This window comes from Notechis scutatus, chromosome 1 (assembly GCF_049901735.1).
Source record: "Notechis scutatus isolate UNSWTSFEM ecotype Mainland chromosome 1, rNotScu1.2, whole genome shotgun sequence".
NCBI classification, from domain to species: Eukaryota; Metazoa; Chordata; class Lepidosauria; order Squamata; family Elapidae; genus Notechis; species Notechis scutatus.
In genome coordinates this window covers 74,222,382-74,366,560 of record NC_142009.1, presented here as the reverse complement: position 1 = coordinate 74,366,560, position 144,179 = coordinate 74,222,382, and the positions used below count along the sequence as shown (strand labels likewise).

General features: G+C 37.3%; 1 protein-coding gene across 3 annotated transcripts; it reads right to left on the bottom strand.

Annotated features, from left to right (window-relative positions):
- Nucleotides 1–39,145: 39,145 nt before the first annotated feature.
- SIPA1L2 (signal induced proliferation associated 1 like 2) lies at nucleotides 39,146–131,190 on the bottom strand. 3 transcript variants are annotated; one of them, XM_087967932.1, is made up of 22 exons: nucleotides 130,885–131,190; nucleotides 103,158–104,799; nucleotides 98,233–98,366; nucleotides 93,158–93,346; nucleotides 91,032–91,206; nucleotides 90,205–90,308; nucleotides 81,753–81,910; nucleotides 80,585–81,161; nucleotides 74,453–74,727; nucleotides 66,494–66,751; nucleotides 65,142–65,225; nucleotides 63,589–63,686; nucleotides 61,876–61,979; nucleotides 60,043–60,428; nucleotides 58,135–58,359; nucleotides 52,568–52,685; nucleotides 50,931–51,150; nucleotides 48,507–48,638; nucleotides 46,922–46,975; nucleotides 45,922–46,039; nucleotides 43,351–43,432; nucleotides 39,146–40,361 (listed from the first exon to the last, which is right to left on the bottom strand). In XM_087967932.1, the coding sequence occupies exons 2-22, from the start codon at nucleotides 104,611–104,613 to the stop codon at nucleotides 40,215–40,217; spliced, it is 5,094 nt and encodes a 1,697-aa protein (XP_087824058.1). In that variant the 5' UTR covers nucleotides 104,614–104,799; nucleotides 130,885–131,190; the 3' UTR covers nucleotides 39,146–40,214. The 3 variants fall into 3 exon arrangements, 2 of the variants coding, with proteins under 2 accessions (XP_087824058.1, XP_026525230.1); XM_026669445.2 differs by lacking the exon at nucleotides 46,922–46,975; XR_003371044.2 differs by lacking the exons at nucleotides 39,146–40,361; nucleotides 43,351–43,432; nucleotides 45,922–46,039; nucleotides 46,922–46,975; nucleotides 48,507–48,638 and having other exon boundaries at nucleotides 51,014–51,150; nucleotides 52,568–52,681.
- Between the last annotated feature and the right edge of the window lie 12,989 nt (nucleotides 131,191–144,179).

Sequence of the window (144,179 nt, the reverse complement as noted above, 5' to 3'; positions counted from 1 at the left end):
GGGACCTGGCATGTAGAGGAAATTCAACTTTCTTCTCAGCTTTTGTCCCAAGGAAAATCATCCTGTATGATGTACTCTGTCTTAAAACACAAAATTCCCTGATTTGTCTCAACACCCTGGTCTAGACAACAGTCCCCAATGGAATATACTGTCCTCTCTTATTTGTGGTGAAATTAGGGATTTTATAAGAATATTAACTTCCATAACATTTGCATATATTTGTGGAAGCTGCATTTTTTTTAAAAAAAAAAGTAGGTTAAGAATCATTGTGTAGAAGGCTTTTAGAGTTAGAAGGATATGACATGAGATTTGGTTGCCATGACTATTTCTAGTATGACAAAGTCAAGGTTATTGTGAAATGTTTTAAAAATAGCAATTGCCTCTTAGACATATATACTACTTCACAGTGCTTTATAGCCCTCTCTAAGCAGTTTACAGAGTCAGCTTATTGTCCCCCCACAATCCACAGTAGCTCCTCATTTTACCAACCTCGGAAGGATGAAAGGTTGAGTCAATTTTGAACCGCTCAAAATCAAAATCCTAGAGTGAACAGTGAGTTAGCCCTACACTGCTGCATTCTAACCACTGTGCCACCATGGAAATGCCACCACTGTGCCACCATGGAAATGAAAATAGGGAATACATACAAACCTAGATTGTGCCTAAAAACATCTGTTTGTGGTTCTTAGCCCAAGATGCATTTTATAGGCAAGAATAATAGGCAAACATCATGAAATACTAGAATTTTGTCAAGAGGACTACAAAATAAAATGAAAAGAAAAACTGGTGGAAGGTGGATATAATTGTCACTGGTTTTCTTATCTACAGTTAGTAGAAAAGTTTAAAGTAGCCAAAAGAGTTTATGGCTTTGAACCAGTTTTGGGATTCAAATTTTTTTTACTACTGGTTCTGTGGGCGTGGCTTGGTGGGCGTGGCAGGGGAAGAATACTGTAAAATCTCCGATCAGAGGTGGTATTTGCCACTACCGCTTCTCCAGAACTGGTCAGAACCTGCTGAATACCACGTCTTCTTTGAACATTATAAGATTGTTTTTGAAATAGAATTGTGTACAAATGATGAACATCTAATTGCTAAAATGTATAAACTTTACTACAGAACAGTGTTCCAAAATACTTGGGCCCCAAATAACATGCAAAAACAGAAGAATATTGTAGATCTCAGTGACAAGTAGTAGTTATCAAAATTCAGCTCAGCCACCTGACTGCATTTTTAAGATAAAGAAATGTGCTGTGTTTCTAATCAAAAAGTTTAGGAAGGGAATTAAAAAGAATGAGGGCTTTAATTAAAAAGTTCAGCTTCAGTGTGCATCCTTCAGTGTGGAGCGATACACTGCATTATATTCATCTCCAGTGGCACACCAGTTCTAGAGAACCATCTTCAGAATATAATCAGACATGTGGCCATAGTAAGTCTGTTTTGTTTACTTCTTCTCTACTTTGACAGTGAGAGTAAATTTCTTCATTTATTACGTAATTTACATATTTTCCTCTTGCTCTCCATCAAGAGCTCAATGCTTTGGATAACATAGACCATGTATCTCAAGTGCCAGAGGCCTGTTGATATATGGAAGTTGGTAACTAAATCTCAACTGTTGGGAATACTAAGAAGAGAGGGTTGTTTGTGGAAATTGCTGAAATACATGGTCACCGAGAGCTGTTTTGATAACCAGATATACTTCATCTCATTTTGTGAATGGTAGCCATTCTGGGATTGGCCATAGTCCTTGCATTCATTCTGAGGTGATATCCATAGCACTTCCACACTTGATCCATCAGAATGAGAACTATTTCTCTATGTCTTCAAACTCCATCAACAATTGTATTATTGGCTGCAGAAACAGAATCACTATATACCACTTATAATACAGGTGGGCAACTATAGTCCCTTTATAACCTGTGGACTTCAACTCCCAGAATTCCTGAGCTGACCATGCTGGCTAAGGAATTATGGGAGTTGGAAGACCACATGTCATAAAGAGGCCATTGCCCACCTCTGACTTTTATAGATATAAAAATTAGGAAAGAGGTCTCCAAATGTAGTACCAGCATCTACCTTCCACACTTTAAAGTGGAAGGGTTGGGCTATGCCTAGTAAGCATTAGAATATGGATCTTAGATACTCGAAATAGGGTGTGAAACGTATTAAAGCAGTAGGTCTTCTATGGGATTTTCTCCCTGGTAAATAGCCAATTTTGTTATCCTTGGACCCAAAACTACCCAGGTCTGAAAATTGTGATGACTACTACAGGCCATGTCAATCATTGCAGGTGAAATCTTTCAGCACAGAAAGTATTTTAAACAACAATTACCACTTTGTAAGCTACATACAGTAGCTTAATTACCTGAATCCAGCATTACTTTCTTCTACTAACTCAGAGGTCTCCAAACTTGGCAACTTTAAGACTTGTGGACTTGAACAGTTGAAGTCCACAAGTCTTAAAGTTGCCAAGTTTGGGAACCCCTGTACTAACTCATCTTCCGTGAGATTCTTCCATACATTATCTAATTCTTCAGCAGCATGTATAACCTGTTAATATTTTCTGCTTCTTACTAATGGAAGTTACTATTAGCATTCCTAATCACTAGGCATAATTGCTGAGGTTGCTAGGGTTTATAGTTCAGTAATTCCTTACCAGCCATAAGCTTTATGAGTGTCACTGGAATTACTCTTTCCCTCCTAGTTGTGACCAATGGAAAAGTTTTTCCAGCAACTGTAGGAAGAAAGTAGCCAATTACTATGAATGCATTTATGTGGCAAGGCCAAAAATTTCATAGAAGTCAATGGAGAGAGAGAGAGGGAGGGAGAGAGAGATCTGACATGTGTTAATTTATTTTATGTTACTGACCTTAAATCATGCACCCCAATGCTAGCTAGACTTACTTACCCTATAGGCTGTTCTGAATGGCAAACAATTTCCTGTCTATAAGAACATCAAAATATAAAGTATATTTTCATCTCCATCAAATCCATAAGATCACTTAGGCAAGATCTTGTGAGTAAAATACAATCAGTTTAAACATTAATTAAAAAACAGACCTCCCATGCCAGAAGGGCCTGCTTTGAATAACCAAGGCTTTATTTTTCTGAACATTAAAAGTAAACGGACAGAATGGTGGGAGTGTACTGTTCTGGGACTCACAATGCATCCCATCCCTCATTTACCATTCCGTGTAATGGTGTGAATGTATCAAAGCCCATGATAGTGATGTATATATAGTACAACAGCTTTATTGTTATATCAACAGCCTTTGAGTCATATAGCTGACAATCAGGAGAAGCAGGTACTTGTAGAAGATTAGATGATTCATAACATTTTACACCTTCAACGGTCTTATTCCTCAAGGAAATGTTTGGCTGTGAATGCAGAATACAGAGTGTCTCTCGCTCTGTCTCTTAGGCTAATAACAGGATGGCGCCTTCATTATTTATTTATTTGTCAGAAGGCCTTGTCAGTTGTTTGTTTGTCGTGTTATCATTAAATATGATTTACGCCTTGTATACCTGCCAATGTTTCTTTCTTATTGTATACCTAGGGATGTTACTTGATTTCCTAAGTTGTTCACCTTATTGCAGGTATTCTTGTTTGATCATCATATCCCACCTGCCACCATCCCACCTCTCCCAAAATTATCCTTCTGGGCAAATTGACTACTTAGACCCTATTTGTAGGGCAATGCATTTAGTCATTCAGAGAAATCTTTTATGGGGGCATTATGCATATGTGCCATCAGTGTAGAGAAAAAGGTTTGACGGTAGCATATTGCATATCGTAACAGCACTGCATTGTGGGAGGAAGTATTTATAATCAATATACTCACAATTATTTGTCAAATTCGTATAGCCACCCATCTCAAAACTAAGTGACTCTGGGCAGCATACAGCAAGGCTAAGTAACAGTTAAGTAAATATAAAACAATATTTATTATTACCATTATAAAAAACTGTAAAAGACAAGGCTAAACACAAATGTTAATGAGGAGATGTTCATAACAAGGGAGCCACCTCAGTAATTGCCCAGTCCCTTGAAGTTCTCAGGTCTGATGGCCCAACCAGGTTTTAAAGCAGGGGTCCCCAAAATTGGCAACTTTAAGACTTGTGGACTTCTGGGAGTTGAAGTCCACAAGTCTTAAAGTTGCCAAGTTTGGAGACCTGTGTTTTAAAGGATCTTCAGAAGATCAAAAGTTAAGAAACCAGCCTTACTTTGGAGTTAAAGCAGGAGCACAAAGCAGGAACCACAGCAGAAAACGTCCACCACCTAATATCCACCAAATTAAGTTCCCTAGCTGATGGGATTTAGTGTCCAGAGATGGTGACCTCAAGTTTCCATATTATTAGATCACCTTACAATGCTTGATTTCTGTCATGTCTCTCTCTAGTATCTTTTGAACCCTGAACATAAATAGACATAGACATAAACATAGTAAACATAGACTGTAGGACTGAAATGGACGTTGGAAGCAGGAGACCAAGAAGATTTTTCTTTAAAGAAGATGATTTATCCTTAATGAGTTTTGTTTTTTTTTCCAGCCTTACAATATTGCTAGAATGATATATTATATTCCAAAGCCATTGGAAAGCCATTAATTTAATGGAAATTGTTTTTTCATCCACCTTCCTTCCTCACCCCCTTTTTAACAGTGGGGAACATCATTCAACTCCTGATTTTAAATAGGTGCCTTCATAGTATAAAAGAAAGATAAGAAATTAAACAAGGCATTACAACAACAGTGGGAAAGCAGTATCCTTGTCATCTCTCATTGCTCATTGTGCAATATTTAGTTTGCCAAAACCCATGGAAAAAGACTTGGATTGATAAGTCAACAAAATCCTCAGTCCTTGGGAAGCTTAGTAAGGAAATAAATACACATTAGTGTCTTTAGATAATTATATCCAAAAACAAAACCTTCAATTTCTATGCCCTTGGGCTCTGATAATAATCTTGGAAGCTACTACAAGCCACTGAATTTAAGAATTATGCAGGTATAATTTATATATGGCAGCATCATTTGGAAAATGTTTTGCTATAATTAAAGCTTAGTAGCATCCAGATAACCTGGTATGAGGTTTTAAGTGTCAGGTTTGGTTAGTCTACCAGATCTGTAGGCTATACTAAGTATTGTAGTCAAAAGACATCCCAGGAGAAGACAGTTCCAATCCACCAGTATATTGTTGTCAAGAAAAGTTCATAAAAATCATTAGACACTGAGCACAATTCAAAGGAGATTTTACCTACTTCATTAAGAAAACTATTTGCTGCAGATGAGCTTCATTTCCTCATCAGTCTATTATTTAAGGGATGCCTTGCAGCAATCCAATACCATCTACCACAATTACTCGGTTTAAACAACTTCCTTTAAGTTAGGTGGGTATTTTAAAACAAGATAATTCATAGGCCAACATTTTTCACAAAGAATTTTTACTTGTGGGATAAGAGAAACTAAATTTGGGGCTGACTGAATGGTACAAAATGCAAAATCACTGAGATGATTAATTTGGGTTAAAAGGTAGAGATCAAAAATAACTCTGGAAGGAGAGCTTGGTGTTTTCATATTCACTGTGTTTCACATTGTATCAAATAGTCTGATGTCTCAATACATATCTCTGTAGTTGACAAATAACTATTAAATGCTTTGGGGGTCACAATTGTACCCACTAAAACATTTTAAAATGTTAGCATAACTTTACATCTTAAAAAGTCACAATCAGTACATGCAGGTTCAGATTGTTTAAAGTGAGGATTTGAAAGGATTTCCTAGAGAGTACTTCAAGATGTACCTCATGGTACCTTATTCTGAATTGTTTGCACTGCTCTAGGATCAGCTCTGTACCACTCTGATCTCACAATTTTAATCTCTCTTCAGCAGCTGAGCACATTTTCTTCTGCCTCAACTGTGGTGGAAAGAGGAATTGGTTGAACTGGAAACAATGGAATTTTCGAAACAGGAGGAGGCTGTTTGAAACTCCTGCCTTAATTTTCCTTATGGCTCTTAAACTTCAGCTACACTACTCACATGGCCCCTGGAAGCCCCAGGTTTGGCTAATCAATTGCCCCTCCCCAAATTAAGGCCCTGTTAAACATGCGAATGGGGAATGGCCGGGGGGCGTGGAGCTTGTGCGCCGGTATGGTGCGCCTGCGTGGTGGGCCTCATTCGGCCTCGACCTTTCCCTCTCCCTTGCTGCCGTGGCGCAGGGCCCGCGGGAGCCCCTCGCCGTCGTGGGCTCCCCCTGCACGGGCCCTGAGAGCCTCGGCCCTGGGCCTTCCTTGCGTGGGTGTAAAACCTCCGCCATCCTTCAGGGCCGTGCGCTGAGCGAGCCGGGGCGGCGGGGCCTGGCTGCCCGCCCGTGCGCCGCCGCGGCCCTGGCGGGTGGGGGGTTTTAAATTCCTCCTAAAAGGGCGCCCACAAAAGGCCCTCAAGGTGGGTGGGGGGGGCCGTGCCCCGGGCTGCTCAATGCGGTCCTGCTGCGCTCTTAGATCTTATAAATGGAATGCCGGCTTAACAGTTTTGCAGTGCATCTTTGATAAATCCTTCAGGAAAGGTGAATGAAATGAACTAACCTAAGCTATGCTTCCTCCTTTTTATTTTTTATTGCATGGAATAGGAGTGATATGCTTGTTCTTAGCAATTCTGAATTGGCAAAAACATAAAAACAGATAATTACATTAAAACCTCTTTTAAGGCATTGGGAAATGGAAATGGTGAAGCACTAATAATCTTTTTCAGTTTGGACACTTTCCAAGAGATAGAGGAATTTGAATCTGAAATTTGCAGTAATTTTTACTGAAATTCTAGTAAATGAAATTTGCATTCTGAATAATATCCAATTTGGGGAACATTAATATAACTGTGTATGCAGGACAATCTTATATGCAATTTACATGTGTTAGTCTAGAAATGGGTGATGAATGAAAAATTAATGCTTTTTTAAGATAAAACAAGACTATACTGATACAACCGGGACTAGATCTTGTCGCTAAAATAAGTGTTTTCAGATGTTTTTCCTAAAGAGATGGGTGAGATGAGAACAAATGGTATTAATACAGTCAATGATGATAATTGCGCATGTGTATGTACACACAAACACATTGTTAGTCATGGAGGTGCAAAGCATATGTCTTTTATTGCTTTCTGCATTAAAATTACTGTTTTCTTAACAAAGCTATATTCTCAGGTAAACAGAGGGAGTGTCAACTCATAAAACTTTTTTATGCCCATTTTATAGTTGCCAACAGAGAGGGGTAACTGCCGGAATCCTGACAGGGGGAAGATATGGCATCTGTGCTTTATTTCTGTAGTTGTGATAGTAGCAAAAATGAAATGAGCGTAAAATGCAAAGCTGCCCATCAGAGTATTTTTAATGTATATATTTGTGTATATTTGCTCTAATATATATTTGCTCTAACATATCAGAAATGCAGAAGTCATTATAAAAATAAGAGCCACAGAGGAGGAGGAGATAAAGGTTACCTGTAGGCTTCACAAGTGAAATAGATACATACCTCTGCCTTCCCCACAAAAACCCATCTCTCAGCTCCGACATACCCCAAAAGCCCTCATTCACCAATTGTCTAATTGCTTCATTGGAAAGGCTCATCCTTTCCTACACCCAAATGCTATAGATGTTGGGCCAGCTCTGAAACCAAATGTTGGCAAAGCAAGAAAGAAATAATGGCAAGAACCAGCAGCAGAACTAAGAGGATCCATGAATGGGGAAGGGTGGTTTATGAAGAACCTAACAGAAATTACACTAATTACCCCCCAGTCCCTACCCATCCACTCCCCACTCAAGGACGTTTAAATCTCTACTCACAAAGAAATCAACCAATCTGAAGAGTATCCTATTATGAAATTGTAAATTGATCCACACATTTCCTTAGGCTAACATTAGTTTCTGTCACGAAAGAGCATTCAGCTGCTCATCCCTGGAAAGAAATGAAACTAAATCTCACAGTCTGTGGGTGAACAAAAGCCAGCTTCTTTGGAAGGACAGGGACCCTTTTCTGATGTCCTGAACCTAGCCAGCAAATCAGAAAATACATAGACCAGGCGGTGTCCAACCTTGGCAACCTTGTGGACTTCAAATCCCAGAATTCACTAGCCAGCTATGGTTGGCTGAGGAATTCTGGGAGCTGAAGTCCATAAACCTTAAAGTTGCCACGGTTGGACAACCCCTTGTCTAGACTCTTATATTTACCTTCCTAAAAACACTTAAGTGACTTGTAAAATACTGATTTGTTTTGTTTTGTCTGTTCTGCCTTTGTAGCTGTAATGCCTGAAGCTCTTTGGGGGAAAATTCTACTCAGTTTATCACATGTTTCAGGAGATACTAAAACATCTAAATATCAAAACTAGGGTAATGTGGTCTGTGAGCTTTTATAGGCTGAAAAGTTGGAAACATGAGGACTCCCCTGTTATTTGTTGCAACAGGGAAGAAAGACCATGAACATAAACCGAGAAGGAAAGTGTGAAGATGTCCACAAGAGGAGTAAATTTATACTTTACTTTAAATGCCTTCTGTGTAAAAAAAAATTGTGAGGAAAAAGTAAACACAAAATGAACAGCACCTTCATTCCCATCCATTTTTCTTTGTTTATGCAAAAGCAAGCCTATTTTCTACTTGACATCAACATCAGAAGGGCTTTGTATTCAAATACTGAGATGCCATTCAACTGAAACTGCTTTCCATTCCTCCCTTTCTTCCTGAGTGATTCCATTTCATTTGTCCGCCCCCCCCTCTTTTATTTTAATGCGATGAGAGAAAAAGAAACTGGGAGTGTGAGAGACCAGGTATTATGAGTAGTCTTCCAATTTCTTGGGTGGAGCTGCCTATTCATAGTTCTAAGTTGCTGCCTAATGTAGATTGAAGTGAGGCAAATACTAATGATAAAGTAGAGAGAACTGAACCTTCAGTAAAGTGAACTGAACCTACAGTAAATAGAAGGAGAAAAGGTACATAGTCCGAGAAAATACTGGATGCAGCTAAGACAGGTTTCTGTTGCTTTAAGAGGGCCCTGAACACCTGTTTTCTGAAACATGGCAAAGTCAAAGAAAATGAAATTAAATCAATAATAGTCCAAATAATTAATAGTAAATGACAGCTTTTAAAAATGATACAGCATATCTGCTCCAAGCTGCAACAATTCTGGAGCTCAAGAAGGATCTTAGCATAAATGTCATAGGAAAAAAAACCCAAGATGTTCCTCCTGCTGCACAGAACTGGTGCTGTTTGGTTTGAAAAGGGGTTTATTTGAAAGATATCAGCATTTATTATTGAAAACAATAGATCCATTCCATTTTCCTGAGGAAAATTTGTATTCTTATTCTTATAAAAACAGTGAAGGCAGGACTGTGGCATTCAGCAGGTCACCATTTACATTTCATATAGAGGCAGCCAATGTCATTAGTAATATGGATATTTCAGTGGTGGGATTCAAAATCTTTTTTACTACCAGTTCTGTGGGAGTGGCTTGGTGGGCATGGCAGGGGAAAGATACTTTAAAATCTCCAGTCAGAGGTGGTATTTGCCAGTTCTCCGAACTACTCAAAATTTCCGCTACCAGTTCTCCAGAATTGGTCAGAACCTGCTGAATACCACCTCTGGACTATTTGGTTTCTACCTGGGTTCTTTGGTGGAGATGTGTGGCTCATTTGAATAAATCCTATTGTCCTCGGTCACAATATCAAGACATTTGGTTCTTGACTGAATGGCAAATTCAGAAGTTCTTTCCCACCCACCCCACTCCCACCAGATCTAAGTGGTTGTGTGTATCCAAGATTTGGAACATTATTAACCCTAGATGGCAGGGGAAAGGTAGTCAGAAAGAGTATAAACACCATTGTGGAGGGTTGTTAAACGTGTGTGCAGGTATCCTGCTGAGTTCTGACTGAAATTAGAGGAAATAAGGAACAACATTAGAAAAGGGCCGCGTGAGTTGGGTATTCACACCATACTCCTGCTCTTTAGCAAGTCCATTAGAGATTGGCAGTTAATAAATTCAAATAAATAAGCCATTGAGAAAAAGAACATTTTATTTCACATGCATGTTTATTGAGAGAAGGTACACGATAAACTGAACAGAATAGAATTATGAACGGTTTCTATGAATATGAAGGCTGACAGCTGATTCCAGAAACAGTGGTAATTGATGAAATAAAACATATGGGAAAATAATTGGTATGCTTGGTGAATTGTTGAACATTGAGTAAGGAATAAACCAAAGTTCTGTATTGTCCCCTTGCCAGATTAATGTAATTATAGCTGAATGTATACAAATATTTGTGGTGATAATAGAGGTCTCTTGGTGGGTAGTGTGAACGTACATGTATTTTCATAAGTAAATGCTGCTATGCTGTTGGTTCAGAACCTACTTATTTGCAGTGAATGTTAGACTTTATGATGTTATGTGGAAGATGGATCTGAAACTTTATGTAATCAAGGTAGTTATGTGATAAACAAAATGGAGTTAATGATTTCAAGTTATTACAGAACCAGAGCAAACATTGATGTATGTACTTTGGTAGAATGTTTAGTAAAGTTGGGGAAACAGATGGAAAAATCTTCACACATATCTTAAAAAGCTAATAGTCTTCAAGAGGTTTGTGCAAGGAATAAAAATTTGTTAGAATAAATGAAAAAAAAGTATGTTTCATCCCACTTTACCATTTAAGTATGTCAGGAAAAGTATAAAACTACGCTGAACACAATTTATGTGAATCGAATACAAAAAGTGAGTGCCAGTATTAAAGAAATATATTAAGTGATTTGATCTCTGAAAATGAATTGCAAAACAAATCCCTGAACCTGTGTTTACAGGTTTACTCATTTATGAGTAAAGAAAAAGACCAAGAAAGTATTATACAATGCTTTTTACAAGATCTTCAGAAGGAAGGTTTTTCATTTTATTAATGCATAAGTGAAGTATAACAAACAAAAAATAATGCATAAGTGATTTCACAGAAAAAATATAGCTGTTGAAGTAAATCTAAAAGAGAGATGTGAGAAATGTGAAGAAAATAAAAATAAAATGCAATTATAGGGAAGCAAGAATGATTTTCTGCACTTTACATAACATTGCTTTCCCCCAAAGAGACTTGCATGACAGTATCCAAAACTCCAGAAAAGAAAGTCTCCACAGTACTTTCCAGCAATATAGTTTCCTAGAAGCATAATGTTTTTATGTTAGAAAAGTGTGTTTGCTCGCTGTATGTTTTTGAAGGAAAATTGATGGGCAGAAGAAGAAAAGAATTTGTATTAACTGGTTTGAGTTTGTAGGCATATACTGGGAAAGGCAAAGGCTGGAAAACATTTAAAAGAGGAACGTGAGTTCAGTTTTACAATGCACATGCTTGGAATACAGATTAGCCCAAAACCTATTTCCAGCATCTCTATTGAAATAAGATCTTGGGATTAAGTTTTAATTGATTCGTTTTACAGCACCGAAAATTTGTTCATTTGAACTGTATCTGAGATGGAGCATTTTAGCCAATTGCCCCATAAATAGGCAATTTATAACTACAAAGCCACATAGGGCATGCAAAACATTATTTTCCTTTGCAAATTTTAGAATTTACTCTGATGACATTGCCCATTTATGGCAGTTGTCCTGCTGAAATGATGCAATGTGATTTCTTCCATCTGAGATGAGAATACTGGAGCATATAAATCTTAAAGAGACATTTTTACTGTAGTTCATTGTTTTAACTGTTTATAGAGTTTTAAACCTGCAAGCTACCCAGAGTTATTTGGTTGAGGTGAGCAGCTATAGAAATTGAATAAATAAGTATTAATAAATAAATTATCAAAGCCTACCTTCCACAAAACATAAGAAATGTGGAAAACCTTACTATCACTCACAAAGGTGCTTTTTCAAGAAGCAACTGGACTTTCAGGTTTTTCTTTGAAGACATTTCGCTTCTCATCCAAGAAGCTGAAGAGAGCTGAAGAAGGTTTTTGGATGAGAAGTGAAATGTCTTTAAAGAAAAAACAGAAAGTCCAGTTGCCTCTTGAAAAAACATCTTTGGGATAACCATTACCTAGCTGACTGAAAACCTCTATAGACACTTGCTATCACTTTATGTTACTGGTACTATCCTACTCACAGCCTAATTCCTAATAAATAGAATAAGATGATGGAAAAATCCTGTTGTGGCCCACCGGCAGCTGGCAGAGCTGGCAGCAGAGTAGGACAGTAGTGAGGAGGTCGGGGAAGAACCCAGGCCAGTCCTGGAGGCTAAGGAAGGCTTGGATGAGGGCTCTGCATCAGAGGCAGAGATAGGGCCAGGGCAGGCTGGCAGTCATCATCTGCCTTCGGGCTTGGATAGCAGTAAGGCAGGGGAGCTTCTGGAACCAGTTCCCTGCCTGCAGATGCACAGAGCTGCCAAAAGGAAGGCAAGAACTCAGGGTCTGGACTTCTGGCTGGGCGCTGCATTGATGCAGAGCTGAGGAGCGGATCGCCGCTCTGAAAGGATCCGATTTTCGCTGTTTGGTGGCTTCCAGAAGCATGTCAGACCTCGGAGGGGTAGACAGACGAAAGGGGAAGACCTGGAGATCTCGGGGAGGTGCCGTGATCCCAGAGATTACAAGAGGATCCCCCAAAAACCAGCAGCAGAAGAGGGAGATCCTACAGATTAGAACCAAAGACGTGGCAGCTCAGCAGCTTAAAGAAGAAGGAAGGAAGCAAAGAGTGGAGAACAGTAAATTGAGTAGTGGAAAGGTGAACTTAAAGAAGATTTCCACAATACTGATTTATACTACAAAGGAAAATTGAAAATTGAAACTCCAAACTGAACAGTGTAGCGAAGTGGGAGAAATATCGGAAGGAGTACTAACTAAAGAAATGGTAGTAATTTGTGCTGATTAATAGAGTGCTGAAAACGGAGGAGCTGAAGGGTGAGACAACAGCATTTACTTTTATCTTGGGAGTTGAAAAGTGGGTTGTATAACTATATTTTTTGGCGTTTGACGTTTGAGAACTGTGGGAAGAAAGAGAAAGTGACGTGTCCAAGTGAGACAGAGAGATTGGAAGAATAGCTGAGAGTAAAAACTTGAAAGGAGAACAATTGACACTTTGAAAGATTTAAGGAAAGAATTGAGGAAAGAAACTTTATAATTGCAATATTTGTCTGATAACTGTGATAACGAAAAAAGGAAGAAATAAGATAACTAAGATTTATAAGTGGAACTAGGACTGTGTGGAGAAAAAGAATAAAGGAGCAAGAAGAAGAAGCCAAAATAGAAAGGAGAAACGAAACGGTGGAAGTGACTGTGCAAATATAAGAGGACATTTTGAACTCGAACTAAGAACTGTAATAAGGTATTTATAAAAAAAATTAAAAAGAAGAAGAAGAAGATCCATAGACATCATTCAACCGGTCAAACATAGATGTAACTAAATAATATTGGTAAAACATAATCTTAATAGATATATATGTGTTAGAATATTGAGCTAAGAATACTGGTTAATAATTTTTGAATAACTGGACAATTGAAAGTGTGTTGTATAAATATAGAGCTCAGACCTTTAAATAATAATCATATAGTAAGAAATTGAGGTATTTTTATTCTGAGGTAAGCATATAATTAAGAACTCTAAAGAAATAGATTAATTGATATTTAAATATAGATAAGAATTTAATTACTTTAATGAATTGGCTGCTTTAAACTAATTAATTAAGCATATAAGACTGTTGATTTTGTGAGTAAATATATCTGTATTTGATTAATATCGAATTCTCCTAAGTATTGTAATAGTTCAATAAGTTCAATAAGAAAAAATAGAAATAAGAGCTGATTGTGATTTTCCATAATAGAATTTTGGCAATTAATAATATAATAATATATGTATTAATATTACTATTGAACTGAAAAGGAGAGGAAAATAGTGCTCTACTAAGAATAGTTGATGGTAGATTGGAAAGAGCTGCTACAGATAGTTAAAATGGCGACAACATCAATTACAAATGTAAAATCAGGAAAGAAAACTACAACAACAATGACTTCACCTATGGGGCAGAGATCTATAGATGCAATGTTATTGGCAGAAAAAACTAGTTCAGCTCAAAGCCTGCAGACAGTACAGGCAACGTTCACTATGATGCAGGAAATGATGGTAAAAACCCACGAATTGATAGCGAGGAACCATGAAGACATGAAAACAGAGATGAGAACTGCAATAGGACAAGTGAAAAATGAAATACAAAATTTGAATAGTAAGATTGGAAAGATGCAGGAAGAAGTGATAAAAAATGAACAGAAATTAAATTTAGCAGAGGCAAGAACAGAGATGGTGGAGAAGAAATTAGAGGATTCAGAACAAAATTGGAAAGTGGTCTACTGCGAACTCCGGGATTCGATGGTACACATGGAATTAGAGAAGGCATCATTTCATCTTAGGTTCCAAAATGTGGTGGAAGACAAAAAGGAAGATTTACATGCTATTATGACGAATCTGATAGCAGCAGCTTGACAGAAACCCAAACTGGAAATTGAAAATGATGTAGACGAGGTCTACAGAGTATATACACACTATGCAAGGAGACATAGACTACCCCGAGAAGTTCACATTCGATTTGCGAGGAAGACAACACAAGACCTGCTCTATAGTAAGACCAGAGATGAACCACTTGTATACAAAGACCATGAAGTGGTTACACTGAAACAAATACCCAGGAGAGTCAGAGAGCAGAGAAGGGGCTACCACTTTTTATCAACTCAACTTATTAGAAATGGTATTCCATTTAGGTGGCTCACCCCAGAGGGGCTTTTAGTTTCATGGCAGGACAAAAAATACAAAAGGAATTCCAAGAAACAATAGAGGAGATATTGGTGGACTTGTACAATGAAGCCCTGGAGAATGCTAACATGCCTAAATCATGGATGAAAGTATATATTACCCTTATTTATAAAGAACAATCAGACCCACAAAAAATTAAAAACTATAGACCAATATCATTTTTAAATGTAGATTACAAAATAATGGCTACAATATTGGCGGAAAGATTAAAGAGAGTATTAAGTCGAATTATCCACACTGATCAGAATGGCTTCCTCCTCCATAGGTAAATAAAAACAAATACAAGAACCATTATGGATATATTAGAATATTATGAAGTATACTCAACCAAGACAATGGCATTGATATTTTTAGATGTCCAGAAGGCATTTGACAACCTGAGTTGGAACTTCCTTATTAAACAACTGATAGGCATGAAATTTGGTGAAAATTTTATAGGATTTATTAAAACAATTTATAACATGCAAACCACAAAAATATTAATAAATGGGGAAAATACAGATACCATAAAGATAAATAAGGGAATAAGACAAGGCTGTCCCCTAGCTCCTCTACTGTATATATTGGCAGAAGAGACTCTCTTAGTACAAATTAGGCAAAAACAAGAGATTAGAGGACTAAAAATTTAAAAAAAGGAATATAAACTCCAGGCATTCGCCGATTATATGGCATTTGTATTAGAAGAACCCTTAGAAGCGAGCCCTATACTACTAAAAGAAATAGAAGAATACAGAAAGGTGGCAAGGTTTTAACAATTAACAATTAACAAAGAAAAAACAAAAGTGTTAACAAAAAACTGTACAAAGGAGCAGAAGGAAGAACTAGCAAATAAATTAGGTATGCAGGCGGTAAATAAAGTAAAATACCTAGGGATCTGGTTGACTGCTAGATGTTCGTCGATTAAAAAAGATAACTATGATAAGTTAATAACGCAAATAAAGATTTAGATAATTGGGCCAAATTGCAGTTATCGCTATTGGGACGTATTTCGATAGTAAAAATGAATATTTTGCCAAAATTGTTGTTCTTGTTTCAGACAGTGCCAGTCAAGTTGGAAAAGAATTTTTTTTTAGAATTAAACAAATGTATATCTAAATTTATCTGGCCGAGGAAAAAACTCAGAGTGAAATATAAATTATTACAGGATGCCAAGAAAAAAGGAGGATTTGGCCTTCCAGATTTTGAAGTATATTATGATGCTGCTATAGTAAACTGGTTTAAGGATTGGATTAAATTAGAAAATAGAAGGTTATTGATCTCCAACTTGGCTGGCACCCCTTCATGTGGGATGGAAAATCTAAACAACATTCATATTTCCAAAGGCACCATGTAAGAAATGTTTTGTTCAATATCTGGGGAAAGATTAAAAAAAACCACTACCCAAAGGTTCCATTGTGGCTATCTACACTGGAAGCAGTCACATATCCAAATGTATTGGATTATGAAAATATGTCAGGTATAAAGACTTATTATACTATACTGGAGAGCTTAAAAAGAGGAACCAAATACAAATTCAAGGAAAGGAGATAGCATGGTGGCCCTTTGCACAAATACAAACCCATTATAAAAAAGATAGAGAACAATTTGGCTTTAATATGACCCCACAAGAATTAGATAAAATATGGCTAGGAGAGGAAAAGAAAACAATTAGTAAAGCATATAACTATCTTTTGGACTACAAATTAAAAGAAGAAACAGTCACAGAATCTATAATTTGGGCTAAAAACGTGGGTCACAGTATTGAATTAGATAAGTGGGAACACATCTGGCAAACAAATTACAAATTAACCATGTCAGTCTCGTATAAAGAAAACTTATATAAAATGGTTCATCGCTGGCACCTACCTCCTGCGAGACTGGCTAAGATGTTCCCCAAGCTACCACCCAATTGTTGGAAATGTAAGTATGCACAAGGAACATATTTTCATATGTGGTGGACTTGCCCATGTGCTCAGAAATTTTGGACAAATATTAGAAATTGGATTTTAAATATAACAAAATTTAAAACTTGAACCCGAAACCTTTCTGCTAAGTATGATAGATTTAAACATGGAGAAAAAATATCAATATTTAATTTTGCACATCATTACATGCGGCCAGAATAACCTACGCACAAAACTGGAAACTGCCTTCCATTCCTTCAGAGGATATGGTAATTAAAAAAATACATGAATGCGCTGAGATGGATAGCCTAACCAAATTGTTAAAAAATAAACAAGATAGTGACTATTATGAAATATGGAACATTTGGTATGATTGGTTAAAGAAAAGGTAATATTTGATATTTGGATAAGTTATGGAAATGACAGAAGATGTGCATTTAATCATAAACTATATAGAGAAATTAAAACATTAAAAGAACGAAGGAGTTATTGTAACAAGGCAGATCATGTCAATGATAAAGAAAAAAAATTTAACCATTGCTCAGTATATGCTGTAAAATGTATATATGTATTTATATATATGTATATGTGTGTGTGTGTGTGTGTGTGTGTGTGTATATCTTTGGTTATTCGGGTTTTCTCCCACGTAAGATTGGAAGTATCTAGGCAACATTTCGATGAAGTCTCATTCATCATCTTCAGGCTTCTGTCTTCAGCTCTGTGCTTCTCAAAGTGATGTGAATCATCACATCACTCTGAGAAGCACAGAGCTGAAGACAGAAGCCTGAAGATGATGAATGAGACTTCATCGAAACGCGCCTAGATACTTCCAATCTTACGCGGGAGAAAACCCGAATAACCAAAGATCCACATACAAATACCCGCGAATATTTTCCCACGTCATTCTAGTTGTGCTTTTAAAGTAGTAGCAACGTTTCGCAGAATCTCATCTGCCATCATCAGGCTTCTGTATTGTGTTCGTTTGACGACACATAGAAAGCCGATGATGGCAGATGAGATTCGCAAAACGCTGCTACTACTTTAAAGCACACAATGACGTGAAAATACCCGAACAAAGCTGAATACCATACATGTAAGTACCCGTGAAAACTTAAGAATATATATATATATATATATATATATATATATATATATATATATATATATATATATATATATATATATATATATATATGTATGGTGTTCGGCTTGGTTCGGTATTCTCCCACGCCATTGTAGTTCTTTTAAAGTTGTAGCAACGTTTCAGCAGAATCTCATCTGCCATCATCAGGCTTCTGTATTGTGTCCGTCTGTGGGTCAGACTTTTACAGTGGTTTCAGATTTAAATTTGGGGCAGCCTATTGCTGTGCCAGAATGGTTTTTCTTCATCCTGATTGGTTGGGAGTCTTGGTCTGTGTTTATTGGTCTCGGAGTTTGCTGTGTTCTGTTTGATGGGTGTCTCTGATATCTTCTGTCTGTTTTTTGGCTCTTTTTGTATCTTGATTGGCTGGCAGCATTGTGTTACTTTAATGGAGGCCTTTAGTGCAGCTTGGCTTCGGGTAAATGGACGGCTATCATTAGTTAGGAAGCTGGGTTTCATCTGGGTGCCTGGTTGGGGTGTGTTTGAGCTGGAGGTATCAGGGGGATCTGTTTGTGCCCAGGTGTTTGCCTGGCTTGTGGTGTGGAGATTTTTTTGTTTGTGAGTGCAGGCTTCCAAATGATTGACAGCCTGGTGGAATCATCTCTTCTGTTCATGCTTTCTGGTCTTTTTTCAATCTCTATGGCTTCTCTGATGACTCTGTGGCTAGGGTTTTCCATAGTGGCCAGGGTTTTGGTGCCATTGAAGTTGATGCTATGACCTGTAGCTTCCATGTGTTGGACTAGTGAGGAAGTGTGTTCCAGCTTTTTGACTGCATTTTTGTGTTCATCCAGGCGGGTACTTATTCTTCTATTGGTCTGTCCAATGTATGTGGCGGGCATGATGCACAGGGGACTTCAGATATGCCTTGGTTTTCCAGGTCAATTTTATCTTTGGGGTTGCTAAGGATGGCTGCTATTTTTCTGTCTGTTTTGAAGGCAGTCCTGATGTGATGTCTGTGTAGTACCTTACTAATTTTGTCTGTAGTACCTCTTATGTAGGGCAGGACAGCTGTTCCATAGGTCTGTTCATCTTCTGGGTCTCTATTATGTTTCAGTGTGTTTTTGTGGATCAAGCTGGTGATTTTGCTTTTGTGGAAGCCGTTGGCTGTCAGTACTTTAGTCAGGGTGCATAGTTCAGCCTTAATGTGTGTCTTGTCTGCCAGGCGTTTGGTTCTGGTAATTAGTGTTTTAGCCACGGAGTTTATCTGTGCTGGGTGGTGGTGGGATTGGGCGTTGAGGTAGCGGTTGGTGTGTGTTTTCTTCTGGTATATGGTGTGTCCTAGTGTGCCATCTGTTTTTTTGTAGATTAGTACATCTAGGAATGGTAGTTGTTTGTTTGTTTCTGTTTCCATGGTGAACTTGATTTTGGGGTGTGCGCTGTTTAGGTGTGTTAGGAAATTGTTTAGGTTTTCTTGTCCATGGGGCCAAATCACGAATGTGTCATCGATGTATCTTAACCATAGTTTGGGTTTGAGGATGGCATTGGCCAGGGCTCTGGATTCGAATTCTTCCATGAACAGGTTAGCAATGACAGGTGACAGTGGTGATCCCATGGGGGCTCCTTCTATTTGTTTGTATCTTTGTCCTTTGTATAAGAAATATGTGTTGGTTAAGCAGTGTTCTGTTAGTTCCATGAGGTGTTTGGCTGGTTGGTATTTATTTTTGATGATTTCAAGGGTCTCTTTTATCGGGACTTGAGTGAATAGGGAAACCACGTCAAAACTTACAAGCAGATCTTCTTGCTCCACGTGTAGATCTTTGATCATTTCCAAGAAGTGGTATGAGTTTTGTACATGTGAAGCTGCTGTTTCAGCATGGGGCTGTAGCTGCTTTGCTAGGTATTTGGCTAGGTTTTGTAGTGGTGCTCCTCTGGAGCTGACTATGGGTCTGAGAGGTATGCCTTCTTTGTGTATTTTTGGGAGGCCGTATAGTTTGGGGCATCTGGAAGATTTCTCTCTGGGTATAATCGTGTGTTGGATCTCTTTGCTTATGTGGCTGCTTATGTGGCTGGAGATGATTCCACCAGGCTGTCAATCATTTGGAAGCCTGCACTCACAAACAAAAAATCTCCACACCACAAGCCAGGCAAACACCTGGGCACAAACAGATCCCCCTGATACCTCCAGCTCAAACACACCCCAACCAGGCACCCAGATGAAACCCAGCTTCCTAACTAATGATAGCCGTCCATTTACCCGAAGCCAAGCTGCACTAAAGGCCTCCATTAAAGTAACACAATGCTGCCAGCCAATCAAGATACAAAAAGAGCCAAAAAACAGACAGAAGATATCAGAGACACCCATCAAACAGAACACAGCAAACTCCGAGACCAATAAACACAGACCAAGACTCCCAACCAATCAGGATGAAGAAAAACCATTCTGGCACAGCAATAGGCTGCCCCAAATTTAAATCTGAAACCACTGTAAAAGTCTGACCCACAGACGGACACAATACAGAAGCCTGATGATGGCAGATGAGATTCTGCTGAAACGTTGCTACAACTTTAAAAGAACTACAATGACGTGGGAGAATACCCGAACCAAGCCGAACACCATACATGTAAGTACCCCGAAAACTTAAGAAAACATATATATATATATATATATATATATATATATATATATATATATATATATATATATATATATATATATATATATATATATGTGATCTTTGGTTATTCGGGTTTTCTCCGCGTAAGATTCAAAGTATCTAGGCAACATTTCGGCGAGGTCCCACTCGCCATCTTCAGGCTGGTGCTTTCGGCTTAGTGCCAGTGCAAACAGTGTGTGACCGGAGCTGCCATCTCTCTATATATACAAGTGGTGGGGATGGTGTGCTGGGCTGGTTGGCTGTGCTGCAGCCTCTTGATTGGTTGATGGAGTTGATGTTGGTATAATGGGCTGTGTAATGGCCTTTTGTTGTAGAGATATCCTGGATCTTGTGCTGTCATCTCCTGGGTCGTTAGCCTCTTGTGTTTTAACGGCTTGGGTAATGGGTTGTGTGATGGGCTTGTGAGTTCTTTTGTTGTGGTATCCTGGGTCTTGCGTTGTAATCTCCTGGGTCGTTTGTGTTTTGATCTCTTTTCGATTAGCCTCCTGTGTAGTAACAGCTTGGGTAATGGGTTGTGTGATGACCTTGTGAGATTTATTGCTGTGGTATCCTTGGTCTTGTGCTGTGATATCCTGGGTCATTTGCTGTGTTGTGACTTCTTGAGTTCTTGAGGTGTAATTTCTTGAGTTTTCTGATGTGATGTCCTGAGCGGGTGGCTGTGATGTAGCATTTTGGGTTTTTAATATGGCTTTGAGTTTGGGGTCTGTGTCTGTGTTCGTTTGGCTTCGAGTTCGTGGTCGTGCCACATCTTCATGGTGGGGGTCAGTTCGCTTCATGTATGGTTCAGAGGAGTTTGAAGTGGGTAGTGATGCAGCTGCAGTGCGGCTTCTGGTCTGTGGTCGTGTCTCATCTTCTGTGTGGGTGTGAGTCTGATTTTACGTGGAAGTGTGGTGGTGACATCTTGTGTGGCCCTCATGGGTGTGGGTCTGGTGTCATTTATCATGTTGGGTACTGCCTGTTCATGAGGGCGGGTTTCCAAATGGCTGGTAAGCGGGAGGTGTCATCTCTTTTATTCATGCTGTGTGGGCGTTTTTCTATCTCTATGGCTTCTCTGATTATTCTGCTGCTGTGGTGTTCAGTTTTGGCGATAGTTATGGTATTTTTAAAGTCAATCTCATGTCCTGTGGCTTTGAGGTGTTGGACCAGGGAAGAGGTTGGTTCTTCTTTTTGATTGAGTTCTTATGTTCTTCAACGCGTGCACTTATTCTTCTGTTAGTTTGTCCAATGTATGTGGTGAGGTAGGCGGTGCAGGGGATTTCATATACTCCTTGGTTTTCTAACTCGATTTTGTCTTTAGGGTTTCTTAGGATGGTGGATATTTTTCTGTTTGTGCAGAATGCTGTTTTAATGTTGTGTTTTTGGAGGATCTTGCTGATTTTGTCTGTAGTGCCTTTTATATATGGGAGGAGGGCTTTGCCGTTCTCTTGTTCTCTGTCTTGGATTTTGGTTGGGGTTTCTTTTTGGATTAGGTGGGTGATCTTCTTTCTTTGAAATCCATTGGCTGTTAGTATGTTGGTGAGAGTGTTTAGTTCGGTTTTTAGGTGTTGTTCATCAGCTAAGCATTTTGTTCTGGAGATGAGTGTCTCAGCTACAGAATTGATCTGTGCTGGGTGGTGGTGTGAGAGTGCGTGTAGATAGCGGTTTGTATGTGTTTTCTTTTGGTAGATGGTGTGTCCTAGGGAGCCATTGGGTTTTTTGTATACCAAGACATCTAGGAAGGGAAGTTGATTGTTAGCTTCTGTTTCCATGGTGAATTGTATTTTGGGGTGTAGGCTGTTGAGGTGTGTGAGGAAGTTGTTCAGTTTTTCTTTCCCGTGTGGCCAGATTATGAAGGTGTCATCTACGTATCTGAGCCAGAGTTTGGGTTTGTGATCATATTTTTCTAGAGCTTGTGTTTCAAAGTGTTCCATGTAGAGGTTTGCGATGACAGGTGAGAGGGGTGATCCCATGGGTGCTCCTTCTATTTGTTTGTATTTTTGTCCATTGTAGATGAAGTATGTATTGGATAGACAGTGGTTGGTCAGATCTAGGATGTGCTTGGGGGGTTATATTTGTTTTGGATGGCTGTCAAGGCTTCTTTTATTGGCACTTGGGTGAAGAGGGATATGACATCGAAGCTAACTAGTAGGTCGCTGGGTTGTAAGTTTTGTTTCTTTATGATCACGATGAACTGGAATGAGTTTCTTACATGTGAGTTGATGGATTCTGCATAGGGCTGTAGTTGTTTGGCGAGAAATTTGGCTAGGTTTTGTAGAGGTGAGCCTATGGAGCTGACTATTGGTCTAAGTGGAGTTCCTTCTTTGTGTATCTTGGGAGACCATAAAGCTTAGGGCATCTGGATGATTTCTCTCTGGGTATGATTCTTTGCTGGATTTCTTCACTGATGGGGGAGGCTTTTATTTTGGATCTGGTGGTTTTTTCTAGGTAGGTGGTGGGGTCTGTCTTTAGGGGTTTGTATGTGGGGTCTAGGAGTAGGTTGGTTAACTTGGTTTGGTAGTCAGATGTGTTCATAACCACTGTTGCGTTGCCCTTGTCTGCTGGTAGGATTATTATGCTGGTGTCTTCTTTCAGGTTACGTAGTGCAGTTTGTTCTTCTTTGGATGCACTGCAGCTGCATCACTACCCACTTCAAACTCCTCTGAACCATACATGAAGCGAACTGACCCCCACCATGAAGATGTGGCACGACCACGAACTCAAGCCAAACGAACACAGACACAGACCCCAAACTCAAAGCCATATTAAAAACCCAAAATGCTACATCACAGCCACCCGTTCAGGACATCACATCAGAAAACTCAAGAAATTACACCTCAAGAACTCAAGAAGTCACAACACAGCAAATGACCCAGGATATCACAGCACAAGACCAAGGATACCACAGCAATAAATCTCACAAGGTCATCACACAACCCATTACCCAAGCTGTTACTACACAGGAGGCTAATCGAAAAGAGATCAAAACACAAACGACCCAGGAGATTACAACGCAAGACCCAGGATACCACAACAAAAGAACTCACAAGCCCATCACACAACCCATTACCCAAGCCGTTAAAACACAAGAGGCTAACGACCCAGGAGATGACAGCACAAGATCCAGGATATCTCTACAACAAAAGGCCATTACACAGCCCATTATACCAACATCAACTCCATCAACCAATCAAGAGGCTGCAGCACAGCCAACCAGCCCAGCACACCATCCCCCACCACTTGTATATATAGAGATGGCAGCTCCGGTCACACACTGCTTGCACTGGCACTAAGCCGAAAGCACCAGCCTGAAGATGGCGAGTGGGACCTCGCCGAACGTTGCCTAGATACTTTGAATCTTACGCGGAGAAAACCCGAATAACCAAAGATCCACATACAAATACCATGAGAACCTCAGAAAACATATATATATATATATATATATATATATATATATATATATATATATATATATATATATATATATATATATATATATGTATGTATATATATGTATATATATATATGTATATATATATATATTGATTTGTCTGTTTTAAATGTATGTCAAATAAATGTTTTTTCTAGAATAAATTTTTTTTTAAAAAAGAACTCATGGTCAACATGGAAGTAAGGCCATAGGTGGACAATGAATGGCTCCTCCCATCAGGATTAAAAGAGAAGCAAAAGGGGAGGGGGCTTTTGCAGGAAACAACTCACTTGTTCAGTCATCCATTCGTTCCAGACTCGTGAAGATTTGTCTGTATAACCCAGCCCTTCCCTGTCAGCACTGAGTATGGAATTTTACAGGCAGCGTTCCAGGATTGATAAAGGTCTGAGCTAACTAATATACATACCTTCGCAAGACTGTTTGCCAAGCCGTTGGCTGACTGTGAATGAAATAAATTCACATTAATGTAATAAAAGAAGTTTTTGCCGGGACTCAGAATTGACTTAGTGCTTTTTGAGGAGGCCTAGGACAGAACAACTACCTTTTCTACCAAGATCCAGAAATAAGTCAGGATACTGTATAAGGACTGACCTCTGAAAATCCTGATTTATTGAAAGCAGGACTGTGTCTTTTCAATATCTGCACAGGAGTGAAGGGTAAGGACTGATGAAATTAGTGCACAGGTATTCCTTGAGTTATGACCACAAATGGGATCAGAATTTCCATTCCATCTTAAGCAAGGCAATTCTTAAGGGAGTTGTCCCAGATTTTAATACCTTTTCTTGCCATGGTTGTTATGCAAATCACTATGGTTATTAAATGGATCACCCAGTCTTTAAGCAAATCTGGTTTTTCCCATTGACTTTGTTTGTAGGATGGTGGCTAGGAAGGTCATTAATGGCAACCTGGGATGTTGCAAGCAAGCATCATAAATACATAAATGCAAGTGACTGAATTTGGATCCCATGACTGTGGGAGTACTGAGACAGTTGTAACTGCAAGGACTGGTTGTAAGTCACTTTTTCCCCCAGTTCTGTTGTACCTTTGGTCACTAAATGAATGATTGTAAGTCAATGACTATCTGTACTTTGACTTGCTTATGTCTCCACAATAGCTATACAAGCAATACAATGGAGAAATGATTAAATTACACAGGTAATTATCCCATTAAGTTTGAGTGTTTTGTCTAAGAATGTTACGTTACGCTCATGTGTGTTTGTGCATTTCAGCTTACATTCGCATTTTACTGACTGTGTGCGTGTTTCTTATCAGTTTTTTCATGCAGGATGCAACAGTATTTTCATATTTCCTATCTTTGAGAAAGTGATGATGAGCATTTCTGCACTTGCTTCACCCATCCATCACTCTGGCAATACAAAGTCCATCTTTGTCAGCATTGGACTAGCCTCAAAAGGCTTGGATGATGCTATGAATTCCTAGCAAGGAATTCCTAAAGGTAACATGCTTGGGTTAAGCCATTAATCATTTCTGTTGAGGAAGAAAAAGGTGGAAGAAATACTTGTTTATTTCCAATAACAAGATTAGGGCCTATAATAACCTGTCTAGCTGTGTCCCAGACTTCTGAAGATTCTCAGCAGTGTTCAATGCTGTAGAAAGGAATACCTGCTCTCTTGAGACAAAGGATTCTTTTAAGATTGCTGTTTGTAAACACATGAGTCTCCAAGATCTGAAAAACTAGCTTTTTTATTTAAAAAAAAAAAAAGAACCGAAACCCAAAAAAGAGACCCTCAAATATAGCAAAGATAGTGCCACATTCAGATTGTACTTAGAAATCTAAAATGAAGGCAGAAGCTTGGAGATAACAGCAGCTACCTTAGGATTATATAATGAAATTTTATGCCTCATCCTGCTGAAGCTAGGGGTCAAGAGATCAGATGAGAAGTCACACCGAAAATAGTAGAAGATGGGAACAAGCAGAAGGAAAATAAATTGCTATTGATTGGAGATGCCCTTTCAGTTAGTTCAGAGTATCATGTTGTGTGTTGATCTTTTTGCTTTGTAAATTGATTTGATAAAACATTTAGAATGGCAGGGTAAAAATGACTAAATTGTGATACCCGTAATTGGACCTAGGGGTCCAGGTACAAGTCTTAGCTATGTATAATAGAACAATTACTTTTCATAAGCCAGACACTTTGGTTGCATTAATGTAGCCCCATATGCAATATCCTTTAAAGCTGCTTGCTACCTTTGTTCACGCTGAGCTGATGTTTCAGTAGGGTTCCTAGGTTTTTCCTCAAATGCATTCCTCATCAACCCAATCTATGCAGTTGATTTTTAGGTTGCAGGATCATAACTTGAACGCTGTCCTATTTGATTTGTCCTTGGCAACTGAGATTTTTCTGAATTGTGATTGTGTTCTCCATGCTATTAACCAACCTCCCGAGTCTCAGCACAACTAGGTATATCAGACTATGAAATCAACTCCCTGCAAAAACTAAAACACGAGGTTGGCTATAACAACAGCATCATGCAAATCTGATTGTGCTGTATCTCTTCCTCCTCCTTTTTATGGTCCAAGTGAATTAAAGAGATGTCTCCTTAAGCCTCTTCTGAATGTTATCTGGATATTGTGAGCTTGTTTCCCTTTTATTTTGTCCTCTAGGTTAGGACATTTATAAAGATGATGAATAATACATGATGAGGACAGAATTTTGAAGGAGGCTACTAGATATTTCCAGGTTCATGCAAAAACTATTTCAGTAACCCACATACAAAGGAACCTTTGAATCTGGAAGGGGAGGGAATTCACTGGAGTGTACTATGCTATATTACTCCATATTCACTTATCTTTTATGTTATAAGACTCTGTTAAATGTTTTGCTAAGTTAAAACTGCAGCACAATAGTTGCTTGTTCCATCAATGAAGTCGTTCTCTCATAAGATATAGTTAGTCTGACATGACACAATCCTGAGTAACCTGTCATAGTTCTTATAAGGACAGCATTTTTTTCCTCACATATGTGTTGCCTGACAGTCTGTTTTAATACTTTGTCAAAATTCTTTATGTTCAGATACATTTGACAAGTTGTTCTACTACCCTTTCTCATTTGACTGTTGTTTCTTGGATCCCCTTTCTTCCCCTTCTTGAAAAGATATGGAGCTATATTTGGTCATTTCGATCTTTTAATCCACAATCAATTTCCCAAATATTTTCATCTATTACAATCCAGCTCTTCTGAACATAATAAAAGTTGCACAGTCCTGGCAAAATGTATCAAATTAAGGGTTTTGTATTGTTTCTCTTCATTGATCAGCATGGTGATGATAGTTTTTGGCACAGAACTGACTGCTACTTAACTGCAGCCTCTATTAAAAAGAATGTGGCGGCAAATACCACAACCAAGTAGTATGAACCAAAAAAAAAGGCAGTCAGTATTAAAAACGTAATTCTAAGGAATTGTAAATTGCATTTCATGTCAAAAACTGAATCATAAAATGACTTAGAAAGGAAAATGGAGTAATGCAGGGAAGAAAATTCCTGGCTGATATTATATCAGTGTACTATGAAGCATGAATAAACACTGTTTATGAAGATTTATGATGCAATAAAGGCGAAAGCATCACAAACATGCAGCTGATGATACAGAAAGTGTAGGTAAACATAACTAAATAGAGAACTATCGGAGCTAGTAAGATTATAACATGACAAATATGGAACCTGGAAGACATGATAAAATGAGCAGCCAAGCATGTCACATTTTGCGATTCACAAACAGGAAGCAACAGCAATATCAAAGGCAGATAGTAGTGTAATAGATGCTCTTAAATTGAAATAATGATAACACTGTACTCAAACTAATAATATAACAGATAATGTGGAGAAGGAAATTTGAACATATGTAAATAATTATTCACAATACAAAGTGGTGATGATCCAAAACAAGTTGAATTAAGGCTCTAGAACAAATGCCACGAGGTGGCTCTACTGAAGCAAACATTGGTCTTTGAACAAGCAAAATAGGAAGAGTGTTGTCACTTTTGAACTTTGGGATTAGAGAAGATACCTGAGAATATTATGGGCAGCCAAAGAAAGATTGGTAATTAGAACTCTATGGAGATTCTCTGCATAGTCTATGGAGTCAGAGTTGAAGAAGCTTGTTGGATGAGACGTTTGTCTTCAAAGAAAAAACAAGAAAGTCCAGTTGCCTCCTGAAAAAGTACCTTTAGGACAATTGGTAATTAGTGTGTCATTGGACGAGCTGAAGGACCATGTTAGGGACAGATCATCATGGAGAAAATGTATCTATTTAATCACTAAGAATTGAGCATGATTTGATGGCATTTGCTAACTTAGATTTTGGATTTATTTTTATTATTGGTTGTACCATCAGAAGAATGGGCAAATAGTAATTCCTGAAAGAAAGAAATAGACAATAGACAGAAACTTTCAAACTGACCTCTGTTCAACTTCCAAAGTACATTTTATATCTCTTTGAGTGCTCCTGTCCATTTGGGTTTGAATGCTTGAATTTGTGACAGACAACCTCAGCAACTCACTGACTCTTTTGTATAAGGACCACCCTTTTAAATGAGCTTATGTGTACTCTAATAGTTTCCAACCCCCTTTCTCAGTAGTGGAGTAATACAAAGTGATTAGGATCTTTGCTAAGCAAAACAAATGTTGCCTGTTCAGAACCTGGAAATCTTTTTAAAAAATCATTTTTGAATAGTAGTTTTCCTCTGGGCTTTATTTTTAAACTCACGATTTTACTGTTTGTCCTTAAAACTTTGTTCTAACATACAATAAATTTTCCAATCTGATGTTTAAAATACCTACTCTGGCAGTCAATTTATTATAGGCTATTTTCTTGATTGTTTTAATGGTTGCAGGTTATGATAGAGTTTTTAAAGAAAACTCTGTCTGTGAACAATAAAAATGTGAGGTGCATATTGGGGCAATGCACATCCTTCCAGAGAGGTGATTTGCAACTTGCAGAACAACCCAGAAAATACTTCATCTCAAATTAATAAATCAGTCACATATTTTTTTCAAGCTCACCAGTTTATTTCCTATGTTCATATTTTTCCCAGGGAAGCGGCTATGCAACTGGGAGAAAGTTACAAAGCTACTGCCCGGGAAGCAGAAATGGCTGTATGGTTGACTCAAGTAAAGCAAAGACTTAAAGGACACGTGTCAAAAGATATGCACAGCCTTAACAGAGGTGAAAGGGCCAGTTTGGTATAGTGATTAAAGACACTGGACAAGAAACTGGGAAATTGTGAGTTCTAATCTCTGTTAGACACGAAGCCAGATGGAGGACTTTGGACCAGTCACTTTTCTCTCAGCTTTAAAAAAGCAGCCATGGCAAACAACTTCCAAAAACCTTGCAGTGATTTGTCCAGGCAGTCTCCAGGAGTCAAAAGTGACTTGAAGACAAACTCTATGGAACTTGCCAAAATAATGTCATATCAGACCTATTAGTGTATTCATATAGAAAGGATATGTGAAGACAAATAGAGAAATTCTATAGGATACTTCATATTTTTCATCTGTTTCTTATGTAATGATTCTGTCCACTCCATAATACTCCATAACACTCCATAATTCACTTGATGACAGATGAAATATTCACACTGGTTATTTTAGCAGCTGTTAAACAGTTCTCAAAAAGGCTGATTGCTCAATTGTATATTTTTCTCCTATAACTGCATTCTCCGCTTCTAGGAGATTTTTTTTTTTGAGTCTGCTTTCCTTTTTTCTTTAATTAACTGAATATGAAGCTATTTTTGAACAATAATGTATTGCTGCCTGACTTGTCAAACTGGTTACAATTAACTTTTTAAAAAGCCTTTTAAATGGAGATTTTCCTTATTCTAAATTTTTCTTAGATGATATTACAGGGTCCTTTCTTTTAGATCAATAAGAGTCAATCGTAATAGAAAGCCAGGTGAGGGTAGCAATTTTTTCAGCATCTGATCACTTACGGCCAATTATATATTTTTGATCCATCTGAAATGATTGATTTCAGCAAGCTAATTCAGAGATAAATCCTTGTCTTTTAAATGTACAGCAACATGTCCTTTCATCTATTGGTTTCATACCCTCTCCTATCTACTAAAATTCGAATGCTTCAGGCTCTTATTAGCTGTTGATTGCTAGGCAGGAGAGCATCTGTTCAAAACCTTCATCTGAACAGTTGGTGACTTCACAGCAAATGGTCTCTGCTTAGTTGGGGCTGTTTGGAGAGCATACCAAGAGGTCCTGCCCATGTTTACTGCTATTCTGGTGGAAAACATATTGGCAAGCTGAGTAACTGTCCAAGTGTTTTGCGATTCTCTACCTCATTTCCTTGAAGCTTGTGGGGCCAGACATTTGATCACAAGGGCTTTCAAGGTTTGGCCTTTTTCTTTTTCCAGGAGTGGCTATGCCTTCTGAAAGTCTCCAATTTATTTTCTACTCCTCTCATGCTACCCTTGTTGCTCCTTACCAGATTATTTTGTTTGAAACCTTTCCAGGAAGGTGAGATTCTCCCACCAAGTGGAATGTAATGTAGAAAACTTGCTCTTCACACCAAGATTAACCCAACTTCTTTTGATTAAGAGGTTTTGTTTCCAGTATGTTGAGAAATTTCCATCAGGAAAGTAACACCATGTTATTAAATGTTATTAAAATATAAAAGATCTTATTCACCCAAATGTTTAAACACACTGAAGAAATAGATCCCTGAAGTGGCTGGTTAGAATCTGTTAGAGTTAACTAGTAATAAAAACTCAGTTTGGAAGAGAAGCAATAGGAAGTGTTTGTGTTTTAAAAAGTTAGCTAACTAAATATTTTTCTATTTGGTGATGGAATGAAATTATAATGTTTTAAAACAATACAGCATTCAAAAGCTAAAGAAAAGCTTCTGAAGTTATGAATTTATTGTGAAGAGGATGCGAATATGTGTGTGGAGTGGATCCTGTCCCCGAAACAAAAAGCTGGCGATAGAAACCCTGAAATGCTTGCATTTTGGATAAATGTAAGAGACTATTTTGCCTAATTTGAACTGTTTCTACCATGATATACATTCATTTACCTGGAAAAAAGTATCAAAAGATGTCTGAACAATTATTTGGACCCATTAAAACAATCTACAAGTTACTGCAAATAAGAAAGGGCAAGGGGGTGCTGTAGCATTCCTGAATTGCCTATATTATTAAGCTAATACACTCACTACATAGTTGAGCTGAATTCCTGGCACACATTTTGTAGATGAAAGAAGGGGCAGGCATGAAAGCTGTCTATTTATATATACAAAGAGTTTGCAAATTCCATTCCCTCCATTGTTTTCACACTATTTCATGATTGTTGCCTTAGCCCTTGAGGCACTTCCAGAATAGCAATCTTTCCATTGCCAAGCTTCTTAAATACGGACTGGAAATGGAGCACATTTCTTCTGACTATACCTTGCGAGGATCCTACCCAGAGCAAAGGGTTGGTATAAGGGATTGATTTCTAAATCAATTCTAACCTTAAAATCTTACAGTTCTAAAGCTTGCTCTAAGCCAGGACTGTCAAACTACCAGCCCACGGGCCAGATGCGTCATGCGCTGACCATGCCCATGCCCAGTTTAGCGAAGGGAGAAAAAGTCCTGATACGTCACATGACACCGCCATGACACTGTGAGTTTGACACCCCTGCTCTAAGCCAAGTAGGCACAGATTGTACTGTCCTCGGCTTACAACTATTCATTTAATGGCCGTTCAAAGTTACAACAGCACTGAAAAAGCGACTGATGACCGTTTTTCATACTTACAACTATTGCAGTAACGCCCTGGTCATGTGATCAAAATTCAGATGCTTGGCAACTGGCATGTATTTGTGATAGTTGCAGTATCCAAAGATGTGATCACCTTTTGCGACCTTCTGACAAGCAAAGTCAATGGGCAAGCCAGATTTACTTAACAACCATGTTATGAACGTAACAACCTGTGGCAAGAAAGGTCATAAGATGAGGCAAAACTTACTTAACAACTGTATTGCTTAGCAACAAAAATGTTGGGCTCAATTGGGGTCATAAGTCAAGGACTACCTGTATACCCAGTGTCTCCTATGCTATTCTTGCCTTTCTGATGCTTATCTGATGGTGCAGCCCATTATGAGGATTTTGGATGATGGAAAATGCTTTGGAATCTGATTCCATGCATTTTGTTCAACCGAATGATCAATTCCATGTAGCCAAATACAAGGAAAAATAATTGTGTTTCTATAAAGTAGAAATTGGTTGTGCATTTTCAGAAAGTGCTATGAGGTCACAGAGAAAAATGTTTTCATATGCAATATATACACACAAACTCCAATTTCTATGCACATATACATAGAGCCGAAAGCATGTCGTATAAAAATTAATACATATCCATTATATCACTTAATCCAATGTGTGTGATTTTTTAAATAATATAGGCAATCTGTTTGAAGTGGACCTTGAGGGAGATGAAAGATAGTTCTTGATTTATGATTTAGAAAGAAGCATGCCAAATGTTGTAAAGCTAGAGAAGAGCATGTTCCTTTGGAGAAAAGGAATAAGTCCTTTTAAGAAAGATTGCATGCTTCCACATATGCAGCTTAAGTATTAAGCTTTTAAAAATGTGATTACTATGTAAATTCATTTTGGAAATCAGTTGTCAAGAGAAGAAACTATTATTTGTCATAAATTTCAGGGGTCTAGAAGTTTCATTATGCGTAATATTAATTGAATAGTATTGTCTGGAAAAATTTCTCTTTAGGTACAATATAATCTCAGTTTAATGGATGAATGGGAGGATGTATTAGTTATTTTGCAAATGTCTGTTAAATGCCATTTTATTTTCATGCTATATCATTTTATTTTCAATTATGAGTTTAAATTCAAGAAAATTTTATGGACCTCTAAAGCCTTAAATATTGTAGGACTTTGCCAGCTAAGCAGCGGCTTCTCCCATGGATTTGTCTAACCAATGCCATGTTACACAATTGCTGCAGATGCTACATTGGTTTCTTTCTGAGACCATTCAAGATGTTGGTCACTCCCTTTAAAATTTTATGTAGCTTAGGTCCTGGATGTCTAAGAAACCACTTTTCATTGATATTGTTTGCCTGACTCAGATAGCTAGCCCAATGGCAAATGTTTTCTATAAGGGCCTGGCATTCCATTAAGGAGAGGATGGGCCACTCATACATCTACTTATTTTTGCTGATCACACAGTCAGCCAACTGCTGAGACTAATTTTGGTATTTTTTTTTTTAAAACAAGTTTTATTAATTTCAACAACAAACAAATCATTACATATTTAAATCTTTCCTGTATTTCCACAAAAATTTCCCCAATATTCTCATAAAACACAAACAAACACAAACAAACATATAAAAAATCTTTTAGTAAAGTACCTTGGCCCCAGTTACCTCTCTTTGTATGGGCAGCGCATTTCACTCTTCACAATTCTATCTTATTTAATCCATCTTAATTAAATCCTTATATTTATATCTTTTGCCCATTCATTATCCCTCTATCTCTTCTTATAATAAAAAGAATTTCTCCTGAAATCACTAATCAGAGTATGATGCCTTTCTATCCTCCCCTAAGTTAGTAAAATTAACATTCAACATAACAAATACCCAATTCGGTTCTGCTTGGTACATTCTATCCACCAAAAATGTTTAAATACATTGTATCCTCCTTTCCTTCAATATTTTATTACATTTTAAAAATCAATCATTATTAAAAACTTCAACATTTTAATTTCTTATTAAATCTTAAACCATTCTAATTTACTATTTCAAATATAAATGTTACAATACCATCTTCTGTACCTAGCAGAATCTTTCTTACAGAAGTTTATATTTCATCCTTTGTCCCTAAAAAAATTCCTCTTCTCCCATCCAATTTTAAAACTTTGAGGCTTTTCTCCACCTTTCCCCTTTCTTTCTTCCCCCACCAAATCTTCCTACCCCCTTCTTCTTCTAACCTCTGCCTTGCTGGGATCCCTTCTCTGTTGTGTTCCCTTTTTCTCTTGTTTGCTATCATTATATTTACTTTGCATCATATTTTCTCTTTCTCAAATGTTTTTTAGATCTTAAGTCCTTCATTTTCCTTGCTCTCTTCCTTCCTTCTTTCTTAGATAAGTTTTGAGATTCAATAAAGATGGCGTCTTCGTCTTTTTCTTGTTGTTCTTCTGTTTCCATCTGTTTCATTGTCTGTTGGTAATTAACCAGCGCCATTTCTAGAAATAGAAAAGCTTTTTCCATACCATCTTTGCAGGCTGCTTTTGTTTGCTCATATTCATCCCTCAGGTCCTCAGAAGAAAAAGCCATTATAAATAAATCTTTTCTTTTCTTTATTCCTCTTTCTTCTTACACCAACCAGATATTCAGAGAGAAAGGTAAAACAATCCCAAAGTCCACAATCCTCAATAAATCCAAGCAAGCCAAATTTCCCCTTCCTCTTCCAGGGGTGGTATCAAACAAAAAAAGAGAGAGAGTCCAAATCTGTATTTTAAAGCCTTTTTAAAATTATGTTTCTGTCCTCAAATCTTTAAGGCATCTCCTCCAACAAGATCCAGATTTATATATTTTCTTTGTCCTCTCCCTTCCGGCTTAATTCCGTCGGGAGGGAGAGTAAACTTTCCTTTCAGCACCTCAAAATTGCCACTTTTTTTCTCTTGTAGAAAAAATCATCAAAAAACCATCTTTTCCAGGAATTAAATTAGATAAATCTCAAAGCCCTGGGTCGACCAAGAATAACTTTCACTTTTAATAACTTTCTCTTCTTCCTCCTGCGCATACTTGCCCGGCTGCCGACTTCTTTGTGGCGGCCATTACGGTTCGCCGCTGCACCGTCCTGGTAAAAGGGGTTCTGCCGGCCAGGGAGGGGTCTGCAACACCCCAGACCCTTACTCCGGATCCCCTTACCTTCAGCTACCCCTGCAGGGCAGCCTTGCTCCACACCCGTCCGGATCGGAGCCCCAAAACGGCTAGCGCGGCAGGGATCGCGCAGCCGCGAATCCCTACCGCTCGCGAAGCCGACAAACCGGAAAACTCCCTAATTTTGGTATTTTTGTCCAACTATTGAGTCCTTCCCAAAGACCAGGAATAGGCTGATGTTGCTGTTAATAATATTAAAGGTATTGTTGCAGGATGCAAACTGTTTCAAGTAAAGCTGTCCTTTACATCAGGGATCCCCAACCTTTTCGCGCGCGCCCGGTTCAGGCGTCAGCTGGGCGCGCAGCCCGGTTCCGGCGTCAGCTGGGCGCCGCCATTTTTTGACGAAAAATCACTTCGGTGATGTCACGGAAGTGATTTTCGTCAAAAATAAGCGGCGCCATCGCTTCCAGTGAGCTTTTGGGTAGAAATGGCTTTCTACCGGAAAAGCTCACCAGCACGCTAAGCGCCGCCATCTTTTGACGAAAAATTGCTTTTTTACCAAAAAGATGGCGGCGCCCAGCAACCAGCGACCTGGTAAGGCTTGTTCCGCGGCCCGGTCCGGTCCGCGGACGTGATTGGGGACCCCTGCTTTACACGGTAATGTCCAGGGCCAATGGTATTTAAAAGGTGCTACAAATGTTTTCAGACAGCACCCAAGCTGCCTATTACCATCAGTGCTATCTTTGCTTTATTTCACTATAGTTGTTCTATTTGCAAGTCTTTGTACTGTGATTTTTCTCCAGGTTTTTCTCTTCTGCTGTCTTCACCATTTTTGCTACTTTGTCATTGTCATGTCAGTCTGATTTTCTTGAAGCAACTACTTTGGCGATCTGTTGTTTCTTCAGCTTCTTTGCAGATATAACATTTGCTGTCTTCTCAATTCTGACTTTGTATGCATTTGTTCTTAAAGCTTGCTCTTGTGCGGCCAGAATTAAGCCCTCTGTCTCCTTCTCCGGTTTTCCTACTCTTAGACATTGTCACTTCTGCCAACCTAGCAGTTCGAAAAGCATGTAAAAATGCAAGTAGAAAAATAGGGAGCACTTTGGTGGGAAGGTAACAGCATTCCGTGTGCCTTCAGCGTTTAGTCATGCTGGCCACATGACCTTGGAGACGTCTTTAGACAGCACTGGCTCTTCAGGTTTGTAACGGAGATGAGCACCGCCCCCTAGAGCCGGAAATGACTAGCACATATGTGCGAGGGGAACCTTTACCTTTTAGACATTGTCAGGTCTTCTTATTATCTGCTTTGCCTGCTATTCTTTTTTTTTTTTTACATAATGCCCATGTCTCTTTTCTATTCTTTATGTTTTTTTTGGTAGGCCAGTTTTGTCTCTCCAGTATTCAGTAAGCCTTTATGGTATATTAGCTTCAGTGTATCTTCTTCACTGTCCTTCAGATATGCTTCCAATGTTCTTTTTGCTTCTTCAGTTGTCTGGTGTACTTGCAACATTTCATGCCCACTTATCTTTCTGACAAGAAGCAGAGTCTGTCAACAATGCTGCATGGATGATGTTATTATTACTTTAAATATAGTTTAATTCCTCTAGAGGTCAATCAGACTGAAGTAGTGTTAGCCTATCAAGACCACACACTGTGTGTCACTTGGACGGCCATATAAATTTGTTTAATAAAAATAAAATGAAATAAATCTATAGGATACATGTTTCTGAAAATATTCTTGCTACTCAGTGTCATCTCATCTCATTCATGGGAGTTATTCTTCCAAGGTATCCCTGAAACTTATGTCTATTGGTGTATAGATAAAGCTGCAGAGTAAAAAAATAAACAAATTAAGAAGCAATATTTCTATGATTTATTATCACAATAGCACTTAAGACTTCCTAAAGTACCCCTTCACGGTACTTTACAGCCTTCTTTAAGTGGTTTACAGAATCAGCATATTGCCCCCCACAATCTGGATCCTCATTTTAATGACCTTGGAAAGATGGAAGGCTGAGTCAATCTTGAGTCGGTGAGGATCGAATACCTGGGAGTGTGTTTATATTTCAAAAGTCCCATCTAATTAAACCTATCAATTTCTCCATATTGTGTACAAGACTGTTAAAATCTCACACCCAGTAACTTCAATGATTTATAATAATTTTTGTCCCGCAGTGTTTGTTTCAAGGCCTAATTCCAATAAAACGATCAAGTTTGCAGTTGCCTAAGACACAATTTTGTATTTTGCAGGTAATTTACTTTCTAGGAAGATTTAGAGAACCATTCAAATCCAGTATCAGAGTTCTACTTATGGCAGAACAGTGAGCTAAATTTTTTGCTGAATTATTTGAAACTGTTGGGTACCTCACTGAGACATCAGTTCATTTCCTTTGGTCTCCCTGATTACATTACAGGAGCTGCCACCTATTTTATTCTGACTAAAAATACATCAAATACTTGTATGGATTCTAATTTCTTTTTTCAGTACTGCATGCCCTCTGTCAAAAGCAAGTGATGCCTATTATCAGGCTGTGCTTTCACTGAGGTATTTTTCCAGTGTACTGATGTCTCTACATATCCCCATCTAAGAACTTACTGCAGACATGGTCAGTTAAACACTGAAGTGCTTCATTACTACCGTAATTTGAGCAACCTTATAGCATGAATACACAATTATTATTGCAGATGTTTCTTTTCATATTTGGTTCTGCTGTGAAAACCTTCCCATTTTCAAATGGAGATCAAGTTGCCTCTAAACTGGCAAGAGTTTAATGCACAGCTTATCCAATTTAAAAAAAATGCCTTCAGCAACTGGAGCAAACCAGATCACGACTTGAGATTGTCTTTCAAAATACAATTGAAGAAGAATTGTATTTATGCTTTTGTGTGAGAGAGTTCGATGAAAGAGAGGGTACATACCAAGTAGAACAGGTAAGTAACATCATTATGATAAATTAATCCAACTTCCTTTCAGAACTGAAGAAGCTCACCTGAAAATACATTATTTCAGTTCTTTGGTTTTAGACTAACTGAAGCCTTTAATTAAATTTATAGTTGGGTTTATCCTTCCATTGTTACATATATTTGTCTCGCTCTTTGTCATATATTAAATGGAATCTGGATTAACACCAGACACTGATAAAGCAATGCCTATGCAAAACTTTACTACTACTTTCCTTCAACATCATTTCAAACAAAGCATCTCTTCAAAACTAATTTGTGAAAATCTTCTTTACAAAGGTCATCTCTTTAGATCAGAGGTCCCCAAACTTGGCAACTTTAAGACTTGTGGCTGAGGAATTCTGGGAGTTGAAGTCCAGAAGTCTTAAAGTTGCCAAGTTTGGGGACCCCTGTTTTAGATGTTACCTCAGGAAGCTTCTTTTAGAAACGAAACAATGGCATGACCAGACTAGAGGACCTGTGGTCAAATAATACTTTTTAATCAAGGTGAACCTACCCTTAAGTGCAAAGAAAAGTTAAGAGTCAGAAGGATGTGTACCTGTCGCTGGTTTATGTATTTAAGAAACATTTAACCCAATAAAAAGCTACCAGTTTGATTTTGTAAAAATGAATTTGAAATTGTACTGTGTAGTAATGAGGAATGTGTTATTGGAAAGGTTTATAAATTGTTAATGATATTGAACTTGAAAAAATGAGTATGTGAAACATGGAATAGTTCAATGGGCAAAGAATTTTGTGTATAATATAATGCTTGAACAATGGGAAAACACAGGTTTTAAAATTAACATTAAATTATAAATTTAAAGACAAATTTTATAAAATGATGTATTGATCTTGAGGTGACACTACAGTGGCAGAATTAAGGGAAAAGTGGATGTGTGTCCCTCCTCTTCCCTTTCTTCTCATTGCATGATCTTATTTTATATTTACAAAATGTCTGAGCTAATACATTTGAAGCAGGATTTCAAAAAAGCAGCCTGTGTTCAGAATGTTATGCAAAGAAAAAAAAAATTTACAATTTTAAAACTACAGAGAATATTTTAATATGTCACCTTTTTACATTAATATTCTCAATTAATACTTTAATATAAAACTTGAATCAATTATTTATAGGGCATTTCTGTACATGTTACTGAAAAACAAATCCTGTGGTATTTGTTATCTATATGTGTGTAGAACTAAAATTAAAGCATTGGTTTTGCATATTTGGTTCCTCCTTTACTGAAAGACTAAGTATGAATGTATGAAAAGTGAGTTGGAATCATAGCTTGGCGAATGTCACAAGTTTTGTATCAGTTTGGTGGCAGACTGTTAATCTTTTGGAAACTATCAAGTCCAACCTCCAGTCTACTGCAGAAGTCTACTATTACATACAGAACTGTGTAGGTCACAAAAATATTCTACTATGCTGTTCTTTGTTATGAAATCCAACAATGTTAATCATGAAAAGGAGGACTGTTGCTTGTGGTTGATATTTTAAACATTTATTTTTTTAAAAAAAGCAATGTATATTCATTTCAAACAAATCAGTTAAAATGTTAAAGCATACAAACATAAGTTGTGTACTAGCAGCATTCAATTGTTAGACTCTTCTAGAACTCTGCAGTGCCAAGTTGGCAAGCTAAACACACACTGTAGCTTGCAACCCCCTCCTCACCATAGTGCAGGTAAAACAAAAAGCTTTATAAAATTAAAGAGGTTAAATAAGCTTAAATAAAAGATGTTAAATACAAGTCACATGCTCAAAGCTTCTGTACAAAGATAAACAAATCTGGCATTATACAAATGATTGGCTGGTTCACATCACATAGGATTATTATAATTAGGCTCTCTATAACCATCTTTGCTGAATATGAATTATATAAAGTCACTGACAGTGAATTGATCAAATGAGCCATTATACAAGGCATGTGTATCTTTAGAAAAATCAGAACACAATTTAAATTCAGGCACCATTTTTTTTCTGCAAATAAATAATTCCTAGTATATCTGCATCCAAACTACTCTTAAACTTATCAGTGCTATTTTTATTAATAAACACGGCTTTGTAACTATTTAATTCTACTTCCATTCTTATTGCTATGACAATGTGACTGTGGAAATATCTACTGTACATACAAAAAATAGAGCACCTTTAAACATGAAAGTATACGCCTACTTTCTTATCTTACAATGCTGAAATCCAAGTTACTGTAAATTGCTAAAACAACTTCACTGGAGCATCTAAAGGAGTGACCATAAATCCCAGAATCATTCTCTTCCAGGCAAGCTCAAACCAGCAATTTATTCTAAAATGTCTAAAATGACACCAGGAATGTACATTCATTTTCACGAAAGCAAATGTATGTCATTCATTCTCTTCTTCAACTGGATATAAAGAATTTCTAACAGTTTGTAGCTTTGTTCAAATGAAGGGGCCTGGGTGGAGATTATAGCAGAAACTGTCTAAAAGATTGAAGGCTGATTAAAATAATGTTAGGCAAATTCAAAATTATTAAGTTTTTCAACAGTGCTTTTTCAAAATTCAGATATTAGCATTTTTTGTCTATTGTATTGAAAAACCACTCTGTAAATTTTCTTAGCTGAGCAGCTGCTGTTTGTGATTCTTCTTGAAGTCTTAGATTATCCTGCCTCAAATGCTGGACTTCAGCTTGGAGAACAGCCTTGTCTTGCTTTTCCTAGAGTGCAGAAAGAGGAGTGAAATCATGTTTATAATCATTCTTTTTGTAGCACAGATAACAAACATGCACATATTAATTTCCCTAGTCACAATAACAGCAGTGGAATTCTGATTCTCAATTTATCTCGACTTGTTTGATTTTAAAGAAGGTAGCCTTGTTTGATTTTAAAGAAGCTAAATGGGACTGGAAAAGCAAGTTTCTGTATCAATGATAGGATCATGCTATTAATCAAAAGATATCATTTCATAAAAAGATATAAGATATATGCTTGCAAACAAAACATAAAACAAAACAAGACGACCAGTTGAATGGTTTCTATTTACTATTTATTAGTATTTATTTACTATTTATTCCAGAAAAAAAAATGCAATCAGCCTGCTTTCCATTGAGGACCTGTATACTGCAAGAGCCAGAGAGAGGGTTGAGAAAATATCTACAGATTCCTCACATCCTGGACATAAACTGTTTCAACTTCTCCCCTCAGGACACCTCTATAGGGCATTGCATGCCAAAATAACTAGACACAAAGAGTTTTTTTCTGCCATGACATCATCACTCTGCTAAATATATAATTCCCACAGCATTATCTTGTGCCTAAGGATATCTGACCATGTTGTAGGACTGAATTACTACTATTCTTCTCATCTTTCTGATTATCTACTCCTATTCCTTGTTTGTCCAATCACACTTAGCTAATAAAGAACTGTCCTGTCCTATCAACGCATTACTATTTTAAAAAAGGCTGATTGGAAATATGGGGAAAAGCACATATAAGAGATGAATGAATGAAGCAGCTTCCAAATACTATGTGAATAATCAGAATCATTATTCAAACAAAAAGCAGTAGATATGTTGTGGCATCCAGTTAAGAGTTAAAAGTATATATATTAGATTAAAAAAAAATTGTATGGTATTGCATTGATTTGCGTTGCATTGCAATATTATAGAAATAAATGTTATGTGTTTATAAATGCTTAAGAATAGGCTGTACTAAACCATAGTATATGTAAATGTTTGCATTGCTTATTTCATATTTTGAAGCTCCACCACAGGAGAATAGTCAGAGCCAGTCATAGTAATTGCAGTATGTTGACATGGTAGCTTGTAGGCATGAAATTGCCTTACTGTCTAGAACAGGGGTGTCAAACTCGCGGCTTCACAGTGGCATCACATGATGTATCGGGACTTTTCCCTCTTTCACAAACTGGGCGGAGCCAGCACATCACACATCCAGCCTGCGAGTTTGACACCCCTGGTCTAGAATATAAAAGCCTAATATTAGAACTTCACTTTCTAATTCGGCACACTAGTCTCAGAACATGACTGAAACTTTTTGGTATTATTTCTTTTATTAAGTTTAACAGGGATTGAGGAAACGATTTCATGAATGAATATTCCACTTGTATAACTAGATCTGATAGCAAATTTTAACCTTAAGTTCTTAAGTTCAAAATAGATGATCTTAAGTTCAAAATCGATGAAATGCTAAGCATCTGGAAGAACTGCAACTTTGAACAGAGGGAAAGAGGAACAGATACATCTTTTTCAGAGTTAAAGAATCTTTATTCCTATATTGAGTTTGTCAGAGGAAAAGTGGTATGAAGAGTAAGTGGTGGATATACCAGTTAATTTCCCTCCAATTCTCTGCATTTCTCTTAAAAAAAAAAAAAAAGACACAGGAGGACATTTCTCTAAGGGGTCAATTTTAACTAGCAGTTCATGCCACCAACTACCTCCCAAAATCACTCCCAATCACTCCTTTTTATAAACTGTACAAGATATGAGTTTAATTAATCGGATCTACTGCAGTCAGATGCTGTGTGAGCTTTATATTTATGAAAATTTTAATTTAAGACATCAAGCTTTCTAGTTACACAATACTATAAGGTCTTTAGCTGATGTTTCGCAATTATTCCTTGCAGTGTTTGAAAATATATTTGTGTGTTAATTAATTAATCTTACATAAGATACCAAAGGTTCAAAAGCTCTGGACTGTAAAATTTGTATGTAATCTCCCTCACCATCATATGTAATTGGAAAAACGGTACATCTATACTTTCATACCTCACTGAGGTGGGTACAGTATTTTTTTACTATTGTTATTTTAAAATATGGCAGTCAACATACCACATTTAGATTACAATAGCAATAGCACTTATACAGCTCCATAGTGCTTTACAGCATTCTCTAAGCAATTTCCAGAGTCAGCATATTGCCCCCAACAATCTGGGTCATCAAAAACAATCTAAATTGAAAGTATTGAGTAATTAAATTGATACATCCTTTCTGTGTATTTGAACACCTGTAAAATAAAGTAGATAAAGCAGGATGTTTCCTATTCAAATTATTTTTATGATAGCCTACTAGTTAAGTTTGTAATCAGAGTATGGAAATAGCTTTCGCTCCATGGAAGCCATGGGCCCACCCAATTAAAATACTCCCCCCACACAACCCCAGGGCTACTTCCTGGTTCAAAAATGGTTTTTTAAATACAGTTGCCTTCTATGAAGGCAGACACTGATCTGTCTAGGACAATACAGCAATGTGATTCACTATAGACTCTATGGCATATACTACTTGAATTTATTTCTCAGAATAAAGATTTGGCTTTCAAAAAAGTTACTTTTGCAAGAAAAAGGAAAAATTACAATAAATACATCTGAACACTCAGGAAACAATTAAATTAGATAGCAGAAGTCATGTGCAGATGTCCCATAATTTTAAGGGCAAAATGTGGTTTGCTCAATGGCCTGATGTGGTTTGAGGTCACATCACACAGAGTTTTTGTTTTAATTCATTTCACCACTGCTAATTACCCTATTTGCAGTATGCTGACTCCACGTTGATTCTAATGGCAGAACAGCCAGTACCACATGAGTGCAGCTTTCATATAATATGTAAGCTAGTGTACAGATCCTAGACAGAAATCCTACAGTATCTTTATTCAAACTATGTGATATTAATGAAGACATTTTATTTTTTTTACCTGTCGAAGATCAGTTTGCAATTGTCGAAGGATCACTTCAAGCTGGTTTACTTTTCCAGTCAAAGTAGTAGGACTATCCTCCCTAAAAAATCAAAACGTACTTTGGGATTAGTTCAAAAATTTCACAGTAAAACATTTCCATACAAAATATACATAACTGAGCAATGTGCAATATATCATAATTTTTAGAACCACATAAAAGCACTCAGAGTCTAATTCAAAAACATGTAAAGTAAAAGACCCAATCTCAAATGAAAAGTTGTTGAGATACATTCTTTGGGTTTAAATGCAATGAAAAGTATTCTACTAAACTCCATTCTCCTGGTGTTCTGGGAAACCCCTTAAAGCCTGGCTCAGGGTTTAGGCCAGGGTTTATTGTGTTTGTGAGGGCAGTGTTGTGGTTTCCTGTTATTGCTAGGGGCTGCAGTGGCTCACATGGTAAGATGCTGGGCTTGTTCACTGCCGAGGCTGGCAGCTCAGCGGCTCAGTTCCCGTGAGCAAATAAACCGCAGAGAGACAAGAAAGGAGCCTCCCCTGAATGCCTACCGGCATTCAGGCATCCTGCGGGTAAAGATAACACCGTCTGAAAAATTCATTTCACAGAGGCAGCCAGCCACCTTGGTAATCCCTGGCGAACAAGTGCCATATGCTAAATAAATAAATAAATAGTTAGGGCTGTTTTGGTCCAGTTGCTTGTGCTATTTTATATTTTTACCAGTTTTTATTTCTGGATTTTGTAAGCCACCCAGAGTGGGCAGCCATTAAAAAAGCAATTAAAATAATTTAAAAAAAAACACCATGATCTGCCACAACCTTGTCTAGTCATTAATTAAAGGCTTTCTGTTAATAAAAATCCAAAACAATTAGTCTTAATGACATAGTGAAGTATGTATTAATAGACCCAGCTAGATAGTAATGCCTAGTAAACCTTGGCTGATCTTATGGCTTAAATCTAGTTAATAATTGGATGGGAAACCACAAGAAATACCAGAAATATAGGGTAGATTAGGAAGTAAAACAAAAATCATGTCAAAGGCAAATCACCTCTATATTGCTAAGAAAACTGTACAGTTGTCTCCAAAGAAAAAAGTGTATTAGAACAAATGCAAGAAAGAGCAAATATATTCAGAAGCTATAGGAATAACAATGTAAATACATTCGGTATGGAGGACAAAATCCCACAATAGAGGTACAACTATAAAGTGGAGAGACAACCAACATGATTTTTCTTGCTCCGAATACATTTCTGTATTTTCCAAAAGGAAAGGTGATATCCCCCCACCCCCACCTCCCCAGTAATTTGCCTTTGAAATTGTTAGGCTCCTTTGGGAATGGGTGGCATACAAATTAAATAAATAAGAATGTGAATAAGTAGCTGAAATCATAGTGATGGAAGTTGCAAGGGAAGAGGATGGTTTCAAGAAGCTGCAAGTACTGTACATACGCTGCTCACCAAGATCAATGTAAGCAAGACCAGCATTGCTGGATTCCCTCCTTGAGAAAATAGTTAAACAGAGAGACAGACATAGCTGCCCAATTCAGTTTTGTGGATCACAATGCAAAACAAAGAGAAGAAATAATAAAGCAACAAAACTGAACTCCCTAAAATCTAATCCAATTAAAACTTGAATGTCAGGCTCTACTAAGATTGCTTATTGCTGTGCCTAAGTAAAATTAGGTGAACAAATGCATGAAAATAAGTGATGGAGTGGAGAAAAAGAAAGGGAATAGGAAGGAAGCTGTCAAATTGGGAAAAGCAAATACTGTTAAAACAAGGACAGGTGAATGGAAATATATGGGAAGACATACATTAGACTAAGACATAGTCACACTGACTATGGCAGTGAAGGAGAAGAATTAGAAAAGCCAAAAATTTCAAGTGACATTGTAATGCCCCTTCAAATGGTTTCCTGTTCAGTAACAAGTCTAACCAAATCAGTTTTGATGACATGCATATGGTTCCTGGCCTTTTAAAGAAAGAAAAGTAGCTGAACTCCTTATAGCTCATACAGACTTCAAACAAGCAATCGAATATATCTAAACTGCAGAGGCTACCTGCAACATATACTTGGTTTTGCTTTCTTAAAATCAGAGAAATGCAGATCATGACTCCCAATTCTGTTCTCAACCTTTCTCCCTAAATGGATTATCAGCATTAAAAGAAAAATAACAAAGGTGAAACAAGAGCGATTTGTGAGAGTTCTAGGCCACCCACTATCAAAGGATCTGAGCAGAAAAAACAGCCCTATTATTAAAACAGCAGATCAACCACAAATTAAATCATTATTAAACTACTATTTAAAACCTTACAAATTCAGACTTGCACTGCATAACTAAACATTATCAGTAGTCATTTGAGAAAGGCATGTTCTGAAGCCTTAAAGGCCAATATGGAAGGAATTCCTTGTATTCTGCTGGAAAGGGAATGCCACACAGAGTGCCTTACTATGGAGACAGTCTGTTGCAAATGGCATCCAGATGAACTGTCTGCTACTGGATTTGGACATTCCCCAAAAATCTTAGTTGTAGAATCTTGCGGGAAGTAGCCTCCTTTGTACATACTTTACATACCCATTAGCATCAATGAAGTCTTTTCCATTTGTTGGACTTGAGTCCAAGGCTTGGTTATTCTCCAAAGCCTGCATATGCTGCATGTCATTCAGGGTACAAAAAGATGCCACCCTTTGATCTAGAAAGGCAAATGCATAAGCAAATAACTAAAAAAGGTAACCTAGAAATACTTTCAGAATACAAAACTGATCATGAATTGTTGTTATCTGAATCCAGATATAGCCAAAAAAAGAAAATGCTTGCGACCATTTCTTTAAATCCTCATTCCCCATCCCTTGGATTTCTGGACAAATACCAAAGCATGCTCATTACAGCTTGAGAGTTGCTATAAGTGACATTGATTTTCACTATTTATTATTCATCTCATTTTCTCAAAACTCACAGAAATTCTAAAACCAAAAATACTTGAAAGGCAAAGCAGATATTTCATAAGAAAAAAGCTTTGTATTTCATTTAAAAATATGAAATCCGATCTACCACTTTACTTGAATAAAGGAACTAATTACCTATGTACCTTGAACTCCAATGAGCTAAAATTTTCATTATGATCTTATCACAGGCAGATCAATTTTACTCATAAAAAGAAAGCTGCTTACACCAATGATTTTTAAATAACTTCCTTTCCAAGGACAAAATACATGCTTTACTCTTTGGGAAATAAGCTTCCCCACTGAAAGGCATGCAGTGTGGCAGCCAAAATTATACCCGGTACTAAAAGAAAAAGAAAAACAGTAGAGCACACACACATTTGTTATAGAACAAGAAAGAACAGAACTCTGAGCTTTTTCCATGCAACGTTTGTATTCGGTAGAAGCAAAGATCACTGGTTTGTAGACTGAATTCCTTCTGTCTCTAGGTCTTGGCCCTGACCACAGCATGCCTTCCTCTCTTCTTGCAAAGACGCAAACCTTGTATATAATCATGCAACCGTGCAAACATATAAAAGCTTATACTTTAAAAAAAAAAAGCATAATATCCAATAGTCTACCCAGATCATCACCTAGAAACGAAGTGTGATGACAGATTGGCCCAAGTTCTTCATCAGAGTCATAATCTGAAATAAGATTTAGAATTTTCCTATGAACAAACAGAGTCCACTGAACTAGCTTTGGATTATGGCACTTGCTATCCCTTATGTGAAACAACTCAATCTTGTGGAATTTACAGGATGTACCATGTTTACCAATTTCTTTAAAAAAAAAACCTAATTCAATATTATTTATCATCAATATTATTTATCTAGCATTGTTATGTTCTCATCTATAGATCTGGATGCTGACAATTCTAATAGTTAAAACAAGGTAGTTGCAAAATATATGAAATAAAACGTGGAACAAAACCAGTATTCTTTTTCAGATATATTTATTGGTTAGGCAATATTAGAGAAAGAGCAATAAAGTTTACTAAGTAGGTTTGTGAGTTAGTCTGGTTTTGAATTATAAGTATAGCTGAACTTGTACAATAAGAAGCATTTAGTTTTTGTTTTTTTTACAAGCCAAATCTGTAATAAAACACGAGTACATTCAAAAATGAACTAATTCACTCTGAAAGAAAAAGAGTGAGAAAAGAAAAAATGCCTTGCACATCTATGTCCTGAAATAATGAAACCCAGAAACAGACCGCATATTCTTTTCTTAGGATTATTTTAATGATTTAAATTCTACTAAATATATTTAAGTACATTATTTTAATCTTTCAATGTATAGTTTATTTGTACATATTAAGAACTGATAGAAAAAACAGTGCACAAAGCAATGTTTACTTGGATATTTTGATAACTTTCTATCTCTCTCTTTATAGTAAGATATGAGTGTTCACTTTTGGTGGATTCATTCTTCATAGAAATGCTTCCATTTTTTTTTATAAATTTAGCCTTAATTTTGGAGAAATTGCTATAGACTTTGGCTGAATGAGCAAATATCCAATATAATGACCGATACATGTAAATATGAAGAAAAAAATATCAATATTAGCTTTTCATAAAGGATATTTTTTGGTCTTGTAGCTGTATATTTTGTCTTAAGTCCATTGCACCTAATAGCATCTGACAGACCAAGGGTGTCAAACTCAAGGCGGATCCTTGAGTGGTGGATCCAGCCTGTGGGGTGCTTAGATCTGGCCCAAGGGGCTGCCCTGGGAACAGCAAAGGACTGGCCCAGGATGAAACTGCCAGTGAAAATGGAGCTCAGGAGGTTTTCGCTGACAGAAGGTTGTAGGAGGCCATCTCAGCTGAAAATGGAGCTTGGCAACCCATTTTTTCTGGCAGAGCTCTCAGGCCACCACAGGTGCCAATACAAGTGACGTTAAGCTGGCCATGCCAACCCTGGCCACACCACCTGAGTCCCCAAGGTCAAACACAACCGTGATGCAGCCCTCAATGAAATTGAGTTTAACCCTCCCTGTGATAAACCATGAAACCTATACAATCCACTTATCAACTCTTATCAAAGATTTAGAAACAGAAAACTGATGGGTTAAGCATGAAATTGCCAAATTATCAAATTTTTTGAGTGCCACTATTTCTGGTAATAACAGGAGGGTTGCATCTTAATTTGTGATAATTTAATAGCAGGTACATTGATTACCTTCAAATGCTTGTGCAGCATCAACTAAATGACACCAGTCTAATCCTGTTGCTGTATCTGGAAGAGGCATTAAGCCAGGATCATTGAATCTTGATTTGTCAGATAAAGATCCATCTGAGAACCACAGTTCATCTACATGAAAAAGAAAAGTGGTCTTTAAGATAATACATTAGAAAAGAAAAACATTGAAATATATGAGCATCGGGCTAGGCCGATTAAGAGTTGGGAGGACAATTTTGTAACAGCTACTTGTTTTTATGAAAGTACAGGATGAAGATGCAACATAAATATAGTTTTCAAGTTATATGAATGGTCTCACTTTATTCTTCATTGGCCAGAGTGAATACAGAAAAAAAGGCTTTATTAATCTCAGAATTTGCACCAGAGTTCACTTGTAATTGGATATGTTCTCCTGTGCTTCATTACAAGTTTATGCAATTATATTTAGTACACAGATGTTTTTGAGCTGGCTGACCTGGCAACTGTTATTTGCACCTGAATTTGTCAAGAGATTTTCAATGCCCTTGGTAAAATTAAATGTGACAGCTCATATAATGAATGCCACGTATTTATCATCCAACCCACTACTTCTTGTCAAATCTTTTCATTTCCTTCTGCTGTACATTCGCAACTGATTGAAGAAAATCATCTAATTTTCATATCCTAGGCCAGGGATCTCCAAACTTGGCAACTTTAAGACTTGTGGACTTCAACTCTCAGAATTCCTCAGCCAGCTGTGCTGGCTAAGAAATTCTGGGAGTTTAAGTCCACAAGTCTTAAAGTTGCCAAGTTTGGAGACCTCTGTCCTAGGTAATAATCTTTCAAATAATGCCTACAGGCCAAGAGTGTTTCCTTCAGGTTTGTTCAAATTCTGAACAATTCGTTTTATTCCTAGCTCCCCTTAACAAACAGTGAATGCAACTGAGATTGAGAAGTGGTTAAAAAGCCTCCCATACCAGCGGAATACACCCATGGAGTTTGTGCTACTAGTAGATGAAGCCTGTTCCCAAGACTATGAATGCATACAAACAATTTATGTCATTTACAATAATCTAAAGCTTGGGTGCACATACTATTTTGAGTAGAGGACTATGGCATAAAAAAAGAATTTAATTGAAAAAGTTTAATTTATTGACCCAATTTGGTGTAATGGTTAAGGCACCAGGCAAGAAAATGGGAGACAATTTTGGTCCCTCCCTTAGGCATGAAGCCAATTGGGTGACTTGTGCCAATCACTCTCTCACAGACCTGAGAAGGAGGCAATGACAAGTTACTTCCAAAAATGTTGCAAGAAAACTCCAGTGATTCCGCAGGAATCAGTGATTCAAAAGCACTCACATGTATACAAAAAGTTTAATTTAACATTAATTTAAATTCAGTTTGCACAATTGAAGAAACAATTTATAGTATTTATATACAAAGAAGCAGTTAAAACTTATAAATTAGCAACTACCTGTAGAGGAATCTAGAGACTGTACCCAAAGTTTGTGAATCTCTACAGTAGTCTAAAGAACATTATAAGAACAACTGTAGTTCAGTAGAATTTCACATCCTTTGTAGCTAAAGTTCACAGATTTTAACATTTATTTATTTTCCACCATTATTATTTTTAGAAATAACTCAAGATGGCAAACATACGTAATAATCCTTCCTATTTTTCCCATAACAACCACATTGTGAGGTGAGTTGGGCTGACAGAAAGTGATTAACCCAATGTCATCCAGCTAGCTTTCATGTGTAAAGCAGGACTAGAACTTACAGTCTCCAGGTTTCTAGCCTGATGTCTTAAACTGAAACTCTGGGCAGCTACTTCCAGTTAATGCAAAGGAATCGTGGGGAAAGAAAATATGAAGATGACAGGCATGACCCTGTAATCAAAGGAGCAAAGGCTTGATTGTGCAATTCATGCCTGCCATCTTGAGCATCCACCCCACCTCCAGATAATCCTGGCTAGGTGAATCAACTGCTCCCATCGATGTAAAGCCATTTTTAATGTTTCAATTAGAGCAGGGGTGCCAAATTCAAAGCCCGCGGGATAGATCCGGCCCACAGGGTGCTTAGATCTGTCCTGTGGGGCCGACCTAGAAACAGCAAAGGACCAGCCTGTGCAGCCCTCCCAAGCTCTATTTTTACTGACAGAGGGTTGCAGGAGGCCCTCGCAGCTGAAAACGGAGCTTGGGAGCCCATTTTCTCTGATAGAGCACTCGGGACACGACAGGTGCCCCCGACACGAGTGACATCAAGCTGGCCATGCCCACCCACGCCATGTCCATCCAGCCCCCACTCCCAAGGTCAAACACAACCCTGATGCGGCCCTCAATGAAATAAGAGTTTGACACCCCTGGTTTAGAGGATATGTTGCCAACTGAAAATCGAATAGAAAATCAGCAGATGCCATCACACATACGAACACGCACAACTTACGTCGCATATTTCCAACACCATTGTTTAAACTTGTTCTAGAAGGTAAGGTGCTGTGGTAAGGTGGCGTAGTGCTAAACAAAATATCGTTTGGCAACACTTGGTCTAGCATTGAACTCCGTGAACTAGCGTAGGAAGATCCTCTCCGATTGCTACATATGCTCTCATCAGAAAGAGTACGGTACAGTATCCTCTTTGGAGATAGGTTGCCGTAAAATGAAAACTAAACATTTTAGGAGAATAAATTAGTAGTCAGACTTGAACAATTATCATGAAGACGATGAGATTTTTAGTTTACACAAAATAGATCTTATTCTAGAGATAGCCTGCTCAATACTGCTTTGCTAGCATCAGTGTATCATTATGACAAAAGTCATGCCATTTTCTCCTGAGATACAAAGCTTATCTCATCCTGAATTATTGGAAAGAAGAAATTTAGCTCCAAATGGTTGAATACAACATGCAGCCAACTGCTAAATAAAGAATTATGTTTTCATGAAATGAGTAAGACTGAATTTTAATACCAAATCAATACAATTAATTCTACATGAAATCCAGTCTAACCCTAAAATAATACAGAATAAAACAAATATAATTCTACTTCCTGAAAATATTTGCATTTTTTTTTAAATCACCAATTTGGATCTTAACCTCCCTTCTGAAAAACAGGAGATATTTTCCATTATTTTATGTATTTATACAACACTTCTCTTTATAAAATGATCTAAAGCATTAAGCTAAGTTGCAAAAACATTTCAGGGTGAAACTCTGTAAAGTTAATGAACCGAACAATAAATGAATAGGGGATGGAGCTCATGTCTGAGGAAAGTCAATATAAGAAAGTCAATATTTTAAAAAGTCTATAAAATATATCACTCTAGCATGTTCTAAAGTGGAAGATATTATCTAGGGTAGATGCCACTGCTGAGAAGGTCTATCTCCATGTCACACCAAGTGTCAATCTATAAGCCTTCACACAGAGAAGCAGGACTTTTCTTTCCCTGGGGATTTCAGATGCTTGGGAAGCTAACATAATTAGATTTATTATTTAAGGTTACTCTTCCTTCTCTCCTGGTAAGTGAAAGACACTTTATTGTGTGAATATAATTTTTTTTTTTTGACACCTATTGATATACATTGTTCTACATTCACAACATAAAATTTGAATGCTAAGAGAGATCTGTTTCTATAGTGAGGGTAAACTAAGCTGCACATGTGTTTAAGAATTTAATTCTAATTTTACAAATCTGAATCAACTCTGGGAGGAGAAAAATGTTCTTAGTAATCCAGAATGCATGACTATTTGGAATACAAGCTATGATATATTTTTTAGTACAATGTAAAGCAAAAGTGATTTTAAGTACAGCTTTCCAAATGTGATATAAATGTTGCATTTTTTAATTTACTATACAAATATGTGCTCTTAAATAAACAAGTAATTATATATATATACTTCGAGATGGGATTCCCCTCATATATTAAGTTTTGCAAAATATTTCTTCTAAATGCATTGTACAATCCTACTTCTCACAATTATTCTCTCTTCCTTTCTCATTGCTTAAATTTTTAAACTCTTAGCAATGTCATAAATAGCCTCTAAGAAGAATGTATATAAATATATATATTTAAAAATAGCTAACCTTTCTTCTTCCATCCTCTGCAGAGATGTTATTCTGCATCATCAACTTCAGAAATTCTTCTTTTGAGAGAGCTTGTTGGCCTTCAGAAACTATACTCCTGACAGAAGCTTGAAGCTGACTTGAAGAAAGGCCATCAACATAATTATACATTCCACAGAGACAAGGTTTTTGTTAGTTAACCAATGTGTTCCTATCTAAATATCTTTATAACTATTCCTCTTCATGTCACACACATAATGTATTCTAATCCTAGTACATCTAGAAATTTTAATTTGTAAAAACATTTAAACTAAGCACAGAAAACTAAACATAATCATGATCAAAATAGATATTAACAGTTATCTGAAGAAACATTTCCAGTCTTGAAATATTCAGTGAAGAAATAATCCCTTAAAATACTGGGACATAAAACTGTATCATGCAAGCAGATATCTCCTGACACTATGATACTTGTTCCTTCTCGCCCTTGATGTCAAAGTGTTCCCCGACACCCAAAAGAACATTTGGGGGGCAAAGGAGTATTAAAGAATGCAGAGATAATCCTTCCCCCCCTTTGTGTTAATGGAAGCCCTTGCAATTGAATTTAGCCCTAGGGTTCCATCTGACATTTCAGAGAACACCTAAAAGATAAAACCTGCTTTATTCTTTTCAATATATTCTCAAATACATTTTAATTAAAATCCAAGATCAAAATAAAGAACGAAGCTCACTTATCCCCCAAGAATGTTATTTACATTGTTAGTTAAGTTCCAGGGATAATGTGTGAAATTATAATTGGTTCAATTACAAAGACATGGTTTTATTATTACCAGAAATCTGACAAAACTGTTCAGTGTAACAATTACACGAAGTATCTTATTTTCATAAAGGCACTGTTAAATTACATATTAATAGCTATCAAATCCAGCAAAACCAGTGACTACACACTTATCAGAGGTAAACATAATTCTACAATTAGAAACATACAACTAAACATGTTATTTAACCTAAAGGTGCATTTTTTCAAGAGGCAACTGGACTTTCTGGCTTTTATTTGGAGACGTTTCGCTTCTCACCCAAGAAACTTCTTTAGCTCTGAAGAAGCTTCTTGGATGAGAAGTAAAACGTTTTCAAAGAAAAACCAGAAAGTCCAGTTGCCTATTGAAAAAGCACCTTTGGGACAACCATGACCTAGATGATTGAGAATCTCCATAGATATGATGTTTAACCGTATCTCCCTGATGTAGAGTTGGCTCCCAACCTGTTGCTTTTCAAAAAAAAAAAAAAAAACAACTATAAAACATGGGGTGTATTAGTGAGTGGGCCTGGGGGGACAGGAATGGAGATAGAGCTGATCAAGTGGCTGATTTGACTGTATTATTACTGCCATTGGGATGTGTGTATGTACGAAATAGGGATTTTTTTCAATCGGTTTTTATTATATGGTAGATTTTTAAAATTCTGTAAGCTGCCTGGAGGTCACACGTGTATGAGCTGGATGGCTATATAAATTTGTTAAATAAATAAATAAATGTCCTAATTGTACAAGACTAAGATTCAGTAAAATAAAAACAAGCTGGAAGTTACTGTATTCTTATTGCCCTCTCCTTTGTTTGCTCTGTATAGTGATCATAATTATAATGAGCTCTCCAAGAAGAGTACTGCATTCTAAAAATTGGGTATGCAAATATCAATAGAAGCAATTAGGTTTCTTGAATCATGCTATGACATATCCATATCATGGACTATTAGAACAAGACAGTTTGCATCTTGCATTGAGAGTTGAAAGCTAAGAATGATAGAAAATATAAGGACCTCAGACAAAGAGTTTTGCATTGTAGAAGGTGATAGTGTTTGTGAAATAGGTCTCTGAAATCCCTGGAAGACAAATCTGAAAAAGCAAACGCTCATAAAATCTCTGCCTTTCATTGTCTATGTTCAGAGTAGAGGAAATAAACAAGATGAGCCTAAACTCTAACTGCAAATATTTGTTTTTAATAAGGCACAATGTAGTCCTGGGCTTCAAGACTGCAGCTAAAGGATATAATTTGTTCAAAAGGAACGGAAGAGAAGATGGAAGAGCTGCACCTGGATTAAGAACATCCATTCCTATTCAGAAATCCAAATGAATGAGTGGGCAATTTTGCAAAGAGCATTTGGCTTAAAACAAGTAGAAGATCAAATAAAAAGTCTTACTGATGAAGATATCTAATCCTGTCCCCACAGCCAAGATTTGGAGATATGTTCCAAAAGCAAGATCTTGCAGATCTTTTAGGAACACATGAATTTTCAAACAAAAAATGAAGATATGAAGTGATTGAAGACTTTAAGATATGTCTTCTTATTCGAATTCCTGAACATTCAACATTTATGCTCTTTCCTGATACTTATTGGCATTTTTAAAAAGGGCAGGACATCCATATAAACATCACTTTTTATTTCCTTTGGTCATTCATTCATTCATTCTTGACAAGTTTGAGTAAACTATTACTAATAGTGGCATACTATTCACTACATTTTTATTAGCACTTGTACATCATCATTTCCTTATCTTGCAGTAAACTGAAGTACACAAAGTATTAATCTACTTAATCTATTTTTTCCCATATATCCCTAACTTGCAATTTTTATCTCATCTTTCCCAGCAAACACAATCCCCATTAACTTCAACAGATTCATTTTCAGCTCCATATTCCTTCTTTCATACATTCCCTGCAAATAATTCAGATTCTCAGCTAGGAACATCATATCCTCTGCATACCAAAAATACAGATACATTCATATTCCCAACCATCTCACCTCTAACATCACCACAAGCATTCTTTATATGTTTATCCATATGGAAAATTTATAAAAACCCAAGGAGATAACAAACATTCATGAATAGTAAAGGATTATATTTTTTCCTCACACACGTTTTTTTTAATTACATATCACTCATTCCATTCAGCAAGTAACATTAAACTCTGTATTTGTATACAATGTTCTATAATGTAGGACTATTCACTTAATCATACGTCATTATAGTTGTGCTTTTAAAGTTGTAGCAACGTTTCGGCAGAATCTCATCTGCCATCATCAGGCTTCTGTATTGTGTTCGTCTGTGAGTCAGACTTTCACAGCCGTTTCTGTTTTAAATTTGGGGCTAGCCTACTGCTGTGCCAGAATGATTTTTTCTTCATCCTGATTGGTTGGGAGTCTTGGTCTGTGTTTATTGGTCTTGGAATTTGCTGTGTTCTGCTTGATTGGTGTTTCTAATATCTTCTGTCTGTTTTGTGGCTTTTTTGTCTTGATTGGCTGGCAACATTGTGTTCCTGTATTGGAGGCTTTTAGTGCAGCTTGGCTCCAAGTAAATGGACGGCTATCATTTGTTAGGAAGCTAGGTTTCATCTGGGTGCCTGGTTGGGGTGTGTTTGAGCTGGAGATATCAGGGGGATCTGTTTGTGCCCAGGTGTTTGCTTGGCTAATGGTGTGGAGATTTTTTTGTTTGTGATTGCAGGCTTCCAGATAATTGACACTCTGGTGGAATAATCTCTTCTATTCATGCTTTCAGGTCTTTTTTCAATATCTATGGCTTCTCTGATAATTCTGTAGCTGGAGTTTTCTATAGTGGCTAGGGTTTTGGTGCCATTGAAGTCGATGCTATGACCTGTTGCTTTCATGTGTTGGACTAGTGAGGAAGTGTGTTCCAGCTTTTTGACTGCATTTTTGTGTTCATTCAGGCGGGTACTTATTCTTCTATTGGTCTGTCCAATGTATGTGGCAGGGCATGATGCACAGGGGACTTCATATATGCCTTGGTTTTCCAGGTCAATTTTATCTTTGGGGTTTCTTAGGATGGCTGCTATTTTTCTGTCTGTTTTGAAGGCAGTCTTGATGTGATGCCAGTGTAGTATCGTACTGATTTTGTCTGTAGTACCTCTTATGTAGGGCAGGACAGCTGTTCCATAGGTCTGTTCATTTAAAACTGAAACGGCTGTGAAAGTCTGACTCACAGATGAACACAATACAGAAGCCTGATGATGGCAGATGAGATTCTGCCAAAACGTTGCTACAACTTTAAAAGCACAACTATAATAACGTGGGAAAATACCTGAACAAAGCTGAATACCATACATGTAAGTACCCGCGAAAACTTAATAAAACAAATATATGTATGTATGTATGTATGTATGTATGTATGTATGTATGTATGTATGTATGTAAGTAACTGTATATGTCTCACATTAATACATTTCTCAACAACCTGCCAAACAGGAAAACTACAGCATACACATCCCCTGCCTGTAAAGGTATATATTTCCTAAATATTAATCACTGTTATCTCTTGTATACTTTTGATCAGAATTCTGCCAAACAGAATGTGAAACAAATTACACAGAAAGTCCATTAGTAAACTTTGCATGTTGAAACTATGAGACCAATACTATTTGCGGTTACATTCCACATGTGGAACCAAAGCCGTTTTAATCCAAGTATGATCACATCATTTTATGCAAGTTAGGTCTCTAACCTGAACATTATCTTGCAAGTCAATGTACTTTCACCTTCACTCAGTAAAGAGGACAAGAAACAAAAGACAAAGCTAATCAGCACCTATTTTGGTACAATTCAACAAAAATGTTTTCTATGAGGAGGGTAAAGAGGCACGATTGAAGCTTGAAGATAATAAAAACACTGTCCAAAAATACTTCAAATTTGAAGTATTTCAAAGGTCTACATTTCATTTGAAAGAAGCATCAAGTGAGCTGCCACAAGGATCAGTACTGGGTCCTCTATTCTTCAATGATTTCTGTCTTATTGATTAGAACTTGGAAAAGTAGTTAACTGAAAACAATAGGAGTCAGCAATGTGATGCTACTATAAAAAATAAATCCAATTCAAGGTTGCTTCAGCGGGAGTAACATTACCAAACAATGAATGCTCACCACAAATGCTTACAAGTATCTGATATCCGAGAAATAGTTCAAAAGATTTCACACAGAAAGGAAAGAGTAGAGTAGAGTAGAGTAGAGTAGAGTAGAGTAGAGTAGAGTAGAATTCTTTATTGGCCAAGCGTGATTGGACACACAAAGAATTTGTCTTTGGTGCATATGCTCTCAATGTACATAAAGAAAAAATAAAAAAGACATGATTAATTATTAATGGAATTGTTAATGTAGTAAAGCAGATACAAGTTGAATGCTAATTCAGCTTTAAGTCCATGAAATATGAGTATTGTCAGATGAATTGTTTTCAGCACTGCACCTATTTTGTCAACATATATTGTTGCACAGGTTTTCTTCAGTGTGCGTATGTGCATGTGTGTGTTCATATGTATAAATGTAATGAACAGGAAGAATTTGGAGTAACAGATTATAAGTTTAAGATTCCCTTAAATTTCTGTATAGACAAATTGTTCAACAGAAACTTTATCTGAAAGTACCTAAAAGGAGAAACAAGAGCCTCTACTTGTACAGAACCCTTATCTACTTTTAATCCTTAGAGAATCACATTATGTAATTTGCCTTTTCTTTTTCCCTTCCATGACCTCCTCCCTTCTCAAATTCCAACTTCTCTCCCCCACATATGAATAAAAAGATTCTTACTCTTGGCATTCAGAAATTTCAGATTCCTCAGGCGTGGGGCTACCTTCTGACTTTTTCCAGCCAATAACGTATTTGTTTACTGCTCCTTGTCGAGGGTAACATTTTGCCATGGATCCAGAGATTGGTTGAGCACAATTTTGTGAGACTATATATACTTTGGAGGTATCTAATGATCCAGTGCTTTTAGGACCATGTGTTGAAGGACTTCCAGAATGATGCGACCCACTAGAAAAGGGAGGAAATGCACACAATAAAATATTTAATGTAGTACTACTGGAGGAAATCTGAAACAGGAAAAACATTGGCTGTTATTTATCTTAAAAGGACACACACACACACTACATTCTCCAAAATGTATTTTGAAAAAAGTCAACAATGTTTATTTCTGTAATGCAGAATTCAGATTCCAACCACAGCTGAATTGATTTCAGTAAGCAGTAGTATAAAAATACTACTTTCTTATTTTAGTTATCTATTGGGTTAGGCACGTATCTATCTCAAAAATTAAAATAATAAAAAATAGTAAAAATTGAAACACAGAAAACAACTTTAAAAGTTGGTACTGACATTACAAAAATAAAACAATGCAAGACTGGCTAAATATTTTTTTCTAGCACTAGAAAAACTTCAATGCTTGTATCATATGAGAATTTCTGGAAAGCTAGTAGACAGAGAATACTATGTCTGAGAATATCTTCTTTCTAGTTACTACAGGTACCAGTAGTTAACTTACAACTATTCATTTACTAACTGAGGCTATAATGGCATTCAAAAAAACATGAGTCTGTTTTTTAGTTCATGACTTACACAAATTGTGTATATGTGACTGCGGATAAAGGATAAATCACATTACATTTATGATCAATGACTTGAACTAATAAAATTATGCAGGCGTACTTTAACCATATTGTTAAATCCAAATTAAAAGTTTTCACATTAGTGACATGAGAAAGTAATTATTGATACAAAATAGCAATCCTTCCATGGACTATTCAAAGACTTTTGCAGGTAAAAAAGATGCAGCGTAATCATAAATTGATTTCATAATAGGCTGTAGGAGACAGAATGATATCCAATTTAATCCTTGCCATAAGGCATAACTCTTCATTAATTGGTGTCTAGAATGTGTTTTATGCAAAACTTGCCTCCTACAACTAGACAGGAAGATTCCTATTGCGGAGGGACAATCCCACCAATGCAATAAAGGTACTGGGGATAAAAGCTGAACCCAATTTATCATTTCTGTACAAAACATATTATCTAAATTATATTGCTCAACAAAGTCAGGTCTGATATATTGTAAGGCAACCTAGTAACATTAACTCAAGCCAAATCTTACCCAATGCCTGTGAATATGGAACATATTTATTAAATGTAAAAATATGTAAAATTTTGTACTAGATTGGCATCACTATACAAAACAAATTCAGACACTCATGATTTACAAGAACAAATTGTCACAGTGCGCACAGCTTTGTGAGACAACCCAGGAGCAATAACAGCAAACAGAGGTTTGTAATAGTGGTTTTATCTACAAAAGAATATATACTATACATACACGTCCTATAGGCAGAAGTCAAATAATTAGTAAATTACAGCAGGGAAAAACACACAGCAATAGAGAGACACCCTAACAGGGCCTCTTATTATTATACAAGCTCTTAAAGGGATAACAGCCCCCAAAACTTTGCTGACTCATTCCCATCATTACATCATTGCGTCATTGCAGCAGCTGGTCAGCTCTTAAATCATTACTCTGACACAAATTTTTTCATAATTTCTGAAATCTAACACTGACAATACAAGGTTAAAACACTCTCACTAAAGTACAAAATAAGTAAACACAAATTTACACATTACTCATGATTTTAGGTTAGTTACCTGAAAAACACTGGGGGGAAAACTCACCTAGAATGTGAAGATAATTCACTGAGATCTCCCATGCTGCCATCCCCTATATGACTGCTAGAAATGGCTGAAGCATAACTGTGGACAGCATACACTTTCATCTCATCATCTGCTCCTGGAGTTTCAGATGATTCAGCCCATTGATCTGTCCGTCCATGAAGACCTGACCGACTTCCAGAAATGTGCAACGGAGCCAACATTGGAGCTGGCATACAAGGAGCAGTATCAATTCCACTGTCAGTAGAAGCTCCCTTAATGTACGTTAATCCAAGCAAGTCAGAGTCCATTAGGTCTTCAGAACCAAAATGCTTATCATCACTGTTGCTTGATGTGTTGCTGGATAGAGTGTTACTGCTAGAATGGCTGGAACAGTTTTTGTCTCCAATCTTAAAGAGAAATATAGTTTTATTTCTATTATCTGCAGTTTAATCAATGAAATGAGAAACACATTACTAGTTAGAAATGCCAAATAAATTTGAAGCAAACCCCCCCATGTACCACTAGATTTGCCTTATTAGTATTTCAATTAACATATGTTCGAAAACAATCTATAAGATTCTATAAAATTGTACAAAGGGACTCTTGGTCCTCTATGCACTGATGATGTTACCTAGTTTGGGTAATGAAATGTCTGCAAGTAAACAGCCAAACTCAGGGAGCACCAAGGACCCCTCATTTCAACCCCGAGCTACAAATATTCTCCTTTGTTGTACAAAGTGAATTATGTTCAGAATTTGAAACGATAAGCTCAGAATTCAAGAAGGGGTATTGCATCTTTCAACTGCTTTTAGTTGTATGGGAAAGCTAGGCTCTTCTAGATGACACTGAGTTAGTAGTTTTGCCCTAATTTGAAGCCAGCTGGCAAGAGTCCAGAAAGCCAGGAGCAGTTCAATGACATCTGGTGGGCTACAAATTCCCCATTCTGAGGCTATTAACTAAATATTAACTGTAACTATAGTAACTGTTTTTGTCTCTGTGGCCTAAATCCAACATTAAGCAGGTAACCTCTGCCAATGCAAAGTTCCCCTTCCCTTCTGCCATGCCTGCAAGATTATTAAATTCATCTGGAAATATTTCTTCATTGTTATTAGCTCACTGCCATCACTACTAAAATTTGACAGGAATATACTATACATACAGACAAGTTCTATTTAGGTCCATCAATCTATGTTTAATGTTGCTTAAGTAATAAAATCATATATAGTTATAATCAAAATAAATGTTTATTTTATTTATTCCAAGATATGGCAATGTAAGAATGCCCATCAAAAATAACAAGGTGTGTGTTTCTGAATATGCAGTTTAAAGTTCTGCTCAGAATGGAGACCGATGCTTACTTTTACTTAGTGTTTAACTATTCGATGGCCTAGAAACAAGGATGTGCTCCTTATCATGTGCCTGTTTGAGGTCACCGCCAGAAAGAATACTTGTAACTATTTCTGCATCAAAGAGGCTTACTATTTTTTATTAGAAGAGACTTCCATTTATTTCATATTCAAACCTGGTGGATACTACTGGGTGATCTTCTCTATACTCAAATAAGTTCTCAGAATTATTTCATTAGAATTATGCCAAAACAAGTTGTGGAATATAGAAATATATAAATTAACATAACAGCTCATTGAACTTTTTTTTTTACAATTTGCTCTTTATATTTCCTACTTCATGATTTTGTATGAGAAGATCATAATGAAACATCCTTTCATCAAAGTAGTAACCTCAAAATCTGCAAGCATTTTCACTTTTCTTCAGACTTGCAACACAGGCTTTGTTCAGACACGTGTGAAAAAGATTCCTATTTAAGAATTCCCAAGTTTTTAAAAAAAAACTTACATGAGAAAATTTATTTGGTGAATCCTTCCCATTGCTTTCTTTCTGTAGTGCCCGGTCTTTATAGGAACTCAAAACTTTGGTTGATGGTACATGCCACTTCATTTCTGCCATAATTAATTATTTGTTTTAATATCCAATAACACAAGCATAAGGTACAAGGGGGGAAAAAGCTATTATCTTAACATTAAATGGTTTGGTTTAAAACAAGGATGCCCCTTGGAATTTTTGGAATCATATCTTGCCTATATCAAATTGAGGGATACATGATTTATTAGCTATGACAGTTCTGAATAAGAAGAAACATTTATCACATACTGTTCTGACCCAGGCTTCATAAACCATAATTATTCACAAACTTGTTTTAAAAACAAAACCTATTTTACTGCAACGCTGGGAATTGTTTTCATTCCCAGCCGGGAATTAAGTTCAAACAGTCCCCCAAAACAAGCACACATCTTTCAGTTCTGTGAAATGCTGCCAAAACAGAAGCATCAAATTAGCCAGAAAAGAAACCAACCGAAGTACAAGAAAAACCAACCAAAGTACAAAGAGCTTCAAGGATAACTTGGAACTGATCAAACTATTTTGCTTCCTGCAAAGGTTTCATCATCTTGGCCTGACTTTTATCCCTTATGGGAGGGGCAATCAGCTCCCAGCCTTACTCCCGAGTCGCCCCTTTTGTTTCAGCTGCTCTCGCCTTCTAGCAGCTCTGTGCACATGCACACTGGGAACAGTCTCCCCTGGATTCTCTGCCTCGCTGCTGCCAGATTCTGAAGGCTTGGAAGGCAGCACCCCACTCCCAGATGGTCCTGTCCCCATCTCTGCATCGGACGCAGTACCCTCGTCCAAGTCCTCTCCAGACTCCCTGACTGGTACCCGTTCTTCCCCACTGTCCAATTCCGCTGCCAGCTGCACCAGCTGCCAGCAAACCACAACACATACACATTTGCAATACCACCCCAATAAATTATAGAATGGAGCAAAGCCCCCAAATCAATACTGACATACTTATGCTGCTCCTCAGCATCAAGTGAATGTGGAGGTGATAAGGAAAAAGCAAGTGGAAAATGAAAGTCTGTTGCTCTAAACAGGGTTATCAGTTCCAGATCCAAAACTCTGCATGACCAATTGACAGCAAGAAAGAGTTAAAAGGTTTCAGTATCTCTTTGCTATCACTAGAATTCTGAATTTTGTCATCCAGAATTTTGCAGTACAGATAAAGTAGCCCTAAAATTTAATCCCATAAGCTTTCTGAAAAAAAGACATAGCATGCTGTGTAGGGGGGAAAGCTCTCCTCAAAGAAATATATTGAGATAGATAATGTGCTAGATAATATGATTAAATAATAGGTACCCACAAGACAAAATAGGAAAGTTTATATTTGCAACTTAATGGGAAAGATTATATGAACATGTAAATAGCACATTTCAAAGTATTACGTAGAAATTATGGTTCACCGCACATTTTATAAATTGAGTTGTGCTGAGTCATAAGGGGGCATCCGTATTTTCATCTTTTCTTCCCCAAAATTTCAATAAGTATACTTTCAAATACACAAATTTATATAAAAATATTAATAGGGGAGTTACAAAAGTTTGGAATTTGTCACCATCAGAATACTGATGATGACACACAGCTTTGTTTTCTTCATAAGCTCACAGAGATGAACAATTCCGCAAATAAGTCAATTGACTTTAAAAGAATTTTTACTACCGTTGGGATGCCTGGACCCTTCCAAAGATTCTTCATGTTCTCTTCCTTCTTCGCTCTCCAGAAGACCTTGATGGTCATGTTGTAAAGGAGACTGGCATCTTTAAGTGGAAAGAGAAAGTGGTGGATTTTCTCACTCACTATGAAAACTACTCATTCCGTATGAACCACTTATTGCTCCCATGGCATAGCACTTAAATATTATTTTCATAAGATGACTGAACAAAAAAATAAGATTTATTGGTGATTAATAGAGTTTTTAATGAAACCTGCTACTGAATTTGAAGGATTGTTCATTTGATAATGATATGAATAGAACTGGATATTTTCTAATCTCTAGGGCTCCTTGGTGCTTTCGGAGCTTGGTTGTTTACTTGCAGACATTTCATTACCCAAACTAGCTATCATCATCAATGCTAGCAATGCACTAGCACTGATAGTGTTACCTAGTTTGAGTAATGAAATGTCTGCAAGAAAACAACCAAGCTCAGAAAGCACCATTTCAACCCCAAGCTATAAATATTCTCCTTTAGCAATAGCAACAGCACTTAAGACTTCTATACCCACTTCACAGTGCTTTACAGCCTTCTCTAAGCAGTTTACAGGGTCAGCATTTTCACCCCCAACAATCTGGGATCTTATTTTACCAACCTCAGAAGGATGGAAGACTGAGTCAATCTTGAGCCAGTCAGGATCAAAAGAACTGAGCTCCAGGCAATATGAGCAGAGTTAGTCTGCAATACTACATTCTAACCACTGCACCACTATGGCTCTTCTTTTCTAATCTCTATTAAACACAGCTGACATCTGCACTTCATTTATGCTGGATTAGTACGGTTCTCCTCCTTTTAGCTAAGTAGCAATGCTTTTTGGTGGCTCGCATTCAAAGCCAAAAAGGTACTTTGCAGCACACAGGGGCACAAATATAGTATCTAAAAAGGCAACTGCTTTTTCTGAGATAGTATGGCAGAGGCAAGTGGGAATTAATTCTGAATTTTCAGAGACTGAGAAAAGTGAAAATTGAAACTGCTAATTTATTTCTTCAAGGATATTATCTCCTTTGACAAAAAACTTCCTAGAGGCTTCCACAATGGATGAATGGCTGGAAAAAACTGATGGAACTAGCAGAAAGGGCTAAATTAACTGCTCTAATCAAAGAAAAGAATCCATCCATTTTTGTTTCTGCTTGGATTTTGTGCTTGAGATAGGGGAGATAATGAAACTTTTAAATTTTGCTGATTAGATAAATTTGTTGTTACAGAAATGACTAGTGCATCGTATGTAAAAGTAAAAAGTTGAGGCAGCAATGTTGTTATTTTCTTCTACTATGCTAAAAAGAATTAGAAGTCAATAGTTTTCTTTATTCTTTCCCTTTTTCCATACACTTCTTTCTTTCCCTTTTCCCTTTCCCCTATTTTCATTGTCATCTTTTGATAATCTTTATAAAATTATTTTAAAAACTTCATAAAGGCTACAAGCAGTTTGAATGTTTTACATATATACTATTCATTGTGTATTTTTCACAATCAAGATATATATAAAAAAATAACAAATACCCATCATATCCTACTTGATGCCTCCACTGACTACTCCCGCTTGGTCCTGGATCACTGGAGGATGATTGGTTGCTTGGAGAACTTCTGAAATAATGAGCAATTTAAGACGTGGTGAGATATGTAGTGATCCGGTAGGCATCCTATTACTTTAATAAAATTCCACATGAACAAATTTTATATTTAAGCATATGAAGTATTCATATATTTTTTAAAATTTAAACTATGTAATGGGTTTGACTATACAGTGAGACCTCGGTACTTGTCATTAATTGGTTCCAGGATGTGCGATGAGTACCAAAAACGGCGAGTACCATTTTTTTCCCCTTAAGGAATAATAATCATGAGGCAACTGACAGCCACAAGTTTGAGTCGAGTACTAAACAAACAACAAGTTCTGGGAGAAAAATTTTGTGTCAAAATGTGTCAAGTACCAAATTCGATGAATTTCAAAGCACTCGAGTACCTAAGTACCACTACATAAAGAACTATAATAATCAGGCACTCAGCCTGATTTATGTCCCAGTGACTCATTTATGACTCATTTATTCATTTATGACTTCCAGTGATTGATTTATGTTCCAGAAGACTCATTTATGTCCCAGTAAAAAATCACTAAAACTTCAAAACAGTCCATATTCTGCATGCCCTCTTCACATCAATATTTATTACTAGTCAAACTATTTCACAATTAATGATACCTTATATAATGAATTATAAGGATCATACATTTATTAGTAAATCATGAAAGTAATAAAATTAATGTTGTGCTCTTCCAAAAATATATTCTTCATTGAACAACAGATTTGATTAAATAGTACACGGGGTCCCTTTTCTGCTCTATAATAATATATTTTCAGACTGTGTTACAGTAACTCTGTATGAGTCCTGAGCAAGGAAAATCATATTCAGTCTTCCACGTACCCTGAATATTTCCATATTAAATACTAATATGCTTTCCATTGAGAAAATGCATAGCAGACCGCTCTGTAAAAATGGCAACCGCAGTTAGCAGCAAAACATCAGGAAATCTGTACTCTAGACATTCTCACTAAACCCTGAAACCCAAAATTGCCCAATTTAGAATCAAATTTATTTACTGTCAAATATGTATTCCTCATTTTTATTTCTTAAGAGGACCTATTCTATTCCATTGGTTAGTCATCTGAGGGTGTCAAAAGAAGCTTATTAGTTTTTATATTCCAGGCAGAATTAAAATTGCATCTTCCTTTTAGTATCAATATTACCAGCATTGACTACTGTTTGCTTCCAGAAAAAAAAAAAAGACAGAGGACAGAGCCCAGGCTCCCTTGATACAGCATTTAGAAAATATAAGCTGGAAGAGCGTATATTACCTTGCGCCATCCGGAAGCTTTCTGTCAAAAGAGGTGCTGCGAGGAATAGCAGTTTGTGCCTGATGAAGAAGCTGCTGGCAATGCAGTCTGTCAGTTGTTCCTAAGATTGGAGAGGCACGAGAGAGAGGCTGCCCAGCAGAGGTTGGCACCCTATGCCAAGTAGTATTCCTCCTGAAAGGAGTTTTATACTCACATGGGGTGCCTTCGCTGTCAAGTTTGTACTCCACCATGGGAATTCGACAGAGTTCTGAGCATCCCCTATGGCAGAGGTGAACATCACAATGAACCACAAAGGTATTCTACCATAATCATCATGCCCCATTTCATACTATGTAAGTTTAATTTATTACCACCGGCATTTTCAGACAAGGAGATCAGAGAGTGAAGAGCAGTGAATGTATAATTGCATGAAATATAAAGTGCATGTTTAGTAGATGACTAAATGCCTGCTAAATAAAAAGTGTAGGCAAGTTTTATAAACTGTGGTATTTCAAAACTTGGAAGGTTGAAAGACAAGGTGACAGAAACTGTGGAACTTATAGCATTTTAACTTGTTGAAAACTAAGTTGAAGCAAATATGTGTACTCATGTATGTCTGTACTATTACAATTATTATGATTGGTTGCACAGTCAGTCAAATATTTAGACTGGATTTGGAATTTTTATCCACAATCAAGCTCTTTCCAAGGATCTGGGGTAGAAGTTGTCTGATAGTATTAAATATATTGTCTTAATGTCTCAGGATGTGTAAAGCTGCTTTTTGAAATTGACTGATTACAATTTTGTCATTGCCGATAGTGTTCAAGTAGTACTCTGATAGTTTTCAGATTACCTCCAGGTAACTATTACTGTTTGCTCTATTTTGCCTAATCATTCTACTTCTATTTGTAGGTTTTTGCATTTTGTGATTTTTCTCCAGTTCTTTTTCTTCCATTCTACTGTCTCTCGGTATTTCCACATCCACTATTCAGACTTCCTTGTTTTTCTAATCAACAGTTGTTAAGTCTAAGGTGTTATGTGATGGGTGCTTGTCTGTTTGAATTCTAAGGTCCCAGTGCACTTTAGCTTCTTCCTTTTTTATTACTTTGCCTGTTTTGTCATTCCACCAGTTCTTCTTGCAGGCAAATGGTATTTCTTGTAGATCTTCCAATGCACCATTGTTGCTACTTTGTCATGATGCCCTATGTAGTCAGTCTGTGCAATCTTAATTGCAGCAGCTAATTAGGTGACCCACTGTTTCATCAGCTTCTTGGCAGAGGCAGCATTTGCTATCTGTTTTTGTTTTCAAAAGAGTGGCCTTTTAAATGCACAAACATAGGAGAACAAACACATCAGAATTAGATTCAACTGTCCATCTGCATTTAAAAGACACAGGCCACTCTTTTTAAGACGACAAAGTCCATATTTTGGACAGAGAGGATCGCTGGTTTGAAAGACGGGTTAAAGAGCCAATTTATGCCAAAACTGAACAGCCCTCTCTCAACAGGGAGGGAGGGATACGACATCATCTATCTCCAACCTACAACACAGTCCTTTCAACAGTGCCAAAAAAGCTTCCTACCAATTTGCACCACTCAGGTGGACCCTGATAATACAGATAAACCTCCAGGTGATCTTAACGACCCCGCTAAAAGAATGCAAATGACCAGCTGCCTGCAAGTAGTATAAATCCTTCCATTCCCCACCATCCAGTCAGAGCTGAAGAAGCTTCTTGGATGGGAAGCGAAACATCTTCAAAGAAAAACCAGAAAGTTCAGTTGCCTCTCGAAAAAAGTACCTTTATAAACTCACCATGCAATTAAAATAGGAACAGTTCAGGACTTCCGGTTTGTCGGCTTCGTGAGCGGCAGGGATTTGCGGCTGCGCGATCCCTGCCGCGCTAGCGCTTTGGGGCTCCGACCACACGGGTACGGAGCTAGGCCACCTGCAGGGGCAGCTGAAGGTGGGGGATCCGGAGAAGGGACTGGGGTGTTGCAGACCCTCCCTGGCCGGCAGAACCCCTTTTCCCAGGACGTGCAGCGGCGGTCTGTAATGGCGCCACAAAGAAGCTGGCAGCCGGGTAAGAATGCGCAGGAGGAAGTGGAGAAAGTGATTGAGAGGAGAAAGTTTTCTTGGCTCCTAGGACTCTAAGACATACTTAATAAAATTCCTGAAAAGTATGACTTTCTGAATAATACCTGCCAGAAGAGGAAAAAGCGGCTGTTTGAAGGTGCTGAAAGGATAGCTTTCCCTCTTTTCCTACGGAATAAATAACTGGATATTAAGAAACCTATTTTTTTAGGTGGAAATTGGTTTTAAGCGATGAGTGGGAAGAGAGAGGATTAAAAAGAAAATATTTGTATGCTAAGACTTTGTTGGAGCAGATGCCTTAAGGATTTGAAGACTAGAATATATTGTAATAAGATTTTAAACAGATTTGGACTTTCTTTCTTTTTGATTGATATTACCCCAGAAGGAGAAAGTGAGAACTCTGCCTTGGTTTGGACTGATTGATAACTTTGGGACTGTTTTATCTTTTTATTTTCTTCTGAATATTCTGGTTGTTGTAAGAAGAAAGAAGGAGAAAAGAAAAGAAAAGATTTATAATGGCTATTTCTGTTGAGGAACTAAGAAAAGAATATGAACAAGCAAAAAAAATGGTAAAGATGGTGTGGAAGAAGCTTTCCTTTTCTTAGAAATGGCGCTTACTAATTATCAACAAACATTACAACAGATGAAGACAGCAGAGGAACAAGAAAGAAAGGAAGGAGCCATCTTTAATGAATCTCAGAATCTGATCCAGAAAGAAGGAAGAGAGAAAGAAAAGAAAAGAAGAGAAAAGAAGAAAACTAAAGGACTTAAGGACTTAAGATCTAAAAAAACATTTAAGAAAGGGAAAATAAAGTGCAAAACCAATATGATGATAGTAAACAAAGGGGAAAAGGAATACGACAGAGAAGGGAAGCCGGTAAGGCAGAGGCTAGAAGAAGGGGGGTAGAAAGGTTTGTTGGGAGAAGAAAAGAAAGGGAAAAGGTGGAGAAAAGCTACAATGTTTTGAAATTAAATGAAAAAAGGAATTTTTATGGATAATGGATAAAGTATAATTTTTTTAAAAAAAAAGGATTTTGCAAGGTACATAAGATGAGATGGTAGTATTGCAATGGTTTAAGAGTTGATAAGAGATTAAAATGTTAAAATGTTTAAAAATGATTGGCTTTAAAACTTAATAATAGGAGAGGTTTAGAATATTGTTTTAATTAAAGAGTTTAATAAAATTATGGTATTGATGTTATTATAAAATTTTATTATAGTATTTTTTTTTAATATTTGGATTTATTGTCTAATTATGCACTTAATTGTGTTGGATGTATTAGTTAGATAGAATGTACCAAGCAAAATCTGATTGGGTATTAGATATTATTTTAAAGATTAATTTGATTAACTTAGGGGGAGATAGAAAGGCATCATACTCTGATTAATGATTTCAGGAGAAACTGATTTTCTTTTTTTTATAAGGAATAAGACAAAGGGATGATAAAAATGGACAAAAGATACAAATATAATGATTCAAACTAAGATGATTAATTAAGGTAGAATTAAGAAGTGTGAAATATGTGGAGAAGTTAATATAGAAGGCTTAGAATGGTAAATAAAATAAGTAATGATATGTAAGATGAGCATGAATATAATTGAAGTCCATGAAGAGAGAGACACCTGGGTCCAAGTTACTTTCCAAAAAGATTTTTTTATGTTTTGTGTGTTGTGTGTATATGTCTTTTTGGGGGAGAATTAGTAAAAACTTGTAGAAATATAGAATGAGAATAATGGTAACTAAGTCAGAAAGAAACAGATGAAATAATAATAATGATATTGAATAAGAGTAAAGAGAAGTAAAGAGAAATTGAATAAGAGGTTTTGGTATGTTATATGGAAATGGTTTAAAACAGAATCATAATTTATCTGACTTGTTAAATTTACAATGGAAAAAGGTTTAAACATGTAATGAATAATGATAATTTGTGTGTTTTAAAAATTAATAAAACTTGTTTTAAAAAAAAAAAATAGGAACAGTTCCTCTCTCCCCTTTTAATCCACTTTCTATTTTTGTTGAATGCTTGATAAGTTACTAAATGCAATCCTCTATGTCCCTAATCAGATCTAAATCCAACTTAGTCTAGTTAGGCTTATTCCTAGACAAGCGAGCATAAGACTACAGCCTTCTTATCTAGAATTAAAGAGCACAAGCAAAATCAAACAGCATTTGTAACCTCCCTCCAATATCCTTTACCTCCTCCTCACCTCTGACTGTTGGCTTCTGATATTTAAACAAACAACCCCAAGAAAAATATGTTTATCATTTATACTGAACAGTGCATGTATCAGAACTCCTCAGATCTTGGATTCAAAGAAATACAACCCTTAACTGTAAGGGGAACTAATTGGCTAAAGTCATTATTAATTGCTCTCAGATTTCAAACAGATCATTCTCCCAGCAACAGAAAGAAGACAAATCCGCTATTGATAAGATGGGCACACCCAGAAGGCATTCCCAAGAAAAGGGGGGGAAAAGAACAGTATCTGATGGGAACATTAGAAGCTCTTTACTGATTGCAATGTAAATTAATTTTGACTGTTCAGGGGCTGAATATTCCCCTTGAAAGCCCATGACAGTCCCCTGAAACATCTGATGGGACAAAACCTGCAACTTATTTACTCGCATCCAATTCCAGAATTGAAATACACTGGGATTTGCATCATCATGCCATGTATACATATTGTCAACTTAAAGTACACCACTTCCAGCCCAGAAGGTCCTGGATGCCAGATGATGAGAGCCTTGGCCTGAATCAATCTGCAACCCATCCCTTTTTTTTTTTTGACAGAGATGAATGGGCAGATCTGGCATGTTATTACTAATAGTCTGGTTGTGGAAAGGAACTGTTTTGTCAGAAATATTTTTGACTAGGTTCAGGGGCTGTAGTTGTTATAATTCTAAGATTGCAGAAGAGAAGCAGTGAAATTCTTCAAAGAGACCTATTCTGCAGGTGATCAACTTTCCAGAATAATGGTATTCACAGATTTCAATCTCCATGCTCCGGAGGCTGGTAAAGAAGTGGCTCAATATTTCATGACCTCCTGTCTCAGATCATTACTGACCCGATACATACAGATGGCCATATATTAATTTCCTTCCTTCTTTCCTTCTTTCCTTCCTAGCGGCTTATTCAGGAACTGGAACTGGAGGATGTTTCTATTAGTTCTTTTTCATAATCAGCTCACTTTCTAATCACTGTGAAATTCTTTAAAGTCACCAATCTCCACTGGATTGAAAAATAATCAGCTACTGATTTCCAGCAGGTGCTCATGGAAGTGTCTACAGAATTTCCAAAGCTTATGCAATAGAAATTGCTACAGATCTTGTGGAATATACCACTATGAATCTGGTTAATATCTGGAATACAGAATTAGTAAAACAGCACTGGATGAGACTGATTTGAGGATGGCCTCTCACAAAAAAAGTTTCCTTATTTGACCTGTTTACAGATAAAATCACTAATATTTGCTTGGAGCTATCAAGATCAGAGCATCTTGGATTCTTTTGAGTCCCAAGACAGAGGACTGTGTCTTCTGTAAGATAAGATCAGCCATCATAGTCCCAGGACAAGCAACCAGTGCATGGGAGTCCTAACACAATATGTGAAACTGTGAAACTCTGTTAGATAAAACAGGCATGGATTAAATTCCAACATTATGGACTGACTGTTTGTCCAGAAACTTATCTAGTTTCAACACTGGCTCTTGACAAGATCACAATCTCTTTGAAAGGAATAGAGCTATAATATGGGAGATTGATTTATAGTTCCCGCCTGGGTAGTAGATAGAGGCTACAGCCATAAAAAACGTTGCTACTTTTAGTTATTACAACAGATACAAGTGTAAAATGCCTAGTGACATTTATTCTTGCACAAACTCTTATCTTTGGGGCTGTCTCTGATGATTATTCAAAAACTGCAACTGATTCAAAATTTAGGAGCAGAGAAGAAGCATTTTAGCCAAGTAACATCTGTTTTGCAGGTGCTACATTGGTTCCCAATAGGCTTCTGAGTACAGCTAAAATTGCTGGTGAAGATCTATAAATCTCTTTATGGCTCAGGTCCTTGTTATCTTTGGGACTATCTTTTCTGAGTATAATCTACTTATCTTGTACATTCAGCTTGAAATGTATTTTTCCTACCTAGAACATCAGGGGATTTGTTAATTGAAAAAGGGCTTTCTTGATGGCAGTCCCAGTTCCGTAGAGCAAAGTTAGGATGCTCCTTCCTTGCTAATTTTCTTTTGTGGGGGGGGGGAGTGATTTTAAGTCAATCTCCTCCTGCTTAGTCTTGACAACATAAACTGTTAGTACCACAGCTGCTAGGTATTTTATCTGACTCTTATATTTTCAAACAATATGGTTTTAATTTGGTTTTCATTTGTATGTGTGTGTCCATATATGTTACTTCAATGATTGAACAAACAAGGAACAGCAAAAGTGTTCACAATTGGAATGCTTTTCCTATGCAAGAAATATTTGTGGCTTTATACTTCAGAAAAGAGGGCAAGGGAAAACAAGGTGTGGGTCAATTCAATTACATTGAGTATGGAAAGGCAGGTTTGTGCCCGCATACATAGGATTAAAATTGAAGTCATACAATGACAGAAGATTCCAAGCAGACAAAAGGAAGTAGCTTCAAACAGTACATGACTATTCCCTGAAATCTTTTTGTACAAGTTATGTAATAACTATTAATTTAAATGGTTTCTAAATGGCCCAGAACAAATAATTAGGCTCTATATGGCTACATCCAATCTTTAGATTCAGGTCCACTGTCACTCCACTATCATGCTCTGGAGAATGCAGGACGAGGGCTGCCAGTGCAGCTCACCCAGGTAGCAGGTTGTGAGAGATGACAATGGAACTCTAGTCTGAGAAACACCAATAAGGCTTGTGAGATTCTCAAAAACATCTGAGTGTACAATTAAGAGAAAAATGTGTGGGATAATATGGGCCTTTGTATGGCCCAGGCAGATGCGTCTTATATTTTTAAATACATAGAGTCAAATATGACATCACTCCATTCTTTTGGAAACCATTCAAGGACTTTTTGCTGAAAATGAGAAAAGTGTACTTGTGATTTTTGGGGGTTGACAATTAGAAAGGATAGATTATGGGAAAAAGAGAGTTCTGTTGTAACTTTAGAGACAGAAGATAACATTTGAATGCATTTATAACTACTGTAAAACAGATTGAAATTACTTCTATTTCTTTTTCATTTCTTTATTTTTTTCTCACTTTACTTTCACTTTTTCTTTTTCCTGTTTTTATTCTTTTTCGAAAAATATTTTCCTTTTTTATTGTCCAAAAGATTCTCCAATTAAAAAATAATGTTTAAAAAGGGAGACTGCTACATTCTAACCAAATAATGTCTAATTCAGTCTCTTACAGAGGGAAAGTACATGTAGTCCCCCACTTACAACCGTTCATTTAGTGGCAGTTCAAAGTTACAACGGCACTGAAAAAAGTTACTTATGGCCAATTTTCAGAGTTACCTAACCTTTCCAGAATCCCCAGGATTCACGTGATCATAATTCAGATGCTTGGAAACTGGTTCATACTTATGACTGCTGCTGTGTCCCAAAGTCATGTGATCACTTTTTGCAACCTTTTGACAAGCCATGTCAATGGGCAAGCCAGATTCACTTAACAACCGGATTACTAACTTTATCAACTGCAGTGAGTCACTTAACAACTGAGGCAAGAAAGGTCGTAAAATGGAGCAAAACTCAATTAACAAGAGTTAATAACAGAAATTTTGGGAGCAACTGTGGTCATCAGCCAAAGACTAACTGTATCCAATGTCAATCAACTCAGCAAGGAAAGCTTGTATATAAAGGGCAAATTCATAAGTAAGCTCAAGGATACACCCGCTAATGTCTTACCTTCTAGGCGAACCATCCTCATGAGGCTGAATAATCACCACCTTGACTGTCACAGAGGTACGCAATAGGTCAATCATTTGTTCATGAGTGAGTGTTGCAACCGCTACTTTGCAGATCTCTACGAGGCGACTGCCCTGACGCAGGCCTGCTTTCCACGCAAAGCCGAATGGTTCCACATCTGCCACAATCCCTTCAAAGTTGACATGGAATCCAAGCTGTCCCAAGCCATTTCTTCTCAAGGTCATTTCTGCTGTTTCACATCCTCTGGTTACTATCTAAAGAACCATCAGATTTGATAAGAACAAGAACATTTCCACATATCACTTAGTGTGTAACGATGTAGCATTTTTCATGATAAAATGTGTGTGTACACACACACACATATACATTATTTACTATTATTATTATTATTATTATTATTATTATTATTATTATTATTATTATTATTATTGCTATTGCTATTAATATCTCAAGATTTATGGCAGAGCTACTATTCCTAAAAGTGTAATCCTAGCACAGTTATTCAGGAAGCAGGATACCTTTGTGTTTAAAAGACCTGATGTTTAGAAAAATGTACTTCATATTTCAACATGGGATCTTCAATCCGGTGCATATTTACTCAAAAACAGACACCCTGAATTAATGATACTTATTCCAGGTAATATGTAAAATGAGCAAAGGTTGTCACAGAAACCTGCATCCTTGCAGATGCAGGTTTTTTTAAATTCATTGTACTCTGGTGAATTTCAGTTTTTTAACAAACTGGAAGAAAATCATAATCAGTGGGAAAAAAGTTTATTTAGGTCTCTATAATTTCTCTTCCAAGAGACAGCTGTTTTTGAAAGTAGAATAATATTTTAAAAATAAATAATATTAATTGTATATATAAACAAAAGTAAAAAATTGTTTTGACATTATATAAATGTTGATTCAAATATTGCTAAGATTAGGATTTTGCCTAGTGTGGTTTTACAGTAAGGTTGATATTTCAATCATCTATTTTTCAAATCTTCTTAAAACTAATAATTGGGGGACTTTATAAATTTCTAAACTAAACAGATAATAAGCATAAAGGGAGGATTAAGAAAAAGAAAAGTCAGCAAGCAGGGAGTCCAGAGCCAGAGGAAGAAATCTCCTTGATGATGAAACATATCTGACAATTCCTTTAGGTTACATGTATTTGAAACATGGAAGAATTGGGGGAGTAGCATTCTAAGTCATTAGTCACGTTTCTTGAAACATCTGCATACATTACCTACTTATCTTTCATTGCATCTTAGATTTGTCATAAAGCATTAAAACGATTTCTATAATTAAAATGATCAACCATTAGCAAATTATATATAGATTTTTTTAAAAATCATCCCATCTTCCTTTAAATGGTTTTTAAAACACATCTATAATTTCTGAAGTGTAAAAGAAATATAAAAAAACTTTCACCTATATACCGTATTTTTCAGACTATAAGACGCACCAGACCATAAGACGCATCTAGGTTTAGAGAAGGAAAACAAGGGAAAAAGTAGTTTTGTGCCCCCACATGTCCCATTTTTGCCCTCCCCGGTGTTGGGGAAACTGAAAATGGATGCATGGGCCCGTTTTTGGCCTGCAGAGTGCTTCTGGACACGGGGGAGGACAAAAATGGGATGCACAGAGGGTTCGGGAGGCAAAAAACTGTGTTCGCTCTATAAGATACACAGACATTTCCACCTAATTTTGGGGGGGGAGGGAGGTGCGTCTTATAGTCCAAAAAATACGGTTAATTCCAGTTTCACCAACATCTTCCAATGCTTTATTTCCAATCACTGGAGAGAAATAACCCCATACATCATGACAGTGAAACATGGCAATGTTTCTCAACTCAGCAATACAGAGTATGGAGCTGGGTGGTTTCTAAATTTGATATATAAATATATATATATAAAAAAAACGAACTTTAAGATGGGTGGACTCCAACTCCCAATTTTTATTTATTTATTGAATTTGGAACACTGCCCATATATCCTAAAGTTGTCAAGGATGGAAAACTCTTATGGAATTAAAGTTTTCAAAAAAAAATGACAAATAGGACATATGAACTTTGCTCCCTAGATGCTCCCACTGGAAAAAAGGATATGAAGTGTTTCTGGAATTCCTCTATCCCCTGCTATTATTTTGCCTATTCCCCATAGTAGAAAGGGAAAATGTCAATTGGAAGAAAATCTCTGTAGCCTCCTGTGCCATCCTTGGGAGGAAGAAATTCATCCAGAATTCAACTTTGATTGGAGTTGTATGATGATTAGGGAACACAAAGAAAATGAACTAAAAGAATTTGGCTTGAAAAGGAATTTATAGAAAATGCCACTGAGCTAGGAATCAAAATTTGCCTTTACCAGATGTATTCTTGGTTTGTTCTCTTTTTATTTCAGTAACTAAGCAATCATTTGCAAACCTTGTTGAACTTGTTTTGCTACTTTTATGTTATTGTTTTTTTAAACTGTAAAGTTATCCTTCTGAAATCTGTAAATTCTGTCTCTGTTTATTGTATCCTTAATTCGACATCCAGCCAAACACTATCCAGTGTGAAAGGAGGGAGGGAAAGGATGGTGTCAGGGAGTACTGAAATTTTGAAGGAGGGTTTAAAAAAAGAAGAAAAGCGGAGATTAAAATACAATTATGTAATTGTGCAAAGTGAGGTCTTTAACAAATTGATAGGAAATTTCCCTGTCTTATGCTTTCTTTCAATAAACATCGTTATAAGGGGCTGGGTTTTGTTACTGGAATAAACTTACATTTATTGAATTCACACAAGAAGGAACTTTAAACTGTAACCAAACAAATTGGGTTGATAAAACATGCTAAGCCATGAAACAAGACAATAAACAAAGATTAAATTAACAAAGCTTGTCAGGTCAATAGAACTGCTCAATCCAACCTGGTTAAACATATTGCATAAACACAGTTTATGAACGGCAGCAGTTGTAAATCCTAGCATGTTTCTTTCCATATTACTCTTATTTCCAAAACAATCCTTAATTGAGGAACCATAGTATTTGTGATGTTATACTTTGGAATAGAGGGGGAAAGGAAAAAGAGGAAAAATCGCCTCAACTCCAAGATCCACTGAATATTTTGTCTAGAGAAAAAAAAAATCCATCTGAAATTATCAATTCTCTTCTTATTTTGTTAATCCCAGTGTCTTAAAGTAGCACTGTAGTCTTGGAATATGAGATACATCTTCCATGCATTTAGTGACATAGCTACATGAATATGTAATAATATATGTAAGAACCGAAATAGAGAAGACAATAGTAAACACTGTCTGCTATTCAATTCTATGATCATCCAGACATACGAACTGAATTTGTGGATGATAATCTGAATTAGGCAAATAACCAAGAATAGAATTTTTCACACATTCTTTTACAAGGAAGTGAAGTTGATTCAACTAGCTGGCAGAAAGTTAGAAGTGCTGGAAGTGAATACAGAGTGGAAGAGGGAAATCAAGTAGGAAACAGATGGAATTAAAGGTAGTCCTTTTTCAGGGATCTTTTAAAGTTATAGTGGCACTGAATGAAGACACTTATTGTATCCTATGACTATTATCAAGTGTTGTATCTGATGATTCTTGACTCTTGACGAATGTATCTTTTCTTTTATGTACACTGAGAGCATTTGCACTAAGACAAATTCCTTGGGTGTCCAATCACACTTGGCCAATAAAGAATTCTGTTCTGTTCTGTTCTGTTCTGTTCTGTTCTATTCTATTCTATTCTATTCTATTCTATTCTATTCTATTCTATTCTATTCTATTCTTCTACTCTACTCTACTCTACTCTACTCTACTCTAGTTGCTCTTCAATGTCCTGGTCATTGCAGTCCCCCCGCTGTCTCATGAACAAAATTCATAAATTACAGAATGCCACCCAGAGTCATACATTTTTTAAATAAATAAATATTTACTGTGTGGATTGGCTCTCTGTCCCACCAGGCTAATAAAAGCAGCTAGGGAGGAGCAGCCCCATATCTGCATTATAGGGTCAACATTTTGATGAGGTGGCAGAGACCCTTGAAGAGGCACTGGTCTGCCTACACCTCAAAGGGCCATGCCTGGATCCAACAAAACTGGTCTCCTATTGCCATACCTCTAACCCTGAAGTTCTTGGATTAGTGAAAAAGTGGTAATATCTGATATCTGATTATATCTAATTAAAGAGGGCATTGGAAATATTCAGGTCTGTAGCATTTTGGATTTGAATCTGGACATTGGACAGAAATTGTACTCTGAGTTTCCTCATGTATGAGCTGGGATGGGATTTGGATGGCAGGGATATGATGCTTCTTGTCTTCCTAGATATTTTGATACCATCAACCACAGAACATCTGTGAGGGCTGAGAGTTGGAAGCACAATGTTATGTTCCTGGTTGTATCTGAGAGGATTAGTGTTACAATTAGATTGTGGCAAGTAGGACTTTTGCATGGTTTTACCTGGTACAGCACTTGCAGCTTTACTTGGAATACAATGCACTGAAAACAACCCTTGCTCTTTCTAAATTAATTTATTATCATTTGTTTTACGTGGGACTGCCCAAGCATAACAGAATTTAATGTTGAAAGAATTATTTGAAACATACTGAATCTCAGCCTGACTTTGATCTTTTAACCCATTAGAGGATCATCATGATTTAACATAGGTTTTAGGTAAACTGGCTCTTTTACTGTGGATGAACCTGTCAGGGTGTAGATGTTTTTAATCTAAAGTGCTCTTGGGTTATTAAGTCAACTGAGGCACTTGTTTCTTGGTCTTTTTGATACCAATGCTGTTGCTTTAACTGAAATGTCATAGTTGTAAGGGGCTCTGGAGGAACAATATGAGTAATCCACTTCTTTCGAAATGTCTAAAAATGAAATTGTTTACTTGAATTTCCAAGTAATTTCAAGGAAATAGTGGAAGATTGCTTTAAAATAAATTAATTTCTTTTTACAAGCAGTCCTCAATTAACGATGGCAATTGGGACAGGAATTTCCAACATTAAGTGACATAGTTGGAACACACAATGTCATGTGATTGTGCGGTTAGCAAACATAATTCCAATTCTTCTGGTTGCTATTGTTAAATGAATCACACACCATTTTAAAGCATGTCAGCAGTAGAGGTTGCAAACTGTGACCATCAGACCTCGCAATACTGCAATATCATAAAGTGATTTCTGAGCAGCTGAATTGCAATGATGTGACTGTAAAAACACTGACAGCCAGAACTTTGACAATTGGTCGTAAGTACCACTTGTACAGCTCTCTTGTCAATTCAAATGGTCTCTGAACAAATGGTCATCAATTGAGGTCATTAAGGTATTTTTCAACAATAGGAACTTTTGTTGCATTAGTAGTAAACATTTTCCAGAATGTTTGGTAAGAGTTGGATGCAAATGCATGGAGACTAAGTATGTGATTAAGGATCTGGAATCTTAATTTGTATATTCTAGACTTGTCCTATTATTACCACATTTGTGGCTGAAATCCACAGGATTGCTAAAGTGCCTTCTCAGTAATCACTGCTGATTAAGAATGCAAATAATTCATCTGATTAAAAATTATAATGCAACAGTGGAAGGAGAATCTGTATCAAAGTTGCAGCAGTGCATTGATGATATGTGGCATCTGTCAGCTCGGCAAGCTGGTCAAATTTTATTTTAACTTGTTTCATACATTTCTACAGATTTATAAAAGATAATAATTCGTATGTTATTACATTAGTTATATCTATTTCCCAGACTAAGGCAGAAGGAGCGTGCCTGGTCTAAAGTCATCCAGCTGCCATCAGTGCTAAAGGAAATTTAAAAAGTCTCTGTAAACCTAATCCTGAATCTTAACTACTATACAATATTGGTGCTTGTTCTCTCTCGTGGTTTCTCTGTCTCTCCCTCCCTCCCTCTCCCTCTGCCATACAAATACTACGAACACAATAGGCATCGTGATCCAATGACCACATTGAAGTGTGAATAAACATGTGCTAATTCCTCTTTAGAGCTTCTCTGCTGAGAGGCAGAGCTATAGCACATATACAGTGCTGTCACTTAACTTTATTCATCTTTAAGCTTCTTGAAAATAACTAACTTTTGAAGAATAAAAGCACTGAAACATATACTTACTTCTAGCCTTTGAACTATTTCTCGGATGTCCTCAGCACAGTTATCAAATGCAGACAGAAGAATGCATTCTCCTCTTTCGTAAAATATTTTTATGCTCATTAACCCAGATGTCCAGCCAATAACATCTCTGCAGGAGCAGTTGAACACAACGTTTTTTGACTCCTTTTCAATCAAGACGATAAACTCGTTGGAGATGCCAAGCAGGCATTCAATATCAAGTGACTGACCAAAGTCTCGTGCTATCACATTCCATATTACTGCTCCAACACTGAATAAATGAGCATCCTTTCTTGCTTTGACTCTTTCTCTCTTTTTTGCCCCTAATGAAATGAGGCTAAACTTGACCGAAGTTTCTATTGTAGCAGTAGTAACAAAATTTTCTGCTAGATCTTTCAAGTACTCTTGTCGTGTTCTGGTTGCCATGGCTCGAAATTTTTCTGATTTGTGGGCTGCGTTTTCTGCATTAATAACTTTGGCCAAAAGGAAGTCCCGGAAAACTGCTGACTTAGGAAAAGTTACTCCTTTAGGGATAGGTGGTCCAAAAGGTGGAACATCTTTTGATCTTGAAACTCCAACACTAAAAAAGTAAAGAGAATGGAGAAGTATTACTGTACATCATGATTCTGTACAAATGAGAAATTATTTTTCCTTAACGATTTTTATACTCTTTAATAGACATTTGGTGACTAAGCAGCAGCAGCAAAGGTTGAAGAACTCATTTTAATTATGGCATTTTGCTGTTAAATTCTAATATATGCTTTATTAGCCAATTAATCCTTAACCATTAATTTCTCTTGTACCAACTCATCACAACATGAGTACTGGAAAAGCTTTAATGATTGGAAGAAATTCAGCGCAAAGGCATGCAACTTCTACCTCAATTACAGATGCCATTCTCTAGCCATGTAACTAGGAACTGTGGTAGTGCAGTGGTTAGATTGCAGTATTGCAGGCTAACTCTGCCTACAGCTTCTGTGAACAGAAACTGCTTCTGTATGGAACATTCATAACTGACTCTGCTAATTATTGTGACTAAATACTGATTTTCTAGGTTTTGCTAATAATCAAGTTTTGTAGATGAGAGGAAAATGCTAAAATTCAGAAAACCTGCACAATTCTTAATGGACTTCAAGAAGCCAAATTGATTGGTCCACGCATTTGTACTCACCTATAGCACACTTTTTCAGTGCATGGATTGTGGACTTTGACAATGACAAAGACATGCTGAAAATGAGAACGGATATTTTTTGGAGTAAAAGGAAGTGCTCCGGGTTCTTGAAAGACAATAGTAACAATGTCATTTCCTATATGCCTTTTCCTCAGAAGCTAGATGGGAAGAAAAAATAATAATAATTAATTATGAAAATTTAACTTTTGTACCTACTAGGGAAAAAAGTGTAAATTTAAATAAATTGGAAGTCACATAAGAAAATGAAGTCACATAAATCATGAATAAATATATTATCGCACATGGAGATGATGAATGAATACACTAATAATCTATCTCTTATATGTATTTGAAATCTAATAGCTTCTGAAGAAAGGAAATTGTTAATTATATTCAAGTGTACAACATGAAATATAAAGGTACATTTATTGATCCATGTTATTTGTTCTTCTTCATTCCCCAAATGCAATTTCTAAATCTTTGAAGAGAATGTTTATAACTCAGACTTGAACTGTGGAGTCCTTACAGCTCTCCAAGTGTGGTTGTTTTCTTGCAGATATTTCATTACGAAACTAGGTAATGTCCGTGCTACAAAATAGGCACTGATCATGTTACCTAGGTTTTTTTTTAGCACTGATGATGTTATCTAGTTTGGTAATGAGATGTCTGCAAGAAAACAACCAAGCAGAGAGAGAGCACCAAGGACTCCATATTTCTTAATCTTTCACATCCAAACTACAAAATTATAGTTGTTTCTTTACTAAGTTTTTCTTTACACTGAATTGAAAAAGTTGATACTACCAACAATTTTGCAATTATTTAGAAGGAAAAAAAAACTATTAGAAATATCAAATTCTAAGAATTGTAGACACGAACCTATTTTCTTCTTTAAATGTATTTTCACATGAGCACTCCACAACATCAAACCAAAAGCTATTTCTTGCATTATTTTAAAAGCACAGATTTTAGAAAAAGAAACTACTGTAAAAAATTAGGTAATCCAGTAGCTGAGTTTCAAAACTATTTAGAATTATTGCAAGATTTTTCCTGTACTTACTTGGTATAATAACCAGTAAGGTCACTGAACTGTAGAGGTTTAACTGAACCTATATTTAACTGGTTTCAATTAAATGGCAGCTTAATTATGCTTTTGAGATAAGAGGACAGTGAGAAAATATTTATCTGACACAAACTGTGAACGAAGTCTATATTAAGCCATCTAGCTTTATTAAGATAAATGGAAGTTGTCATGACATCATAAATAACCATTGTTAAACTTCAGTTTAATGGACTATTTGGAGAAAAAGGGTGTCCATTTAATTCTGAATGATCATTAAATACAGAACTAGGTCATTAGAATCCATTTGTGTAATTGTTGTCATATTTTCTACCCTTATGCAAACAATGCTAAGTGATTAAATATTAAACCTTTCTGTAAATATGCAAATCATCCAAGTTGATACAAATAATATGAATTAATGCAACTGTCCAGACCACTTCAGAAACAATGTACAAAGTTTATGAGAAGTCCAAACCCAAACCTCATCTATTGCAACCAAAGTTTTCTGAATGAAAAGCAATAGAATAATGGTTTTACTGTAGCTATAATACATTTTATAATTGCGCGCACACACACACACACACTCATTTTAATGGAGTGTAAATTGTTAAATCTAAGAATAGACTGAATTATCTTCAGGGAAGTGAACTACGTATATTAGTGCCAGTTTACTTTTCCAAAATGAAGAGCAATTGATAGTCAGATGTTGCTAATAGCCAAGGAATAAAACCTATGAATTTCATATTGGTATATGAAATATTATACTGATAAATCACTGTTAGAAAAAATAGAAAAACTCATGCAACTTTCACATGCATCATTTTCACTCTGGACCAAAAAAGACTGTTTTCCCTAGTTTAAACATATTTTTATAAAAAGTTGGCCAAGTTTTCGTGCCAAATAGCCTCATCCTAATTCCTGAGAGAAAATAAATTCTTCTAACTCCCAGCCCACTTCAAGGAAAATACAAACAAGCCCCCAAAAATATTCTGATTGAAATGTTTAAGTAAAGTCAAGGAAGACATAGAAAAAATAGGAATAATATTAAACATATATATTAAAAAATCAAACTAATGACAACCAGAATAGCAACCAGCCTTAAAATCGATAAAGAAGTTATTGAAATGATGGACAGATTCTGTCTTTTAGGAATGAATATGTACAATAAAGGAACCAGCAATCAAAAAACACATCACAGACTAGTACTTGATACAGGAGCAATGAAAGGCTTGGGAAAAATACTCAGCTGCTGAATGTGTGTAAACCTGAAAGATCAGGATTGTGCAGACAATGATTTCCCTGTGCTAAGGCTATGAAAATTGGACTTTGAAGAAGCAGGATAGAAAGAATATTGACATCTTTGAACCTTAGTATTAGAGAAGACTACTGAGAATACCATGGATATCATACAAAACAAACAGATCCTATAACTAATCAACCCAGAATTCTCCCTTGAGAATGACCAGGCTCTAGTTATCATACTTTGGGCACATTAGGCAAAGAATTAGCTCCCTGGAGAAGTCTATAATTCTGGGAATGGAGAAAGGAAAGATAACAATCAGAAGCAAACTGGATGAATTTAATTACAGCAGCAATGTGTACACTTCTGGAAGACCTGAAAGATCAGACTGGGGACAGATTGTCCTGTAAACAAAAATCTATGTGCTTGTTAAACTGGACACCAACTTGATGGCACATAATCAATCAATCTGTCAGAATGTACTCCACTGCAGACAGCATCCATCTATGTTGATATAGTTCATGGAATTTGTCTTCTCATGCTCCATTTTTGTTTGGAAAGCAGAGATGTGCTCAGCCATAGCTAAAAGATTTCTGGGCAAAGGCCTTGCACCGTCTGAGGCATGCCCTTGAAATTTATACCATTAGTGCAGGGGTGGGATGCAAATATTTTTACTACCAGTTCTGTGGGTGTGGCTAGGTGGGAGTGGGTAGATGGACATGACCATGTGACTGGGTGGGCGTGGCTTTTTTTCAGCCCCCCCCCCCCACGCTCTGTTTTTTTGCCTCCTGGGCCTCAGGGAAGCCTGCTTGAGGGGGGCGTTTTTGCTCCCAGGAGGCAAAAAAACGGAGTGCTGGGAGCCCGCACAACACCACCACCCCCACATGCCCCTTTTTGCCTCCTGAGCGAAGCAGTAAGACAGCGAGGGGGATCCCAGCACAGCTGATTGACAGAACAGCTGATCATCAGGAGGAAAAAAAGAAATAATATTTCAGCCGAAGGAGTAGCTGTATTTTTTACTACTGGTTCGGCTGAACCGGGCACCACCACTTTTACTACCAGTTCGGCTGTAGAGCACCACCACTGCATTACTGAGAATGATGTTAACTGTGGTTCCTCTCATTTAGAGACAGTTCTTACACAGCCCTATACTTCCATTTAACTGGCATGATAAACATTTGGTTCAAACAGCTTCAAATATTGGGCTAGTCACCCTCTGTCAATCCAACACAGGGGAAAATAGGAGGAGGAAGGTGTATTAGATATGTTTGCCACCTTGAGTTATTTGTAAAAATAACAAAGGTGAGGTACAAATAAATAAATTATTAAAATAAAATGAGACTGAAATTCTCAAATTCTTAAAAATGAATGAGGCCCAAGATATTGCATGTGTGTGTGCACAACTACAACTACCATTATCACCAAGGTAAACAAATAAGGAAAACAGACTCGTGAGTCTAAATATACAAGTAAATGTAAGAAAAAAGAAATTGCAAGTATACACACACAGACACATACATGCACACAGAGGCATACAAAAGTTTCATTCTCTTTTTTTTTCAATTTGATCTTTTTCTTTCTACACATTTGTTATTTTTTATTGATTTATCTGCCCTTCCAACTTAATCAATGCAACCACTGTTAAAAAAAATACGCCAATATACAATACAGTACATAGATCACGTGGCATTACTTCCAAAGAAGGCAGCCAACATTGTATCTTATATCTTCAAACATCACTATTACTTGAATCTACAAGTCCAGTAACAATGCTCATGTTGTTTTAATTCTAGAGAAGTTATGGAATATGCTGTGATACTACTGTTGAATTTAACAAGACAGTACAAATTATAAAGACTGATTGTTTACTAATATTACGAAAGGGATTGATTGCTCCTGGAAATAAGTGTTGCAATATGTTGGAGATAAACTAAAACAAGATTTAATTTCTGTGGGGAGGGATCAAGAAATATTTGGAAATAAAATAAAGGGGAGGAAGAAAAACTTGGAGGGAAAAAAGAACAATATTATAAGTGGCTAAGGAATGTCATAATTTCAGTGACAGCTACAATATAAATCTGGAAGGCGTAAATCTAGGAAGGCTAAAGGTTACTGCCCATAGTTGCAAATTCAACAATGCTATAATAAACAACATTCAACATAAAGTAGAACTTTTTGTTGCCGCTGCCTACAATTGGAAACAAACCTATTTAAAACCAAAATGTGAGAACAGCTAACTAGCCATTTCAGGAGGACATGTCCTTGTGCCATTACCTGCCTTTCATGGCCCACTCATAGCTTAGGCAGTCAGAGCACAGCCTTAAATATTTGACTCTGGAAGTAGTGTTTTCCTTCTCATTCTATCTCTAGACACCAAATGCAGAAAATGTAGAGGTATGTTGATGTGGAGACTTGAAATGATATGTTCTGGATCAGCAAACTTGGGTCTCTTGTTGGTGCTGCCCCCTTCCATCCAGTCCCTGATCCCCTTTCAATCACCATCCTCACCACCTTTTTGTCAGAATCTGCTTCCTTTTGGCCATTGGTTCCTCTCTGCATATCATGTTCTTAGGTAATTTACAACTCCCACAGCCAGAGATGCAGAGCTACTGCCCTTTCACAACACAAGTTCTTCAATTGACCTATACAAATCCTGATGACCACGAAATGACAGCCAAGAAATACACATATACAATTATTTAAAAAATTCAATCACTTAATGAAAAGGAAAAAAAAACAATTTTGTGGATAATGTTGGGCAGAATCAGAATACAGCCAATGTATTTATTTTATTTATTTATTAAATTTATCTGCTGCCCATATCACCAAGACGTAAACCTGAATCCCAGCCCTTAAGATGTTGCAAACAGCACAGATCCATTTCAGGTACACAGTAATACCTAGCAGGTTGCTAGCTGTGAAATGGAGCTGAATACAATAAAGCAAGTCTATTCAATGTGATATCCTTTCAACTATTTAAAGAATGCTTACATGTCTCCCTCAATCATCTTTTTTTCCAAGGATAAACATAGCCAACTTCAAACTTTCTTCACAGGCTTACTTCATAGGCTTACTTACATAGGCTCTACTCCCCTAATTATTTTTTTATTGCCATTCTCTGAACTGTTCTAATTTCTTTGGATCCTCCTTAAAATGTAGTGCCAAGAACTGGGTACAATACTCATGGTGCATAGCTACGATTTGGAAAGTATTCTTCTGTTGATGTAGGTCTAAAATTGTATTTGCTATGTTTGTTCACTTACAGTCTTAGATCAAATATACTTTGCCTGTTTTGCAGTCATATTATACTCCTGGATCGTATTCATCTACTATTTCAAGATCTATGCATTTTCCTAAGGAAGAACTCTGCACTTATATTTATTAAATTTCATTATGCTACTTCAAGGTAATTTTAAATTATCTTAAAATTTCACATTTATTTTCTAAGTCATTAGCTCTCTGTCTGATTTTTGTTATATGAAAACCTGATACGCATTATTTTCACCTGTTCATCCATGAAATATTAAAGAGTAGAGGATTCAGGAGTAATGCTTGCAACATCTCATTTGATATCTCTCTTCAATTAGGTGAGGTATTATTGGTGAGCAGTAAGTAATACTATTATTGCAGTTAACGTTTGCTGTAGTATATAAGTACAATAAAAAAATGAATATGAATGTGTGTGTCCTTTTCAGAAAAAGAATGGTATTCTTTTTCTATCTTAATGGCACCCAGAATCTTTGACAGGATATTTATTGGAGTGAATGAACGGTTGAATACTATCAACCGTTCAATACCATTGAATACCATCCTTCTAGCAGAGACCTGATAGTCTTAGCAAAAGGATGGCCGCAACACTGATCTCTAACATCAAAAACAGAGCATACCTTTTGGTTGAACAAAGCTGTTTCTCTGAATCTGCCTTTTTAGCTTTGGAAGGAAAAAAAATAAATAGAAAGCTCACACGTCCTCTTTCTGACCATCCCTTCTATATTACATTCTGTGTATGTTTTGGACCCTTCTCAGTCCAACGATTTACAAGCTAATTGGCAGTTTTATTGGTTTCCAAAAACATATTTCTAATCCAATAGAATGCTGGAAAGAAATTATGTAAAGGGACTCGGGACTTTGTCAATTAGCAGGATATCTCTTTAAAAGTCCTGATAGCACTTTGCAGAGTGAAATGGGTGGTGGGTAAACTTAATAAATAAAAAATAAATTAGGAAATAAATAAAATAAAGACTGAGCAAAATGAGACAAAATTTACTAAAGTATGTGGAGTCTTCCTCCCTCCCTCCTGGTCATTTCAGTTTTATGCTTGCCAGTCTTACACATACACCCAGACACACAGAGGAAAAAGCAGAATCACATACAAGTGCAGTAATCTTGTTACTCAGAATAAAATAGAGATAGCTAGAACCTATTACCCTGCTGGTGAAGGGATGGAAAAAATCAAGAAGCCATATCTTGTATGTTATCCCAACAAGTTCAGAAGTTTGTGAATTCAGTTGTGACTTTTCCTAATCTTTCCTATTCCTTTTTTCTCAAAAAAATAATAATCTATCTCTCTTTCTCTCCCTATCTCCCTCTCTCTCGCCCCTCCCCTCTTTCCTTCTCTCTGTACTGTTTCGAAGAGGGAATTTTCATTACAATTTTTCTTACATGCCAGACTATGTAGTTACAAAGCAATCTCTTTTGTTCTTAAAATATCTACACACTTTTGCTGAATACTGTTGTTCTCAAATAACTAGAAATATTCTCCAGGCATTTTCTAATAAATCTATCATAGCTAAAATTACTTTTAACACTTCCTCCAATCTTCTCATCAACAAAAGGTTAGATTTTGAAATTATTCCAGACAACTGGGGATATACGTGTGAAAGTCATTATTCTTTCTACAGGTATGTAGAATTATGAATATTTATTCTCCGAACTGCACATATCATGATAGAGAAAGGTACATTTTAAGAAGTAATCTCATTTGTGAATAGCTCTTATTTACTAGAATTAAACCCATAATCCTTGATAACATTATTATTTTTGAAAGTTATGTTTAAACCTCCAATCACTCTTTGCATATAAAATATTCCAGAAAATCCCAAAACACTTGCAGAGTGCTTTTGAATTCAACACACTACAGTTAGACCAACTAGCACAGACAAACACAGTATTATAAAATTATTAATCTGAATCCTTTAGTCAATGGCAAAAAAAAACCACATTAACTTCAATAAAACAGGATTGCAACGCCTCCCAAATTCTATAAAACTCCTAATACTTGATGAAATTGGATAGAGATAATCCTCGACTTATGACCACAACTGAGCCCAAAATTTAGGTTGCTAAGTGAGCCAGTTGTTAAGTGAGTTTTGCCCCGTTTTACAACCTTTCTTGCCACAGTTGTTAAGTGAATTGTTGCAATTGTTAAGTTAGTAACAGGGTTACTAACAGAATCTGGCTTCCCATTGGCTTTGCTTGTCAGAAGTTACGAATCAGTTGCCAAGAATCCGAATTTTGATCATATGACCTTTGGGATACTGCAGTGGTCGTAAATGTGAAAAATGGTCATAAGTGACTTTTTTCAGTGGTGTTGTAACTTTGGTCACTAAATGAACTGTTGTAAGTCGAGGACTATCTGTACCATGTACTATCTGTACCATTTTAGCCTCCCTTAATGTTTTAAGATATTAAAAAAATATTTAGAAATAAACCATTTTCAGACATTACATTTTCTGCATAATATGCTCCAACAGTATAAGGTATAAATTAGTGTAGTAAACCAAGTATAACAAAATATATTAAAAATGAACCAATGATAGTATTATATGCATGATGTAATACTATAAAATAGATGGTGAGATTTATTTTAGAAAAAACAATATTTTCTATAACTGTATCATTGAACACTGGGAATACTGTACAATTGAAAAATCTCTCCCTTTTTAATTCCTATGTTTTTGCCTGAATTTTTAAAAATGTAAATAGATATCACAATTATTTAGAATATTTAAATTACAATAAGTTAAATTAATCACAATTGTTGTCATTTGTTCATAGTACACAATTGGAACAGACAAAAAAATTTACAAGCTGACTTTTTTGGTTGCTGATCCTTAGTCAAATATTAGTACAAGATTCCAAAGTAGACATACCTGTTGCCTATTACTGGGCATATATGGAAGCATAGTTGAAACATGAAACATTATTTCATAATCTTTATAGGTTGTATAAAGAGAATGAGTTCCAGTTGAATCAGCTGAAAAGAAATTCCAAAAATGAGTACATAAATATAGACATTAAAGTATACCTTAGTGCATTTTCTTCAAGTGAATGTTATTTCCCATACTAAACTTTTTTCAACCCATATAACCTAACTGGTGAATGGTCATTGCTAGCAGGTCACTGCCGGCAGGTAAAAGTAAGAAAGATAAAAGTTTCCCTGTCCAGTCATATGAGACTCTAAGGTATGGAGCACAGGGTTGGACTGGGCAGGAACTGAGGCAAGGAACAGGAGCTCGCCCCATTGTGCAGCACTCGGGTCTCAAACCCAGGGTGTCAGCTTTCCAACTGACAAGCTCAGTGTGTCTTTAACCTCTGAACCATCATGCTCCCTTCAGTAAAAATAACCTGCTGTTAATTAAATACAAACCTTTTGAAACAATGTCCAGAGGCACCAGTCCCTCACAAAATCTATCAATTATATATTAGAAGCAATATTCCTACCTCCCACTTTTTTTTTTGCTTTATGTCTTAAGGTTGCACATCATAAAACAGTTGGCACTTACAATGACAGACCACAAAGGGAGATGGAAGCATTTAAGTCCAAAGTGATGGTTGCAGGGCATTATGGACAGCCTCTTCTGCAGAATTGGGGGGGGGGTGGGGGGAGACCCTGGAATTTACAGGCACTACTTTAACAAAAAAAATCACGCAATCTTACCATTTTTACATTTTATTGCATTTTGTCATTGCCACTTACTTTTATTATCTAATTGTGCTCGGTATTTACTAAATCCTTTGAGTCGTACTCTTTGACCTAGAAGGTCAAGAAATTCTTCAAAAGCAGGACCCGCTGTCTCATTGTTATACATCTCTTCCTCTGTGCTCTGGCCTGCTTTGCAATATAAGATTCCAATCTTGTGCTGAAAACTTAGCTGAAATTAGGAAAAAAATAATTAGCAGTATTTTCCTGTTTTCCATCCAATCCACTTTTCATTATATTAAAAAAAATGTATATTGTGTGTGCGTGTGTGAAATATTTTTAAATCATGAAATGCCAAATTAGATGTTTTAAGTACTAAACTATGAAGTACTGGATAACAACAGCATCTTCTATTTTTGGATGACCAAAGCAAGCCCAACGTTGCGAATTAACTTTGAAAGACTTTTCCATTGATAAGTTGTCCATCAGAACTTTTATTTTTCTCCCCTTACAGCAATATCATATTACCAGAATTTTCATTATGAACATGCATAGAAAAGATTAGTTATTTGAGCTTTCCAGCTTTGATTGAAACCAAATGAAAGATACTTCTCTCTAGTCCCAACATAATGATCCGTGGATTGTTTTATAAACAAAGATCCTCATTCCCAAAAAATATGTGGCAAGGTTTTTTGCCAGGAAATATGTCTGTGCCTAAAGAAAAAAAACTGCAACTAATTTGTGTGTCAAGTAAAGGCAAGTTCTAGGTGGTTGGGACAATACTCTTAATTGGTGTAGAAATGAAATGTGGTAATGGAATAGATCTGCCAAGCAAATAACTTGCTTTTACCAGAATGCAACCTATTAATCTGACATAAAATAGGGACAGCATAAGCAACTATTAAAACAACTGCAATCATCTGGTTTGCAATGTGTTTGCTGTAGGTAGTCATTTGCAAATAAAGTAATATACAAATAGAATACACTTTATATAAAAGATGCTATTACTAAAAACTTCAAAGAATTTAATGAGTCCAAAAATTTGTGGCCATTAAGAGTATTTTTTAAATTTATTTACTACTTAAAACCCTTCTATTTGATACATTCCTTGTTGTACTAATAATTATTTTTTATTTTCTTAACTATTTGAAGAATATTGGTGGGGAGGAACTTTCCTCTCACTTAAGAGAAGAATAATTTTCTGTACTGTCAGATTCATTGTGCTTAGTTCTGATAGTCATCATATCTTAAAGCATGTATAAACTACCATCAGTAGAAAAAATAGTAATTGTTTTACGGACATCATAATAAACTCACCCTACTTCCTTCTCATTCTTATTAATTTATTGACACTGTATGATCCCAATATTCATACATCAGTTATTTTATAATCACATTAACTGCATTCAATTTTAACTAAACTTAAATCAAACGTAAGTTTATTCTGGCCTTAAAGCCACAGAAAATTACTTCAGCCTGGAAAAAGATATGTCCTTCTTTATACATGAGCATCTTTACAAAACTGGTGTGATTTAGATGGCTAAATAAATGTTCTATCACTGAACAGTTACTAGGGTAATTAAAACAGTGGTTTCATATGTGTGTATGTGTGTGTGTGCGCACTGTATAAATACATATACACACACACATATATATAAATATATTTACATGATATATACACATATGCAGTTTACTTAAAATAAATAAATAAATATGCAGAAAGTCAGTTCTGCTGCATTAGACCAGACAGTCTCACCTTTTATTCACTCTGAATTTAAAGTATATATTCATTTCATTGCTCATGCAGTGTTAACTTGTTAGATAGTCCCAATTAAGAATTTCAGTTGTTTGAACCATCAAATTTCCCACATCGGTAGGAAGGTTAGTATTGTGAATAAAATGTGCTAATTATAATTAGAAAATGAAACCTGGAAAAGGTGAAAGACTAGCAAGACAATAATGTTCTCCTTTTATATAATTTGATGCTCTTAGCACAATGCTATTTTAATCTGCTTGCTTGAATATTGCAAAAATCCTCTTTCTACTATGCTATTTATCTAACAAAAGTCACTGCAGTAAAAATCTTCAGTTCCTCAAACAGGTAAGATCAGAATCTCAAATCTCTATTAATGAAAAGGAAGTAACACATTTGTATTTAATGTTAAAAGAAATTCAATATCTACCCCTTGTTCATCCAGCTTAAGTAGCTGTTCAGACACTTTGGGTGAGTTGGAAGCTTGTCTCAGGCACTGAATATTCAGTTCTGGTATTACATATCCCAATACTTCCTTAAGAGGTAAGCCTCGTGCTGTGCCATGTCTAGCAGTAGACGGAATGGCATCTTCTAAAATGGCTCCACGCAGTGTTGTAAGCTGTAGTAACAGAAAAATATATTGTAATATGTTTAATATTAATGCAGTCTTCAGCAACTAACAATGTGGACACACTGATGCTTAATTCATGATGCGAAACCAGTGGAAATCAGTGGTATTTTCAGGGGACCAAAACAAGCAAGGCATTGTGATAACAATCCCAGTCCTTTGTGCATGTGTGCAAAGTCAGTCCACATTCAAAGTCTTTGACCACAGTGTTACGATTGCCTATACTTCACCTCCTTAAGAATAGGAACTACTTTTATTAACTGTTCCATAGTGCTTAACCTTTCTTGGGAAATTACAGAGACGCATATTCCCCCCACTTGGTTCAGGAGGATGAGATTACTTAATTATAATGCTATTATGTTTTAATCAGTCCCCAAATAAAGTAGGGAAGTTGTAGCTCTCTAGGCATAGCAATCTTTCACCTTTCTTCAGATCAGGCACTATGGGCATTAATCATGGATATTAGGAGTTGTAATTCAAATCTGGGGGACCAGAAACTTTCCATTCCATTTTAAATAAATTGCATAAATTTTATCAGCAAACTGTCTGCAGAAGCCTGCTTGAAAGTTCATCTCTCTGATGTGGACTAAAGTTGAAATTTATAAATAACTCTCCCCGAAAGTTAAGTGGAAAGGTTAACAAAAAATTAAAATTAGAATATATTTTTGTAGTTGTTTTATATATTCTATATCTAGATTTAATCTATTAATAAAGAGATTCTAGAACTTTTGTTTACATTGCACTACCATTCTTATAGTTATGGTGTAACACTTTTGAACTAACCACCAAGGGATCATTCAAAGAAATAAATTCTTGATCTCCATTCTCCTAGCTCAGGGGTCACCAACCTTTTGGACCTCAGTGACCACCAAACTCATAATTTTAAATCCCATGGACCAGAGACCCTGGGAAAATCCCCCAAAAAGTCTGCAGGAAAATCCCCCACCCCATTTTCCTACCGATCGATCATTCTTTATTTGAGATCGCAGGATACTGCCTCCAGCTCCGTTCTCAAGGAAGGGGGGGGGGGGGGGGGGGGGGGAGAGAGAGAGAGAGAGAGAGAGAGAGAGAGAGAGAGAGACTTTTGGTTTCATGCAAGGAGAGCAGCAAGAGCAGCAGAAGTCGTTCTTTCTCTCCCCCAAACTCCACCAGAAATGAGTCTTTGTGAGACTTGTCACGCCAGTGCAGCCTCTTGGAGCAGGATGCCTTGCAGGGTCCCAAAGACTCATTTCTGGTGGAGTTTGGGGGAGAGAAAGACTTTTGCTGCTCTCCTTGCATGCAGCCAAAAGCAGAAGAAAGAAGTGGAAAGAAGCAGCCCAGTGGCCAGGCCAGGCGCATGGGAAGAGTGGGGCAAGTTCCCCCCTCTGCTCTTTCCCCCCTCCCCTCACTACCTTGTGTTGTGCACAATGCAAGTGACACAAGCCTTGTGTTCCCATGGGCCATGTGGGCGGCATAGCCTTGTGTTTCTGCGCAGCCTGGATTAATTGCTTTGGAGGGAGTGCTTTGGTGGGGGGGGGGACATTTCTCTGTGGACCACCAAAATTCTCTTGCAGTCCATCAGTGGTCCCCGGCCCATCAGTTGGCGACCACTGTCCTAAATGATGATGATTAAAACTTTTGATTTCCATGCCTTCCCTACAATATTTCTGTCTCAATATCTTTGTCTTTCATGCTAGGTACTTGAACTCAATAGTGGTATTGTCAATGTATTACAAGACAAGCAGATAGGATATATTGGATCAATTAGTTTGTCTCATTTTCCAAAACATGTCTATTATATAAAATATAGAGAGTGGGTTAATGATTATACAGATTCAAAGGTATATATTTTTGAAATTCTTTTAATCTTGAAGCATAACAGTATTTTGCTGCAAAATCTATACTTTGACTTGTTGCAGGATAGAGAACAAGCAAGATCTTCTATGGCAGGGCTGTCAAACTCGCGGCCCATGGGCCATATGCATCATGTGCTGGCCATGTCCACACCTGGTTTAGCAAAGGGGGGGGGGAATTGCAACATGTCACGTGACTATGCAAGTTTGACACCCCTGTTCTATGGAGAGCTTTGTGGAATAAGGAGGTAGATAAAATTGTATTTACTTTAAACCCATTTATAAACCACTCTATCATTAAGAAAATTATTGGTGAGTACTATCACTTAAGAAGTCCAAGATTTTGATGGTAACTGGGGACTTATAAGAATGTAAGAAGTGCTCTGTTAATTTACATTGACTTATGATAGACAATAATCAATTGGACTCATTCAACAAGTTCAGACTTGTACAAGAAGATAATAAACCTTCCTAGAAGCTAGTACTTAAGCCATGCTATTTTCATTCAAGTAGTTGTAAACAGATATGAACTTTGGTATCCTCATGGATTTTTCCAGGTAATCTAAACTGATGTATTATGTTCAAGACAGGGAACTGCATAGTTTAACTATTATTTGTATAATAATGAAAATTAAATCATTTTATGAAATCTGAATCTCCCTGCATTTAGCTTCAATAGATGACTCTTGAATTCTAACACTGGAAGAAAAGAGCAAACTTCTGTTCAAATTTCCATACCAAGTAGAGCTTTGGGAGAATTATGCCTCACTTCTAAGAATGGTCTGTTAGGAGAGTCGTTATGATAATGATGGATAAGTGCGGCTGGCACAAGAAAGCTCTATTCTGATAACTAAAAAAGGAACAATTGGAAAGGACAGAATAAACAACCACATTCAGCTTAGAGGTTGGCTTGTTCACCAATACTGCTACTAAATTGAGTCATCTCCAGAATGAAAAATAATTCCCTGCAAGGTCTAATGTTGCCAACCTTGATTTTATAAATATTTTAAAGTCAGTTAGTCTCAAACACCTGCATTTCATTTCACTTTTCTGATGTTTTCCTAGAAATATATTTCTGTGTGATAGCCAGCATAATCAGTGAGGACCTTACATTATATTTTACAAAGGCTCTTCATAAGGCCTATGATAAATCTGGTTTTTTCTAGGTCTGTGAATAAAACTTGTTTTTACAAAAAATAATTTGCTGGTTATCAAAAGCCACATTTAACATGTAAATCTTACTTTTTAAGAAATGCATACAGTTTAAGAAAAGTGGTATTTCAAATATCCTTCCTTTTCAGTTTAATAAAATGCCTAGTTCCATTTTTAAACTTCACAAATAAATTAATATTCAACAACATCATATTTAAAAATAGAAATTGGCATCCTTCACTTACTTCCCTCTCTCAATTTTTTCCAAGCCACTTCTTCTTCCAAACACTCTTCCCAAGTCTGTTTATAGTTCTATAATCCTCTTTACAGTTATACTTAGCTTCTGAATATTTGCTGATTCTATTTTCTCCATCTGTTTGTCTTTGGAAAATGTTAACTATTCCCTATAGTTCTTCCCCAGTTACTAAAATTGAGAAAGAAATGAATTTCTGAATTAAGAACTGATAGGCCCTAGTATGTTTTGGTACTTTAAGAACCATTACACTCCATCGATGAATTTATTTCCAAAATATTTAAACATACTATTTGTGGGAAAAGTCCAAATAAATACTATTAAAATCAGTAAATATATATGAAGACATATCATATTGCATTATAAAGTGTTAACAGTCACTCCACTAAAGTATGAAAACCTGTAATTGATACAAACATCTCTCAAACACAACACTATATAAACTATTACTTGTTTACTCAATTTTATTTGAATTGAGAAGATAAAAGATAATGATAAGAGCTGACTACAGAAGATCAGTATTAAAAGGAGCAAATGCATGACAAAGATTAGAATGAACAAGGCCATTGTTGTCTTACATACTAAACTGTGCAATGAAAACTGATGAGGCTACATAAAATGGATGAAAGCATGAAATATATTGTTAAGGAACCCACAGATGGAAATACATATATGTACATTTGTCTCTGCATTCTAAAAAATTCAAATAATGTGTATCAGATAAATTTGTTTGAAAGATAATTGATTAGAGTTGATTTGCCCAAATTGCTTTCACTGAGTTGTTTATGAGCCCTGTAGTTCTCCATATCCTGCCTTCTATAGGTATCTACAAAGTGGACAGATAAGAGTCCATTATCTACATTATCTATATTTATGATCAGAAGCCTAACCTGAGCAGAAAAGATTACTCAGAATGTTAAGGGGCTGGCTGAGTTGTTTGAAAAAAAAAAAAAAAGGCCTGTATCATACTTAATAAAAACAAAATTTTAAAAAATCTTACCCATCTGCTCAAAATTCAAAAATACAAAACAAGATGCAGCAATACAGCCCTCTCTAAGCGGTTTTACAGAGTCAGCATATTGCCCCCAACAATCTGGGTCCTCATTTTACCCACCTTGGAAGGATGGAAGGCTGAGTCAACCTTGAGCCTGGTGGGATTTGAACCACTGAGGCTCTTAGCAAACATAGATGGTACCTTTACACTAAAATTCCAAGCAAACAAACAAGAAAATATTTTATGGTTTTATCTGAAACAGCTTCATTCCTCAATTTTTTTGACAGATAAACATATTATTTAATTAATAACCTAGACTGGAATATATTTCAAATGAGAGGTTCATTCTAATTAATCTATGAAATAAGCATGAAGGCATGTTAATAGAATACTATGTGTGTACACAGATTAGTATTTCCAACCATCCTTGGGAACTAATGTGCAGAAAAACAAAATAAAGTTAACGTAATGATACTTTCTCCAGCCATCATAGATCACTCAGAGAACATATTTAATTTATCTAGTTATCTACATGTGGAACCATATAGTCCACACAAAGGAATATAAAGTGAATACATAATAAAAAGTTCTATGAAAATCTGTTTTTCTTTTACATCTCAATTCTGAAGCGCTGTGGAAAGCTTACCTCACTTGTTCTGAATACTATACGATGGTTGAATTGTGAACCTTCTTTTTCTTTTCCTTCTTCAAACTTCTCCCTTCGAATGCTGACTGCTACAGGTCCTAAATTTTCATCTATTCCGAAGTAGTTTTGATGCTCTGTAATGTATAAATAGGGTAAAATAATAATGAAACATTAGTCTGACAGATTCCTCTTTATACCACAAATGAAAATCACTGGTTGATATTAGATTATCCTTCCTTATGCTTTTTTATTACTGATACCAACTTTATTTTTATGACAACTTTTATACCTAAAGGAATGATGAAACATTCAAGTGAGAACATCTATACAATACTATTTTCAGCTAAATACTGATTAAACAAAGATCGTATTTTTGCCTGATATTCTTAATTTAGATACCCCAATAATTTAAATTATTCTAAAATCAGTTAAACTTGTATAGGGAGGAAAATACCCCCTTTAAAAGAAAAGAAAAAAACTATCTTTAATTTACAATAGGCAAAATTCAATACATGTAAACATATTTTAAATGTCATTAACTTCAACAGCATAAGAATTAATTATCCACAAGAAGCCAATACTATTAGAACGTGCTTTTGGGATTGTATCTACAATATATAAGATGGATTTTTACCTGTATTCTTCATTAATACACTTAATACAAGTGTATTAATTTATCAAATATGCTTCATGATTAACAATTTGCTTAACATCATGCAAAGCAAGGTAATTATTGACAGTAAGATACACAGCCTCACTTAGTATTTTCCCAGTGTAAATTCCTAATGCGATTTAGCCAATGGCTAAATGCCTGAGCAAGATAGGAGCTACAGCTCAAAAAATCTGAAAGTCAACATGTTCATAGCACTGTATGTTTAGGATCAGAAGATTGTTAGTTTTGTAATAGAATTTGTAGTTTCTCACCAAATTCTCACTAAATTTGGTGATGTTAGGTATGTGTGATGGAATGTAGTAGTTTGGATTCCCAAGAGGGAGAAGCTGCATTCCAGAGAAAGAAGTGGCTCAATTCGGATAGTTTGTGTGAGACAAAAAGGGTGATGACAACCCTCCATAATGGTTTTCAGATTATATGCTTGGTGTAGAATATTTAAGTTTGGCAAGATTATGTCTATAGGTGTGGAACAAGAAAGAAATTTACTTGGAAGAATCAACATTTTGGCCTATTTTTATGGTTTTGGGACCCTGACGTCAAACAAACTTTCAAAGGACTTGAAAATATGTTTCCTCCACCATTACCACAAGCCAACATGGACAGGGTATTAGAAAAGCCAGCATTATATGTACCAATCTTATTCTGCTAGAAAAATGTTTAAGAGGGATTCAATTATTTTTTTATTGATTTTTCTTTGTTTATTGTTTTTGTCCTTTTATTCATCACATTAAATTACATCAGTTGATTTATATTAAGATGGGTAACCATAAAACTCTGTTTAATGACTGACATAAATAAATACAGCACTTCTTTTGGAAGCTTGGCAAACTTAACTGTTATGCAATTTATTCTAGGAATAATTCTTCTCATTATATAAGGCTAATGAAAATTATGCCAACTTATAAAAATCCATTTCGTGTTATGATTCAACAGGGCCTTGACTTCCAAATTCCAAGACTATATAAAATGGGAGCCCATTGATACAAAGTTTGATATGAGTGCACTAAAACATAATTGTTCTCTCCAGGAACTCTCCCTCTCTCCCTCAGTTACTCATTCAACCCATTAACATAGATATGCAAGAAAGAAACAGATTCATTTTCTCTCAACTCTATCATTCTCTCAAATCCAAGCATGTTCTCTCACCCTTAAAAAAATATTCTCATTGATCCCCATTCATAATAATTTGTCTATATTCTCTATTCCGGGAAGAAATTTCAAGAGTTTTCTATTGAAGATGGCAATTGCTTGCCATGAAATTCCTCTTGGAAGTTAGAATATTCATTTTCTACAAAAATGTCAAGTTTTACCCATATGGTACACTGTCATAATCAGAGCGCCTATTTTCTCCATGTAAATAAATGTCTAACTTTCAATACTAAAAAGTATTCAACTGGAGCACAATTGCAATATTGAGAACCAACATGCCTGATTTATTTAATTTTGGTTAGAAAAGTATTAAGAATCTTGACATGTTTGGAACACAAAACTATTTTTCAAAAATTAGTTTAAGAATCTACCACTTCTACAGTCAGAAACGTTTCTTTCTTTCTGAGGGCAAACTTACATTGATTTCATCATGTTTTGAGTTATATTCAACATAGAACCATAAGGCAAAAATATTTTAGGAAATTATTAAACTTGAAAAGTAGGCTGCATGTTTTTTTAATATATCTCTTGGTATGTAATATAAATTAAAAACAGATACTAAAAGTATCTGTAGCCCCAAACAAGTAGAATGTCAAGAAAAAGAAGAAATTGATGTCACTGTTCAAAAAGCTTGCAATGGTCTGAGAATTATAAAACAACAGGACACATACTATGGTGGAAGGAGTAACAGGTTAATAGTCACTTAGGTGAGATGAATAGTAAAGAAATTGGATGGATGGATGGATAGGAAAATTAAGATTGGAAAGCTAAAGCTCAGAAAGCTGATGGACCAATTTAAATATGTTCAAATAAAAAAGAAAAAGATTAATATAACAGGTGCTCAGCGAAATTGTAAACTACTACCAGGTAACAAGGAAAAAGCAAAACTATTTGGCTTCATCTTCTGCTAGTAATCGAGAAAGCAGGTTGAAGGAGTACCAGTGCAGCTTGAGGATGATCAAAACATGATAAATTGGTTTTTGCAAAGTGGCACTACTTCATTTCACAGAGTTACTTCAAGCCTAATCATAGAAGCAATTCAATTCAAGGCAGCAAATGGAAAGCATTCTATTTCAGTGCCATTAATAAAACCATCAAGACAGGCCACTTTACTTCAACCAGGCATTTTGCTTCATCGAGAATAGCTGAAATACTAGATGCATGAAGGAAGTCAAAGGGCAACCTCTGTCTTTAATCAAGGGAGAAGGAAGAATCTGAAGACTACAATCTAATACTAAAAAATCTGGAAAATTCTAGACAAAATTGTTAAATTATTTGGAAACAATGCAGTAACTGCTGAAAATCACCACAATGGATCAAGAACCAACCAATTACCCTTATCTCATTTTTTTAAACTGGTAAACTTAATGCTAGTGGACTGTGGAAATGCAGTAGACTATGTATGTATGTATGTATGTATGTATGTATGTATGTATGTATGTATGTATGTATGTATGTATGTATGTATACAATACAGAAGCCTGATGATGGCAGAAGAGATTCTGCCGAAACATTGCTACAACTTTAAAAGCACAACTATAATGACGTGGGAAAATACCTGAACAAAGCTGAATACCATACATGTAAGTACCCGCGAAAACTTAAGAAAACACACATATATATGTATGTGTAGGTCTAGGTGTGTTCGGGTCTTTTCCCATGTAAGATTAAGAGTACCTTGGCAATGTTTCAGCGAGGTCCACTCGCCATCCTCAGGCTGGTGCTTTCGGCTTCGTGCCAGTGCAAGCAGTGTGTGATCAGAGCTGCCGTCTCTCTATAAATACTGGGGGGCTGGTGTGCGGGCTGGTTGGCTGCGCTGCTGCCTCTTGATTGGTTGATGGAGTTGATGGGCTGTGTGATGGCCTTGTGAGTTTTGTTGTGGAGATATCCTGGATCTTGTGCTGTAATCTCCTGGGTCATTTGTTTTGTAGTGATCTTTTTTCCATTAGCCTCCCGTGTTTTAACGGCTTGGGTAATGGGTTGTGTGATGACCTTGTGAGTTTTATTGCTGTGGTATCCTTGGTCTTGTGCTGTGATTTCCTGGGTCGTTTGCTGTGTGCAACTTCTTGAGTTCTTATGGTGTAATTTCCTGAGTTATCTGATGTGATATCCTGAGCAGGTGGCTGTGATGTAGCATTCTGGGTTTTGGTCTGGCTTCGAGTTTGGGGTCTGGGTCTGTGTTCTTGGCATGTGTCAGCTTGTTTGGTTTTGGGGTCGGGTCAGGATATCACATCAGAAAACTCAGGAAATTATACCACAAGAACTCAAGAAGTTGCTACACAGCAAACGACTCAGGAAATCACAGCACAAGACCAAGGATACCACAGCAATAAAACACACAATCCATTACCAAGCCGTTACAACACAGGAGGCTAATGGAAAAGAGATCAAAACACAAACAACCCAGGAGATTACAACGCAGGACCCAGGATACCACAACAAAAGAACTTGCAAGGCCATCACACAACCCATTACCCAAGCCTTGCATGTTGCAAAGATTGTAGCCATTAGATTAGCAAATTAATTAAAACAGTCCTGCCATTAGATGGTTTCAGAACTGGTTTGAAAACTATGTTCCAACAATACTCATCCACAGAACTAATTAATTTGACAAGAATATATATGAAGAGGTTCTGGGATTTTTAACTGATCAGAAATTAAATATTATACAACAGCATAAAATTGCCATAAAAAGACCCAATAATTTAGATATATTTTTTCTAAATTGGTTAGGCTACTTCAGTTATTTTGCCGAGGGTTTGGGCACCACAATTAAGAAGGAACTAAGTATGTTTAGCCCTAAAAAGACTAAATGGAGGTATCACAGAATTTTTTTAAAATTCCTGAATTTCACAAAGAAAATCAAGATATATCAATCTTCTTTGAAACAGTATGGCTTATAGTCTAAAGAACACTGCTGATGTCATATTTAGTTTTTAAAGCTAATTCTAATTATGCTTTTCTGTAAAACATGAAAGACAAAAATAGTCAAAAATCTACAACTCCAATGAAGGAATATGGATTTTCAGTACCTTGTTTACAAAGAACATAAAACCAAGCCCTTACACCTTGAAAGTGAAAGATGCTAAAGAAAATCACTCACCTTTTCCATAGAAGAACTTCCTGTAATAATAGGCACCAAGATCAATGTGTTCTATGACATAACGCTTTACTTTCTCCCTGTGAATTGGTTGATTTTCCCTTGGTACTTCTAAGACAGAAACACCTGCATTGGTGCAATGTGAACTTAGGGAAGATTCAAAAGAGCAATTATCTCCTGAAGAAAAAGATGCTGAATTTGCTCTCGAGAGTGCGATCCTCCTATCTCCTTCCCCACCAGTTTCATTCCTGAAATAAGGACAATTCAGTACTAAATCACTGCTCTTCCCATCACCTTCGTCAGCATCCAAATTTTCCTTTGAATTTAGATCCTCTTTACTTCCCAAAGGAGATTCACAGCTCCCAATCTGGCTTGCTGCCAATGAAGTCTGTGATGCAGCTGAGGCCCCGGTGGTTATATTCTTCCTTTTGCCCACATTAATTTTAGTAGCCATTGCTTCATTTATGTTAAACAGGATACTCTGAACATCATAGTGTGCAAAGCACTTCTGACAATTCCAAGGATGAACGTTCTTCTCAAGTCTACTATCCTCTAATTCAGCTGCGAATTTTAGTGCTTCGTGTTCACTTTTAGCAGTTCTCAGTTTTTTAAAAAGAGATGTTTCTACCGACTCTGATTTTAATCTCCATTTGAAAGATTTTTCCTGATCTCTACCTATAAGCAAGGTACTATCCATATAGTCCAGTCCAGAAATTCTGACAAATTCCCCTCTTGAAATCTGGGTTGCCGCGTGGAGACTTGGAGAAATTGTGGGGTCGCAGTGGAAAAATTCAGGAAGTCCAAACGGTGCATGTATTTTATGCTCAACATTCTCTACTGTATAGCCACGAAGCATTGCAAAAAAGTTATCTCCACATAAGCCTTGTCTATCAATTGATGAAGTACTTCCATATTCCCGATGAAGAGCTGCTCCTGTATTTGGGTTCACAGCACTCTGGTCCAGAACATCCTCAGTGTCAATGTCACTGATTGTAACATCACTATTACTTCTTTGCCGTATAGGGTGAAGTCCCTTATGTGGAGAATGGATAAAAATGTCTCCTAGTCCATACTTGGCTCCTGCAAATTCCAAATCAAGCTGTTCCTTTTGCTCTCTTTCATTCTGATCCCCATTTACTAATCCACCACTCTCACTTTGAGGTCTGTCTTCCCAGGTAGCATTGGGTAGTTCCTTGACACACTCTTTCTTAGGTGGCCATTCAGATACCCTGGCTCGGACTCCCATTTTAGGCACAGCAGGAGTACCATTGGCTGAGTTACTATTTTCACTTTTGTTGCTGGTATTTAGAGATATAGGAGGACCCATATTACCATTCTGAGCCTTAAATTTTCTGGCAAAGTAATCATCTGATTGCATAATTCTTACAGATTCCCTGTATCTTGAGGAACCTCTGCTAGGCCTGTGCTTTTCTTCTTGTAAAGAATTTTTATCACTCATATCCAAAGAAAATGGAATGTTATCTTCAAGACTGGTGGTGTTGCTGTAACATTTCCATTATAAATAAAAGAATATATCTAAAATTTGATTCTGTTGCTGTTTCAGACGATATTCTTATATAATTCATTTCTCATTCTTCATATATTTTGATCAAGAATGAATCTGGAGTTGATTCACTCCATGTACCTGCCACATTAAAAAAGAAAGAAAATAAATTAACATATATTTTGAAATGAATGTGAAAATATATATTTACAAATATACCATCACCTAAATTGTAAATAACTGTAAATAATTAAATTAAATTCAGCATGTTCTATTATTGCTAGGTGTAAATAGGCAGTTTCATAAAACTAGTGAGGTAATTTTGAATATCCAACTATTCCCTGCTCTCTGTAGAGGCTCCTCTCCTATGGTATAACTATTGTAAAATTGTAAACATAGGGTTTCTCTATAAGAGGACCTACAGAGATTGATTCTAGAGGCTTCAATATTAGATTTAATATTTAATAACTTAAAATGAATATTTAATATTTACAGTTATATTCACATTGTTTACAATATACTATATAATTATTATACTTTATCTTGATTGCAAATTACCTAGAATTAAAGTTAGAAGAAGGAAAGTAAAATAATTCTACCACAGAACCCCCAGGGAATGAATGTTGGCAGTCTGTTCTTACCAATCTTCACTGCAATGTTAAATTATTGGTTTTCTTATCACAAGAATCTCTATCTTTTAAAAGACCCCTTACTGAAACTTGAATACAGATTACTTACATGCTTACCTTTCTAAAAATATCTCAGACCAGACAACATTACATTTCCAACTTGGATCAAATTATGTATTAATGATAGTAGATTTATTTGCATTTTTAAAGATGTTATGTTACATAACTTAAGGGGAGACATATACATAGTAGAAAGTACAAAGTAGAAATGTCCAAACCAGCCAAATCTGATTATAATCTTTAATTCTGATGTGAGATTTAATTTAATTTGATTTGATTTGAACATCTGAATTGAAGAATCAGCTATGAATCAATTTTGATTAAAATATTTTCTGGAAACTATATAAATCATCAGAGGGATCTGATCTGAGAATTGGAATAGAGTTGCTAATTTTATGCAAAAAGTTATTCCATTGATAGATTTCATTAAATTACCAAGTAACAGACTGTCAAAACTGAAGCTTCCCCCAAGCATAATACATATAATAATTCTGACATTTGCAAACACAAATTGTTAAGAAATGATCCATATTTTCTTTTAACGAATATAAAATCCATGGGTCAAAATAAAGCTCAACTAATATTCAGTTAAAGCAGACAGAGTTTTTACTGATACTCATACTCACAATAGGAACTGCTAACAGCATATTAAATATACAAAACTGATCTGGAACTCTGACACCTCTTTGAACCATGAATGAGCAGTGTCAGACGTATTAATTTATTTTGAAGAAATGATAGAATCCAATGAGTGTTTTGATCTGGTTTAGTCGTCAGAGCCTGATAGACCATGATTTAATCAGATCATAAACAAGACAATCATTTGAACTCTTCTTCCTCTCACAGCACATGCTCTTTTAGTAGTCCATGGGCTCTGTGGAAGTAGACAGAGAGCTGTCCCAACTGTTCCCTGACACTTGTGGACTTGATCCATCCCTTTCCCTGCTCATTAAGAGATCTGATAGAGAGGCGAACTTTTTATAGTGACAGACTCAGCTCACGTCATAAGAGAGCGGAGTCATACCCAAGGCTGGACTCTAGAGCAGCATGACAGAGAACATGGCAGATTGGACCTGGGAGCTGGTAACCACCTTTCTTTAGGAGGTAGAGTGACAGCAATTTTGAAAGAGACTATGAGAGCTCCCTCTTCACAGGGCTATCTTTGATCCATCTGCTTTTGCCAGCTATTACTCTGTCTTTAGTCTTATCTTCTTGAAGAAATTTACTAAGACTGTGATTAGTGTTCAGCATCCATACATAAAGTGGATAAACTAAACTCTTTCAGACTGTATTCAAACTTGGAAATGACTCTGATCACTCTTGTGGAAGATCCGTATTGAGACCTGGATGGAGAGAGTGGCCACTTCTCGTTCTCTCAGATCTCTCAACAATTTTTAATACATTTGACCATTCTGATTTCTTGGAAAGTTTAGACCGGAGAATGGAAACACTGCTCACTGGATGGTTCTGCTACTCCTCTAGTGAGCAATTTCAGGCACAGGAGGAAGAGAGATCAGCTAAGCAGCTGCTCTTTTGTGGACGTCATGCTTTGGACCTTTCTCTCTACTTTTTGTCAAATTGGAAGGAAAGGCCTTCCCTTAGTTTGGGGTATGGCACTATTAATACACTGGTGACACCAACTGTACATGGTTACTGTGACCTATACTGGGGAAAAAATCTGAAAATCTGAAAAAGCCCAGTAGGCTTTGGAAGTTGTCAGGTCTGGATAGGATAAAATAGGCTGAAACTGAATAGAAACAAGACATTTGTTCATTAGGATTATCTGGCATTTTCAGTGTTGTCTCTTGATGGGATGGTATTGCCTCTGAGTTGCCAGATCTGAAACATCCTGGAGTTATGGCTACTCCTAGATAGTGGGAAGACATACTGAGATGCAATATACTCAGCATACTTCCCATTAATACAAGTCTTCACAATTCTGTACATTATTTATTTTTATTTCTTTTCAAACAGCTTTTACATTTTTTGTAAATCCATTTTCCAGTTATTCTGCTAGAACGGGGTATCAAACTCAAGGCCCACGGGCCAGATTCAGGCTGTGGGGGTGCTTAAATCTGGCCCATGGGGCTGGCCTGGAAACATCAAAGTTTGCCTCTGCCGACCAAACTGGGCCGCATGGAGGACTCACGAGGCCCCTGTGTGGCCTGTTTTCAGCCTCCATGGCCTCCTGCCTCGTGAGACCTCCCTCCATGCAGCCTGTTTTTGGCTGGCAGAGTTCTTTTTCTCCAAAATCCTCTCTTGACACTAGTATAAAATAGTCCGTCCTACATTAAACACTCATCACTCTTATATCCCTCGCCCATGTCATCAATTGTTCATTCATAAATCAATCATGCATCTAGATTTATATTCATTATTTCACTATATGTATTTACATATTAGACTTATTCAAAACCTACAGAAATTTTCTGTCTAGACCTTTCATATGGCCCAGTCATTTCTTTGTTTTTTCATTGCATTCCCAGCCATTCACTTATACCCTTAGCTGAATATTTTTCTCCTTCACATTTATTCAGAAGGTTCCCAAAACACATATCTGTTTTTTCCATTATCACCACTCACTAGAGCATAACATGGAACCATTACCAACTGGGCATAGCAATAAAGCTCTTTCTAGGAATAGAAATATATTCTCATGAGCAAAAGAGTCAAGTTTCAAAATATACATTGCAGATGCAACATTTCTGTTAGAATGAAAATCAGCTACTAATGGCTATGAATCCAACCCTATTTATTTGTGAGTTCTTTTTCCTTACCTGACTTTTTGCCACCCATTTCTTAATTTTGAATGTTGAGGAATATCTGCACAGTATTTGCATAATGGCTTTGTCTGGCCTTAGATTCTATACCTGGGTTTTTGCTAGCTTCAGCCCAATGTTATAAACTTATACTTTAACCTATATCTAGAGAGCTATAAGATTTCTCTCTGTGAAAAAGTGGAAGTATAGAATCCTTACAAGCCTTGATAAACTATTTTACTGAAATAATTTAAAGAATTGTTCAAGAAGAAATCTGACATATGCCGAGTATAAGAGACAAGCTATGTAGGATAATCAAAGTTTGCTTTCTACATCTCTTCTGCGTTACATCTGAAAGTTTCCTACTACATGTCTATGCATGTCTGTGCAATGGACCATGCTGATTTCTGTACCTCTGTTTCTAGTGTTGCTAATCTAGTTCTTGCAGCAACCTGGGTTAGGCCAATCCACATCTTCTAACATAAGCCAACTCTTTCGTTCATAATGAAGCCTATATCTTCATCTCTCTGCATATCAGCTCCATTTCACAAGATCTTATTCAGACCTATTGCATCCTTTCCTTTCTCTTAGTTTCACAGACACAACTTATTTTTCTCTTCCATTTCATTTGCTAATTCATGCCTTTTATCATATTCTCCTCTTATGTTACAAGTTACAATATTTCATATACAGTAATTACTACTGGATATTGGCAGTTCAGCAGTTCAAATCCCTAGTGCTGCGTAACAGGATGAGCTCACATTACTTGTCCCAGCTTTTGCCAACAGTTCGAAAGCACGTAAAAAATATAAGTAGAAAAATAGGGACCACCTTTAGTAGGAAGGTAACAACGTTCCATGCGCCTTTGGTGCTTAGTCATGCCGGCCACATGACCATGGAGACGTCTTCGGACAGCACTGACTCCTCAGCTTTGAAACTGAGATGAGCACCACCCCCTAGAGTCGGGAATGACTAGCACATATGTGTGAGGGTAACATTTATATTTACCTAATTACTACCTGATAGGTCCCTATACATTGACTCAAGTCATATTGGGTAGTGGAAGTCAATCAAGACTTTCATATAATACTCATATAATAAGGTAGAGCACATTGTCATCCTGACTTGTACCTATAGCATGCGCACAATCAAAGCACACATTTTCTCCAAATAATAGTCCTACTTTTCTAATCCAAACTAGAATCTATAATCTAGACTTTATCTTGTATTATTTCTGAAGATTGCTATCCCTTCTTTTCAAGCCACAATAGCTAACAGGGTGTCATTTTCTACAAGCAAGTATTTCATTCAGCTAATGTTCAACTTTAACTCTTCAGTTTTAAGAATGCTTTCCATATTCAGAGATCTCTGGTTGCAGCTAGGATATAGTGCAGGGGTGTCAAACTAATGGCCAGATGCGTTACATGCTGGCCACATCCACCCCCAGTTTAGCGAAGGAGAAAAAGTTGTGATACGTCATGTAGCGACAATGTGACGACATGAGTTTGGCACCCCTGATATAGTGGGTTTTAGAAAAGAAAAGAAAAAGAAGCTGCTGTTACTTCAATCTGAGAACCTTTTCTGTAATTATTTGGAATTTTGACTACTACTTTTGAAGTGCTGTAGCACACACAGCTAAATAAAATGGGAGCTTTTCTGCAAGAACAATGAGCCTTATTGTACCACTGGTGCTCAAATTAATATTTAATGAGAAGAGATTGTCTTTTTATAGAACAAAGATTGGTTAAGATGAGTCCTCAGGAACCTAAATAATTCCCATCTCTAATATGTTTACAATTAAAGCTATCAGAACAGAGCTGGTGCCCAGTAACATTGCAGTATTGTGTTTCAAAGAAACTCCAGATGGCTCAGGAAAGCACAAATAAAGTGCAGAGTGGAGAGGGCAATTGAGGATATATCTAAAAAATGCCAAGTCAGATTTAAAAGTAAATCTTTGTGACATTTTTTTCTGAAGCTAAAAAATAATGGATGCAAAGATATCCATTATAAAACAGAACACAATTAGTTGGTTGAAAAAAACACTTTAATAAAAAACAAATAGAAAGCTGCTTTTGAAACAGGTAAATCTATTAATAAATCCTCAGCCTAATAGGAAAAAATGAAGATGAAGTTTGCAGCATGACTCTGTACTATGCACATGAATGCTGTACCAAGCTATACATCAGAAAGTTTAAGGAGTAAATAGAGGAATAAATTTTCCAGATTAAAAGGAACTTTTAGTCATCTCGATACTTCCAAGTATCGAGATGCCAAAGGCCCAGCAAATAAATAAATAAGTGTGTGTGTGTTTGTGTGTGTGTGTGTGTTTGTATAAAATCAATGAATGCATTAAAAAAAATATTTGAACATTTTCTATTTTCTCTTCAAACTAATATATTAGTTTCTCAGCTAGTTTCTCTAAACTAGGATAAAACTGATTTAGCCAATAATATATTCAGCACAATGAGATGATCTTTGTAAAGGAACCTTTCCTTCCGTTCATACAGCAAGCATCCTGCAAATACAATTTCATATTCTCTTAACTACAGTTTTTTTTCCAAGCTGGAAATTCAACTGCAGAAAAGGGCTTTGTTTTCTATCATGCTAAGAGAGACAGGGAAAAGGGAGAGAATGAGATAGACAAATAAGCAGGTATTTTCAATATTTGATATCTTGATTAGTAAAAAAATTTGCTAATTGACAATATGAAGAAAAATGCCACATGGCTTGTTTCTTTTTAAAGAACAAACCTGATGAAGGCAAATATACATGTCGCAGGATAATGTTATAGGATCAAATTTGAGTCAATCACGGGGACAAGAGATTTAGTCTTCCAAACTTTTGGACTTGTGCTGGAGCCCATCCTTGGAGAACTTCCCTCTCTCATATTCACACATTCTAGAGCACGGGTGTCAAACTCAATTGCGTCACGTGACATATTGTGACTTTTTTGCCTTTGTGGAGCTGGGGTGGGTGCAGGGGTGGGATTCTACAGGTTCGCACCTATTCTGTAGAACCGGTTGTTAGAAGAAATTATTGGCCTAATCCTGTAAGGAAGGCAGGAAAGAAACATTCTGGTGTTGCTTACAGAAACTGCCTCTCCGTTGACCCTTATTACATTCTTGGCAGGACTAGACTTCCTATCTCAGAAACTTCTCTGGAGTCTTTTTTCCTCCTTTACTGGTACTTTGCTTATGTGGAATGACCATTCAAAGTTACAATGGCATTGAAAAAGTGACTTATGACCATTTTTCACATTTACGACTGTTGCAGCATCCCCACAGTCATGAGAGGCCAGGCGAGGAGATGCATGCCTCAATGTGTTGAGTTGGCCACGCCCAGCCAGTCACATGACCACCAAGCCATGCCTACCAACTAAGCCACGCCCACAGAACCGGTTGTTAAAAAATTTGAATCCCACCCCTGGGTGTGTGTGGCCTGCACATGATGCATCCGGCCCGCAGGTCACCAGTTTGACACACCTATTCTAGATAGAAAGAGAAAAGTTCCCTGAAGACGAGCTCCAGCACAAGTCTGAAAGTTTGGAAGACTAAACCTCTTGTCCTGGTGACCATCTCAAATTGGATCCTAGTCTATGGTGCTGTTTTAAGAAACAAGCTAGTGTTCGATATGTGTACATTACCGTTAAAACCTATTTATAGAGCTAATAAGGATTATTTCTCAGAGATCTCATTTTCCATGCTTATATTTCCATGCATATACAAATGAAAGGAGTTAAGCTAAGAAGAGATTAGATAATCATTTGTCTGAAGTGGTGTTGGGTTTCCTGCCTATGCAGGGGGTTGGACTGGAAGACCTCTACAGTCCCTTCCAACTCTGTTATTCTAATTCTAAAACTTAAAGAGGCTGTACAGGAAGCAAGACAAAGCAGAATATCCAAGTCAATTTAGATTTAAAATTCACCTCCCACCTCTATTGTTTCCTGGCATCTGAAGCTCCATTTAGTTGCTGGAGGGCTTCCACTCAAAGGAAGGTCAGTAACATTACCTGGATTCTTGGGCATAGAAATGTGACGGACATTTATTGACAAAATGTCTCTTGATTTCATCGGTGCAGCATTTTAGTGCTGATTTGGGATGACAAAGTTTAAGTATAGCTGGCAAGGGTGGGGTGACGTTAGCTGTCACAATTAAAATGGGCGTTGGTTCTTACCTGATACGCCCCTTCTCGGCGAGCCGCGAGGAGCATCCAGAGACTGGGATGTGCTTCTGAGTCCTCTTCTTGCAGGCTGAGCTTTAGATGAGGAAACGCTCCGCCCCTCACGTGGTATCGCGCAGCGTCTCCCCAGTTTTTTGCGATAACGAGAAGAGAGGTTATTAATTCTTTCTAATCTACTATTGGCTCCTTGGCTGAAGCAAGAGTCCCCACCAGACGGAGAAATTAGGGTGGGGCTGGATGCTCTCGCGGCTCGCCGAGAAGGGGCGTATCAGGTAAGAACCAACGCCCATTCTCCCTCGAGCCGCTCGGAGCATCCAGAGACTGGGACATACCAAAGCTGGGCTGTCCTACGGGTGGGACTCCGTCTGGCCCGAAGGCCCCTCCGGATCACTGATGACCCTCTGTAAGACCCGTCGGCCAAAAGAGGCCTCCGCTGAGGCGTACGTATCTATTTTATAATGTCTGATAAACGGGGCGGAGAGGACCAGTGGCTGCCCGACAAATGTCAGCGATGGGGGCTTGTGTGGCCCAGGCCGCCGAGGTGGCTGCACTTCTGGTGGAATGGGCGGTTATTCCACCCGGAGCGGGCAGAGAATGGGAAAGGTAACACCTTGCAATAGTAGCCCTGATCCAGCGACTGATGGTGGAAGGAGAAACCTTAAGCCCCAGAGACCTGGGTTGAAAGGATAGGAAGAGGGATTCCGACCTTCGCATGGATTGAGTGCGCTTAATATATATACGCAAGGCCCTTCTAACATCTAGGGTGTGCCAGAGGACCTCCCTGCCCCTGGAGGGCCTAGGGCAAAAATTTGGTAGAACCAGTTCCTGTGACCTATGGAAGGGAGAGTTAACTTTGGGTAGGAATGTGGGGTCAGGACGAAGGACCACCCGATCAGCGTGAAACACACATAGATCGCTCCTAACTGACAAAGCTGCTATTTCCGAAACTCGACGAGCAGAAGTAATAGCTACTAGAAAAACTACCTTAAAGGTGAGAAACTGAAGGGATGAATCCCTCAAAGGTTCGAACGGGAACGTGTGAGAGAAACGAGGACCTTGTTGAGGTCCCATGTGGGGAACCTGTGAACAGTGGGAGGGCACAGGTTGGTGGCACCCCTAAGGAAAGATCTAATTCGGGGTGATGAGAAAGGGAACCGTAGTTATCACGGGAGACCACGGTTGAGAGGGCAGAAACTTGTCGTCTCAGGGTGTTAGGTGCGAGCCCCTTACGAAGGCCTTCCTGAAGAAAATCTAGGATCTGAGCCACAGAGGGAGAGAGGGGATCAACCTGAGACCCGCTACACCACTTGCAGAACCCCTTCCAAGTGGCATCATAAATTCGTGTAGTGGAAGGTCGCCTGGCGGCCAAAATAGTGTCGATGACTTGACTCGAGAGATTCTCACTAGTCAGACGGATCCGCTTAACCTCCAGACGGCTAACTGGAGCCATTGAGGCTCCGGATGCAGAAGGGGCCCCTGAGAGAGGGAGACCCTGTCCGGGGGATCCTCCATGGGGCGCTACCGATAAATTGCGGAGATCCGCAAACCACGGTCGCCTGGGCCAATAGGGAGCCACCAGGAGAAGGTCTGCCCTCTCCTGAAGAAGTTTCTGTATTACTCTGGGAACTAACGGGAGCGGAGGGAAGGCATATAGGAGCCCTGGGGGCCATGGGCAGCGCAGAGCGTTGTGATTCTCCGACCGGTGAGATGGATACCGGGAGAAGAACCGTGGAAGCTGAGTGTTGGACGGGGAGGCGAAGAGATCCACCACCGGAAGGCCGAATATTCTGGACGCTTCCTCGAATAGGGATGGATGGAGACGCCATTCTGCCTGGTCCACCGTGGCCCTGCTCAGCCAGTCCGCCTGAGTATTGTCTACTCCAGAGATGTGTTCGGCTTTTAGTGATAGGAGGTTGGATTCTGCCCAGCGGCAAAGGCGCTCGGCTTCCTCATTAGCTGGATGGACTGGGTGCCGCCTTGCCTGTTGATATGGGCCTTGGCCGTGACGTTGTCCGTGAGAACGAGGACGTGATGTTTGCGGATCTGAGGAAAACTGCGCAGGGCCAGATGGACAGCGTGAAGCTCTAGCCAATTGATGCTGCGCCTCTGCTCGGACGGCGACCATCTGCCCTGTGCCGAGAGCGAGTCGAGATGAGCGCCCCAACCGGACAGGCTTGCGTCCGTAGTGACGGTGAGTCGTTGAGGTTCCGCGAAGAGGTGGCCTCTGTTGATGGCGGGATTGGTCCACCATAGAAGAGACGTGAGGACCCTTGGAGGGACCCTGACTCTGGCCTTCGAGTTGCTTCTTCCGGATCGTTGGAACGGGAGCAGGAACCACTGGAGGGATCTGCTGTGTAGACGGGCCCAGGGAATAATAGAGATGCATGACACCATTTTGCCCAACAATTTAGAGAGGTCCAGTAAGGCCACCCTCCTTGAACGCCTGATCTGTTTGACCAGGGCTTGAATGCTAAGGAACCTCTCCTGGGAGAGGAAAACTCTTTGAGAAACCGAATCAATTATGGCACCCAAGTGGTTGATTCGGGTGGAAGGGTAAGTTGGCTCTTTTGCCAATTGACTAGAAACCCGTGTGCCTGTAAGGTGGAGAGGGTGACCATGGTATCCCTGACTGCCTGGGATTTGGACGGGGATAGAATAAGGATATCGTCCAAGTAGCAGTGGAGGCGGACGGGAACGCTCCTGAGATGAGCCGCCAGGGCCGCCAGGACCTTGGTGAAGGTCCGGGGGCGAGGCCAGTCAAAGGGAAGGGCCACGTATTGATAATGAAGGCTATTATGACAGAACCTGAGGAATTTGTAATGGGAAGGCCTGATTGGAATATGGAGGTATGCCTCCGAAAGATCTATGGAAGATAACCAGTCTCCCGCCTGGTGCCTAAAAGAATTGATTGCAAAGTGTGCATTTTGAATCTACGCTGGATAAGGTGACGGTTGAGCCGTTTCAAGTCCAGGATGGCTCTCCAACCCCCAGAGTGTTTGGGCACCACAAAGAGATGGGAGTAAAACCCCTTTCCTCTCTGATCCGGAGGGACAGGTTGAATGGCCTGGATGTCAAGAAGATGATGGATGGCAGCATCCATTAGTGCACGTTTGGAGGGATCCCTTGAGGAGGGGATGGGAAGAAACAATCAGGGGAGCGGACCTGAACTCCAGGGCGAGGCCAAACCTGATTGTGTCCCTAACCCATGCATCGGATGTGGATATGTCCCATTGGGCGGCGAAGTGGCTGAGGCGGCCGCCAATGGGGAGGAAGAGGCTCTACCTTCTGCGGTAGGGCCTTCCTCCCGATCCCCGAAAGGGTCTCTTGTAGCCGCCACCGCGTCTGGATCTGTCGCCCGGGTCCGTGCGGTCCTGGGATCGGAAGGAAGGGGGTCTGGGGTATCTGGGCGGGAAGGGGGGTTGGTAGAAGGGGCGTGGAAAGCTCCTCCGAAAGGGCTGAGAGCCCCTGGCCTCCGATCTTCGAAAAAGGGAGGGCAGATACTTTCTCTTACTGCGGCCCTCGACCAGCAGTGGTTCCAAAGCTGGGCCAAACAGTTTATCTCCCATAATGGGAGCGGTGGCCAGCTTGACCTTATTCTTTACGTCCGCCTGCCAGTGTTTGAGCCATAGCATGCGTCTAGCCGTGACGTGCGACGTGATGGCCCTGGAAGAAAATTTTACCGACTGGTAAGTGGCGTCAGCCGAGAACTCGGCTGCAGCCACTAACTTCGCTATATCCTGGTGAGCTCTGAGATTGGAAGCAGGGATGTGGTCCTTGAGCTGACGTAGCCAGCGGATAGAGGACCTCATGAAAAAGAGGCGACCGTAGCTGATTTAATGGCCCAGGCGTCAGATAGGTGAGCCCTGCGTGGCGCCTGCCCGCCCGCCTGTCCTCAGGTTTCAAGGCCTCTAGGGCCTCACTAGGGGTAGAGGAGGAGGCTAGACCCACAATGGGGTCATCAACCTCCGGGATATTCAGAAGGTTAGACAGAGCCGAATCGAGATTAAAGAATCTCTTGTCTTGGCTAGAGGGAGTGGGAGGGGTCCCTGAGGAGGTAAGTTGCTTCGCTACCAGATCTACGAAGATGGGAGGGGATGGGATGACCTCAGCTTCCACCACTGGTTGGGTGAAAATGGAGTCTTCCGGGCCCTCTGGGACAGGGGGGGTTTCTGCAGTGGACTGGGGAAGAAGGCCAGAGACATTCTTGGCCTTAAGGAGGAGGGACTTGAACATATGCGGTTTGAACAGCCCCCCAAAGGAGGGTTGGTCGGGGGAAGGGTCCTCGTCCTCCGACATCTCCCCCTCCATGATGTCAGCCTCTAAGAGGGGTTCACTGTAGCGGGAGGATCCCATCCGGGAATCCTCTTCCTCTTCCCTGAAGTCCCCAAAGTCCCCTTCCTCCTCCACCTGGGCCCCAATCGGAGGAGGGCTGTCCCTCTGAGAGAGTACCTGATCAACTGGGGGACCGGTTGTGGAAGGGATCTGATTGATATCGAGTCGTGCTCGGAGGCTCGCGGAGAGAAGCCTGATCTGGTCATGTGTTGTAGTCCCTCTGATATGCCCTGGCGGATGGCTGATTCCATCCAAGCCCTGATGTGAGGTGGAACCTCGGAGGTAGAGGGTTCATCGTGGCGCAGACCAGCGGCTGTGGGTGTAAAGGTGGCTTCGGGGTCTGTCTGGTCGGAGGTCCGGGGTCGGAAGACCCTGAAGCGAACTGCGCCTAGGTAGGGAAGAGGGGTCTGAGGGGAGAGATTGAGCAGAGGTAGAAGGGTTTGGAGGAGGAGGTATTGACGGCTCCGAGCGGGACTCCCTTGAACGCCGGTCAAACTCTTTTTCCAACGCTTTGTGGCGCCTTAAGGCGTCACGTTGGGCGGCCTTGGAAGGTTCCTTGTCCTGTCTAGAGCCCTTAGGTTCCTTGTCCTGCCTGCGCAAGTAGTGGGACTTTGCCTTAGCCTTCAAAGAAGGACGTTTAGAGGGATTGTCGTCTGCCATGTTAGATACAAACACTAGCAAAGGCGGTTGGCTCGCCCAGATCAGGCCTGGATGAGGCCGGGTGAAGGTGAAGCTGGCCCTCTCCCCTTTTGGAATTTGTTGTGTACAGAGATAACAGTAAGGTATCTAAGAAATATAGTATGTACAGAAAAATAGATACTCTAATTTGTAATTCTTCCTTTTCCTTTTGATTGATTTTTTATCTTTATTATGCTTTTGTACCAAATGTATATACAGGTTATCCGTATATATTTATATATCTACGAAAAAATATTATTGTACAAAACAAAAATTATTATTATTATTATTATTATTATTAATTATTATTATTATTATTATTATTATTATTATTATTATTATTATTATTTTAATATATTCCTTTTGTATTTGTATTAAGTATATATATATATATATATATATATATATATATATATATATATAGATTTCTTTTTTTTTTTTTTAAAACAGTAACCGTAACAGTGAGAACTTCGTATATCTCAGTACAGACCAATCAGTCAAATAAACACCTGAGGCCTATGGTAGAAGAAAGAGCCTCTGGCAGCAGGCCTCCAGACAAGAAAAATAAAACCGGAGGGGGTGCAACTTCGCCCAAAACGGGCTGCGGGAGGCCAACAAGTAATAAAAGAGCGAGCCAGGTGGAAGAAATGGGCAGCTAAGCTTTGACCCAAGGCCTGGGGCTCCAATTCACCGCAGCTAAGAATTTCAAAATGGCGCCCGACCACGATGCGGAGCCAAAATGGCGGCCGCAAGCTGAACCGTCGGGACGCCTTCGGGACAGAAAGGGAGGGCTTTGCTGGTCAGCTTAGCGCCTAGGGCCCTAGGGGCGATGACCCTCCCGATCGGCGTTTAAGGTGGGGGGAATCCAGCTGTAAAGAAAACGCGTGCCACAAGGCAACGCGGAGGCAGCGCGATCTGATAAGGGTGGGGGGTCGCGCTATCGCGCTGCGAGCCCGCAGCTTTGCCCCAAGGACGGGGAAAATTTTCCCTTAAGTCCAGACCCTTTGCGCAGGAGGAGGAAGGAAAGGCAAACCTTATGAAGACGAAGTTGGAATAGGCAAGAAATAGGCAAGAAATGTACGATCAGCCAAGGAGCTCTCTGAAAACACAGCCTGACTCTTCGAGGCTGAGCAAAAGACTGGGGAGACGCTGCGCGATACCACGTGAGGGGCGGAGCGTTTCCTCATCTAAAGCTCAGCCTGCAAGAAGAGGACTCAGAAGCACATCCCAGTCTCTGGATGCTCCGAGCGGCTCGAGGGAGAAGCATAAACCAAGAACACATCTGTATTGTTTTTCTAACTGACAAGGAAATTCTGACATAAAGTTAGCTACTAAATTAAACCTAGTTTATTTCTAAGTAAATGTACATAGAATTGCAGTTCTAGAAAGTGGCCCCTTTCCCATCTATGTATTAACTGAGCCATTTATACTGCTCAAAAAAAGAGTGGTTGCACTCTTGAGAATTAGTTCTATTCTTAAAGGTGCTATAAGCGAGTTTTAGGCCAAAGCTGTCAGAACAATTTACAATTTAAACAAAAAAAAATATAAAATTCAGACACAGTATCACCTAATAAAACCAAGGAAAAACAGTTGCAGTGCAAAGTCCTAAAAGACACCTGTGCATTTTGAAACTTAACATTTAAAAAAAAAACCTTGGTTGAAGTCTTGTAAAATACATGGTATTTTTCTCTACAGAGGTAATTCAATAACCAGGTGCTACCATGGAAAGGCTGTTTTGCTAGTAGCTACTTACTTAACCTGAGCAGTGGCACCTGGAGATAAAACAGATAACGCTGAGGTAAATATGGAGATGATGCTTAGCTAGATAGCTTGACTCATTTAGCACTTGAAAATATGTTTTTACCACCAAACAGAATAAGGTTAGTAAATCTCTCTAACCTAATATAAAGCACTCTCAGGCAGCTAGGTCAAACATGTTCAATCAAAGTCTTTATGGCTAGATTTGGTGAGGGCTAGGAGCAATCCTCAAACCACATATCCAGCCTAGAAACATTTTGGCCAGAACTAAGAGAAGAGGCTAATAGCAGCACTGACCCAAAGTGGTTCAAATCAATCTGTTATTTCAAATAATATGACTTCTGAGCTTTGGCAAAGCAAATCAAGTCAAGATATTATCAGTTGTCTTTCAGCCAGAGCATAACATACCCATACTGGACTCCAAAGAATTTCTATAGTCAAATCAAGCTTGTTATTACATAAAAATGTGCTGCTGGATTGGGCCCTGCCTGCCTACTTTGACTAATTGAAGGGATAGCTTCTCCCATATACATTAGGCCAAGAGTTGCATTGCTCTTCTGCATATGCCCTTCCTTGAAAGAAGACCATGGAGAATCTATTACCTTGGGCCTTTTAGACTTCTCTGGTAAGCTTAAAAAAATAAATAAAACTTATTTTATACTTTTATTTATTCCAGCAAACTGGAACAGCCTATATGGAAAAAAAATGCTGTTCTAAATTACCTCTACATCTATTTATATGCTGTCAAAGTGACTCCAGGACAGGCCTGTCAAACTGGCAGCCCTTGGGCCAGATGCATCATGCACAGACCACACCCACCCCCAGCACCACAAAGGCAAAAAAGTCATGATGTGATTTGAGTTTGACACCTGCGCTCTGAGAAATATGGAGGCAGAATCTTCTTTCTTAGTGGATCCTACCTCCAGCAGCAAGATGCTTCAGAGGGCGGGAGCCATGGCAGAGAAAGTTTTTCTCCTGGATCCCACTAGCTGAAATTCCTTGACTGCACCATACCCCTTCTGCTTGAGCAAGTGGGGCAGTCCAAACCCACTGGCGTGAGACAGTTCCTAAAGTAGCCTAGTCCCATTCCATAAAGGACTTTAAAGTTGATATAGTCAATGCATTGCCAGTTGGATCCAGAAGCAGACTGGCCACCAGTGCAGCTCACCTATATTGATCATATGTTGTTTTCACTTTGATTTTCATCTTTTTTTTTTTTACTAAATTATGTGATGATTTATTGCTTTAGGATATTTTCAATTATTTTATGACATTTCATTCATTGTGATCAAGTGAATATGGTAATCACCACAAATAGTCTGTGCTGGGAGTCAAACATTATAAAATTGTAAAATAAATCCACAGCCCACAAACTGCATCTGTGTCACTTTGCACAGGCATAATTCTATATTATAAACATTCAACGTTTAGAATATATTTCTATTCCTTGTGTGTGTATGCCTTTTCTTTCAGCTCTTACATAAATATGGATTGCAGACAAAAGTTTGTACAATGTGTACTTGGAACTGTCAATGACTTTGGTTTTAACAACCATCAAACTGCTTTTGTTAGATGTAAAGAGGTAGAATAACATTCTCCAACTGCTACAGCTTATGATAAACATACAATTTGCAGCTGTTCCCACCTTCACAACAAATCAAATGAATGCAAAAAATGTACACACCCAACAGTTAATGTTATTTTTAAAGACAGCTGTAACCACTGGAGGAATCCCATAAATGCCTATAGTACTTTATATTATAGAGCTGGAATACATTTTAATATCAGCAGCAACATTTCAAGATTGGTACAACACATTTTCACATTAAACTAAACAAACTTATGGAGATCCCTTGAATGATTTGTGCATACTGTATTCTTCATTTGTTCCTATTTACTGGTACAACCATAAGTAAACCAGGAATAGATGTGCCTTATAACGAACGGCATGTTCAGGGAAGAGTCCTAAAGTCCTGCAATGCAAACATTGCCTGATTTTGAATGTACGTGGATAGATATCAATGCATGAACAAAAGGGGAAGGAAGGTATTGCATTTGCTTCCACCTTTCCATGGATGCCACTATTTATCATGCTCTTCAAAGCCAGTGACTTGACTAATAATTCTCGATCTAAGAATCTTAATCAAGAAGAAAGTCTGATATACGAACCTGGAGTGTAAGAGAAGCCACTGTTAAATCCACCCTCCCCCCACACACAATTCTATAACACTTACGGATCTATTTTCCCCTTCATTCACTCAAACTCGGAAAACAGAAAACCTAACCTAGTCCAGAATTGGAGCCCAAAGCAGTTCAGGGCCATTTAACAAAAAGAACATGTATCTGCCACCTACACAAGATTCACGTAAGCAAATTCCTCATTTTGTTTACAATCCAAGAAGCTCCACTAACAAACAATATGTAAACAGATTCCTGATTTATCAAGCTGTACTAATTTTTTTAAAGCAGCTATACAATTAATGTCTATATCATTTTTATTCTTAATAGAAGCTTAATAATACCATTCACACTATGGTTATTAATGGTATGAATTAATGTATAAGTATAATACAACTAATATATTTTTACAAAACATACACAATTGATCCTCATTATGAAAGTTCTGTCCCAGGTAAAACAATCACAAATAGTAAGAGCTTGAATTTGTAGGAATTACAGGATTAGATTCAGAACTTATGGTCATCCTTTTCCTCCTACAAGTGTACAGCTTCTCTCTTCTTCCCAGAGATTTAATGTGCAATATTCTTGCATTAGCTCCTTCCCTTCCTAAGTTGGCTGTAGCAGATTTCACTGGGTCAGCCCAGCCATGAAGCTCCACGAGGAAGTGTTACAGCAACTAACCTTCATCTTCTTTGGAGAAACTTGATGGGCTGGGCTGCTTTGCTTCAATGACTTTTGTGCTTCAATGCACTCTTTCAAGATTTTGATGGAGTAGGCCCTTAACTGTATGCTAGTGCTGCTCCAGGAGTCTTAATCCAATTGCCATGAGCTATTTGTGAACTTCCCCAATGTGACAATTGAATATTCCCTCCACTTAAACACGATAGATATCAAGCAGAGCCTAGTGGAGAAGATGGCAAATGTGAACCAAACCATGCTACATTAGATGATCAGGCTGGTTGACCAACTGTATCCAGCAACTGTACATCAATGGCTCCACATCAAGCTGAAAAAGTCAAACAGTGTATCAGTGAGGTCTTCTTAAGATTCTTGGGTTAAGAAGCAATGGATGGAAACTAATCAAGGAGAGAAGCAACCTAGAACTAAGAAGAAATTCCCTGACAGTTGGAACAATTAATCATTGGAACAACTTGCCTCCAGAAGTTGTGAATGCTCCAAAACTGGATGTTTTTAAAAAGATGTTGGATAACCATTTATCTCAAATGACATAGGGTTTCCTGCCTAAGCAGGGGGTTGGACTAGAAGACCTCCAAAGTCCCTTCCAATTCTTCTATTCTGTTCTGTTCTATTCTATTCTATTCTATTCTATTCTGATGTTTGACATATTTATGAATAACTTGAATGAAGAGTTAGAATATATCATTACATTTTAGACAATGCAGAGGTGATGAAGGAATGGACAATAATCTTAAAAGACAATATAGAAATAAAAGGAAAATTTTGACAAACTGGAACAAAAGGCAGAAATCAGCAAAATTAATTTTAACTATAACAGACACGAAGTCTTTCACTTGGGGCAGAAAAATCAAAAGCATGGTTTTTAGGATGTGAGGGATCATACTGGGCAGAAGTATATGAAGAAAGAATCTAGGTATTTTGGTGGATAACAAGTTATCTTGGCCCAGTTTAACCTGGAGGAAAGAAAACTGCAGGGAGACATGGTCAGAATTCTTCCAAGGCAACAAAAACAGTAATTTTGAATTATAGAGAAGTAGATTTTAGTTGGATGTCAGCAACATTCCCTCCAATTTCTGACAGGCCATGTGCAGGGGATGGGGGAAAGCTTTTGTTCTGCTTTTCCCAAACCAACTATACATGTGTATACCACAATATGAGTATACAAGTAAGTTGAAAATATAAACAATAATATGTTAGCATATTTACATATCTCTTCAAGGATAGAAACCAGAAAGTATAATAATTGTCGACAACTTAAAAAGTTGTGCCTGGAAGTCATTTGGATTCCTGGCAACCATCCCCACATTTTTCAGAGATGGTTTGCCACTGTTTTCCTCCTAAGGCTGGCTGGACCAACTCCCACCTACCCCTAAAGCTGGCTCTGGGCCTAAATTTGGACTCACAATCTCCAATTCCTAGCCCAGTGCCTTAAGTGCTACATCAAACTGGCTCAATGGATACACGCTAACAAGATTATAATTTAACCTCACTAGTCATTGATCACTGATAATTGCAAACAATGTTTTGTAAGTATTTTTAATCCCTCCCTTTTAAATTTTATGTGCAATAAAAAATATTAGAAAGAAAAAAAAAGCAGTGAAAGGGTTCAGGGGTCCCAAACCTGGCAACTTTAAGACTTGTGGACTTCCACTCCCAGAATTCCTCAGCCAGTTATGCTGGAAGTTGAAGTCCATAATTCTTAAAGTTGCCAAGTTTGGAGACCTATGATTTAGATAGAACTTTCTTGTTTATTTCCCCTATTATTTCTTTCTTCTCTGGATGTATTCTGGACTTATTTAAACTTTCATTATTAATTTAAAAACTGACATTTTTATACTATTAACAATAACCCCAAACCTTTTTTGCATGTAGAAATTCCACATATATTAATTAATTAGTATTAATTAAACATTTTCTGAAATGAGGGAGGGAAGAAATTAAATGGGGTTTCTTTGGGGGGAAGGGGGTGTAAGGAGGGAAATGAATTCAACCTTTTTTTGGAGGGCGCTCCTTCATACTGTTAGGGCTCTATTACTCCAAGACTGGAAAAACCCTGGGCAAAAGGCACCAGCTCATTTAACAGCAGGAGCGAACACTTAGTACTCCTACCATGAACTCCACACCCTGCGGTGCTACCAAACAACCTTTGCTGCTGCAGTTAAGCCAAAGCAACGAGCTTGCCTAGGACGCTTCACAAATTGTGAGCCTGAAGTTTTATGTGGTTACATTTGTATTTATTATTTAATCTGAATTTTGTGCATAGTCTGCCTTTTACTGTCTGTGCAAGTTTCATTAGTGGTGTGCATGCATGCATGTAAATGCATACAAGTACTTAAGAGGGAACATTGGACAGGAGGCTGAACTCAGTGATTTATGATTTTTCACTCTATAATTCTAACAAAGCATTCTACACATCTAAAATTTCTATTATCAGAAAAACATGTAATTATCCTTCTTTAATTTAGATAACTTAGGTAATTTTCTTTCCTTAATTTTCTAAATTAGGTGATTTAGTACATTTAAAGTAATAAAAAGTGCATTTCAGCTCTGTTGAATTAGTTTTTACTACTGTACTAAGATCTACCAACCATAACTGGATAAAAAAAAGATTCTGAAAAAAAAATTAAAAATATAATTTCAAGGGTTTGAGTACTCAAGCTTAACTGAGCATATAATCTATCTATCCAGTGTATTTATTGTCACAAGTGTTCAATACCTAGGAACAAAAAAATCCTTTAATTATTTTCAAATATACAAGACTGCCCATTTTTACAAATATTCTAAATGTTCTATTTCAAATTATCTCAATTAAACAGAATATTACCAATCATATTTCTACGGTTGGAATTCACATTTGAATATATATCTTTTCTTTCCTAAAAACTGCACTCTATTCTTTCTTTCATCTGTGTAAGTCATTGTGTATTATATATACTAAGTAATTAAAAGTTCAGTTCCTGGCACAGTTTTAGTTAGTTATGTATTTGTCCAAATATTTAACAATGATTATATCTCATACCTAACAGCATATTGGCAACTATTTAAGACAACTAGGTAGATGAGACCTACGTAATTCTTTTAAATATCATCCCTTAAATACAGAAAGCAAGCTGGGCATTGTTATATCCAATCCCATACCCAAAAAAAATGCTACCAAAATGATAGAGTACTATTGATAGAGATATCAACCCCTTCATTACATACTTTTGCTACTTTTAATGCTGGTAGAATGAAAGAGAAGTGGACAATCAACCAGCAAAATGGATTGACTCAGTTAATAATATTAATAAATGTACTATTATAAGGCCTGAAGGACCAGGTTAGGGACAGATTACTGTGGAGAAAAAAACACTATATATGTGTTTGCAAAAAATCAACACTGACTTCATCAGACATAATCAATCAATATATAAATTTCCCACAGTTGTCATCAAAGAATGTGTTCTGCAATATCTAGAAAGACAAACCCTGTCATAGACATATCTTCCACAACCTACTCTTGAAATATAGCATAAACGTTTAAATTATGTTTTCCTCCTTCAATCTAAAGATTTGCAATCTGCAAAACCAAATATTAACTTACAAATTTTACTATAATAAAGCAGCCAAAATAAACATACACAGATACACTAGCAAATAAGTAAGAAAACTAGAATTATATGTACATGTACTGATTTTTTTAATAGTACTGGAATAATGCATCTTGGCTAATGCATCATATTGTTCACGAGGTTACATTTGAAAAGTGTTCAGAAATTGAATTTAATATAAAACCCAATTAGGATGCTAATTAGTGTAAAACACAGGTCTCATATGATGCCTGTAGCAAAATATCCAAATACAATTTAAGTTATTGATATTGATCAGCATACATTGTAATTCAAGGGCCACCTTTCCTATTATGAACCTGTCCCACCATTAAACTCTGAAAAAAAGTACCTACTGAAAAATGCTTCCAGTTTAACCTTTACCCTGGGCTGCTATCTGTTCTGGAATGAACTCCCCAATAACTGCATGAAATTCTGTTCTCCGCTGAAATAGCTTACAGCCTGTTATCTAAAGTACTACCTCTCCCACTATAACATTTTGCAAACAATTTTATTTGTAAGGTATGTATGAGTGGGTGTCTTCAATCAGTTTCTAACTCCTGGTAACCGCCTGGACTAGATAACTCCCTTCAGTTTTCTTGGCCTGATGCCTTCAACATAAAACCAAACTGGGTCTCAATTTAAATTTTAATGGGGAGAGAGAGAAGAAAGAAAACACATTAGCTGCTTTGAGTATTTGCCATAGTAGGAAAGTGTATCAAAATATGTCAAATTAAAAAAAAAATAGAATTTTCAAGGAAGCACACGTATTTCGCTAATGAAAAATGTTAAGCTATCTAACTTAAGCTATCAGTGCTACAGTGATAAAAAATCAACTTCCAGGTAAGAAGGTAAAATCAAATATAATTCAGAGTTTTTATAGCTTTCTCATTTTCATTTCATATATCAACTTCTGAATTCTATAGAAGTTTTCACTTTTTCCCCATCTGCTACCTCTCTTTCTTTATTCCTGACCTTTCTAAATAGGACCACTATTAGAATCTCAGCAAGTTCACTCTGAGAAACTTTACAAGAAATTAACCTTCCTTCCATTGATAAAGTTGTAAAAAAGGATGGGGATTATCCATGCTGTTATATAAAGATCTGATTTGGACCACTATTCCAGGTACAAAACTGGGAAGAAAGCCAAGATAGATATAAAATCCAGCTGGATGGCTGGGCTAATGACTCTTTCTCAGACCAAATCACCTCACAGGGTTGTTATTGTAGGGAAAATAGGAGGAAAGAATCATAGAGCTGGAAGGGGCCATGGAGGTCTTGTAGTCCAACCCCCTGCCTATAAGGCAGGTGTTCTTATTCCATTGAAGACAAATGGTTGTCCAATTTCATACAGCTTTGGATTGCCCACCATACTGGCCCATATACCCATCTTATACTTCGAGAAAAGCAGGCAATGTTATGTGCTGGATGCCAGCATAACAGGCCTTATGACACTTTCAAGCAGCCATGTCCAACTGGTATACTCTATTCTCTTGCCTAAAACCAGGAGGTGGAATAGCTTCTGATTTTGGATATTTTTGCTTAGTCTGAAATGCAACCAAAGGGATCTCATCTTCATCTTCCAGATGGTTTTCATGTCATATGCTGACTGATTTATATCCCACTGAATGTTAACATAATAAATAATAGGTATCTGGGGATTCCACCTTGCTCAGTGCATTCCTATTACATTTTGTTCCCCATCCCAAAAATGTATCCTTTGATTTTTCATTTTATGTGTGCTTTTTTCCATGTTGGTATTTAAATTGTGAAAGAGGCACTGGAATGTCAAAGGAATATTAAAAACAATGGTGTTATGAAGCAGCTGGTGTTCTAAGTATGCCTGTATTTCCAGAGCAACAATTCTGTCTAACTTTGTTGATAGAAGAACTAGGGATTCTTATAAATAATTGTATTACAAACAAACAAGAAAGCCTGTTCCATATTGCTCAAAGTTTATCAAATATGTTAGTTACATTATTCAATTGAAATTATATTACTAAAATGCCAGACTTAATGAAAAGGCAATGTACATAGCAATGTACATAATACTGTACATGATTTATTTTTCATTTAATTAAAAGGTAGTGTACTTTGTAAAAAAAATCCTGCAAAGAAATTTCCTATGTAAAAATTAAAATCAGAGGCTATATTTAAAAGCCTTGAATGCTAGAAATACATCTTGTGAAACTAAAATTCAGTAAGAAACATCTAAGTAGAATTAATTAAAAGAACACATGTAATCTATGAACTTGCAACTTTACTGAGCTTGAAAATCATTATGTATATAAACTTATATTCAGACATTTAAGAATCACAAATGACATTTATTTTGAATATCTTCTTTAAATACCACATGGTTAGCTTTAGTAACCAGTTATCAGAAATTCAAATCATTTATTGAAATATGCATAGGTAGGAACCAAAGAACATCTGTAGTGAATTTCTTTAGTCATATTTTCTTCCAGCAACATATGCATTATACTGTATAGGATGCAGCCTCAATAATTCAAGAATACTGTCTGCACCTTAAATCCACCTTTGAACTAAAAACATACAGTATATACCTTTTAACCTGAGATCAATCATATATTGGGGAAATAGAAGCCAATAAAACAGTTTCATTCTGAAATACCAACATTTCTATAATTCAAAGTGGGTAACTGATTAAATATGAAGGGGCAAAAAATAAGAAGACTAATGGCCATTTACAAGTGGTACATTTTATGAAGCACACAAATTGTTCTAAACTTTGTTAAACCATGAGAAAGAAGAAACGAGAGCTTACTTTAGAAGAAATAACAAGGCACAATATATGTAAATAAACGAATATTTCCTTAAATCTGGATGCAAGGACAACATTTGAAAGATGTACAATTCTGTACATATTTACTCAAATATCCTTCTGACTGAAAAACAACCATCTTACAATTGGAAAGACTGCAGACATCAAAATATTAGAAACAATAGTTAAGAGATAGTTAATAATTATAAGATAGTTAATAGTTAATTGTTAATCAAAGGAGTAGATCATCTTGGCTTATCTTATTCCTATCTTTCCTTTTAAAACTTGTATAAATCAAGTACTTAAAAGTATTAATACAATCAATCAGTTAAAGTTTAGCTGGAAAATTAGTTTATATAAATGCAGGATTATTTTGATGTTATCCGAGTTTGTTTTAATACTGTAATGCCCCACAATCAGTGATTTTATCAAACTACTATATAAGCTGGAAACAATTCTGTTTTTCTAGGTACAATAGTAAGTTAGAAAACATAGATAGTACACAAAGTTCTGCAGCATTTTGAGATCTATTCAGTTTACAAGCCTACCCAAATCCCATACAGGATTTATATATTTTAACTCTAGTCATTGAAGTAGAATCATTTATGTTCAGAGAGAGAAAGTTTCTCTTTAGCAGAGCTTAAGCAAAGGAGAAATATAACCACAAACATATTTCCTGAGCAAGTGTTCATATAAAAGGAGGTTTTTATCTCAGTTTCATATAATTGCTAACTACAATAAAACACAATACTTTCTTCAAACTCTTATCCTCATACCACAAAATCCTTAAAGAGTTGCTCTATACTCTTTTTTAATACTAACAAGCAATCCTTTCACACTAAACAAAAATTCAGCAGCTAAATAACACTGCTAATTTCTTTGTGCTGAGGACATTATGCTAATTGAAAAATAATTTGAAAAACCCTGAATGCAAATGTGGATTTTTCTTCCCAACTATTTGTTTATCACAAAGTTAGAGAAATTTCAAACAACATGCACATGCAATTAACAAAGTCTTGACAAACGATCAAGTAGGGAAGAATTTAAATTTGGTTTAAATCATTTACTATAAAGTGATACTATATTCTAATAATGGAGCATAAGAAATCAGAAGGTGGTTCAAGAGTGCTGTAGTTTCTAAACGATGCAAGAAAGCCATCTAGTGTTAACACTTAAAATGAAAATTGACCCCCCAAAAAAAAAAAAAAAAAAGACTGGATAAAGTATATACTTAAAAGAGTCTTTGCCACAACATAGTTGATTGAAGCAATATTTTGGAAACAAGGACCTGGACTCAGAAACAACTTTTCAAATATGTTTTAATAACACTATACAAGTTTACTTTATATACTGAGACTTATGGTCAAATGCTGGTCAAAGCATTGCAGTGAGCTTTGTGAACTAAATTCCCAATAGGAATGAGAAGTCCTTCTAAAGGTAAGTTGAACAAAAATTCATAAAACGGGGGTATCCTTCTCGCATCAAACCAGGGCACCATCTACTTTAAAGAAATCCAGAAAATTAAACAAAGGGAATATGTGCGCACAGATATTCAGAGGGTGGGCAGGATCCAAGAATGGGCAGCAACAGGGCGGGGGAAACATTTCTTTGTGATTTTTCATACATAAAACATTACAGCGACTGGATTTGCAGCAGATGGCTTTCTTTCCCCCCCATCTAGGAAGAAGAAAGATTCTATCCATCATAAGCTATTTCTCCTCGGAGAGAAACGTACCTGAGATACAAGTACGTACACCACCCCACAGGACAGCGTTCTTTGAAAAGTCAAGTGGGTAGAGCCCGTACCACTGCCATGCACAGTGCAAGCAAAACGAGGATGAAATTAATGTGCGTATAATATCTCGGAGGCGATGGTCAACGTATAACAGCCATAATAAACATTGCAGGGCGAGAGGGGCCAAGGCGGTTCTGGCAGGCGGCTTGTCCGTCCCTTTGGATTTCGCACACACACACACACACACACAGAGAGAGCTCTTTTTTCCAAGGGAGGGGCCCGATTCCCCCCCCCCGGGGGCGGGCGGGCAGGCAGGCACGCAGGCGAAACAACAACTCCTTTGCGACCTCACTTATCCCCGCTCCAGAGTCACACCTCCCTGCCTTCCGACCGCCCATCCCGTCTCCCTCGGAGGGCTCCAGTGGGGAGAAATTCACGGTCGAGCTCCCGATGTCCAAAACGGGACACGCGAGGTCCCCGGGGGGTCAAATCTTGCCAAGCTAATAAAATTTCTCACGCTTCTCTTCGTGGGGTTTTCCCTCCCCTTAAAAGAGGGGCGCCCTTTCTTTTCTCCCACAGCCGCCCCCACCACTCCCCAAACACGCTCTTTCACACGACCCCCGGGGTGTCATTATACCGGCCACCCCAAACTACAAAAGACGCCCTCCCCAAGTCTTCTCGCTTCTTCACCACCACCCTCCCCCAAAAAAAGAGGCATCCTCGGCGATAGGGAAGGGAAGCCGTTTTTCGAAGGGAAGCAACCTCCGTCCCGCGTCTCCTTGCAGCCCCCCCGGGGAAACAAACGCAGGGCGGGCGGAGGCGGCGACCCTCAACTCCTCCTTACCTTCTTTTTCAATAATCAGGTCGCCCGAACGGGCTGCTTCCCGGCCAGGAGCTCATTGACCATCCCGTCGCCCGAGATCTCCGCTCCTCTTAAGAGTCACACGCACCTTTGAACCAGTGCCGGGCAGCGCGCTTCGGGAGGGCGGAGATGGGGAGCGGGGATTCGGTGGGTGGGAGGGAGCGAGCGAGCGAGCGACCAACGGCTTGTTCCCCGCCGCGCGCCACCTGACTGCTTCCCCAGCGCAAGAGAGTTGCACAGCCACTCCAGGCGAGCTGCGGCTCGGTCCGCCTCAGCCGCCGGATGGGAAGGAGGGGGGGGGGAGAAAGAAGAGGCAGATTCGCTCCTCTCCCCAGCCACGCCTTCCCAAGCGCCTCGTTGGCTCCCGTCGCTCGAGGCGTCCCCGCGGCGCACGCGATTGGGTCGCGCCCTTTCCCGTAGGCCCCGCCCCACCTCTCGCCACTCCTTTTCCTTCCCTTTCTCTCTCTTTTCTTTTTCTTTTTACAATGGTGTGTTTTTTTTCCCGGCCTTGGGAAGCAGCCGCTGCCGCTGCCGCCGCCGCCTTCTTTCTTTCCCAGGCAGCAAGGGCGGGGTTCGTCTCCTGACAGTTCTGCTTTTGGAGGGGAGGGGGGGCAGAATCTCCTCACTGGGGAAAGTTTCATCTGCGGAAAGCCCTGAGCGGAGCGCGGGCTTACTTGGTTCGCGATGCGCGTCAGAGCTCGTCGGAACGATTCCCTATCGCTTTTGCTGAGGGGAGCTTCTGAGAGAAGCTTTGCATTGGCCGGATTCCCAGCTGCACCGCAAACTCTTAGTTCGTTTTTTTTTCTAGGGTGGAGGAAGATGAGGCGCTAAACTAAAGAGCGGGAGGAGGTTGCAAGGTTAGGTCCTTCTGGAAAAGTAAGGCGGACTCCGGGGTTGCGGAGGCTTCGTAACCCCTCCACGCACATATTTTTGTGGAGAGGATGAGCGCTTCCAAAATAAGCTCCTGGTCACAGCAGCTTAATTTCAAGACAACGATTCCGCCCACAATAAGATGCTAGGTCAGATTTTGCAGACACGGTCCTCCGTGTTACTGAGCTATAACTCTCCTCCATCCCTCAGTCGAGGTAAACAGGTTGAAAATATAATTCAGTACATCTGGAGGTTATTGGTTGCGATGGTTGTAATATGCTATATGTTTTAATACTGAAATGCCACACAGTGATTGTATCAAACTATAAGCTGGAAACAATTCCGTTTTTCTAGGTACAATAAATAATAAGTTAGAAAACATAGATAGTACACAAAGTTCTTGCAGCATTGTTGAGATCTATTCAGTTTACAAGCCTACCCAAATACAGGATTTATATATTTTAATTCTAGTCATTCAAGTAGAATCATTTATGTTCAGAGAGAAAAAGTTTCTCTTTAGCAGAGCTTAAGCAAAGGAGAAATATAACCACAAACGTAATACTTCCTGAGCAAGTGTTCATATAAAAGGTTTCATGTAATTGCTAACCACAATAAGACACAATACTTTCTTCAAACTCTTATTTTCCCTCATACCACAAAATCCTTAAAAGAGCTGCTTTATATTATTTTTTAATACTAACAAGCAATCCTTTCACATTAAACAAAAATTCAGCAGCTTCTAGTAGAACTAAATAACACTGCTAATTTCTTTGTGCTGAGGACATTACGCTAATTGAAAAATAATGTGAAAACCCTGAATGGAAATGTGGATTTTTCTCTCTCCTTCATCCCTCAGTCGAGGTAAACCTGTTGAAAATATAATTCAGTACATCTGCAGGTTATTGGTTGTGATGGTTGTAATATACTATAATTTAGAGATCTCTACTGGAAGAGCTATCCCACTACAAAACTGAACATCAACCCAACCAAAAACTTATTTAAAGTAAGAAAAACATTTGGGGTTATCACTATGAGCAAATAGTAACAACAATCTCTCACCTATCTGACTTCCTTATTTATCACATAACATAACAAACATATTACGTTCAGTTATTCACAGCAACAGCACAACTTTCAACCAGATTTTATTTTACAGCCTACATTGTTCTCCCAAAGAAGAAAATTTACACACTATATATGAGACAATGTATGTCATGCCTGGCAGTCACTTGGGTTTTAAAATATGGGTTTTTAAATAAATTTTATTGTTTTTTAAAACAAACATAGACAAACAAAACATAAAAACATCAAGCCATCTTCCATATATATGCATACAGTGTGTCAGTTGGTTTACAAATTGTTTTGTGCTTCCACTTCGTAGTCTTCAATTACAATTACATTGTATATATTCTCATATTGTCAATCAAATATTAAATACATTAAGGGTTTTAAAATATGTTAAAGTTCTTCCCACTGTTCTGAAACCAAACCCACTTCTCTAATGGTTACATATTTTTTTTAAAAAAGTACACTTATTTGTATTTCAAGACTTTCGACTTAACAAATAGTTGACTACAGGTCAAAATGGAAACTGGGATGTTTAAAAAAACATATTAGGAGGATATGAATGCATTGCATAAAATGGCATTTATTAAAGCATTAGTTCTTCAAATGAAGGAAAAACACATCCTATAATAAAGGAAATCTGAATTTACTGAATCTGACAATATAGTGCTGGCAAGAAGTGGATTAACTATGCATTGGTTTACAGCAATGCTAGTTTCCAAGTCAGAAAGATAAAGGTCTTCATGCCATAACTTTGAAGTTTGAGTGAATCATAAAATCCATTTCTCTGTCAAGTGACTTTGGGGTATCATCCCCCAAATATTTTCTTACCATTCTTGAAGGCCTAGAATTGACTAAACACAGGGAAAATGCATAGATCCTTGTAGCAGAAAAAAGACAGTTTTTCTCAAGACTATTTTTGTATAGTAAACTATATATTTATTACATGTTTTTGCACATGATTTGCCTGTCACAATTTAAGTTCTTTACCAGACTGACATAGGGATTAGTCATTGCTGAATGACTTTCACTATGTTTTGAAACAAGTAGTACAATGACATGCACAAGAATCCAACTGTCATCTAAATCTCATTGTTATGACTAATCTTGAAATAGAGCAGACACTACACTGTCACTGACACATACTCAGGATTGTTCTAAAATATGCAACCAACCAAGTTTTCATTTTCACCTCGAGTTTTCCCACGCAACCAGACTTCCTCCTGACTTGCTTTATTATACTATGAAATTTTCTCCAGATGCTTTGCTTTAAATTTTACACAATATTAGTCCAACTATTGGGGCAAACAATTCTATGAAGGATTTCCTATTGTTTTTTAAAGAACAAGTGAAAATCATATTGAATAGTCCACTGTGCATAGCCAAGTTCACATCAGTATCGTCTAAAATGTACACATTCTGAATGTAGTTACATATTCATCCATGGAAATGTATCTCTCTTTGTTCAGAGGGGAGATTTTTGCCAAACAGAGAGCCATTCATGCATTCCATAAACACACATAATGCATAGTTCCAGTGATATGATCATCAAGCTGGTATTTCATCAGAAATGATCAACTTACGTAGTATACTGAGTCATTGCAGAGATCATCCATTATTCTAGTTGAACAAATATTACTAGTTGAATAGCAGTAAATCATCATCATCATTAGATATACATTTTGAAACGTGGCCTGGACTTAAGCAGAATTAAAAGGCTTGGCTAGGAAGATAGAAAACAATGACAAAGAATCCTACCCTTCCTCCATGCATCAATGTTGACAGATTCTACTTATTAAAGAAGATGGGAATAGCATGTTGCAAGAACATAGACAGTTGAAGAAGAAAAGAGAGCATTGGAAGACTATATGATGGACAGTGAAGAAGATGCAATAAAAGCTTACCAGCAAGAACTGGTGAAACACGAGTAGATAAAGTAATAGAAAATGAAGAAAGTAAAATGTTCTGGGACTTTAGAATTCAAGAACTTGCCACATAATATCCCACACTTAACAACTGTTAAGACTTAACACCTCAGATTTAACAATTGTTGATAAGAAAGATGAAAAAATCTGGATAATGGATGTTATAATACCTGGGGACAGCAGAATAGAAAAGAAAGAACTGGAGAAAAATTACAAACTATAAAGACTTGCAGATAGAAGTAGAACAACTATGGCAAAAGAAAGCAAAAATAGTGCCAATATTAATAAGTACCTTGGGTACAGCCCCAAAACATCTGGAGCAATACTTGAACATCTTCACATTAACAAAATCATCAATTTTCAAAGGCAGATATACTTGGAATAGTTTATATCCTGCAAGGATACTTTTAATGCAATGAAACCATAACATCTGCATATCCCAGGTTCTTGGGAAGGACTTGATAGGTGCATGAAAATGCCAAGTCTAGCCTGAAAATCTACGTTACCAGTAATAATAATATCCCATTTGTATGTAGGTGGAAGGCTTTCATGTATATATACATATTGATTTGATTTTTATGCCATCAAGATGTTTTTGACTCCTAATGACCTCATAGATAGATTTTCTTTAAATGATCTATGTGTACTTTATTAATACCTACATTATCTACCCTCTTAAAAATACCGCATAAAATTACAGCTGCTACCTTGCTTTCACACTCAGTAATTATTAAACCACAAAGTGCTAATTAAATATTCTGGCTATGTTTAAATCCTTTTTTTTTTCTTTATAATCTGCCACTCTTTTCCCTAGGAATAATTAACAGATGTATTGTTGCAATACAAAATACACAAAATACCATCAGCACTATTCCTAGTCTATACTGCAGTACAACAAAATCAATTTCATACCGTTATAGTTGTAAATTTACTCTAGAGTAATGAAGCCTAATCTATATAGAGTTTTGAAAGTATAGTACAGTGTCATTGTACCATTTACACAATGCACATTGTCTTGAGGAAAAAAGAATGTACAACTCTACCACTAGGTGTCCTCTATTATTTTTTTCTGCAGTGTTCTACAAAACTAATTTTGCATATTAGAAATCTTCAGTCCTTACAAAAATAGGAACATCTGCCTATCACTTTTCAATTATAACTGAAGCAGTCCATGAAATATTAGCTGCTATTACAATGTGAATTCATTTGAATGGGATGCCTTCACTGAACTGCTAAATGTAATATTTGTTTATTTATTAAACATATTTATATGCCCCCAACTCATGCACAGTGACTCTTGGTAGCCTACTCCATTAATTTTAATACTTTATGGCTGCTACAAACATTACTGTATTTGGCCTCAGACTAATATATTCATTTTTTTCTCTTGGTTTTAGGCACTACTTTATGCATGCATGTGATACTTCAGATACTTTGAGTTTAAAAACTTTTTTGTAAGATGAATGGCAATCTCAGAAAGCTGTATTCATATATTTCTTTGCATAGTTTTTAAATGTCTGTACCCCTTACTGTCAGATTAACAAGTAAATCAGTTCAGCAGTCTCTAGAAATCTGACAGAATAGACATTTATTTTATTGCACAACTCAAAATGAATGTTATAAAGTCAGATAGTTTTCTCTGGCCACATAATTACTGCAAACTGTCAAAATGCTTTCAGATGAAGCATTCCATTAGATTTTTTTCCATCTTGACTCCATCTCTCCATTTCCTATTTTTCTATATTTATTTATTTTTCCTTCTGAAACAAAAACCCAGGCTTTGACTTGGATTTTTAACAAATCGTTGATTTTTCTGAGGAAGGGGGAGTTCAATGAAAGTGATGGAAAAGGTATCTGACTATCCAAATAGTCAGAATTAGTTTTGGGACTGTGATGTATTAACTAATTTAACCAAGCATTCACTGTGCCAGGAAAACATTCACAATTTGTACATTCGTTACGGCTTGACAAGTTCCAAATACTTATCATTATCAGGGGAGCAACAATACAGTATGAGTACAAGCAGGATTTTTAAAAGCCTGTGGCCAGTGATCTTTCAATGTCATTCTTGCTTTCTCCATTTGAAATCAAAGCCTTTCAACTTCCAGATCTGTACTCGCCAAATAAAGAAGTCAATTTTATTGGCAGGGTAGGGTTCAGTTGCAAACGTCCTTTTAAAACACATATTGACTCATTCTTAATACCCATCACTTATGCTTACTTCTGAGAACATCCACTGAATGATAGCTCTTTTAGATTTGCTTCTCCCTTTCCTGCCTTGGGTCCTTCTGGGGCAACGTCTCCATATTTTTTTATTCTTCCCAAAATAAAATTATCAAAAAATATTATGAATGATTATTTAGCATATCTGTTGGGGAAGGTTTACCAATCAAGCAAAAATAAATGTGCAATGGCAAAGAAAACCCAAAAAAATAAACAAATGTCGGACAGGAAGTGTGTAATATACATATATTCAGAAGCCACTTTACTCATTGTTTGCATATCATTTAATACCATGAGCCACAGTTCCTTTCTAGGTTTGTAGCAAAGTTCAGGTTGTGGTAGAACTGTTTTACAAGGGTTCTATGCTAAGAAGATGGTTTGTATTTGTATTAATAGGGGAGCAGTAATCCATGTCTTATAAAAAGTCCAATGTTGGTCCAATATGGGGGACAGGGAGGGTACAAGACTTGGCCTTCTCTCTCATGTTTTTAAACATCCATATGAAGCCATTAGGAGATATTGCCTATCATTTGGGGGAATTATTATAATACAAAGAGTATAAATAACTTGACATTATTACCTTGGCTAAGTTGAAGATGTGATCAAAATCTTGAGTGGCAGCCTGGAGGGCGTGAGGGGCTGGATGAGAAGAACTAAACTCATTAAACCTTAGTAAAACAGAAGTACTTCTATCAATAAAAAATAAGCATCCTAAAACATTACTGTCATATTGTATATGAGATTGAAGAAGTAGCTGTATGAGTTTGAAATTTTCCTAGACTCTTGGCTCCTATTAACTCTTTGCCAAACTTTGGCTGGTGCTCTGGTTACAGCATTAACCAGGTATCCTGACTACTGCAACATGATGTTGGGTGTAACTGCCGGAATCCTGACATTTGAAGAGCATGAAATGCATTGGCCAGAGTTCTAATGGGACATGCCTGCTATTGCAAGATAAAATCTATAAAACCAACCTGCATTAGTTGCTAGTAAGCTTCAATATGGCACAGAGTCAATAGGTTACATTAGGGGTTGCCTTATCCAAACTAATTCTGCCCATTATGTAAGACCATCAAGAGATAGTTTACTTCATTTTATTATTGTGACCAGTGAAAGGACTACACCAGAAGGTAGGCCTTCTCTGTAGTTGCCTCAGTTGCCCCCAAAGATAAGAGGGGCATCCTTTGCTCTTAGCATTCTAGAAAGTCCTGAAGACCCTTTTAAAGTACACATTTGATCTGAGCTGATGGTGACTGGGCCATCATTTCTAGCTATGTGTGCCTGGTCTGAAAATTCTAAACTCTGCTACAGATTCTTTTATATATCTGGCTTGGAATATGAGAAGTCATAAATGCACATCTTCCTTCCCAATCAAATCTACTGATGCTCCAAACTGCATCCTGGAAAGAAGGAAAAAAGGAAGGATGAGAAGAAAGAAGACTTGATCTCATTCTTCCCAATGCGCTAATCAATTCCTCTTCTTCTATGACTTACCAGCAATCAACACACAATCTTCAAAGGTTATACTGCAAATAATGCATTCCTCCTCCAAATACATATTTCAGCTATGTTGGATAAATCCAATTTTCTTGTCAAGTGTGATGAGCCCTGGAAAGCAGCAGCACTGACCTGACCTTGGTTGATTTCAAATATATTTAAGAAGTCAGGTTATTCTTTGAAGGGAGACTACCAGAAAATCCCAGGTGGAGAACTGACTATGAAGTTAAAAACTATTCCAGAAGACTGAAATAGAAAATAACTTCTGTGTTGTGGTGGGGAAAAAAACCATATAAAGTTACAAGGTTAGGTCAAGAAACAGAGAGTGCAAGGATTGCAAAAAAAAACAAAAAACCCGAAGTATTGATGTAGAGAATATTAACAGAGTCTTGAAGACCTGTCCAAAGCCTTCACTTTCATCTTTTTAAGGACAAACTGATCAAGGTGGAACTGTTCTGAGTTTCTTCGGCTTTCTACTTTCCCAGGAGTGAGCAAGCATTTTGCCTACCCCATTTCCTTCTCAAGGCTAGAGCTAAATTCTTCTACAAGGACTCAAGTTCAACTCAAAACTGTTTATTTTAACTAATGAAGGTACTTGGCATTTTCCCAAGTAAGCAAACTGCTACAGGGCTAGCCCTATTATAAGCAAGGCAAGGCAACTGAGCCATTGAAAATGCTCAACATAAGTCATTATAGTCAGTAGAACAAGAAGCCACCAGTCTGGTTCATGGAGCAAATCCCATCAATTGAACAAGTTGTGCTTTGAGTCATATTATCAAAAAGTCTTAAATTTATATCACTTTTTGACATAATAACTAGTTTCACATGTTCTACTAATGTGGTCCGCTGAGTTTTGGATAATGAAGTTGTGTGAAAAGAGCTATTTATAAACCATGGTTTATGACTGGGGGTGGGAATCTTACATTTGGAGACTAGGTTTTTTTTCCAAGTCTCTTCAAAGGATCATAAGGGAGACAGAAAATGATGTCCCGCCATCACTGTAGTGATTTTTGAATAGTTTTGTAGGACAGATGAAGAAAATACAGGCTGCATAAAAATATAATAAATGAAATGAAACAAATAAGTAAATAGCATGTAAATCCAGCCACATGGTTTATTCAATAATCTATAGTTAAATAAGCCATTTAGAACTGTCATTCAAATAAGCCATTTAGAACTATCATTCTCTAATTTAGCCCTTAGTGTTGGAGAAAATACACAACCATTTCATATTCTTTCTTCAGCTAACATATCCGTTGAGGTTTTCAAGAAGAGATTGTACAGCCATTTGACTGGAATGGTATTAGGGCCTCCTGCTGGAACAAAAGATTGGACTAGAAGGCTTCCATGGTCACCTCCAACTCTATTATTCTATTATTCTATCAGCAGTAGCCATTTCTGAAGTCTAATATATTGTTGCATATCACATGAAATAATCAGATTTATAAAACAATCCCATTTGTGTGAATTAAAGCTCATAAATAAACACAGTTAGCCAAATCCAAGTTAGCAAAACAGGACTGCTGCATTTATATGACATGCCTTTCCCAGAATACATTATGGGTTAAACAAAATGATATACCAACAAAATAGTGGAATTTCCTACAAAAGTCAAATAGTGGAATTTCCTACCCAAAATACAAGAAATTTATTTTAACCCAATCTATTCAAATAGATATTTATAGGATTACATTTGCAACTGCACTGTATTAATGTAAGGCTTTCTTTTTTAACAAAGGAAATATTAAAGTGCCTTCTAGATAGTTTCAATAATATTCAATAATAAGATGAAACATGTTGGAGAGATACCTGAAATTCTCTTGCACTTTGAACAAGGCTCATAATGTGTTAATAAGTACTTGGTTGGCTACATTTCAGAGAAGGAGAAAAAATGCTTCTAACTCATTGATCACTTTGCTGAAAAGGAAGTTTAACACTAAAAAGGCTTAGTTTTTTCCTTACATTCTGGGATATATCTGTGTTACATCTAGTATGAACCTGGAGATACCCTTATAAAGAAAGAAAGAATGCAACCAAACAAACTTGCAAATAACTTGTAGTATTCCAGTAAGAACTTTAATATTTGTATGTAAAACAAGTAACCCAACAACCTTGAATGATAGTTATGTATGGGCTCCGGTATGTTTGCTTTGGCTTCCTGCCTGGAAATAGAGGGAAAAATAGAGGAGGAAAAAAGATACAAACTTCAAAGGTCATATTGGTGAGCTTCAAAAAAAAAAAATCATGTGTACAAACCTGATGCAAACAGCATAAGAGGAATTTCTAAGTATCATTTTCTACACTCTGAAATATTGCATGGTGAAAGAATTGTAGAAGTGGGAGGAAAGTCCTATTTACTGTATGTGAACAGGGAAGGAACTTCAATACCGTACGTGAATTTTCCTTATGATTGGATAACAACCGAGAAACAAATACCGGTCAAATAAACCAGAGGAAGAGTTGAAAAGTTGAAGGGTGTGTGTGTATGTCTGTGTGTGTGCGCGCACACACGTGCGTGTGTGCTATATACTATATGGACAATACCAATTTCTGTCATTGACAATTACCATTTTTAGCTTGGGCTCAGCAGCAGCAAGAAATATATAATCACTAGGACAATAAAAATAATCTCAAAACTTCTCATAGATATAGCAAGACTGTCGCTGCATAAATCAGCCAATGATGTAATGACAGTGCTCTTCTTTTAGCCCAAAACCTACAAATAAATAGCTGTGAGAATGTCAGAATCTCTCTCCTCCTTCATTAGTCCAGTTGGAAACTGCCAATTATTCTCCTGCTATCCCCAATTCAGAGTACAGTTTCCCTTATTTTCTCTCTTTTTTCTTTCTGTACTATGAGCTCAACAAGCACAAAGCAGGGAAAAGAAGAAAAAGACTCACAGAGTGCTTGGAGAAAGCCCGCAACTCCCTGAGAGATGAGAATCAAAGAATCAAAAGTCCCATGGCCTCTTCAAATCTAGGAAATATGTTATTGTATAAAAAATGGAGCCATCTTTGGAGAAAGTGTGCCAAGCCAATATTCATTCCTTAGGATATCCCACCCTCATGACCACAGGATGAGTGGAGACTAAAGTGATTGTGAGGGTGTCTGACCAGGGAAAGCTGAATAAATATTATTTCATTCAACCAATCCAGTAATATGCTCTACTCCAGCACTGCCAGTTGTTGCACCAGAATCTGACATGAAAATTCAAACAGTCATTTATTTTTGTTCACTGAACACTCAGTAAAATAAAAAGTGCTATGACAATTCCAACATCCTATCTCATTTCTTTTCAGCACATGTCAGAGCTCCTCTCCAGCACTCTGCTTTTTTCTCACAAGACGGTATCTATATAAGCAAGTTATTCAAGAGGAGAAACTGTGCCAACTATGTTCATGTGTGTGTTTTGCTTCCCAGATCAAAACATTTACCTTCAGGCACAGGTCTGCAAACTAGAGAAGAAGGCTGTGCTATTGATCTTGGTTTCTCCTTTGTGTTGCTCAATACATTTGAAACTAGCCCTGAATGCAATGGGAGAAGTAAAATTCATCGCACTGGAATGTATTTTAGAAAGTCAGACTCCTGGAGTGAACCCTTAACAAAATCACCTATAGATGTTTGTGCCAAAAATTAATGCTGTAGCTCATCTTTCCTCAATTTAGTGCCCATGAGTTACTTTGGGATTATAATCTCCACAATTCCTACCAGTATGAATGAACCTTTGCTTTTTCAACTCACCTGGAAATAAAGACCTGACCTCAAACATTAAATATCCAGATTAGACTATTGTAATGAACAATTTAGGGAGCAGCTCTTGAAAATAGTCCAGAAATTACAGTTTAGTTATAAAAACATAGTTTTTACTATAAATATTTTTTATTTTTATATATTTGAATATATTTTATTATAAAAATAGTACTTTTGTAACCCTACTAAGGCCATTACGGAAGTGAGTGGCACATAAATTAGCTTAATAAAGAATTCTAGCTATTGAGAATGTTTTTATTTAGCTTCCTGCACGCTTCAGAGTTTTAGATATTGTTATTCTCAATTGCTTTTTTCCAATTTTGGTACTCAAAATGATCATATTTTCAAGCACTCACTGAGAATCCTACCACTTATCAGTCCTGCATTAGAAAACATAATTTCTTTCCGACAAGCAAATAAAAAAAATAAAAAAATTGTGAAGTGCAGCAAACTCTTCAATTAATTTTCTCCACACAATTCAAATCATTGAAAACATTTTCTCAAAGCTGTGCTAAAACCAACCACAGGTTTGTTTTTTTACAGTCTCACAAGTTTATTGCTAAAAGGTGAGGCCACTTAGACACTAGTCTATAGTATTTTTTTTTCTTAAAAAAAACAAAAAGAACCCAAACCCCCAACCTTTTTCCTCTTGTTTTGCTCATAGGCATAGAGTTATCTTGCCTTCTTTCCTCTCCCTCATCCATCAACTTCATTTGTGGATGTCATTTCATCACCAGCTCACCACCTACCCCGCTCTCTGTTTTGCCTTTTTGCGTGTCATGCTGACCAACATTCCTGACTCATCCATCACATGAGACAGCTAATGGGAGAGCGGACTATTGCTTTTGCAGCTCATGTTGTTTATCTACTGCTCTAACAAGTACAATGACACCGATTTGATATAATTTTTCACCTTCAGGCAAAGAAGTGTGGTGGGGCATAAAGTGAATTAGTTCAACACTCAGTTTCAGAAATCAGCAGGCCCAAAAATATATTTTAAAAATAGTCTCTATTTTGTAATAGCACAGAAACACTTTGAACTGATCTCTGATCACAGATCCTGTTTCTTCTTTAGAGAAGACTCACCCAACAGTTTTGGGAGTGGATAGGCCCACTCATGTTATTGTTAATATTCTTTGCCTCAGGCTGAAATTGGAGTGAAATTTCTCTTCAGCTCTTTAAAAAGCCAATTTTTTTTTTTTTAGTGACTAGAATAATTTGACCATCATTGCTGTTTCTTTAATTATATATCAGTGCCAATTTTTCTCAGAGGCAGATCTGGATCCCTTCTATGCAGTGCCAACTACAGCACTAAACTCTTTAATCATGGCTTTATTCTCATTTTCCTCTCACTTATTTCTGCAGTTTCATCAACTTATAAAACAGATAACAGATAAAACAGCTTTCAAACCAGACTATGTGACCTGCAGTCATGACAAAACTAAAGAAAGCCAAAAGCAGTAATTGTTCCCTAAATACATGCAAAGTATGTGCGTGCTTGTCAAAACTTGCCCTTATTTTGAGCTGGCAATGAACAAAAACTCTCTAATTCCCGGATGACCAAGTAATAGTATCATAGAATTGGAAAAATCCATTTAGATCAGGGGTCTCCAACCTTGGCAACTTTAAGACTTGTGGACTTCAACTCCCAGAATTCCTCAGCCAGCTTTGCTTAAAGTTGCCAAGATTGGAGAACCCTGATTTAGATCACAGGTTCCAACATTCTTCTAAGTACAACAATCTCAAAGAAACCATCCCTGATAGAAAGTTTTCTAGTCTTCTCTTGGTCATATCCAGGGAAGGAGATCTTACATATCTCTGAATAATTGGCTCTATTTTCCATCAATTCTTGTTGTTAGGATGCTTCTTCTAGCGGTCAGTTGACTCTTGATGAATGTATATTTTCTTTTATGTACACTGAGAGCATTGCATCAAGACAAATTCCTT

Coding starts and splice junctions, on each gene's coding strand:
- SIPA1L2 (XM_087967932.1), bottom strand. CDS start 104,613: ATGAGTGATAAAAATTCTTTACAAGAAGAAAAGCACAGGCCTAGCAGA. Junction 93,347..98,232: donor TAGTATTCAGAACAAGTGAG/GTAAGCTTTCCA, acceptor CTGTTACTACAG/CTTACAACACTGCGTGGAGC. Junction 46,976..48,506: donor TGCTGCACAAGCATTTGAAG/GTAATCAATGTA, acceptor ATCTTATTTCAG/ATTATGACTCTGATGAAGAA.